Source organism: Nelusetta ayraudi, unplaced genomic scaffold (genome assembly GCF_046127955.1).
Source record: "Nelusetta ayraudi isolate G7.1 ecotype Tasmania unplaced genomic scaffold, CSIRO-AGI_Nayr_v1 ptg000068l, whole genome shotgun sequence".
Lineage (NCBI taxonomy): Eukaryota > Metazoa > Chordata > Actinopteri > Tetraodontiformes > Monacanthidae > Nelusetta > Nelusetta ayraudi.
The window spans coordinates 251,439-383,332 of record NW_027466118.1 but is presented as its reverse complement, the minus strand read 5'-3'; the positions used below and the strand labels follow the sequence as shown (position 1 = coordinate 383,332).

The 131,894-nt window shown below is 45.2% G+C and overlaps 9 protein-coding genes across 24 annotated transcripts; 5 read left to right on the top strand and 4 right to left on the bottom strand.

Moving 5' to 3' along the window:
- Window positions 1–12,871: 12,871 nt before the first annotated feature.
- dctn4 (dynactin 4) lies at window positions 12,872–22,215 on the bottom strand. 2 transcript variants are annotated; one of them, XM_076041510.1, is made up of 14 exons: window positions 22,013–22,215; window positions 21,224–21,294; window positions 20,946–21,124; window positions 20,801–20,844; window positions 20,327–20,434; window positions 19,670–19,690; window positions 18,630–18,703; window positions 18,257–18,369; window positions 18,041–18,150; window positions 17,857–17,930; window positions 17,437–17,491; window positions 16,732–16,839; window positions 14,285–14,382; window positions 12,872–14,185 (listed from the first exon to the last, which is right to left on the bottom strand). In XM_076041510.1, exons 1-14 carry the CDS (start codon window positions 22,145–22,147, stop codon window positions 13,966–13,968), a joined length of 1,410 nt encoding a protein of 469 aa, XP_075897625.1. In that variant the 5' UTR covers window positions 22,148–22,215; the 3' UTR covers window positions 12,872–13,965. The 2 variants fall into 2 exon arrangements, with proteins under 2 accessions (XP_075897625.1, XP_075897626.1); XM_076041511.1 differs by lacking the exon at window positions 19,670–19,690.
- Window positions 22,216–25,148: 2,933 nt separating this feature from the next.
- Window positions 25,149–28,564, top strand: gpx3 (glutathione peroxidase 3). Its single transcript, XM_076041567.1, has 5 exons — window positions 25,149–25,290; window positions 27,002–27,149; window positions 27,257–27,374; window positions 27,618–27,717; window positions 28,088–28,564. The coding sequence occupies exons 1-5, from the start codon at window positions 25,198–25,200 to the stop codon at window positions 28,307–28,309; spliced, it is 681 nt and encodes a 226-aa protein (XP_075897682.1). The 5' UTR covers window positions 25,149–25,197; the 3' UTR covers window positions 28,310–28,564.
- Window positions 28,565–29,268: 704 nt separating this feature from the next.
- On the bottom strand, window positions 29,269–43,887 carry tnip1 (TNFAIP3 interacting protein 1). Of its 6 annotated transcripts, none has more exons than XM_076041564.1 (18): window positions 43,754–43,887; window positions 38,833–39,015; window positions 38,234–38,377; window positions 38,036–38,121; window positions 37,895–37,954; window positions 37,153–37,362; window positions 36,562–36,656; window positions 36,011–36,173; window positions 35,738–35,830; window positions 35,567–35,632; window positions 34,466–34,597; window positions 33,180–33,308; window positions 32,948–33,082; window positions 32,740–32,865; window positions 32,567–32,650; window positions 31,893–32,018; window positions 31,528–31,612; window positions 29,269–30,197 (listed from the first exon to the last, which is right to left on the bottom strand). In XM_076041564.1, exons 2-18 carry the CDS (start codon window positions 38,978–38,980, stop codon window positions 30,052–30,054), a joined length of 2,028 nt encoding a protein of 675 aa, XP_075897679.1. In that variant the 5' UTR covers window positions 38,981–39,015; window positions 43,754–43,887; the 3' UTR covers window positions 29,269–30,051. The 6 variants fall into 6 exon arrangements, with proteins under 6 accessions (XP_075897679.1, XP_075897680.1, XP_075897676.1 ...); XM_076041565.1 differs by lacking the exon at window positions 43,754–43,887 and adding an exon at window positions 40,636–40,659; XM_076041561.1 differs by lacking the exon at window positions 43,754–43,887 and adding an exon at window positions 40,013–40,166.
- Window positions 43,888–44,929: 1,042 nt separating this feature from the next.
- Window positions 44,930–55,029, bottom strand: anxa6 (annexin A6). 3 transcript variants are annotated; one of them, XM_076041554.1, is made up of 25 exons: window positions 54,901–55,029; window positions 53,818–53,873; window positions 52,161–52,249; window positions 51,989–52,079; window positions 51,767–51,880; window positions 51,573–51,663; window positions 51,407–51,486; window positions 51,236–51,292; window positions 50,734–50,827; window positions 50,270–50,365; window positions 50,113–50,171; window positions 49,818–49,940; window positions 49,672–49,730; window positions 49,250–49,328; window positions 48,613–48,694; window positions 48,430–48,524; window positions 48,212–48,325; window positions 47,655–47,745; window positions 47,488–47,567; window positions 47,220–47,273; window positions 47,032–47,125; window positions 46,851–46,946; window positions 46,702–46,760; window positions 46,377–46,514; window positions 44,930–45,383 (listed from the first exon to the last, which is right to left on the bottom strand). In XM_076041554.1, exons 2-25 carry the CDS (start codon window positions 53,818–53,820, stop codon window positions 45,324–45,326), a joined length of 1,998 nt encoding a protein of 665 aa, XP_075897669.1. In that variant the 5' UTR covers window positions 53,821–53,873; window positions 54,901–55,029; the 3' UTR covers window positions 44,930–45,323. The 3 variants fall into 3 exon arrangements, with proteins under 3 accessions (XP_075897669.1, XP_075897672.1, XP_075897670.1); XM_076041557.1 differs by having other exon boundaries at window positions 46,392–46,514; XM_076041555.1 differs by having other exon boundaries at window positions 51,989–52,088; window positions 52,170–52,249.
- On the top strand, window positions 51,262–62,996 carry LOC142898573 (cationic amino acid transporter 2). 3 transcript variants are annotated; one of them, XM_076041559.1, is made up of 14 exons: window positions 51,262–51,344; window positions 53,237–53,476; window positions 57,592–57,650; window positions 58,326–58,694; window positions 59,241–59,396; window positions 59,508–59,670; window positions 59,771–59,895; window positions 60,179–60,401; window positions 60,984–61,120; window positions 61,214–61,316; window positions 61,401–61,534; window positions 61,804–61,970; window positions 62,062–62,170; window positions 62,263–62,996. In XM_076041559.1, exons 4-14 carry the CDS (start codon window positions 58,331–58,333, stop codon window positions 62,397–62,399), a joined length of 1,818 nt encoding a protein of 605 aa, XP_075897674.1. In that variant the 5' UTR covers window positions 51,262–51,344; window positions 53,237–53,476; window positions 57,592–57,650; window positions 58,326–58,330; the 3' UTR covers window positions 62,400–62,996. The 3 variants fall into 3 exon arrangements, with proteins under 3 accessions (XP_075897674.1, XP_075897675.1, XP_075897673.1); XM_076041560.1 differs by lacking the exons at window positions 51,262–51,344; window positions 53,237–53,476 and having other exon boundaries at window positions 56,367–57,650; XM_076041558.1 differs by lacking the exons at window positions 51,262–51,344; window positions 53,237–53,476; window positions 57,592–57,650 and having other exon boundaries at window positions 58,152–58,694.
- Window positions 62,997–63,971: 975 nt separating this feature from the next.
- Window positions 63,972–67,118, top strand: LOC142898543 (platelet-derived growth factor receptor-like protein). The gene is made up of 7 exons (XM_076041512.1): window positions 63,972–64,219; window positions 64,397–64,551; window positions 64,626–64,768; window positions 64,873–65,024; window positions 65,177–65,470; window positions 66,272–66,411; window positions 66,662–67,118. The coding sequence occupies exons 1-7, from the start codon at window positions 64,126–64,128 to the stop codon at window positions 66,869–66,871; spliced, it is 1,188 nt and encodes a 395-aa protein (XP_075897627.1). The 5' UTR covers window positions 63,972–64,125; the 3' UTR covers window positions 66,872–67,118.
- Window positions 67,119–67,992: 874 nt separating this feature from the next.
- n4bp3 (NEDD4 binding protein 3) lies at window positions 67,993–129,362 on the top strand. Of its 4 annotated transcripts, XR_012928616.1 has the most exons (11): window positions 67,993–68,288; window positions 86,975–87,255; window positions 87,361–87,523; window positions 88,489–88,701; window positions 88,944–89,065; window positions 89,185–89,380; window positions 90,280–90,372; window positions 90,463–90,717; window positions 90,909–91,167; window positions 91,990–92,552; window positions 129,353–129,362. XR_012928616.1 is itself a non-coding variant. In XM_076041579.1 (10 exons), the coding sequence occupies exons 2-10, from the start codon at window positions 87,008–87,010 to the stop codon at window positions 92,400–92,402; spliced, it is 1,962 nt and encodes a 653-aa protein (XP_075897694.1). In that variant the 5' UTR covers window positions 67,993–68,288; window positions 86,975–87,007; the 3' UTR covers window positions 92,403–93,560. The 4 variants fall into 4 exon arrangements, 3 of the variants coding, with proteins under 3 accessions (XP_075897694.1, XP_075897696.1, XP_075897695.1); XM_076041579.1 differs by lacking the exon at window positions 129,353–129,362 and having other exon boundaries at window positions 91,990–93,560; XM_076041581.1 differs by lacking the exons at window positions 67,993–68,288; window positions 129,353–129,362 and adding an exon at window positions 69,137–69,247 and having other exon boundaries at window positions 91,990–93,560.
- Window positions 94,829–101,083, bottom strand: rmnd5b (required for meiotic nuclear division 5 homolog B). 3 transcript variants are annotated; one of them, XM_076041583.1, is made up of 10 exons: window positions 100,839–101,083; window positions 99,042–99,253; window positions 98,796–98,938; window positions 98,583–98,720; window positions 98,363–98,463; window positions 98,112–98,278; window positions 97,776–97,941; window positions 97,524–97,626; window positions 97,280–97,434; window positions 94,829–96,859 (listed from the first exon to the last, which is right to left on the bottom strand). In XM_076041583.1, the coding sequence occupies exons 2-10, from the start codon at window positions 99,178–99,180 to the stop codon at window positions 96,796–96,798; spliced, it is 1,176 nt and encodes a 391-aa protein (XP_075897698.1). In that variant the 5' UTR covers window positions 99,181–99,253; window positions 100,839–101,083; the 3' UTR covers window positions 94,829–96,795. The 3 variants fall into 3 exon arrangements, with proteins under 3 accessions (XP_075897698.1, XP_075897697.1, XP_075897699.1); XM_076041582.1 differs by having other exon boundaries at window positions 99,042–99,222; XM_076041584.1 differs by lacking the exon at window positions 100,839–101,083 and adding an exon at window positions 100,564–100,770 and having other exon boundaries at window positions 99,042–99,222.
- LOC142898586 (uncharacterized) lies at window positions 103,471–113,514 on the top strand. Its single transcript, XM_076041578.1, has 2 exons — window positions 103,471–104,289; window positions 104,787–113,514. The coding sequence occupies exon 2, from the start codon at window positions 104,863–104,865 to the stop codon at window positions 112,990–112,992; it is 8,130 nt and encodes a 2,709-aa protein (XP_075897693.1). The 5' UTR covers window positions 103,471–104,289; window positions 104,787–104,862; the 3' UTR covers window positions 112,993–113,514.
- Window positions 129,363–131,894: the final 2,532 nt, after the last annotated feature.

The window sequence follows — 131,894 nt, the reverse complement described above, 5'->3', positions numbered from 1 at the left end:
GAATGAGAGGAGGAGGAGGAGGTGGAGAAGGAAGTGGAGGAGGAGCAGGAGGAGGAAGAGGTGGAGGAGGAGAGGGAAGAGGAGGAGGAAGAATGAGAGGAGGAGGAGGAGGTGGAGAAGGAAGTGGAGGAGGAGCAGGAGAAGGAAGAGGTGGAGGAGGAAGAATGAGAGGAGGAGGAGGGGGTGGAGAAGGAAGTGGAGGAGGAGCAGGAGAAGGAAGAGGTGGCGAGCCTCCGCCGCTCAAAAGCCAAAGTCATCAAATGATGTGTAGTCTATGTCGGCCACCCTTGCGGCCCCTTGTTTAGTCTTTTGTATTGTTTTCACTGCCGGGCCTCTGCTGACTGCACCGCCGCCACCATCCACTGCTCTCCAACAAAAAAGAAAAAAAAAACCTTGGCCGGCTGGGATGCGGTCGGCAGGCGCTGGTGCTGTGCGGAGCGGCGCCCTGTTGAAGTGATGGACTCGGGGCTGCGAGCCAACTGTCCTTCCCCTCCCTCCCCCTCGACGCCCAGAGACAGACGGAGTCTCCCGACCGTTTAGCCGGAGTCCTGGAGGAGACGGACAAAGATCAGCACTGTCGCTGAGATCCGGCCCCACTGAGATTTAAGCTTTTACAGATGTTTTTTTTTTTGGGGGGGGAGGGAGGTGGAAGTGAGCACAAGCAGGCTGAGGGGGTGGGGTGTGGGTGGAGATGGTGAGTGACTGGACAAACGGTGTCTAATATTCCATTTTTTTTTTTTTTTTTTTAAATATCCAACCATCCATTTTTGATACCCGCTTCTTCCTGAGCTCCTGGAGCCTCTCCCAGCTGTCATAAGGCGAAGGCAGGGTGACACCCTGGATGAGTCACCAGTTCATCACAGGGCCACATGCAGTAGAGACAAGCAACCATTCGCACTCACATACACAACACTACAGACAATTTGGACTTTCCAATTCACCTCACATGCATTTTTGGTCTGTGGGAGGAAGCCGGAGAACCCATGCAGACACAGGGAGACACAGGGAGACACAGGGAGACACAGGGAGAACATGCAAACTCCACACCCAGAATCAAACCGGCAACCTTCTGCCTGTGAGGCCACAGCGCTAACCAGTGCCCTGCCGTGTCGCCCTTTTTAGAATATTATTCACTAGCTTGTGTGTGTGTGTGTGTGTGTGTGTGTGTGTGTGTGTTGTTAATGTAGACTGTCATGGCTTGCATCCATGAAATATTGTAAGGTTATTACAGGCCTCCTGCATGTTCAGGAAATTCAGATTGAGTAACAGTAAAGTATCATGAGAACGTTGACGTGTATTTCACACACTGAGAAACCCCCAAAGGAGGCTGCTGCCCCTCCGTCCGTCCGTCCGTCCATCTCATTGCATATCCATACATAATGAGCTCAGTTGTCATCCGAGCTTTAGGATTTTGAATTTCGAGTAACGCTCGGGGCAGCCCGCCAGCGAGCCGTCTTACCAGCCCCGTTGAGAGGACAGGGTCGCACCTGGAATGTCATTTCTTTTTGGCTCTCATTTCCTGGAAGGTCCCTCACCAACTTCTGACTCGATGCAAAGAAAAAATATAAACATGTGAAATCTCTACGATAGGACCAGCCGGCAGCAGCCTGGCAAAAAAAATAATGCAGGAGGGGAGGGTGGGCTGGGGGGGCAAAAGCCAGCGTGCCGTGATATCAGCAACGATGGGCAGTGTGTCTGGGTTAAGCCATGGCAGCAGCTGAATACAAAATGACTTGATGTCAGCGTAATCACACCGATGGCGGATGCGAGGGGAGAAAATTATTATTTTAGCCGGCGCCCTGGAGCCACGAGTCTGGCTGCAGCAGAGGCTACGTGTGACAGGCTTATTTAGGTTTTTTGGACAGGGTGGCTGTGTAGGTCAGAGCAGGGTGTGGGCGCGGGGTATCTGTGTGTGGGGAGCGTGCGCCAGGAGATGGAATAAATGATGGACCGCGTGAGGATGTGATGGTTGGCCGGGAAGGAAGGAAGGAAGAAAAATAGGTGAGCGTTAAAGGAGATAGAAGCGCTTTGGCCCTGTGTGGCTTCCTGGACACCCTCGAGCCAGAGAGAAAGAACAGGAAGGTACAAAGTTCCTCTGTTTTACTGTCCCCCTGCAAAGCCCAGTCATCCTCCTCCTCCTCCTCCGTCTCCTCCTCCTATTCACCCAGAGACGGCTCACACAGACCCAGACTGGCTCCGTTTGAGAGAAAACAGTCACCTACTATTAAGTCTTGCGAAGACGCCAAAAGCTTGGTGTGATATTATATCCAATTTATGTTCAGAGTTGGACTCGGTGAAGTGTAGCAAAACAAAAAACACACAAAAAAAAAAAGAAGTTGAGAATGAACGCTGGTGAACCTAATCGGACATGATTTAAATTGGAGGGGATTTTCAAAAAAATAAATAAATAAATAACTAAACCAGCTGGGATCCTTCAAAGGGAAGCTTATTAAACTGCCTTTGCTGTTATAAAAGGATACAAGCACTTCTGAGGCGAATGTCCTTTCATTTTCTCGACAGCAGAAAATGAAAAGCAGCCTCATTTCTTTGCCGTCAACATGGCGCTAGAACCGACAATCAGATAGCTTGGTTAGCTAAGTTAGCATCGAGACCAAAGACGGTCTGCCGAGCCAAGATAGAAATAACTTAAAATAATGTTTTAATCATTACAGAGCCTTGCTGTTCTTTGATATATGTCACACAGATAAGCAAAGTCACATGTTTTCTGAAGAGTAACATGAGTTTATTTCATTAGCAGCCAAGATAGCTATGGTACTTTTTGTAGTCATGCTAAGCAAAGGGAACTGGCTGTGAACACTACAAAAGTTTGTCACAAAATTGGAAGCGTGACACACACCAAGGAGTCAATGTTGAAGAAACACAGGTTACCAATTAAAGTATGAAAAACATCTAGTTCTGTGCTGAAGCTAAAGGCTAAAGAGGCTGAATGTAAAATGAAAATCCATACAAACAATATTGACATAGAAAACTTCAGCTTACAAGGTCTCTGTACAGTAGAACATACTGTATCTTTACATCGCACCATACAGTTAGTTTTGGAGAATTGGTGTGCTTGAAAGATTTCTCATGGGAAAGCGGAGGCTAATTGGGAATTTCCACCTCGATCATTTATCAAACTTTTCAACTTGACAGTCAAACTATGACAAATCTATCTAAAAATAACAAAAATATTGCGATGAGTGAGGTATATTTTGGGCAATCGCCCGCATCTATTCTCGCTTCATGGCTGTTGGTTTTCGTTGTTGTTGTTTTCTCCAGCAGATCCCACTTTTCTTAAAAAAGATTTCAGGAAATTCCTCTCGTAATTTGCCCAGAAGCGTCGCACGGAATTGCGCGTGATCACGTTAATGGTAGACTGTGAAAAGGCACCGCAAAGCAGGCAAACGGTGTTATTATTGTCAGTGGAATCAAAGAAGAGGACATGATTTAATGTGGGACGCAATCCAGATCAGTGTTCTGCCTCTTAAAGGCGCTAACTATCATGTGCGCTTCGCAAAAGGCCCGTCTAATTACTGGCTGTGCACAAGGTTCCTCTCACAAACCTGGGCCGTCATGCACGCTCAGGTTATTTTGCTATTTTTTTTTTTTTTTTTTGATGGGTTAGCTTCCTCGACCATGTGTAGCATTCAGCTTTAAAAACTTTTTTTAAAAATCAGGCTGATCAGATGACTTTAGCATCACCTAAGCAAGTGCAAGGTGGGAGAAGGCCAACCTTATGCTATTCCCTGATTTTCTCATGACTATAATCAATCTCACTTCCTCTGATTAGTTTACAAACGTGGTCACAACATGACTGCATCCTTTACAAGTGGAACTGATTGTCATGTGACTAAAAGAAAACAAAAGTTATTAATTATAGCGCCTACGTAAATGTTTTTGATGTCAAAAGATTCCTGCGAAAGTTCCACACGTGGCCTTTGAAGGGCTGATAAACAGACTCTCCTGCAGTATATGAAAAGTAATGGTTCGCGAGAACCCTGAGGGACTTTTTTTTTAGCCTGTGGAGTAGAAATAACGATTGGATTCAAACACTCTCGACAACTCATCGTCTTGCTCGTCGACGGAGGGGTGAATCATCAGGTACAGTGGCGGGAGCGTCGTCCCGGGGGAGCGGATGGCACACCCCAATCACAAACATACATAAATACAACATCGTCATCCACTTACAGCACTGCTGCTGAACGAATTCCAAGGGGGGAAAATGGAAGAGGCGGCTGTGCCGAGGTTCTGGTCAAACTCTCCTCTCCCACAGGTGATCAATCCATCGTAAAACTCTCACTAACAACATTCTGCAGCAGCACGTTCCCCGAGGTGTCTGGGAGTCGGCGGGGAGGGTAGCGTGGAGAGGGGAGGGTCGTGATTGAGGGCATGTTTGACCTTCTGCTCCGAGCCGCCTGCCTCTGGAGGGCCGTTTGAAGCGCTAAAAAGTTGCGCCTGGCTTTCGGTTTCATGACCCACTTAGAGGCGATGCGCTGGTAAAACGTGCCCGAAAGGTTTTTTTTTTTTCTCTTCCCCCTCCTCGTCTGGCAGCTCGCTCCCTCGCGCGACTCGACTCGGGCTCGCTAGAAAACTGGCGGGCTTAGCAACGACGTTCTTATTTTTGCTCCTCTCTAATTAAGGGGTTGGGCGGAACAGGAGGCGAGGGGGTCGGGGGGGGGGGGGGGGGCGTCTCGATAAACCGCTGCAGAGGAAGAAGAAGAAGGAGAAGAAGAAGGAGAAGAAGAAGAAGCTGATGGGGTTTTGATGGGGTTTTCTCTCTCTCTCCCTCTCTTTCTCTCTCCCTCTCTCTCTCTCTCTCTCTCTCTCTCTCTCTCTCTCTCTCTGTGCCGTGCAGAAGGAGAAGGAATGCTTTGTTTAGCTTTTGACGAGGTCATGTTATGATAACCCTCAGCATGAAAATACTTAAGAACTCAGTGGAGTGAGGAGCACCAGGCCCTTAATAACAGCTCCGGCTGTGGCGCCGGCTTGCGCAAGAAGCTACACCAGAAACAAAAAGTCATTAGAGTCGGGAGGGAGAGGGGGGGGCGGGCCGGACACCCACACGCTGCTTTACACCTCTTCACGTCCATCCGTCTCTCCGAGCAGGACGGAATTCTCCCATCTGGCTAATCGCTATGAAACAGCTCCCGGGCCTCTTTGTGTGCAAAATGGAAAGTTTGAGCTGGGTGAATCTCTGCCATGACAAAAAAAGAAAACAAGTGAACAGGGTCAAGTGCTCAAGTAGGTCAAGCTCATCCGTCCTCTTGTAAACGGAGAAACCTGAAGTATGTCTGATTGACTGCGGGGGCCTGCGGGTGCAGTGTCCTATGTACAGCCCTGGGTGAGCCATCCTGACCTCCCACCGCGGAGAATCTGGCCAACCTCCCAGAGAAAGTGCTTTCAGTCCCTTGTTAAGAAAAAGTGCTTTCGGGATGACCAATCCGCTTCCTTCGATGTTGTGGCAAAACCAGGAAGCAGCTGCTGCTACAGAAGAGGCAAAGGCAACGAAGAAGAAGAAGAAGAAGTAAGACAGGAAGCAGTCGTGAGCCTAGCTTAGAACCCTGAAGCCTAGCGTTAGCGACTTTAAAGCAACTTGTTTGGATTTGTGCGTCAAAAGAAGAAAAACTGATGCAGTTTCCCCGGAGTCACGTAATTTTTCGCTCTGCTGTCCTCGTCTGGCTGAGTCAAGAGTTTACTGAAAAACCAAGCTGACCATCATCGCGGCTCGCCACATTGTAGCAACACGTTAGCTAGCGTCGCCCCTCCGATTGGGACTCAGTGACGGAGGGAGGATTCGTCCAATCGTTCTCCACGTTTTGCCCTTATAACAAAACAAGGATGAAGGATAAGAACTGGAAACTAGACATCCAGTCCAGTGGTCTTGGCAATTCTATTCTCCTAGTGGCCACTCGAGGTACTGCAGCCAAAAACCACCCATCCAGCTCCAAAAAGCATTTCTCCCATCGTGGCATCAGGCAGTGTTCCGTCCCACTTCTCACTTTCTGCACATTCATTTGCAACATTCGCTCCCTCCCGTCTCTCCCCCTCCCCGATGCCAGCGAGATGCCGGCGCAGCTGGCGAGACACACGGCGGAGCGACAGCGCGCTTAATTAAAACGTGTGGCGGCAGGAACGAGATCCTGCGAGAGTTCCCTCCCTGCTGCTCCAGCCACCATTATCAGAGGATGCTGCAACAGGAAAGTAGCGAACAGATGCTTCAGATTTGATCCCAGACCAAAACATTTCCCTCCTTTGAAGATACATTTTCTCCCCTCGGGATTCACCTCCCCTTCATCCCGCCCCCACAATTACACCTCCTCTACGACTTTGACCTCTTGATTTGGTGCGATTCCCTTCATTGTGCGCTAACGCGACTTGGATTGAGCCGTCAAATTGGTCGTCTGCCATTAAAGGGGATTAATCGACAGATACTGAAGTTTGAGATAACGCACACAAAAAAGTGCTGGTGGCCAGTCGGGGGGATGTGGCTCAATTCTTTTAATCTCTACCCCACCAACAATAAGCGAATGCACTGGCAACAAGATTATCTCCCCTGCTCGCCGGCAGGAAGTCAGATCTGAGCGCCGCATCAACAGGAAATTAAAAGGAACAACAACAGGGTCGAGACTGACGCCGGTCTGAACGGGGACTGAGGCTGCAGCGCCGCCAGAGGACGTCGTGACAGCAACACACTCCCGACAGTAACACACTCCTGACAGCAACACAATCCTGACCAGTGTGCAAAATACCTGTCAATCATCGGGTGGGTCCCCATCCTCCTGACTGTTACCAATCTAAATTTCCTTGATATGCAGGAGGCCTATAATAATAACCTTAGAATATTTCATGGATGCGACTTCTTAGTTTGTTTGCATCAGAGCTACTAGCATCACCTTTTAGTCATACTTCTGCAAGGTGTAAACCCAGACCGGATATTATTAAAAATTGAATATTAGACAGGGTGATCATAATTTTATATATGTATATATACATATATATATATATTTGTATATATATATGTGTATGTGTACAGATAGATAGATAGATAGATAGATAGATAGCTTTTTGAAAAGATTTGAGACCCCCTTAATATTTTGGCTTTTGGCTCTCAGGGAGACTCATTGGTTAATTTGGGTGGTCGGACCCCCCAGGACCTCCTTGTGTTTCGCACACTGATCCTGACAGAAACACACTCCTCGGCCCGCTGTACATAAAACATCTGAGAATCTGGCGAGCGTCTTTTTCTCATGCTGGTGTCAGAGCTGGTTTCATTCCTCGCTCCGCTGCGGCTTTAAAAGTAATGCCTACTAAGTGAAGCGGTCTCACTCATATGAGCGTCAAAACAAGATTTACTCAGTCGGAGGTCTGCGACGGAGCGCGCACCTGCGGGTTTGAACGCTGGATGCCGCCACCGGGGTCAACCTCAGTCGGAGATGATCGCGTTTAGTGTCGGCACGAATTTTCCAAGACGAGCGAGTCTCCAGGAATCCCACCATGTCCTGTGTGAACTGAATTGATACAATGATTTGATGATATGCATTCGTTCCCTCAGTCTGCCATGACTGTGGCCAAGCCTCGGGGGGGGTGGGTGGTGAGAGAGAGCCCTGTTTTAAATCACAGAAATACTCGCGCATGAATCCATGGCGTGCACAGCCGAGCATATTTACGGTGTGCGGCGTGGGTGCGGTTTTGAATAATAAAAAAAACACGTGCACAGCTGTGTGCACGAAAGCTCTGAAGTGTGTTCACTCCCAGTTGCAAGATCCATCATTAGAGGGTGGATTGATATTTAGCCACCGATTGATATTTAGGTCACCGTTTTTTCCAGCCACCTCAGAGTGTGAAAACAGTCTAATGCAAAAAAATCCCCATCGACAGGTTGACATTCGATGTTTCCGGCTCCATAAATCCAACGAGGCCCTCAATGATTCTGCTACGTTGATTTAAGTGGACCTCTCCTCCGCTTAAAACATGGATGTATTCTAAGAACTGGATGGCGGACTGGCAATAAGGCAGAGTGACGATTCTTTTCCAGTGGCCACTCAGGGTAGTGCAGCCAAAACCCCATACAGCCCTAAAAAAATTTCCCATAGACCGCAATACGAAAGGAGACGCCTGTAAAACAACTGACAGGACAACCTTTGACCTAAAGCATAGCTAAATAATCTTTCTAATGTAGATGTTTAAGTCATTGTATTTTAATCTATCAAAAAAAATGATAAAGGCCATAAAATCGCCAGATGTGCCAATTTCCTAGGTTGACATCATGGCATTGTGCACGCCGTGTCTCATCTCATTTTGGTTAGTTGATGCCTCCTGATGTATTATGGGAGTTGCATAGGCATGGTGTGAAGTGCTACATGCCCTGTAGGCTGCAAGATGCAGAAGCCAGGGGGTTTCTGGGTGTGAGTGTGTGTCGGGTGTTGGCCGTGCTGTGTTAGCGTCGGGTCGCACTGGGATCATCTCCCGTGAGTTTGCCTGCCTCCAACATCTAGCCTGCACTCGCTAAACTGCCATCAGAATGCTATTAGCCGAAGCTAATGGGGCTTAGCTACCCCCGGGGTGTTGAGGGGCGGGGGAGCAGTCCTCCAGCTGCAGCGACAACAATCGTCAGTCCAGTTCTGCCCTAATTGAAATCCTTTATTTATTGAACCGGCATTATTGCCGGCGTGTGGCTGGGATTTCTAATGTAATTCAAGTCGGTGTTGAACGACTTCCCGCCCGCCACCCCTCCACCTCCTGCTGTGTTATTTTGCCGAGGACGATCTCGTTTTTTTTAAGCCGAGACTTTTCGTGTGTGTCAGGTGGGTGTATTCTGTAAAACAGCGGGCCAAAGAAGTTTCTTTATGTTCGTTTTTTTTTGGCCAAAACGAATCCACTCCAGGACAACAAAGTCCAACCTGAAGGATGTTTGTTCCGCAAAACACAAAGATACCTGAGAGCATTCTGGCTAAAGTGGGACCAACGTCAGAGTCAACAAAAAAGTGCACTCACCGGCCACTTTATGAGGTTTGCCTTGATGCTTGCTTGCTTGCTTGCTCACTTGATGTCTGTGGTCACCAACCAGTCTGCCCATTCTGACCTCTGACCCCTGACATCAACAAGCCCGTTTCTTTCACACTTGTGCAGCTTACGGTGTATTTTTGATCTCTTTGGGTCCATTCTCCTTCAACACTGGACATGGTTGCAGTCATGAAATTAAAAAACCTCCCATTACATCAGCACCAACAACCACGTACATTCACTACATACCAAGTCACTGAGATCCGCTCTCTCCTCCAGTCCGATGCTCACTCTGAACTTCAGCCAGTCGTCACTGCTGCGTCTCCAGGTCTAAATGCAAAGAGCTGCAATGCAATTGGCCGATCAACGATTTTTGACTGAATATTGTACCTAATAAAGTGGCCGGTGAGTTGCAAGAGAGGAACCGTTTCACTTGCAAGTCCAAGACCGACCTGATCCAGAGCTTTTGAAATAGTCTGACATTTGCTTTTTTTGTTATCCACGAATTTGGATGCATTGCTGGAAGATCATAATGAAGGCCCTGAATTTGCATTTCAAGCTAAGAAAAGAACTATGATGTAATAATGGAATGCGCAGACCATCACGGTCAAACCGTTTCATTTAAGATTTATGATGATTTCTTCTGATCTAATCCAAGCAGTCCAGATTTCCTGTGGTTTGGCCAGTTCCTTTTTTTTTTTTAAACTGTGTGAGGCAAAGCAGATTTTTATCCCTCTGGGGTTTTGTTTTTTTTTTTTTTTTTTCCTTCTCTCCATTCTGAACCACTGGCATAAGCCCGGAGCGCTGACACACTGGCCCCGACACACGTAATGCGTCCGGTGATCAATTGAGCTAAATAATACGTGAAAGCACAGAGGCTGTCTCTCTCCGGTGTGGAGGGGAGGAGGTGGAGTGTCGGAGGGGGGGGGGGGGGGCGATCCCTTTCAACCGACCGTCCAAAGTCAACATCCAGAGCCGACCGGTCCGCCAGCGGGCCGCGGGGCTGCAGTGGAAAAATGAAGAGGAAATGGAGGATGATGGAGAGGAGATGACGCAAAACGAGGGAATCTTGGGTTTCACAGGGTTTTCGGGGCGGGCGGCCTTGCAGCACATGCTTCTCGTTTCTCATTTGGTTTGGACATCATCAATTACCGCTAATTAGCCACACGATGGGCCTGGTGAGCAGAAAATGAAGGAGGTGATTAATCACCAACCTCCCACCTGCAGGCCTACAACAGTGCTGAAAGTGGGACGTAAAAGGTAAAAAAAGAAAAGGAAAAAGGAACTCCAGGGCCTTTTAGTCAATTTCCCAGACACAGGAAACTATTCTGGTTCCACAGGCAGGAGAAGAATGAGCCTCTTCCAAGGATTATACGTCTAACACACCACCCCACCCGCCCACTCCCCCACCTCTAACAGATCTAATGATGAAAGAACAGCTTGTACAGCAACAGCAGAGAGTCTATAGATAAATAAGTCATGCAGATCTCTAAATATCCTCCTTTAATAGATAGGGAGAATTATCTGCCTCCTCCTCTGCAGGTCTTTCACATCCTTGTGTCATGCTTCCTCTGCGGGCAATTTCATGGTATTGGAGGGGTTGGGAGAGGGGTTGGCGGGGGGGAGTGATGGAGGGAGGAGGGAAGGGGGCGATGATGCAATCGTGGAAAGGTTTCGAGGTGCAGTCGCACAAGAAAATTTGGCGAGAATTTATTTTTTTATTTTCTTCCTTTGGCGGGGCCTGCTGCTGCCTTGTCTTAATAAATAAAGAAGGAAACACATGAAAGTCGTCCATGGCTCAGCCACTTACTGCACTCCACCGCCGGAGCCCACTGATATTAATCCCCCAGCCCTCCCCACAGCGAGGTCACGCAGGTCAGATTTCAGCAATGTTTACGGAATAAGCTTCCGCAAAAAAAAAACATAAAAAAAAAAACAAGCACACGTCAAAGTCGTGCGTGAAACAATCTCGAGTCTCCATCCAGGAAAATATTATCCCGAACCCGAAAGGAATCCACGGATTCGTCCTCCAGACGGTGTTTTTTTTGGGCATCCGTCAAGGTCTGCTCATGAGTCACCGCTAATGTTTCTGCATTCATCACGCCTGCTATTTGCATTTCTTCCCCCTGTCCTGTTTTTTTTTCCTCCCCCCATCGCTCACTTCCCCCTGCAATTCGAAATCTCGGGGACAGACGTTCGTATTAGGCCGTATTTTTCATTCCCGTCACACAAAACATGAGATGCCCGACAGGAGAACATGCAGAACGCTGCGGCACTGAACGCGCACACGGAGAGAAATCCGGCTACCGCGATCAACGCCAGCTGGGCTCAAAGTGGGAGCCTGGCCTATTTCATGTGTGCTTTATTATCCCATCTTCTCGGCTGATTTATGGCTCTCACACAGCGCGCTCTCTTCTGAGCTGTTTATAACTGCGGGAGACAAAAAAAGAGGAAGAAAAAAAAGAGAGGGGAAAATCGAGGCTTTATTACCCACAGACAGAGTTGGTCTGTTTACACAGCAGACGGGCCTCTTTTGGGGCTGCAGCATCACTCTCTCTCTCACACACACACACCCGCACACAGCCCTAATCTGCCCCTCCAAAGGCAATAAAGTGTCCTCGTGCGGAGCATCGCTAAACTGCACCAGGATGGGCTACATTTCAAGACGCAACCCGATACTTATATATAAAATAAAAAATAAATGAAATAAATCCTCGGCTGGTGACTAGTCTCCTTATGATTCAGTTCCTGGAGAAGAACGGCACTTTGCTGCTTGGATCATTATTACGTATTAGTGCTCGAGTCACTGTTGCGCTCCCCACCCTCACTAAAATTAGATGTACCGTCCCAGCTTGTTGTTGCTGTTGCTGTTGTTGGGGTCGTTTGAGATCATATTAAAGACTGTTCGTCCCTGCGCGCGCTCACGTCTTCGACGAAGACCTGGGGGGGAAGCGACACTTTCGAAACTAGTTGGCCTGCAGTGCCACCCAGTGGTGAGAAGGGCTACAGCAGGAGCAAACACAACTATAAAGTTGACGCATTTTCAAAATTTACCATCCCATTATTATCCGTCAGAAACCGCTCGAGCTTTTCACTCCACTCGTTTGCTTCCTCTACATTTCAGACGGTTGACCGGGAACCAGTCGTGGAAATTTGTGCTTCATAAATGGCCCCGGTAGTTAGCGATAGCACCCAAAGCTACCTCGTTTCACCTTCTGAGACCAACTTGTTTACGTCCATTTCTAAATAATTTGAAGATACACAGCATGGCCTTTAGAAGGAGGTTAGATACACTGTTTTCTAAAGAGCTAGAGTTGTTTTTTGTTTTTGTTTTTTAATGATCATTATGGACTCTTGCCCTCCCGAACTCGGGACAAACACATTCTACATGGACGGTGGCTGTACCACCACCCCACCTCAACATTTAAGCCTATTTAGATTTTAGAATAGTTTGATGTATACGACACAACATCTATTTGTATATACATATTTTAATATATTTTTTGAATGATTTATTCTTTTATATCTACTTCTATATTGTGAGAGCTTTGTTGTTCACACCCCAACTGGTCATAGGCAGATGACAGCCCTCTGGAGTCTGGATCTGCTCTAGCTTTCTTCCCACAAGGGAGTTTTTCCTGGCCAGTCGCACCTTGCTTGCTCTGGGAGCCTAGTTGTTGTTTGTTTGTTTTTTCTAATTGTACAAAGCGCTTTGAGACACTTTTGGATGTGATTTAGCGCTGTACGAATAAAAGTTGATTGATTGATGTGAGGCTGCTGCCCAGGAGGGCGGATGGTGATAATATGGGGGTGGGGTGGAAGGACATTTGAAAGTCACTCCAACGATACAAATTAGTCAAATGGTCTGTTGAAGAGTTACACCAGTTTATTCAGCGGTACAGAGGGTTAACTAACTTGTTTGTTGGAAGGCTCTGCTGTTTGCAATACACTTGACACTAAGCAGTTTCTAAGTGCACACTGACAAGAGTTGTAAACTGAGCAACCAAAACACGGCAATACATAAATAAGGCTGAAGACACGACAGCCTCGGCGAGCGCTTCTCTACAGCCTTTCCCAAAAAGTGCCGATTAAGGTTTGATTTGATTTCACACATTAATGAAACTAAAGGGAGCGAATTGATTGGAACCGGATGAGAGCGCCTGATGACAAAGGGCGAAGCGGCGGCGGCAGCTCAGCCGGCGTTGTCTAACCTGTGTGGTACTATAATTGAAGCATGCGCGTTAATAAGGTGCTGCTGACTGCAAAAAAAAAAAAAGAGGATGAGAAGGATACAGAAGCCTCGAGCGCAGAGACGTGTCAGTGTTCACTTTGTTCCTGGTGGTGATTTCTGATTCTGCTCATTTCTACGCCTGTCCTCTTGTCTCTTTCACTCAATTCAGTGCATTAGTTGCACAGCCAAACTGCCCCGTATTTACATTTGATCAGCTATTTCCCACCATAAATCAAAGACGATAACGTAAACATCCAGAGTTGATAGGGACCAAGTGTGGAAATGTGTGATTTGAGACCTTAGATGAGTGTTTCAAAAAATAGATTCTGTACAAACAACCACGACAAATGCTACTAATACGTCAGGGATTGACTGACAACATGAAATGACTGTAAGTGATACATTTGAAAAGCAAAAATAAATACTTCAGATCGAAGTTTGTGTTTTCTTCAAGTGAAAAGTGCAAGACTTGGGTGGAGATACGATCACCTTTCTATATTAAGTTACATTTAGTCTGAAAATATCACGTTGCTCAACATAATAAACGTCCTCATCTATAGCTTCATGTCGTGGTCAGAACCAGACTACCATACAGAGACTGTTGCCAAGGGAATGGAAAGGAAAAACAGCTGCTGTCCGACTGTGAGAGTGAAGCGTTGAGCCGATGAGCAGAATCAGAGATCACTCGGAAATGAAAAGAATAAGACAGTTTAGAGGGATGCAGATGAGGTTCAGGGGGCGAGGGGTCCCAGCCTCAGCTCCACGTGGTGGGTGAGCCAGGTGGGCTCGGCCGCCGGCTCGGCTCCCTCCTCGCTCGACCGCACGGGAGCCGCCAGGTTGCGGAAGTCGTGTCGGATCTTGAGGGAGACCACCACGTCGGCGGCGTCCTCCTTCTGGGGGATCACTCTGATGAAGAAGCCGATCTTGTTGGACTTCCTGAAGGCGACCACACTGGGAGGTGCAGAGGGGGGTGGAGGGGAGAGCGACAGGAGGGTGAGGTCGAGGATGTCTGAGTGGGGTTTGGCTTCCGGGGTGCGAGCATGGACTTACTCTGGATCATCCTGGAAGTCCTGAGGTTCAGCCAGCTCATCGTACTCGGCCGCAGCGTCTTTCCCCGCCAGCAGCAGCTCCTTGGTGGGAACAATAACCTGGGAACAAAAAAAAGAAAAAAACTTTAAATGCCAAAGCATCTGCAATTAGGAGGAAAAATGGAGTCGTTGTCCCTTTTAAAAGTCTCTTTTTACTTTGATACTGCATTAAACAGTGCAGGTTATGATTCACAGTTGAGCACTTTGGTTTTCATTTAAATCTTCTAAAGAACCAATTCTGGACTCATCTTTTCGACATTAAATCCAAAATAAAGTTGTGAAGCAGAACTGTTAATTTCCCTGAGGAAGTCATCCCAAAGGGATCAATAAAGTCTATATCTATCTATATGTTGTAAAAAAAAATAAAAAAATTTTTACACAAGAGTGATGCAAGAGGCAAAGTCTGCTGCCCACACACACCTACGCACGCCCGCAGATAAAAGGCTGTTACATGAAACAAGCCGGATCATGTTTTGTGCTGGTTATTTCAACATGACAAGACAAATATTTGCACACAAACAAGGGAAAGCGGCAACTGTGATTTGACGCTTGGCATTTTCAGTTTGCACATTCGAGAAAAAAAAAAATGGGTCAAGATGACATTAGAGTGCAGATTCAGTTTGTGACTATTTGGGCCTAGGTGTGATTTTCTCTGTCTGACAGTTTGAGGCTGAGCACGTTTTATTTTGGAAGATCGTTCCACGGTTTCTCCATGCAAAAAAAAACAAAGGAATGTGCTGCCTCCTGTGGACTGAATGTGAAAGTGAACACCTGATTCTTGTTTGCACACAAGGCGGGTGTTTTGGCTCTGTGTGTAATGGTCCAGAAAGAAAGAATATGGTTCCTACTCCTAATTCCTAATTTAAAAATGGCACCATGCTCAGGTGAACTAATGCGTGCGCAGGAGGGAGGTGAGCGGCGGCGGTCGTGAAGGGGGCGCAGCTCGCTGCCCTGCAGGTGTTTCGGTCGTCCCATGAGGCAGAAGCTCGGCGTCGGCGCTCGGTTCACTCGGGAAGCAGAAATTGAGCTGAAATGGGTCGTAAAGACGCTCCGTTCTTTGGCCCGCAGCTCTTCCTTACCCCGTCTGGCCCTGTGATGTCATCACTAAACAGGCCAAGACAAACAGCCCGCGGTGCAGCGCGAGGGCCTGCAGCAGGAGCAGGCGGCCCGGCAGACCGTTAACTTGCAGTAACACGGCGCCGTGAGCCGCGTCGCTGACAGCTGACAGATGGAGGGAAATGGGACACAGCCGCTCGCGTACGGCGCGATAACAAGGCTATATATTCCATAAGGAGCGGGGCCATATTAAAAGGAGCCCGTATCTTCCGGCGCCGGTTAACAAGATGGTGGGGGATCGAACGCGCGGCGTCGGAGGACAGGCAGGTGGCGCACACGTCTTCGGTGCTGCAGCTGCGGCGGCAGTTAAAAGGTGCCGCCAGAGCGGGAGCTGCTTTAAATCCAAGCAGAGAAGGTCGACCGTAAAAAACGACACGCAGGTATTTCTTCTTTACTGCGGCGCACTGGGGTTATTGTTTTTGCACAAATCTCTCAGATGTAACACAATCTTTACATACAACTCTTGTTATTCGGCTCTGGGGGACTACGGCTTGCTCTCACACTGCGTAAATATTTACTTCACACTCCCTCAGGTCTGAAATCATTTTAGGGAGGTAAACGCTCGAGAGAGGTTGGCAAGGCAATACATCACTAGCCGCATTTCCGGGAAACCTAAATATCGCAATAATAAACTGGTAATGGAAACATCTAAATTACGAAGAAAAAACACTCTCAAATATGGCTAAAAGGGTTTGACGCTCTCATGAGGTGATGTTTTTAGACGCATTAATATAGAGGTATATCGCAAAAGTGACGTACGGGGTCACATGACCACTTCAATTCAAGTGAAAATGGCGCATTTTGTTTGGACAGCGGAGGAGACGGAATATTGTTTACAAGGAATCAAAGAGAAAAATATAACGACCATTCTTGACGGCAAACAAACTTAAACAAACCAAATTCTCGTCAAATCTTACGGCTTTTGCGCTTTTCAATGGAAACACCCGCAAATCGCAATTGCACTTCGTTGAAATTTTAGAAATATCGCTTTTATTTTGCAAAAAAACTGTAATGGAAACGCAGCTTGTGTGTCTGTGTTTTCTTTTTAGCTGGCAACACGGTCATGATGACACAATGACGCATTCTGGCAGAAATATCCCCCCACAATGTGATAAGCTACAACTGTGCAAACATTTGTCCCTGATATTGAACGCACAACTAAAAATAATGCAATGAAATATGAATCTGCCTTCATCTAATGGTGTTGTATCAAGTTACATGTTGAATTCCGGACTGTAACACGCACTGATCGAGTCCCGCACCTCCGTCGGTGCAATTTTTGACTGTCAATACCTTGGAGGTGCTGTTCATGTTATCAGGGTCGTCCTCTTCACAGGCGGCCAGTGTGACATGAGTGACAGACTCCACTGGGTTGGTCAGGGTGAGCAGCACTTGGCTCTCCTGGGAAAGGGAAAAGCAACAAGATCAGTGGGAAAAGATACAACATGGCAAAAAATAACATAACTGCTACACCGTGCTGCAATTACTGCTCTATTTTGAGTTATTTTGTACAGTCTGAGCGGAAATCGAATAAAAAGCATTTTTACCCCCTCTGCACTCAATCCACTTTAGTTGTAAACAACATTGTGCGTATTTTAATATTATAATTAGAAGACAGAATTCTTACAACACGCCAAAAAAAAAAAAACAAGTCTGCAGAGTTAAAATAAAATAAAAAAATAAAAGCATTAACTTCAGCGGTGTGGCAGCTCTGACTGCAGGAAAGCTAGGAATGACATTTTCATGGCTAACAAGAACTAGCCCGAGAAGCTGCAGTAGAGTTCAGGCATGGCTTTAGAAAAAGAAGCAATATATATTTTTTTTTTATTATTTTAAACTGCAGCCTTGTATCCACCATGTATCCATCTTATTCTCCAGGTTCTGCGCTGGAAATGACTGTGTGAGGGGGGGAATAAGCTGGTCCCACGGGAGACCGAATAAATGACACCTATGGAAATTGTCACACTTGCCGCACATGCTTGCATGTTTCATGCTTACCTTCATGTAGCGCAGGTTTGGAATGGACATAATTCTCACTTCAGGGATGTAACTCCTGCGGGGGAGCGGATAGAAATCTGGATTCATTGCACCATTCAAACATGTTTAATGAAAGTGTTGACCTGATCTGATGAGTTGCTGGCCAACAACAATCACACACCAGGAGGTTGTGCAAACAGCGGCGTGAAATAGCAGAGACAGCAGGGTACATTTGTCTATAATTTAAGGTTATTTTCTATCATAAAAAACCCAATGGAATATCAAAACATGGGCTTTTTTTGTTGCACTTGGCTAAAATATATAACACTATGAGCTTAAATGGAAGTATACTCAACCGGTCTGTGTTTTTCTTCATTAAAATAAGATCAAAATATATGAGAACACATGTTTTCATGGTGCAACTCATAAGCTGATACTCACACAGCCACCAGCTGGATTTTGAACTTGATTGAAGTTGGATTAAACTCTGGCTTGCTCAAGTTGTGCTCGCATTTCTGACAGAGGAAATGGGAGAAAAACAGCCGGTCAGCGTGTTTATCTATATTAAGCGCAACAACAGCAACCGCAACAGTTAACAGTAAAAGACGCTGATGAGTGTTTTTACCCTGCACCGCAGCGAGCGCTTCATCAGGAGGTGTTTGTGCCTGGGGTGAAGCTGAGACGCCCCCGCTGGCTGGAAGTCAGGCTGCAGGAGGCGCTGGCGGAGTGTCGTCACTGGGTGGGATGATTTGGGGGGGGGGGGCAAGAAAAGTCAGGACTCACCCTCAACAACTTCAACACCCTCAACTCAACAACTGTGAGGATTTTCAACGAGCCTCACCCTCCGGCAAACTGATGGGCCTGGTGTAACAATCCTCAGGCAGGGGTTCCACTTCATCGAGGGCCTGGGCAGGCTCGATGGTGATCTCCTTCTGGTCCTCGCCCTCCTTCAGGCTAAAACCAGTTGCAAGAAAACAAGAATCAGCAACCTAGTCCATTTTAAAAAAAATTGCATTAAAAAAAGAATATGCATTTCTGATCTTGAGGCGACCACAAAGCAATTGCAGCAGATGAACTACCCTACTTTTGTCACTAGATGGTGGTGTGAGCAACATTCTACAACTGTGCTCCAAAGAGTACATGGGGAGCTGGTGATGGAGACTCAGTATAATGGACACAAGAAAAAGTGCTCTCAGTAAGGAGGAGCCACTCACGACAGGCCGGCCAGACTTGAGATGGGAGCTCCGGGCCTCTGTCGCTGCAGTCGGGTTCCAAGGCCGTATTTTTCCTAGTTATTAAAGAGAGAGGAGCAAAATGAGTGTTTACAGCCAAAACAACTAAAATACAGCTACTATAAACTAAGGTTGTGACATCATCTAAAGTACATCTACAACCACTTCCTTAAAGTTGGGGAAAGCTAGGACAACATTCAACAATAAAAGAAAGGAAAAGCCATTTAATTCAATCTTTTAATAGTTATTTATCTAAATAACCAACAAAGGGATTCGTTGATCTTTAAGTGAGACACCAACAGGAGTTTTTATGCCCATAAGAAGACCACAATATGACCTTATTCAGGGTTGAAAGTGATTTTTGCTCTGGTTAGGACATTTAAAGTGGCTGAGTCCTAAATAGAGCTTTAGATTTGTAGCAACTATGTTAAACAAATTGAAAGAGCAACTAAAAAACAAGGTTAATTCAGAGATACAGAAAATGTACATAATGAAGAAAAAACATTTTAAGAAAACAATGTTTTAGTTGTTTCTGTTGATGAAACAGGATGTTTTGCAGTGTAGATGAGGAGGCATAATAAGCTTTGACTTCAGCCCAAATTATTCCTGCTAATGACTGCTCCACTCTATTGACTTGATGTAGAACTATTGTTCAAAATTATGGCCAAAAAAAAACCTTTGAAATTAAACTTAATTTTTTTTTTTTTTTTTTTTTTGCCACAGCTGTGCAAATAAGTCACCGTTTAATAAAATAAAGCCAGCAAGGACCACGTGACCGATACATTTACAGAAGTCCAGCCTTCATCATGGCGACGAGCCTTCAGGAAGCTTTACTTTATCTTCTGTTCCTCTAATGAGCATAAATACTCCTACTGTGTGCATCTCAGTGTCCTTTACCCGCAGAGGCATTCATGTGATACGTGAGCTCACTCGGTACCAGATTAGACTGGAATGGGGATAAGGAGAGAAGGCAGCACTACTGCAAGGATGAGACGACTCAAGTTGTGAAAAATACGACTCACCACCACATGAATTGTGTGTTGCTGGGAGGGAAAACAAACCAAAATATCAGAGTGCATAAGCAAAGGAAAAAGGAGAGAACAAAGGATCAGGTGAAACACCAAGTGATTAGCAAACATTAGTGGCATTTTGGTGGCATGCAACAGCAACGAAAATGCATCGACGACAGCACAAACAGTGGGCTAATTAAGTGCCTCAACCACAGTGTTTGCTTTATAAGCATTTTTCATTGCAAAAGCAGGATGTAGGAGGTATAAATTACAGAAGCTCAAAAAGTATTAAGACACCGCCAGGATAAAAACATCCATAGATGCAGTTGAAACTGTCCAAGAAGAAGTGTTAAAAGGAAATATCTATTTACTCTTCTTGTTCTCTACCCACACACACACACACCAACGTCAATCTCAGACCAAAGAGTGTAGAAAACAACAAACAAGCATTTGGTTTGGTTTGCTGAGCTGATGTCCTTCAGAAATGTAGCAAATGTATCTCAAGTGGTGTTCCAGTAACAATGTAAGTATAATGGCAGCCGGTTATTTTTAGACAGTGTTCTAACATTTAGCAACATATTTCTTCAAGACAATGGCAGGTTGACATTTAAGAAGGTGAAGGACTGCATATGAAATATGTGAGAGGGCAGTTTGGAGGCAGCACAGTACCGAGAAGGCCAGAGGCATGCACTGTCGTCTCCTGGCCAGCTTCTTCCGATCTCTCTCCTGCTTCTCTCTGTGCGCCAGCTGCTGGTAATACTCAATCAACTTGTTGATCTGTGAAAAAGTAACGTACGAAACACATCATGGAATCAATCATATTCCTGCACTTTCAAAGAAATTATCAAAAACAGATCATATTGCATTCTGCAAAGCAAATTCCAAAGGTTTGGAGAGTGGGGAAAAAAAATAAATTTGACCTGAAAATCACAAGTTATGAAATAATATGAAGTGGAGAATGATGGCTAATGAAAAAGAATGTTGGCCTCGGTCATCTATTCCCGTTTCTTTTGCCTCTGGCCAGGTCTGTATGTGCGTGTCATTTACTCACAAAAATATGAATTCAACAAGAAGCTCTGTGTGATGGAAAAACATGTGAGCGGCTCGAGGAAACGGAGACCGGCCGCAGGGGGTAAAACTCACTCGTTGAGTGTAGGGATTCTCTGGCTCCTGCCATCCACCACTCGCTGCACAGAGAGGGAGGCGGGGGGGGGGGAATTAACTCAGAAACTCAAAGAGTGAAAAATCTGCTGCCCGAATGTATTATTTAAACTCTTATCGCACGCACCCACTGATTTGTCCGCCATGCCAACATCCCTGGAGGTCCAGCGACAGAAACCACAGGCGAGGTAGTACGCCTTCTTCATGGCTGTTTTGGTAGGATCATCCGGTAGAGGGGCAGGAATGTTGGTGGCCCGAGTGGACAGCGTGTGCATGCAGCACGGGCAATCAAAACAATTTGCACACCTATAATACAGACAGATGGTAGGTTATTACAATGACGGAGAAGAGCTTGCACTATCACTGTTACCTTGGTACGCATCTGTTTAGCAGTTTCCACCTCACCTGTTCTTTTTCAGCTTAGCCTCTGCAGAAGGCATGTTTTCCAGGCAGCTTGGACAGTAGTGCGAGTCCACCTATTCGCAGGAATACAGGATTAAAAGGAGTCAAACTCTGTCACGTCGTACTAGTGTTACTTTATGCAATGGCCTCTAGGTGTGACAGTCCCATCACACCGTTAAAAGATGATCATCAGTCGTTTGACGTACACATTTGTTTGGACACTACGATAGAATCGCAAACACTGGGAAACAATGCAAAACCCAAGATGTTCAGTATTTATTGTAGGGCTCAATCGGGTCACTAAATGAAGTGAAGTGACAAGATATCCTGACCTAGCTCGCTCTGGGTGTGGTGTCCATGACTGGGGGAAAATTCCAGGGTTTGAATGTGGATTTTCGTGGCGATATGATGACCAATGGCAAATACATTAACTGAAGCTCTTATGTTCTTAAAACATTGCATTAATGTACTTAATGGTACAGCGAACGACACAGTTAGACCGTTAAACTCAGAGGTAGCGGTGGCATACTAGCATGTTTGCTAATGTTGCTGTGCTAAACGTCCGGCATACGCCACCGGAAGTCACATCGTATGCAGCCAATGAAAGGGAGGCGATTTGGCAATTGCATTGATTGACGAGCGACTTAACCGTACAGCGCACGAGAAGCTCCGCCGAGCCCGCCCTACGTCAAAGCTAGCAATCAAGCTAATAACAAAATAGCGGCTAGCCACAAACGACTAGCAAAGGAAACTAGCCATTGAAAATCAGAGACGGCGAAAGCGTCCACGTACCTCGTGAGACACGCATTCCAAAGACCGCAGCTCGCTGCAATAGCGACAGAAGTATAACTGAGACAAAGGGGCTCTGAGCTTTTTCTCTCCCCGTACCAGATAGACTACTCTATCCGGCTGCAAAAGGGACGCCATCTCAGCGATTGAGTCCGAGGGCTCAACGCTGACTGTCTAGCTGTCTGGCTCAACACAGAGACTGCGCTGTTGGAATAAAGCTCGCCGATCATCGCTCATAGCGCTCGATGTCGCCCTCATGTGGTCAAATGGGTTATTTCAGCAACTTTTCACCGGCATTGCATTCCAGCTGAGGAAATCAATTACTTTCTAGGAAAACTGAGGACTTTAAAGACATTTTAACTCTTGTTTACAGATCACTCTGGACCAGAATATTTTATCCTGGTTCAACTTCCTCGCCACGTCCAGTTTCTATCTATCTATCTATCTATCTATCTATCTATCTATCTATCTATCTATCTATCTTATAGAATACATTTGAAGAAAAGTGATACAAACACACTATCATGTGTGCATTGACATGGCGAATGCATAGGTAAATACACTGCTGGCCAAAAACAATAGTTCACACACTTAGTATTTAGTGGGACGGCCTTCGGCTTTGAGTACAACAAGCATTTGCTGCAGCATTGTTTTCTGCAATGTCACAAGATCTATTTCCATCCTGTGTCTGCATTCATTTTTCACCAAGATCTTGTTTTGATGATGGGAGGGTCAGACCACTGCGCAAAGCCTTCTCCAGCAAGTCCAAAAAAAAGAAAGAAAGAAAATTATGTAATCCACAATTTTAACTCAATGAGTCCAGGCACTGTCAGCTTGGAATATGTCCATGGCATCAGGAAAGAAAAACATTCCATTGATGGAATTACCCGGTCATTCAGTATGTTGAGGTCATGGATGTATTATAATAATTGAGGTTGTTAGCTGACCTCATCCTTTGGGCACATAATGTTACTGAACCTAGACTCGACCAACGCCCATGCAGCAATGATCCAAATTGCTCTTACCTATTTGCTTAGTTAAATCCAGCTGGTGACTCCCCCCCCCCACCCTATCTACAACAATGATCGTGTTTGAATGGAGCCAAGTTTAAAGTGTGGGCCAGTTCAAGGCAGTATTACTTTGCATGTGCATCTTGCATGGCCAGTCAATATCAGTATTTGCTGTGCTTACAGGCTTCATTTGGTGAAATCCGTGAACTGTTCTGTCTGTCATCAACATTTCGGAATTGAATTTTGGAATCAATACAAACATAAACATACTGTCCCGTCGTGTCGGCCCTTGTCAGTATACTGATGGAAATCGGAAAGAAATTCTGATTTCCATGAGTAGCTAGTATTTTTGTAATTCTCATGATACTACAACAACACTTACAACCAAGCCAAGTCATTGACTCTTCCCTTGCAATCAGACTCATGCTTAGTTGGCCACGTTATTTCCCAGTGTTTCAACTGATCCATTCGTCATCCATTTCCTGTGATTGTTCTTGCGCTCTTGGTTGTGAAAGGGGTTGAAGCCAACCACAGCTAACTTTATAGAGAAAGGAACATCGGCAAACTAGTCATTCCATTAGGACCCAGCTAATGGTAAAAAGATTCAAATTATTTAATTTTATCTTTTTAATTATTTATTTTCTTCTTTTACAGGGCACAGGGGGAACCAGGGGGGACTCTCGCTCGGGGGCCCGCTTTGCCGGCGTTGGGGGCGGGGGTGCGGCTGTGGCCCCGGGGGCCGGGGGGGGGCTGTCCCCTGGCGCGGGGGGGTCCCGGGGCGGTGGGGGTGGCTGGGGGGTGTGGGCGGTGGAGGGGGCCTGTTGATGCGCCATACTGGGTCCGTAGGGGGGGGGCCTCTGGGTGCCCGGGCCTGCCTTGGGTACCGATCCTCCCGGTGGGTGAAGGGGCTGGGTCCTGTCATGGGGATGAGTCTGGTCTCGCTTGCCCAGGGGGGCCCCCGTCCGGGGGCCAGGCTCTGCTGCCTGTCCGCCCTGGGTGGTGTCCCTTCTCCTTGGGGTATCTGCCTCCCTGTCATCTTGCCCTGGCTCCTCGTGGGGCGGGTGCCCTGCGGCCCGGGGGCCTGCTGCTCCGGGCCTCTTCCTGGCCGGCTTTGCGGCAGGCCCCCCCCCCCGGCTCGTCGCTGGCGTGGGGCGGTTGCGACCTCGGAGACCGCACTAATTGGCAGCCTACTTCCAGTGACGTACTTAAACACACCCACTCCCACATTCAGGTACACACACCACCACATCCACACACACACACACACACACACACACACACACACACACACACACACACACGTACACACAGATGCAAGCATGCACACACACACAAGTATACACACATGCAAATATACAGACACACCCGCACACACGCCCACACACACACAAGTATACACAAGCGCGGGTACACTGTTGCACACTATTGCATAGCTTATTGTCTTATTTATCCATGAGTAGATTATTATCATTGTTATTATTACTATCATCATTATTATTATTATTATTATTATTATTACTATTAACGTTATTATTATTATCATCGCTATTATTATTATCATCACTGTATGAACTCGCATGTATGTTTGTATGGGTATATATGCACTATCTGACAATTAGCTATGCATATTTACGATCTGTTTTGTTCTCTTTTAACACAATTGTATATTGTTGCCAGTTGCCTCCTCTACTCCTCTCTCTCTCTATCCCTCTCATCATCCCCCATTCAAATCATTAGTGGCGTACAATTGACGAAACATTTCTTCTTATGTGGAAATACAGATAGATATATTGTAACAAAAATATTTATTTGCATTGATTTTAACAGTTGTAAGGCACTTTCAGTTGCATTTTAGTTTATGTCTTAGTTTGATGAAAAATTGATTGCTTGATTGATTGCTTGATTGCTTGATTGCTTGATTGATTGATTGATTGATTGATTGATTAAAACCTATGTGAGTGACATACGTCAGAGAGTTTAGTGAAAACACAGTCTCTCTACCTGGTTACCGTCGAAGAAAAGTTGCTGTCCTCCAACTTTCCACCTGAAGCCAGCCAGCAAGTCCGTGCGCTGTGACGTCACGGGTGGGAGTCACCCGAAGCGGCTGCTCGCGACGGTTATAAATGGGGAAGAGCGCAGCGGACGGACGGACACACGGCGAGCGGTCGGTCCGGTGTGATGGCGGAGGGAGGAGGGAAGAAGGGGCCTCGGTCCTTATCGCCGCTGCTCCTGCTGTTATTGCTGCTGCGACCCTGCAACTCGCAAGTACAGGTACTGTTTATATCCGCGAACCAATTCCCTGCGTTTCTGTGTGGTCTGTCCTATCATATCCATGTTAAAACGACAGTTATAACGCTTTAATTAGCAGGTGGTGCCGATGACGCGTCAGTCACACCTGCCACGGATTAGGCTTAATTAGAAGAGTGGGGGTTGGGGGGGCTCACGGAGGTCGTAAAAGCGTAGTTTAAATCAAAATGTTTTTGGTCAAACCTGTGTTTTTAATCCAAGAATGAGCAGGAATTCCATTCGCACACCCTTCCATTCTGTTTTATTTATCCGACGTAAATTACGCAATGTTTACGCTTGTGTGCTGGGGGGGGCGTTTTGGTTGTTTTGAACTTTTTCCAGATCTTGCCTTCCGGCCGCGTCTGTTATGCTAATGAAAGACCTTTTGGTCTCTGGGCAACTGTAAAATTTGTCTTCTTAATACCTCGCCTCGTCTCTTTGTGTTGTGCCGGATGCACAGTACATGTCTAAAAGCCATTAGTCTAGGAAAAGTAAACACCTGCTCATCTGCGACCCTCTCAAGCTGTCTCTCATTCCGCGCATTTGTAATAATAATAATAATAATAATAATAATAATAATAATAATAATACACTGGATTTGACGAGAAGTGAAGAAAAAAGATATTTAAACAAAAATAAAATAAAAACCAAAAAGCACACAGTTGCATTCTGCACATATGCCAATCTTTCGTTGCCATGAAAGAGTACACAGTGACTTTTCTTAAATCCACAAATTCGGAGCCACTGCAGGTTCCAACAAGTGCTGCAAACTGGTTCATTGGATTAACAAATAGAGCAAACTGTTCTGTTTCTTTATTATTCCTGGACTGCGGGTAAATGTTTGGATGCAAACTGGCAGTAACCTGCCACAACCCCTGTTGGCCACAGTATTTACTCTCAGCTTTAAATTGTAGCTTAACAATGCAGGGAAACAGAGGTTTTAAGTGGTTCTTAAATTCCTATTTTTCTTTATGTTTTTTGTTTATCGTTTTGTTTTATTATTTTGTCCGGGGCTCAAACAGACTCGTCTTATGATCACAGCAATGACAAGTGACTTTGAAAGCATTTTTTTGTACCCATTGCCAAATTTGCTTATTCAACTTAAAATAATTTTTTAAAATCAGATTATGCCATCTAAATTCTATTACAGAATTTGTTAGATGATAAAAATGAAGACGTTTTCATTAAAGTAGATGATAATGTCAGATCTATCACCAGAGTGTCTGGACCAAAACAAAGATTATAAACATTACTATTAGGAAATAAAGGTCACAGGTACCTCTGCAGGTAAAACAATATTTGTGTAAAAAAAATAAAATCATGCAAAGTTTAAAATATGTTTATTTTAATTTTGACTCAGAAGAAGGAGAAAAATAATGTTAATGATATGATTATAAATTCTTATTGTATCATTTGATTAAACGTTTGTTTTTGTGCTGCCCTCAGGACTAAAACCACAAACTTTTGCTCTAAAATTTGCTATAAAAATAAGTGGACCTGTCAGGATAATTATACTTTTTTGGTTTTCTTGTTGCATAAGTTCCAGGATGTGTGTCCGAATGAGTAAATATAGTGTGTGTGTGTGTGTGTGTGTGTGTGTGTGTGTGTGTGTGTGTGTGTGTGTGTGTGTTCCACTGCTGGCCAGCTGAAACGCTAACCTATTCCTGTCTGTATGTATTTGTATATGTATTTGCAGTGCCATGAGTCTGTCGATGGCACCATCTACGATTTCCGTGCGCAGATTCTGAATAGCAGCCGCTATGTGAATTTCAGCGACTTGAAAGGCATGAGCATCCTCTTCGTCAACGTCGCCACATACTGAGGTTACACCAAACAGTATCTCGGTAAGAATGGACCTTATTTTATTAGGTCAAAATTGAAAATAACTGCCCCCTCCCCTCCCCCCGCCCTGCTAAAAAAAATCTCAATACACTTTCATTCTTTCCATCAGATCTGAATGCACTACATGAAGATTTGGGATCTTACAACTTCACCATCTTTGGCTTTCCCTGCAACCAGTTTGGAAAACAGGAACCGGGGGCAAGAGATGAAATCCTTCCTGGATTAATGTAAGAAATGTTTACCCTCAGTCAGTCAGCACGGTTTCAGCGTGATCAGGTAAGGCATCACGTGGCAGTGCGTTGGGATTCTGTCTGTGGCCTCTGGTGCATGCGAGGAATTTGTCTCAGGTTCCACCGAGCACAGCCAGACTGTATTTGCTCAGCATGAAGCAGGCGCAGGGCAGCTGGCCGGGCCTTTAAGTGTTCAGAGGCATGTCCACTGATAAAGCCCCCCCTCTCTCTCGGTTCCAGGCATGTCAGACCAGGCAATGGATTCTCTCCAAACTTCTGTCTGTTTGAAAAGGCTGATGTGAATGGCAGGAAGGAGCAGAGGGTCTTCACATTCCTGAAGGTACACTTACACTATGGTTGACTTAGCATTTTGGAATGTCATTGAGTCCTACTCAGAGCAAAAAGACTGATAAGTGTGTGCATGTCTCGCCTTGACTTCACTCGCTCTGATTCTGTGAACTTTACGCGTGTGTGTGTGTGTGTGTGTGTGTGTGTGTGTGTGTGTGTGTGTGTGTGTGTGTGTGTGTGTGTGTGTGTGTGTGTGTGTGTGTGTGTGTGTGTGTGTGTGTGGTAAAAAAGAAAATTGCGCATAGACTTATCCCTCATCTCTCCCCAGAGAATTGTTAATTCTTCTTCTTTCAATAACTTCATCAGCATCATCAAAATATCCATAGCAGTGTGATGTGTGTGTGACTTCCCCTCTCATGCAGAACTCCTGCCCTCCGGTCGGAGATAGCTTCGGCGACCCCTACGGCAGACTTTTCTGGCAGCCGATCAAGGTCAACGACATCAAGTGGAACTTTGAAAAGTTCCTGGTGGGGCCAAATGGGAAGCCGGTGATGAGGTGGTACCCAAGCGTCAGCATGTCCACCGTCAGAGCTGACATCAGAAGATACCTTAGCAGCTTGGCCTCTAATGATAGTTCAGATTAGACTGAACAGTTACAGCGTCCCAATGGCGAACAAACATAAAGTCAGCAGCTTTTGACCCACGAGGGTGGCATGTTAAATGAAGAAGAGGCTTGAAAACAGTTAACTCTGTGGTGCCTCTTTGGATTCTGGGTGTCAGGGGAGCTCTTCAGTGCATTCGGGCTGCCCTGAATAACCCACAGCACCATGTTGTCTTCTCTCCTCAAAACCTGATGTCACTTATGTCACATGTAACTTTCAATAAATCATGCAAAACGACTTACCGATGTGCGGCTCATTCTTTACCAGAAACAACTGTCAGAGTAAAGGGGGATCAGAAGGATACTTGCTGCTCTCTATTGTCATTGTTAAAAAAAAAAAAAGAGGTAAACTACCGGTAACTTAAAAAAAAGGCTATTATATACAAATCCCAGGTGACATAAACATTAATAATTTTATTAGACTAGTCAAATACAAAAATTGTGTGTACAGGAAAAGGCTGCAACCTAAAGGTATATCTGGTAGTCATTTCAAAGTACACTAGGTCCTCTCCACTCTCAGCTATTGATCATTTAAATGTTTTTTTTGTTTGTTTTTTTTTAAATTTAGCTCATCCATCCGAAAAAATGAATTTTAAAAATAAGGTACATCTCCAACCCCACCAAAATAAGTGATCACTAACAGGTCCACTTTGTCAGTAACACAGTGTGTAATCTGGACTCCTAGTAGGACCAGATGTCCTGGCAGAGGACTCTCTTTACAAGGAGGAGTCGCTGGACTATAACAGGGTGTGGGCTGGATTCAGTTTTGTTTTTGCCGTGGAAAAAAGAAAATTATAGGGATATAACTATAACTGAGAAAGTACCAAGGTCTGGCAATCACAGGATGAAGCTTCAACGACTGCTGTTGCCTTTTTCAATGCGTTAGCGAGGAGCACGTTTTGACGTGTGAGAATGTATCAAAGCGAGCGATCAAATCAGCTGTCAAGTAAAAGTGTTGTTTAATGAGATTAGGTCCATTGGCATGGGAAAAAAGGCCTGTGTATGTAATGTGCATTGTGTCTGATACAAACATACAATGTCAATAGCTACAATACAATATTGGGATTACACTAACAACATAGACCAGCACTAAAGACAATGATTTACACTTACTCGATGCAACTATCAAAAAACAGCAGGTTATAAATAAATTATCAACCACAATCATGTTTTTGGTATGATTCATTTCCCCAAATTTTTGTTTTTCAACAACCACTTTTCAACAGTTTACACTCATGGAAACAGTGATGAAACCGAAGGAAACTTCAAAAATCAATCAACATTCACATTGTAAATTCTGCTCTGATGTAACTCTATAATCATTCGCCGCTGGAATGAGTATATGTAGGTTTAGTCGTATAGGGGAATGGCTTCCTGCAACCGTACAAGTAAAGTAACTTGTTACATTTGCAGATCACATTTTGTATTTTCTGGAAAAAGAACAATGTCAATTAACAAATGACTTCAGCTTCTGATAAAAAACAAAACAAAAATCATTTATATATGTATATGTATATATGTGCAAATATATACACATACATACATATTTTCAGAATAGTGAAGTGTTCACAAATAGCCTTATAAAACGTAAGTATAAACAACATTACAATCGGATATCTACAAGTTCAGTAGGAAAATTATAGATCAAATCACACCTTTTCAACTCAAACACAAACTGATTTCATGCTACTACCCAGACTCCTTCAGGTGGGTACGGTGATGCATTTAGTGCTTTCCAGGGTCAATATTCTGCCGCTCCCTTTTTCCAAATCCTGTTCCACCACCTCCTCCCCCTCCGCCGCCACCTCCGCCGGCCGCTCCTCCTCCCCCCGCTGCAGCTGCCGCTGCCGCTGCCGAGGCTGCAGGCTGATCTAAAGATGGAAAATAAAAGAGATTGTCATTTGCCAGAACTTCCACGCTGAATTCCTTTCTGTCCCACGTCCCACACCATGTTCCTCAACATAAAATCACTGCCTACAAAAATAATGTGAACGTTGGAAGTTTGACAACAACTGAACATTAAAAAACTTGCGTGCTGAACAAAGGTCACTTAAAAACAAGGGGGGAAAAAAAGAAAAGCAGAACTGATTTCATTTCGCCATCATTGTTTTTGTGGACTACAAAAATAACTACTTTTTCTCATTTTTGAGCGCTGAAAAAAACTGAACTGAACTGAAAACGGAACTACTGAGAAGTTGTTGGTTGTGTTTTGTGACGGATTTTGTTTTCTAAGATTGAAGCCTGATGGAAGTATAAGTAGATAGATAGATAGATAGATAGGTAGATAGATAGATAGATAGATAGATAGATAGATAGATAGATAGATAGATAGATAGATAGATAGATAGATAGATAGATAGATAGATAGATCTTGAAGAGTCAAAGAAATGTGTTGGTTTTCATTCATTTTTAATCTTGGTTGATAAGTTTTATACTCATCATCCTTTGTGGGGTTTTGTGATTTGTATATTAAGTTTTTTTTCCATTATCATTTAAACACCAACCAAGGCTAACAGAACTAATAGAAAACAAATATTTGCCAGGTACAACCTGCCTGGCACCCCAGACAAAAACAGTGGTGAATAAATCAAAACCTCTAAAACTTGATAGAACTAAAATTATAAACTGCTACAACTTGCCCACAACTGTCATGGGGGGAAAAAGAACAAATACAGCAAAAATGTACGTAAACCGCACTGAGATCCAGAGCAACAGATCATTCCTATTAAAATGCAAAACAAAAAGACAGCAGGATGAGTAAGGCTTTCCCCCGGATACTGACAGTTGCCAACATCCTCAAGTCAAGTGAAGGCATCAGTAAAACCAACACGCTACTGGAAGTAATAATGCAAATAATGGTGCTCATGGAAAGCGCAAAGCTGGGAGCTTGGCCCAGAGAAAACATCAAACTGTTGACCTTTTTAAGTCTGTGCTCACAGATTCTCTTGCCTCTGTTGCTCGGTATGAGGTGGATCAACCGTGTTTGCAATGCAGTGTGGCCGCTTAATTGTGCCTAGTGTGCTATAAGTCATCGCAAACACCTGTGCGATTAATATGCCGTGACCAGAAACTGGGATACTAGGTTCTTTTCCCCTGCACAAATGCATATAAATTTAATATTTAATCTATGTGTGCATGTAAAGACCATAGCCTGAAAGGAAAACTGGAATAAAGCGAATGCCAGGACTGCGTGTGTCGTACCTGCGTTCTCTGGCGGGGGCCTGGAGCTCTCTCCCACCGCTCGGGCCCCCCTGGGCTGTGGAAACGACGACTGCCATGGAAAACCCTGGCGGAGAGAACACACAACCTCAGCTCACCTCTCCAACTATGAGCACTCATCACAGCCAGCAGCCCTCAGTGTTTGCCAGAGCGAAATGGTCTGCATTCAAAAATGAGCGTGCCTAATTTAAACTCAGCCAGTTTTTTTCTTTGTTTTTGCGTTTGTTTTTTTTTGTGGGAAAAGATGAGGGGAGAGGAAGTCAGAGAGGGAAAAAAGAGCCTTGTTTGTTTGCTCAGAGCAGAAGCAGAGCCACTCCAGAGACAGAGGGACCTTAGCGGACCCTTACCGGGGTGACAGGCTGGAAGTCTCTTATGGGGGGCGGCGCTGCGGCGGCTGCGGCTGTGGCGCCTGCTGCATTGGGCATCCGGGGAGGGAAGTGAATGGGCCAGCCCTCAAGGCCCTGCGGTCCCACCTGCACAAAGGGACCAAAGTAGGGGGGGCTCAGCGGGCCGTTCACTGAGCCGGACGCGGGCTCAGACGTGCATCTCTCTCGCTGCTGCCCCCTTAACGCGGGATCACACGTACTAACGTGACCCCCCACTCCCCCTCCCGCCTTAAAATCAGTGCACGGCTCCTGTAGCTCAACGAGGAAACGGGCCCCTAGCGACCTTTGCCCCCCCCCCACTGCAGCTGCCTCCCACTCACCCAGTGCCAACGTTCAACCCTGGGGTTAAACTGCACTGGCGAGCCGACCTGGCCGGACAGGGCTCTCATCCCGGTTTATCGATTTACTTCAGAGCAAACTCAGCTGCTGTGAACATCACGTTGTGGCTGCACTCGGCCACAAGGGGGCGCTCATCAACTAGGTTTTACCTCGACTCCTCTGCTCTTGGGAGTGCTAGGCGGGAACCTTTGGAGCCTCACCACTTATTGGTGTGAACCGTCGCAGCTGCGATGACACAGCTTGGTTCGAAATGTCTTGCAGCTGTGCGGCACTCGGACCAGAGGTGGAGCCGGTACCTGTTTGTGATGCTGCATCTGCAGTCTCTCCAGCTTGCATCGCTCTGTGCGTTCCCTCTGGCATTCGTTCTGTGCTTGATGAAGCTGAGGAGCGAGGGCAACAGTTGATTATTCGGGAACATAAACAATAAGAACCAGACTGATTTCTTGCAGGAAACGTGATCGTATGTTACCTGATTGGTCAAATTAGTAATCTGACCCTGGAGTCTCTCGACTTGCCGCCTCAAGTCTTCTTTTTCCTCGTTCATCCGCTCCCGATCGCTCCTCTCTTTCCTGAAGTCCTCTTCAAAGATCTTCACCTGGTGTGAAAAACAAAACAGAGTTCAGAAAAAAAGGAAGATTTCTAACAGAAGAGTACGGACATTCGCCAGTGTCTCCGACCTGCTCCTTTAAGACAGCGATTTGAGTGAGGAGCTCCTGCTTCTTCAGGTTATTGGCGGCGTCGGCGAAGTTGGCCTGGCCAGGTGGTTGTTGCGAGGACGAAGGCGAATGCAAGTTTAAGGCTTCCTCTAGAGCCTGCAGTGGGAGGGACAAAGTCGAGCGTTAAGACAGTTGAGACGCGTCTCGGTGATTCGCCTTCCACCGTCTCGTCCGTCGTCAGGCCCACTCTCACCCTGTTGAGGCGCTGGATCTCCTTCTCCTGGTACTCCCTCTGTTTACTGAGGGGCAGCAGCTGATCCTGCAGGTAGCGAATCTTCTGCTTCAGCTCGGTGGTCTCGGAGTTGAGGCACTCTTTCTCCCCCTGCATCATACACAGCCAGCACATCAACACCCAAGGCAAACAATAAAGACTGAGACCGAGACTAGCAATGACTAAGAAACCACCATTATTCTTTGCAATGCCTTTAAAACATTGTGACAATAGAAGTGAAGTATAAACATACATGAAACATCAACATAGTGTAAATAGTCCAGTCAAAAACAATTTCAGACTACATCCAGCTGTCTTAATACACAATATAATTGTGTATTTAAACATGAAAACAATATACACAATAAAAGGTATTGTAATTGCCTCTATAGCCTAATGTCACTCACAGATATAACAAATACAACAAATAAAATTTGCAACTTATATTTTAATTAAATGTTTTTATTAATTAACACTGGCGACTGATGCACAACGACTAAAAGCTTTTTGAAAGCCGTATTTTTCTCTTTTCCCCAGAAGCTCTCCACTCTGTACATTTGTTGGACTTCATCTTAAGCAACTCAGCCACGATCATCTACAGAAAAAGAACAAACTTGCTGGCAACATCTCGCAAAACGCTTTTCTTCCTTTCGTTATTGCACATCCTTCCCTTGCTGACTGGACCTTTGCAGTTGGGCAGCAGCGGGGGCAGATCGGGTAATGACAGTAGAAAATGTGCACCCACTGGGTAAGAAATCCCCTCCCACAGGTGGGTTTCATGAGCATCAAATGTGCACTGTGTTTACTAAAACAGAAAAAATAGAATACTAATCTGTTCGCGCAGTTTACAATGTGCACCCACATATTTAGAGATGACTATTTTTTTTCCCTGCTTTTTCTCCTCATATAGAGGATGGTATGTAGGTTTAATGCTTGGACAGATTGCTTTGTTTTAATGTGAAGAACTTCTAAAAATGATTCAGAGTGTTTATCTTTAGTTTCAGCCACCTGCTTCTTGTCACATCACAGGTCCAGTTTAAACCAAGAACACACAGTTGTACGGATGAAGAAAAAAACAAACAAAAAACAGTGATGTTCTCGAGACGTTTTGCCCCAAAAGGTTTTTAAAAGTAACTCTACTGACATGCTAGCATCGACACTGGCCACTCTAGATTTTCCCCTCATAGCTTTTTTTTTTTTTAATGAAGTTGGAATTTGCTCAAGCAGCCGCCTGAAGCCTCACAAGGTTTGTGCCACGGCGTTCTCACCTGCACATTTTCAATTTTGGACTTGGCCAGCAGCAGCTTCTTGTCATAGTCACGTTGCCGCTGTTCGCGCTCCGCCTCGAGCTCCAGCACAGTTTTCTGGGACTCAGCCAGCCGCTGTCTGAGGTCTGTGATCTGACAGAAAAAAAACAAAGTGGAAGCCCAACCTGTAAAGTAGAGCACTTGTGCGCAGACGTCGACAAAAACAAAGCGTGTGTCGTATGCGAAAGTCGCGTTATCAAGTCATAAGCAACACCGAGCCGTGCGACAAACATTCGCACTTGTGTTTTTGTGAAAAATATGAACGAAGCGAGTGACGCAAATGGATATATCTGGGGTTCTGCGGTTCAAACCCAAGGTTTGCATGGTGTCTCTGCAGATCGTCGAGGCAGATTCGTTTTTGGCTGTGGGTGTGCTGAGGTGTTTGCGTGTGTGTGCGAGCGTACGTGCGTGCGCGCGCGTTTTGTGTACATGGGTGTCTTCCTGCTGCCCTCTAACTGCACCACAGCAGGAAGCCAGCGGGTACCAGGGAGGTGAGGGGAATTTTCACCAAGGCGTGACAGATCTTGTGGTTAAATATTCTCTCAGATAGCGAGCTATTGCAAGATAGCACTTTTTTTTTTCCATTGTACGCGCGCATCTGAGAACCCTTGCGCACATTTTTATTTACAATCTTAATATTTTATTTACAATCTTTATGCTTAAAAGAAACACTAAAGGTGTCATGCATCAAAGTTCTCAGGCCACTTAAATTCGTATTCAATCTTTTGGGAAAATTTCATCATTTTCATCAATTTCTTCAGTTTTCATCTGTTCCATCAAATTGCATTCCCACTAAATTTGACATTATGATTTGTCAGTGCTTTGTTAGAGGAACCTTGGCGCAAAGAAAAAGCTTGAATTAAAAAAATAACCATGAGCTAACAATGCAAGGCTGTATGGGGCTGTTCTGCTTTAGTGTATGAAACTAAAAGTATCTGAGCTTCAACATGACAAATAGCAATAGTTATTCTGAAGAAACAAGTACTAGTTTTCCTTTGGTACTCAGAACACACAGCACTGTCTTCCCACACCCACCCAGACGCTTTTAAGTCATTACTGTACCTTCTGTTCGAACTGTGACTTCATGGAGTTCCACTGAATGTCCCACTGCTTATTCACCTCCAGTACCTGTAATCAGTGTCACAAAGTTAAGAAGAAAAAAAAAACTAAAACAATGCTGAGACTTTCCCCTATGGCAAAAGAGAATGAACAGTACCAGCAGAAAAGACTCACATCCTTTCTCTGCTTCTCCAAAAGCTTGATCTTCTTTTCATACACCTCCACATCACAAGGTTTGGCCGGGGTTTTCTCTGCTGCTTTTCCAGTCTGAGGGCAACACAAAACATTCCCTAATCCTCAACACACCTGCTTTTGTCTGAAGCCCCATCAGGAGGAATTACTTTACTCATTGAAAGTAAAAGCCTTTATTATTGGAGCCATTTGTAAAGAGCATTTTAGCTTCTTTTTTTTTTCCTTACATTTGAAGTTGAGATATGAACTATCTACCTTCTGTGGCGTGTTGACCTCCATCTTGGGTCTGACGGCGGCGGCCTCCTCCTTCACAGGCTCCTCTTTGGCTTCGGCAGCTTCAGTGTCCGACTGCGCTGCAGATGGTCCTGCCACTGACGCTCCCCCCGTCACCAGTTCCTTAAGTTTCTGATTCTCCAATCTGCAACCATCAAGAAAAAGGAAAACGAAAGCGTTTAGGTCACGCATCCATTCCAATGTTTTTTTCCGCACTGGCTGTAGCTACCAGACATCCTTTGGGAAGACCCTACAAAACCCGGGGGGGGTTTGTGAATAATCCCCATATTTCCTTTTTTCTTAAGAAAAAGTAAAAGTAAACACAGTATCTACAACAACAAATTGTCCAAATAAGCAGTGACAGGATATTACTTGTTCATTTTACAAGACACGATTGGCAATTAAAACACAAAATATAGGAGAGATATTTGATTTAGCTTGACATATGCTGATAATCACACTTTATTCTCGGTAACCTCACTGACTACACTTCTGCTCCAGTGGAGGAAAAACCCAGCGGAGGCAAAAAGCACCTCAGCTGTTCCAGGTCTCGATTTCTGGTGTGGTGATCCTCTTCCATTTTCTTTCGGAGCTCGTTGTTCTCCTGTCTGAGCTGCTCACAAAGAGTCTGTTCAGCATAAATAAATAATGGCAAAGGTTAAACAAGTTGGGAAAAACTTAAATAAACCAAAAATGTGTCACAATTCTCCGATTACATATAATTGCAGTCTGTTTATTTATTTATTTTTTTAATCATTTAACTGTTGATGTTTTCCACTTTGTGCCAAAATAAAGTCACACACGTGATCCTAGATTTCCTAGAAACAATAACGGAGAGAATGGAACCCAACTTTGGAAAAAAACAACGCAAATTTCAGCAGACATCATTTTGGCACCTTGCATATCCCAAATTCTAAACTTATAGCTGCTAGCCAAAACACTTTGTGGTCTAACTTAGATGTGCAAAAGAGAAACAATAAAACAAAGTCAGTTTGTTGTATGAAAACAAACAATATCTGTGACAAAGCCTAATATATTATTCCATCAAGCAGTATAAAAAGACAGGGAGCTATATTCTATTAGCTTTTTAAAAGTACACAGAACGCCCCACCCCCACCCCCCACCTGTAAAAGCGAAGTCCTCTGTTCATTCTTTTGGACCTTGGAGGACAGATGGTGGAACTCGACAGCCATGCGGCCGAGGTGGGCCAACAGTTGGTTGGGGTTGGACTCCTCGGCGAAAATGCTGAACGAACTCTCCAGTCTTTTCAGCTGGCTCGCCAGCTCGATGTTTTCCTGCGGCTGGAGGGGGACGACTGCTGCTGCCGATGCGGCCTAGAGATGCACGTGCACGTCAAGTCACACTCCGACCCAGCACTCAAGTTTACAGTCACACGGATGCATAGGTATGCACGCGACACAAGAGCTAATTATGAAGCCGCCTGTCAGCCCGTCACATTTTGTGACGGGCTGACGGGAAAAAGAACAACTCGTTTGTCCTGTTGGGTTTTTCGCGTAAGCACCACAAGCTAAACATTTACTCTAAATACCTCCACTCACATGTCAGTGAGAGAATGAGTGTTCAGGAGTTTGGGGTATAGTGTCCTATTAACAAATCCTCAAGGATGTAGTGCATGGATGAATCAGCTGTGTAATTCTAGTCCATAACAATCCTGGACTTTCCCTTAGCTGACTCAGGGTGGATCTACCAGTATTGAGTTTGTTGGTGAGTCACCTCTCTATGAACCAGTTCCCAATATTGACATTACAAGATCCCCAGCCTATATGGCTAGTGAGAGGTGAAATACAGCCCAGTAAAATTAGGGACTATAAATTAAAATTCTAACACAAGCAGTCAAGTACATACAGTCAAGGCATCTGCAGTCTTCCCATCGATATTCGCAACTTCAAGCTCCGACGAGGCCTCCTGGAAATACAGTACAGTGTCAGAGTGCATCATCCCCCTTCAACAGCTGGCAAATTCCAGAGATCCGTACTCATGGCTTACACTGGCTTTCTCAGGTTGGAGGGTCTTCCCTACACAGCTCGTCTGTTCCTCCTCCTGTTCTGCGGTGGGGTATAAACAGGGCTTACCTGAAACCAATCACACGAGTTTCATTAAGCGGTGTCGCACGTGGATGAAAACAGCATAATGTCCACAGAGATGAGGAGGCGTGGGGGGTGACGTCGAGTCTGTTTGACCTACTTTGAGTCTCTGTCTGAACGGGTCCTCCCGCACACAGGCTGGCCGCGAAGCTGGTGGACTTCAGGGCCTCGTTGTCCCTCACGAGCTCCTCCACCCGCTGCCGAAGCCGCGACGCCTCGGACTGAGACTCCTCAAGCAAATCACCTACAGGGTTCAGACAGACTCCGCGTGTGACACAGCCAGAACAGTCATCAAGTGCAGTATCATGAGAAAGTATGTGAGAGCGGCATTCTTTTTGATGAGTCACTAAAGGAGCAATTGCGCTATTCATACAAGTGGCATGCAAGCTTTTGTTTTTTCAACTGAGGACCATCAGGTTTGACAAGACGTCCCATTTGTGCGGGAGTGGAGTTTCCCCCGCAGGCTTTCCTATTTTTAAAATGCAGCTATTATAAAACTAATACAGACCAAATATGGCTGCAAAAATTTAACAAAATACAAATTTGTCAAACATTTTGCGTCTACAAATTCAAACACTTAAAAACTCTGATGAATAAAACGGATTGAAGGACATCTTTTGTTAAAACAGTTGTGTCTTAACAGGCGTAAACTCTCAGATGTGCATCCACAACCTTGAGGTGGAGTCTCTGGGGACGTACCTAAGCTCTTGAGTCCCTTCATGCGCTCCCTCAGTATGCTGTTCTCCTCCAGCAGCTGTCGATAGCTGCTCCCCCCTCCGGCCTCCTCCCGGGCCCTGACCTCACTCCCACCTGGATCATAGATGCGGTATGGGCCCTTGCCATCCATCGTTGTCAGTCACTTCCTAGACATGGTCCTCTGAACTAGGGGCACACACACACAAAAAAAAAACATGATTACTTACATCCTTTCAGTCACAGCGACTTACCTTTACAGGAAACAAGAGGTAGTGATTGTAAAGACCAAATCATATAACAACTAGACGGTAGAATGGCCTCTGCCCCTTACCGAAAAGAGAACAGAAGTGAAACAGGCTTTACCAGTTCTGAAATCTAAATTAAGTACGAAGCTCAGGCATAATGAAAGTGTAAGGTACAGTACAGAGAGCACAGACATGTCAGGGATGAAGCGTCAACACAGGGCTATTTATGCAAAGGAAGGGCTGGACAACTGGGAGCACATCATCAGCGGGGGCGGGAGGGGGCTACGATTATTTATAAAATAGAAAATAAATAAAAAAATCCCCCAAAAGATCCGCACCTTAGATTCACACAAAGTGAACAGCTCCCGGACAGAGGAGTCACCTCAACTCCTCACTGTGTTCGGACTTTACGACAGCTCGAGCGCTGGAAACATCTGTGACGCCCGCTGTTTAAAAATAAAGAGCTGCCGACAGCTCAGTGAGGACAAAAGAACCAACAATATAGCAGCCCTGCCTCACCGAAACACACTGTATGGCAAGAGCGTGCTAACGTTTTGGTGGTGGATGAAATATGACAACTACAGCGTTTCACACCCGCGTATAAGAGGACAAAGGCAGAGCGGAATATGACAAAATGCCCATCTAATCCACCTCACTGACACCTGAGAGTGTGGACGCGGGTCGAACACGGCACTATCTCGCTTGATGATAGCTAGCTGGATTGGCTGAGGAAGGCTAATATTAGTTTTCGCTGTTGTCATGCAAATTGCTAGCAACACAGCCTCGCTAGCCGTCGGCTAGCTGACAGTCTCAAAGAGGCGGCTGCTTTTCTACGTTTAGCGTCGCTATGCGTAGTTCTACGAACGCGGCGCCTCGGTCGACAAAGCGGAGTTACGTGACAAAGCAGCGAACAAACGAGTTGCCTATTGTCTAAATACCTCTCAGCTGGCAGTGGCCTTTTCGTCTCTCCCTCTCTGTCGATTGCGGAAGTAGTCTGCTGGTCTACGGCAGTAACCCGTGAATGTGCTGTAACCTGGGAAATTCCACCTCGCAACGTTTGATGTAAACAGCGCTGATTGACAGCTCGCCGGCCAATCAGAGCGGCGCTCGCCGGCGGCGGCCCACCAACGGGGACCGCCGGCCGTGATGTAAACACTGGAAGATATTTTTTGCGTGCTCTTGTTTCACGGTACAGAATTTACCGAAATCGTCACTCGTGTTGACTCGATGGAGGCCTGAACATGAACAGGAGAGGGGGATTCTATGTTGAATTTTTTTTATTTTTATTTATTTTTATTTTTTTTTATCTCGGTATACTCGGGATGGAAACAAATGTAATTTTATCTGCGAACACAAATACGAACACAAATAGAACATACATAGAATTCTATTTCTAAACTTGCGCAAGTGTCGTTGGTTATGTGACGACAAAGTGAAGCACTTTCACTAAATGACATTTTACACTCATTCATAATTTCACAGAAGGGGCTGGCGGGGGTTTTCTTTGATTGCAACACAAACTTATTTTCCACTAAACTGTGAGAACAAGTCAAAGTTATACCTGGTATGCAATAGCAGAGAGTTGAGAGGTTTCCTACGGAAGCTCAAAGTACAGTCTTCGTGTTATGAGTCTAGTTATCACAAATTATGAATTGTTTGTAGCGTCTCTTATACAGATGATGTGCATTTGCTCCATGCAATTCTTTTATTTTCAAAGACGATACTTAACATTGAACTTCATAGCAGCATTAAAGACTCTTATAATAATAATTCTTAGAATTTCTTTGATAATTTGACAGTACAATGGTTAAGGTTCATGTATATAAATGAGTCTTAAAACAATTCATATATTGTCCTAGATATCAAACGGCGGAGTTTTAGAAACTTCTTTTGATAAACAATGTATTTTTAAAGGCTGAACGTTTTGCTTATAAAATATGTCTATGTTGTCTGTATTATTATTATTATTATTATTATTATTATTATTATTATTATTATTATTATTACTTGTATTATTAGTGTTGTCATTTGAGTCCCAGACTCACTTATGTCAAATTATGTTGTTGTTTTTTTTGTGTTTTTTTTTAAAGAAGAAGCTTATGTCAGTAGATTAACGTGCAAAGCGTTACATACTGCAGCAGCAAAAGTCGACTTTATGATCCTTTTCATTACGGTCAGTTAGTAGAATAAGTCCTTAAAAGCAAAATAGTGACATCTTGTGGAAATTAACAAGCAAGTCATTTATAATACATTGCTTATAATAATATATATGTATGTATATATACACACATATATATAATCACCATAATAATATCATTAAATCTTAATATCAGTAGCATTATTTATAGTGTAATTCTGATTAGTCTTTAAAATTTTAGACTTGAGCTCCTCAACAGACAGATCGACGACTTGGTCTGCTTGGTTTGTTGATCCGTGGTCGAGATAATCACAGCTTCCCTAAACTACAATTAATATCTTTCTGTAATGGATGGTCATGAGTTTTTCAAAGAGTCACATGCTTCTGGTAAACCCCCTCCCCTCCCCCCAGGAAAACAATCATCAATAACAGTTTAGACCACATGGGTAATAGCGCACATGTACGTAATCAAAAAAAAAAAAAAAAAAAAATCCCTCCACTTTGCATGTTCTAGTCAACCTCCTGAGATAAATTTAAGAGCAGGTGCAGCAACAACAGGATATTCTCTCAACACGATATGTCGTTGTTTTTGTGTGTTTATTTATTTATTTTCCATTGCGGCTGAAATCAAAATCACCGAGCAACACCTAACTCTGAAGGTGGGTACTTCTAAATTTATCAGCCAGTACTTTAACGTACTGTGGGAGGACCAGTTGTTCTCCTGACGCCGATTGAAGACCAACGAAAACAGGAAGTGGCGAGACGTAGCTGTACATTTGCAACACGGGAATTGCTGCAAACAGAATTAAATAGATGGGTTGTCATTCAGTCTGCAGGGTTACGTACAAAGCTGTCTCTTTTTTTCCTTAAGGAAAGCCATCACCTCATGTAACATCTTTTCTTGTTAAGTAAGCATCTCTAGGTGCTAATGCAGGCTGCTTCTCATGATGGAGAGTATAGCTCACACTGCTGCAGAGTGCACTTTAGGTTTATGGTCAAACTCTGATTCCTTACATTTACTGTCAGGTTCTATCCATTGCCTGAAAAAAAATGAAGAGATGCACTCAGCAGCTAGAATTTATGGATGGACATCATCCCTTCTGTTGATAGGAGGGACCCAGCAAACAGCAACAAGGTCAAAACATTTCCATACATGGCGTGGAGCCCCAACATGGGGTAACTTCCTCTGTTCCCCCCAAAGTTTGAGAGAGACTCGCCCTGCTCAAACATTTCCTGATGTTCCCGACATTTTTTTATGCAGGAAAGATCATTTCCTGCGTGAATCCACTCAGTGTCGTGTCGTGCCCCGCTGTCTTTTAGCAAAATGTTGCCGCTGCTCACTGATTGACCCTGGCTCCACATTTGGTTTCAGTTCTGGTCCCAGTCACACACACAGGTTGACCGCTTTCGTGTGATGAGGACAATCCGGGAAATTTGACAGACTATACAGACGGCAGGGCTTTCAACCACATGTGTGGTCCTCCCCAACCCCCCGCAAGTAAGATACCCGTATAGTATAGCAAGAGTATCCATGTCATCTGCCAGCATGGGTGTCAGTCTGTGTGTGGGGAGCAGAAACGCAACAGGGGACCAGCAGAGCCAGATGTTGTTTGTCCAAAGTAAAATGCCATCATAGAGTTGAAAATCAGACATCGCTACCATCTAGACCTTGACCCTGTTGATAGTGAATATTTTTTGTTTTGTTTTGTTTTTATCTTGGACTTCCAAGGGCACACTGAATCTGGCCTTATTCTCTTCTCTAGGTGTAGCAAGTGGTCTGTCTTTTGTTCTCTTCATACCCACCACTGTCTTTGCCTCCCTTTTTTTTAAGCAATGCCCTGAATGCACAAAACCAGACAGTTGAGACACAAAGAATCCTCTCTACAAATTTCTTGAGGCAGAAATCAGCAGCTGATAAACATTTGCTGCGGGCCTCTTTTTTTTTTTTTTTTTTTTTTTTTTTTTTAACAAAGCATCCCTTTGTTCACTGACTGGTGAATTTTAGCCATCCTCTTAAAGCCTTAAGCCAGGAGAAGCCTCGCCTCTATTAGTGTACAACAGTACATGTTAACCCCTTGACAGCTCCACATACTTTTTAAGTATGTATAATTATAATATTTGTAATAGATCTGTTTAATATCTACAAATTAAATCTATATGATTAATTGTTTATTATAATTTTGATAACACACACACACATATATATATATAAAGAAAAATAAGCACTTTTAAATGTGTTTTCTTGCCTTTTGCATGACGAAAGGCCTCTTGTTAAGTCATGACAGGTAGCAGAATTAAAAGTAACTGTAAATCATTGATTACATTTGACATAAAAACAAGCACGGTTGTTGTCAAGCATTTAAGTAGTTTCTACATTACAGTATCTGCTCTGTACACCACAACTCTATAAATCAACAATTCTGTTACGTTTCACTAGTTAAAGGGAGGAAAATCTGCAGTGTCAGTTTGGCCTATTACTCAACGTTCTAAACAGAGGACCACACCACTCATTTCAGCAAGGGCATAAAAAGATTTTACTTACCCTGAGCAAAGAAGGCAATGCCACAAATGACGCCGACAAGTCCAATGAACTATGTTCCTAATGTGCTGCAATGTTAACAGTTTGGTACACAACTTAGCTGCACGACTGCAACTGCAGAGGCACTTTTTAAGGAAACTGGCGAATACTGGGGGAAGCAATTTCGCAGTGAACTTGGGGGAATTCCCATAACCCAGTAACATGGCTTGATACTGCATGCTGAGCTCGAACAGAACCTGGTGTGTGTCCAAGAGGGACGGCGCGTGAAAGGGAACGCTGAATGCATCGACTTGAACTCCTGACACTGAATGTATTGAAGCATCCATGGCACACACATTCAGGACGGTAAACCTTCAGGCCACAGTGCATGACTCCTATGCTGTTATTGTAGCACATAGCGCACAATGCGTGTGTTGTTTTTGTGACAATGCCAGTGCTGTGCAGTGTCCTGCAGGCCCACAGTTAAAAAAAGAACAAAATAAAACTTGGGTAACAACCATAAACTATGCAGCTGTGAACTTTGACAAGTGTCTGCTGCACAATACTTTCTGAACATCGCAGCACAAACTCACCCCCCGCCCCACACTGCTGTCAGTGCTGCTGCAACAAAGGCTGCACATTTAAAACACTCTTGAAACAAGCCCTCCATCTACCATAATTATCATCAAATGGAGCTACCCTCAGCTGCGCGTGCCATCAGAAACCAGAGCGTGACCGACTGCTCAGACTTTTATTTTGTGTGCCCGGGATTCGGGCGTACAGCAGGGGATTTCCTAGCCACATATACGTCTCTTTTCTTCTTTCCTCTTTTAACTCAAAGATGGCCCTGACAACAGCTGCTCGCGCAATGTAGCCAATGAAGTGAGACACGTCGCCGGCGAGCGCAGAGGCAGCTGGCCGTCCGTCATTCGCCGGCACCTGACAAGCAAACAAGTGCAACGGCGACGTGAGCTCGAAGCGCGAGGAGACGTGTTGATTGTTTGGCGTCAGCGACGATTGCTTAGACGGAGCGAGTCGTGATGTTCTCTCAAGTGGGGGTGTTAATATTTGAAGAGGAGCAGGGTGAGAGAGCAAATGGGCCTTGTCTATTTAAATGGGTTGAATGGCTGCGTGAGTGACAACTAATCTGGCTGCAGATGTCATCAAAGAGATTGTGAAAACTTGGGATTCATACAGGCATTTGTTCTTTGACCGTTTTATTCAGGTACAGAGGACAACTGAAAATCACAGTGAACACTGAATGGCCTGCAATGTGAACGCAGTTTTACACCTGCTCATTGCTCATCGGCGGTGACATACCAAGCGCCGTTCCACATTCATCTGAACATCTTCAGGTAACACTTATCGTAAAAAAAAAAGAAAATCAAATGAAACAAAACAGACATGAAAGCAGACAAAGTGTGTCTTGAAAGGCCTTCGGGTGGGAGTGAGAGAGCACTTGGCTTGGTTTGGTTTGGGACAGACAGCAGTGACAACAGATACTGATGTAAGGTCTCGCAGTTTCAGTGTGTGAGCGGTTGTCTCGTGGTTTCTGACTGATGTCTGTAAGAGGAGCTGCAGCGACGTGACAAGGTTAATCTTCCCCTCCGCAGAGCACCAGCAGGGTTTTACGGTAGTCTCCCGATGTGTCGCCCTGCACAGGGATGGAAAGCACACAGAGGAGCGGCTGAGAATGCCAGAAAACCAGCCTCAATGCCTGCCGACCCTGGGTCAGCTGAACCTGGAGAGTTTTGGCTTTACCTTCATCAAAAACTAACATTGTGACACGACAGCAGAAATCTACACGCCACAACGACATGGTGCAATATACTTTTGCTTTTTTGCATCAAACCTTTTAAGTTTTCTTTCACGGGATCAGATAAGCAACACTCTCAAACCTGTGCAAAAAAAATACACACAGCAGCTGGATAGGTTAGTATAGCACAGAGTGGGTGAAAAGCTTGCATGCACAAGTCTCATGGTGACACAATTTGCAGACTATGTCCTCGAACTTGAGTGCCTTTTCATGTACATTTGGCACAAAATCAGAGATAATCGTTGAGTATAAGTTTTAAGTTTGGCCAGTTTTGAATATAATAGTAATAATAATACATTTTATTAAGTGGCGCCTTTCAGGTCACCATAGGTCACCTTACAAAAGAAATAGGAGCATAAAGGAGATCATTAAATATAAATATTTCCTTTTGCAACCAGCATACAAGATCAAAAAAAGGTGTTTATTTTGCAAAATATGCACTTCCAAATCAACATAGCTGTTGCACAATCTGTTTTTACTCTTTGAAAAAGCCAATGCAGTGCACCCTGCTTGCTTGTCTGTATTGGTGTCAGGGTGATTTTGCTACGGGGAGACTTCCTGTCCCTGCAACTATCAGCCAATCACGCTGCCGACGGGGAGAGGAAGTTGAAACGGGGGAATTCCTGAACAGCTGTGCAGAGGCCACAGACCCATAGACCACCACAGGAAGCTATACCCCTTCACCACAGCAACAGAAGAAGGATGTGCAACACACAAACACGCAGACAAAGGCCATGAGATTAAAAAAGAAAAAGTCCCCGAGTGACACACAGAGTTGAGATGAGAACACAACACGGCAGCCAGAAGTGTTAGACAAAGACTGGGACTTACGATCATGGTTTCTACCTGGATGAATTCATGAAGAGAGGCATCGTGTGTTTCTTTAAACTCTTTACGAATGTTGAAAAGGTCGACTTCGCTTCTGGAGACCATGATGCGGATCAGCGCTCTGTCGTCCGTGCCAAGGCCCTGAGGATGAGATTATTTTTGATGAACGGTGGCCAACATTAAAACACACACCAAAACTAAGCATATTCCAAGTATGAATATATGACTGCAGGTCACACCTGCTTTTTGTAGAATCTGGGCTTTAGAAACAATGGATGCAGGCCGAACTTAAACTTAAGTGTATCGCATGAAAAGCATGCCAAAGTACCTTCATGGCTTTGTACAACCGGTCTGCAAGGTATGACGGTTGGTTCTTCACACTGCGAACTGCAAGTCAAAGAGGTCAAGAACAATGTCAACAGTGACGCCCCACTGAAGTGAAGTGCATTCGGGCTAAGAGTCAGTAATGGTGTTTACCGATTGCAAAAAAGGCATTTTTCACATCTCCTGACATCTCTTTCTTGATGATCTGTTCAATGTCCTTGTTGGAGAATCGAACAAACTCCTGGAACACTGTGAATGATAAATAAGCAGTGTGATTAGGCCTGGCCAGTGGGAGACTGTGGTCTTTGTTCATCACATCCATCTGGACTTTCACCTCTCCTAAGATGAGGGAAGCTTCTGGTGCACAGAATACTCATGAACTTCATCTCCATGTCATCAGACTCGGCATTGCAAGCATCTGCCAGTTCCTAATTGCAATTAGCATAGACAAACAGTTAAGTCCTCTCTTGTTTTAACACACACCACTTGGAGCAGGTCACACCGGGCATTCAAATGAGTTACCTGAGCATCTGCATTGGCTCTTTCCACATCTGCAGGGCCATCCTCTCTTTCACCCTGAAACGAGTCAACAGAGTAAAAACCAGTTTCTTGCACACATAATGCAGTAGGTTGGTTTTTATACACACACAAATATATCATGCACCCGGAGCTGGTGTTTATTTTGCAAAATGAAAAAACCCCCCCCTGAATTGAAACATTTCTACTCTCCACCACACAGCATGTGGGTGTGGGAGCTCCTACGAGCCACATTCTCAAGCCTAAGGCTTACCTGCACCAGAGAAACAAGGATGCGACAGAAGTGGCCAGATGTGTCAGACTGAATGGCTTCCTCCAAAGACTGCTTGTAGGCTGCGAAGCGTGAGTACATGGTTACGCCGTAATGCAGTCGATTTTAGATTCAGTGAATGAGGCGCGGGTTCGGTTTTGGGGGCTCACCGGCTTGATACGCCGCGTTCATGGCTTGTATTTCTGCGTTGCTTCTGGTCACGAGGATCTCAATGAGGGCATGCTCGTCGGTCCCCGCACCCTGTTTGCACAAAGGCACACAAAAACGGAAACAAACAGATGCTGCCGTATTGGTTCAAACAGACAGTGAAACTGCTGTTCACTGACAGATTGAGTTGAGTTGAGTTTTGCTGTTGCATGATCCACTGCGCGTAGCAACATAACACTACATAATTTTAATAATAATAATAATACTAAATAATACATTTTATTTGTATAGCGCTTTTCAGAGACCTCAAAGACACTTTACAGGGCAGTTAAAAAAAACTAAAATCAGAGCATACAAAACTATAAGTTAATCATAAATTCCCGGGTACATAAAAATCATATCAATCATTATAATTATCATTATAATGCTACATTATATATGATTATGCTACATAATTTCTCAGAATTAAAAACATTTCCTTTCAACTCAGATATCATCGGCAATATTAACAGGTGTGTTGATTGCACATACTGTACACAGTGGTTGAATGGTGGAGTACCTCTATGGCCTTTCTCATCATTTTGGCATCAAACTCTGCAGGCGTCAACATCAGTCCAATGATTAGCCTCTCTAGGTTCTTTGACAGTTCGGACTTCAGGTCCTTCATCAGGTCCTGCGGGCAATAAATTCCCGTGTTGCGTTACTCAAACAACAACAATGCCCTGAGAGAGAGAGAGATGCTGATTGAGCCGTGAGAATTTGATGAATTCCTCTCACCCTTCCCAGGAGGGATTTGAAGGTCTGTCTAATCTCCTGCCTCTGAGCATTGCTCCTCTGCGCGACAATGTCAATGATTGCGTCTTCGTCCGTTCCTGAAGACAGTAACAAAATGTGATGTTATCTCTTGAAGATTTAGCGTCATCAAAAAAAAAACATGCTTCGGCTTTCAAGGTTGCGTACCGAATCCTTTCATTGCTTTCCTCAGGGCTTGAGCATCAGCAGCCGGGTCAAAGCTTGCGGCGGGGCGCAATGTTGGCCGTAGCTGAGACAGAATGGCAAGGCAGTCAGTCCACACACAAATGCGCTTGATGAAATCCATACAGAATGAACACAAGTGGTTTAAGCTGAAAGCTGTGTTGAAAAACATGCAAAAGGGAAGAGTGTGTTAGTTGCTATTGTCTTTTTTTTTGGTCAAGAATTTAGCAGATCTAAGAGGGTGATAACAAACTGAGTGGGAGTGCGGCCACTTGAGGTTACTGGCCGTAACGTTAGCAATCACAATGATGGTGGGCAGTGAGAAAAATAGCTCCACAGTCAGAGTGGGACGAGCTATTGTTGAGCAAAAAGGCTGAGATCCTTCTGACATTTACTCCTTGGACAAAGCAGGGCAAACAGGGCTTATGAGAATCACAACTGTTTGTGTTTAGCCAAACAGCATTCTGATCAAATCTACGGTCGCACAAAGTTTCCACTGTGCGTGACCGCGGCGGATACAGCAACGGGATATTGCAGGTGCCAGCGGGCCAATTGAAATGCATGCCACTACCGAGCCAAACATGCGAGACACGTCTAATGTGGGAGCAGCTGGGGCCCAAACCTGGACTCTGGTCATGGCACTTAATTCCCACATCTTGTAGGCTATCTGAGCTGCTTCAGGGAAGAACTCTCCGGCTAAGCTGCAAGTGATTGGGTTGAAACAAGAGAGTTTGTGCTCAGCAAATCCAAAACCTCAGACAGGACAGAGCAGGAACACATTTTAAGTATGTGTTTATTCAGCACATGCTTCTGCATTTCCTTTTTTTTTTTTTTTTAAATCTGGAAACAATAACTTCTAACTGGCGACTTGTCCAGGGTGTCACCCTGCCTTCGCCCTAAGACAGCTGGGATAGGCTCCAGCAGACCCCCGTGACCCTGAATAGGAATAAGCGGGTATAGAAGATGAATGAATGAATGAATAACTTCTAAACAATATGGCACTCTGTCGCCCTCTGCTGGTTGTCATGTTGTTCAGCCACTTACTCGTCGTCTCCTCCGCAAAGGTTGAGCAGAGTCCTCTTGTAATCACCCGACGTGTCGTCCTGACAGGGTCATTAGACAGTGATGAATACAAAAGTGCAAGGCCACGTGATTGTTGATCCTGGTTGACGTCTTTTTGCTCGACTGACCTTGATCATGTTATAAAGCGACTTCTCATATCTGAGACGGAAACACTCTCGGATGTCCAGCATGTCGATCTCAGAGCGGCAAATCATGATCCGGATCAGGGTGTTGTCAGCGGTACCGAGTCCCTGGAATTGATTCAGGGAAGAATCAGAAAACAGAGGTGCAACTGTGAGCAGCTCTGATTATTTTCGAGCTGTTAAAACCTGTCACTGAGTGAAAAAAAAGTTTCATCTATGTCTTTGTACGAAAGCAGACTGAGTGACTCTCATACTGCGTAGCACTGTGCCCTGCGTTTACCTTCATTGACTTGTAAAGGCGCTTGGCAAAGAACATGGGAACGCTCCTGATGCACTGGACTGTGTGGGAAAGCAAAAAAAAAAAGAGAAAGAACAATTTGTTGAATAAACAACTTGCAGTTGTTCCGTGTGATCCAGTGGGTGGCACAATCTCTCACCGACAGCCAGCATTAACCTCTCAAAGTCCCCGGACAGCTCATTCTTAATGCTGTCCTCAATGGTCAGCTCTGCTATCTTTTCGTAGGCATCAAAGACTAAAAGGGAGAGGAGGCAACGTTTAAAAATATGGTTGAGACGACTGCAAAGGCTTGGCACAAACAGCTTTGGACCAGAACTACACCCAGTATGCATACTTTAAATCAAATATCAGGTATATCTTCACCCTAAATCATTCTCCAGTCCACACCCTGCATTATGTACAGTAATTACCTCATGTGATGTACATATTCTGACCATTTTTGCTTTCATAGAATGTCATGGGTCTAGAGATCAGTCAAATCTTCTTGAAAACAATTAAAGAATGATTCACAGCTGACATCTTTTCAATAACGACACAATTACTTGAGGTCTAGTGTCTGGTAGTGCCTGGATTCCTCACTGCTGTGATAAGAGTTCCTCTCACCCATGTGGAGGTGGGTCACACTGCGGTTTCCCAGGATCATGATGAACTTTGCCTCATCCGTCCCCCACTGCTCCTCACCAGCTGCGTACAGATCCTAGCAGATACATGACAGTCAATAATTGCAGCGGTTTGGTTTTTTTATGTTTAAAAACTTTAAATATTTGAGAAATTTGCTCCGACAAGCTATTTCTAGCTAGAGATTTGATTTCAAAAAGACTTGAAGCATGTTAATATGTTTCATATGCCTCAAACCATGTTTTTTGACAAGAATGTTTGCACTGCTGATGAATTTAGCCCAACGACTCAAAATACAGGCCACTAATAAACACAGCTAATAAGTTGTCATCCACTTAGTATTTATGAGGAAAATTCAAAATTCATCGCTATCGTGGTTCAATCCTCAGTATGTTCTTTAAATGTTTTTGGATGGCATCTAAGGTTAAATAAATATATATAGCTTCAGAATGCTGCACTCTAACTAATGAAATATTCACAGTCTCACTTGTGCATCCTGCTCCACCAGGTCTGCATTCACCACTCCTGACTCATCTCTGGTCCCCTGGAAGCATCAAACCAAAGAAACATGGTACTGTTCAGCGACTATTTCAAAGGTACAACAGGCCACATCAGTTTGAAGTGTTACTGATTAATTAGAATAATCCTGTGAATTTACCTGAAGCAAAACAACCAGCATCTTCTTAAAGTGTCCTGAGGTGTCGCCGATGATATCCTCCTCTATGTCTGTGCCATAGGCTGGAAACACATGCACAGAGATAAACTGAGTGATACTAAATATGACACACAAACAGACTGCATCTTCTCTGAAGTACTGATCCTACCATCTTTGTATGCTGCCACCAGCTCATGCATCTGCCTGTTGTTTCTGGAAGCCAAGACTTCAATAAGGCATTTCTCATCGGTTCCAGCTCCCTGGACAGAAACAACAGCGTCAATTTGTCACTACGGGAAGAGATTATAACAGTAGATAGAATGCAGTTTAGGCTGGCTGTACAGTACGCAATGAATGTCTGACCTTGAGGGCGTCGTGGATTTCTTTGGCATCGTGGTAGGCTGGGGTTCTCATCAAGCTGACGATGAGCCTCTCAAATTTACCGGTCAGCTCATACTTCAGATCCTCAATTAGGTCCTGTTACATGACAGTACAATGCAGTGTGAAGTCAACAGACTGAATGTGTTGTCAAAGATCGAATGGAACCAAATGGCGAGAAAATATGGGGAAAATAGATGGTCTTACCTTGCCAAAGCAGTTCTTGTATGCAGAGATCACTTCCTGTCTCTGTGCGTTGCTTCTTGCGGTGACCAGGTCCAATATGGCATCTTTGTCGCTACCTGAGGTACACAGAGAATGAAACGGATGAGTTTCAGCTGACTCGCTGACTCACAGGAACTTATGTCAGATGAGACACTTGCCAAAGCCTTTCATGGCATTGTAGAGGGCCTCTGCATCAGCGCTGGGATTGAAGTCAGGAGCATCCGTCACTGTGCCTCGGAACACCTAGAAATAAGGTTGTTTAATCAAACTTTGACCTTGAAAACAGTTTATCTGGAACTGGAATTCAGCTATGCCTGGGATATTCTGATGTTGACGTATCCGCACTGTGCAGTTGTTTAGATAGCCAAGCGTCTAAAGTCCACATATCAGGGACGTCCAATAGTCTCAGCAAGTGGCAGCCTGCGACGCAAGAGCCGCCACCACTTTAAAAACCAGTGGACGCTCAGGACAAAAAGTCAATCACACTTGATGACTCATTTTTACATGCTAACAAAGAACACAGGGTCTAGTTGTGCCGTTTCCCCATGTGCTCAAGGCTTTGTAGATGCCTCACTACACTGTGGAAAGTTACATATGAGAATGAGTATGGAGGTGAGCCTTTGCTGTGAAAGTTGGCCTGAAAATACACTTTTTCATGGCCTAATATTGGCAGGCGTCACTCCCCCTTTTGGTCAGTGGGAGGTGGTCTGTGACGCCTGGCTAGTCGGAGAACAGCTGACTGTTTGCACCTGTCTTGCTCTCAGAGAAACTCTGCTTCATATATATGGCAGGAAGGCTGGAGGTTGGTGCGAAAGGCAAGGTGTCATGTTACAAACACGCTGTGACGTTTTGCCGCCACCAAAGACGCAAAGAAAAATGGTTTAATTACAGGCAAAATTCACTATGTCGACGCAATCCTCAATGCATCGTTCAATTTATGTGCTCCAGAATGTGATATTGTAATCATATGTAGTGTGCAGTTATGCAATGCCCCTTTGTGACATCACAAAGGGCATCACCCCTCCTCATCAACCCTTGGTCGCTTTGTAATTTTACCCTTCCAGCTGTGTGGAAGGTCCAACTAAACATCAGTTTCTGCAGACAACATTAATCTATGAGGCTGAAAACAGTGCTAACTGTGCTGTATTACGTAGAGTTGTTGGTGCATTTGTCTGCTGTGAAAAATAAAGGTGTGAAAATGGCAATAAATTTTGTTTCTCTGTCTTTCAGATGTGCTCAAAACTTAATGATTGGTGGCAATAAGACGGCCTCAGCGTGCGTGTTGAAAGCTCAGCTGCGGACGTCTCGGGAGATTTCCGCTGCAGAGAGGCAGGCAGCCAAGCTGTGTCCTCCCCCCAGCTGACGGACCTCCACACATGCCCACATTGTCTGCCTTACACAAAAGTGACTATCACTCTTCACGACAGCTGGAGTGCTTCAGCCACATAGCAACAGCGCCACAAACACAAGGTACTCGCAACAGGGCTAATCACATTTCCAGTGATGAGCCCTGCGCAGGAACATGGCGGCTGTTTCTGTTTCGTTTTCCATTTTTATCTGTATGAATAAGAGCAAATGGATGTTGGAGGCCACATTTGGCACAGAGGTTAGATATCAAACACACATAGTTAGTAATTCTAAGTATTCCTCTCAAAGAAAGAAGCTATCAGGTGTGTCTATTGAGCGATGTCACCCTACACTGCAGCCTTTATGCTGCTGGATGTTGGATGATTTGACCTCAGGGTGAACACACCTCATTCTGTGACACACAAAACCATCCCTGCAATGAAAACGCAGTGCCATTTTCTTACCATGTCTATTTCTGGTCTTCTGCGTCAACAACGTGCAGCAATCAATAGCTTCAGTTCTGGAAGAAGAGAAAGACAGAGATGCTGATTCAGGATCATCTGCATTTCCAGACACCGTCACCCTTGTTCCCATCTGGCGTGCACAGCAGGCGCGATGACGATGGCACATTTTGCTGAGTAAACCTGACGAGGCGGTCAGCACACTTTGGTGCAGTGCTATAACCTAGAGTGAAGGGGGAGCAGAGAGGAGCTGCGGGAGGAGACGCAGAGCTGGCAGTACTTTCCTACAAGGCTCACGCTCCCATTCATTTACCTAAAATGGTATGCACAGCAGAGGGGAGTTTTAAATCACATTTTCCATAAAGCTGCCGCATGGCGCCTTTACAGCTCGCAGTCCACAAATCGTCCCCATGGCTCGGACTGCTGCGGACAGACTGCGAATGCTAATACTGGCTGAATGTAATCTAAAAATAACGTCAACCCCTCAGTGGTATTGGGTTAAGGTGGGGGTGGAGCGTGCGGAGGGCAAATGTTGAACTCTTCAAGTGATAAACTAGAATCAAGAGTCCAACTTACAATGAGATTTCTTAACAGACACACGGGGGAGGGGGGAGGGGAGGTACATTAAGAGAATGAATGAAATGTTGAGGGGATGAAGTGGTGAGCAGAGTGTCTTAAAGTAGCATGTTCAGTAACATCAGAATAAATGCAATTGTCTGGGGGTCCTGAGCCACACCCAGCTCTGAGCCAATGACTGTACAATGAAATCACAAGGTTTCCAGCCAGGCGTGTTTCCTTAACACCTTTAATTATATAGAAAGGGAAAGAGAGAGCAACGCCTATGTATTTATTATTTTGAAAGTAGCCCACATTAGTTCCACCATGATTCATTTACAGACGTACTGCATTTGCTAGCTGACTAACTTTGTCTGCACCACGTCGTTCAGCAAGATTTCATTGGAAAGGAAAATGACGCCACAGGGGGAGAGAGGAAAATTTAAAATAATAATAATAATAATAAAATAAAATAAAAAGTTTTCCAGCTTGATACCACTTGTGTTGGTGAAGCAGCGTGAGCCTCCTTACCTTCTCTGAGCAGAGAGTGTCCGCTGACGACAGTTCCACCCTGTCCTGAGTCGTCCCAGCCGGCCAGCCGCCTCTTCAATTCCCGACGTCCAGGTCCCGTTACGTGACGTGTCTCCCCACTCCCCCGCCCCTCCCCTCGTTACGTAAGAGCTGCGGCGCTCGCGCTCTCCGGCTCGCTCGCGCAGATTCTCCCCAAAGTGTGTGCGCGTGCGCGTACAAGAGCGCTCAAGAGAGAGAGAGAGAGAGAGAGAGAGAGAGAGAGAGAGAGAGAGAGAGAGAGAGAGAGAGAGTAGCGGCGATGGTGGGTCACTGCAATGAAAGAGAAATTGGGTCTTTGACAAACTACAAAAGTGTTCCTCTGTGTTTGAGGAGTTTTGTCACGTGACTGGAGGTTTGGGGGAGCCGCGTGGGCGGATCATGAAAGAATGTAAACGTCACCATGGCAACTGAAACCCCCGGTTCAACGATAAACGTGACATAATAACTGCAGAATGTTTGTCAAAGTGAAGTTAAAACACTAATTTGTTCAATTTAACTGGTAAATAAATCACAATAGTCAGTCAAAGACACACTGGGGGCAACATGTTATTGCGTGCTATGTCCTTTTTACTACTTTGGACAAAGCAGAAGGATGGAGGTACACTCCATGCTGCTTCTGTCTCGAGTCTCCTGCCGCTCTGACTGCGGTCATCCTGACTCTCTACCGTTCCCCCAGAATGAATGCGGCAGGAATAAGATAAGGGGCCGGTTTGGAACAGGGTGTAGTCTGGGCCTCGGCCCTCGTCTGCTCTATTTCTGTGTGCTCAGGATTCTCTTCCAGTAAGAGGCGCATGGAATTGACACCAGCATGACTGGAAAGGGGAAGGGAAAGGGAAAGGGCAGAGGTCAAGTCAGCTTTGAAGACAGTAGAAAGTACAAAATAGAAGTACAAATTGTTTGTGCCGTGTATTTTTTTTGGCACAAATTATGTAAATCTCACTTTATTATTATTATTATTATTATTATTATTATTATTATTATTATTATTATTATTATTGTTATGTTATTATTATTATTATTATTATTATTATTATTATTATTATTATTATTATTATAACCACACATTGCATGAGAGGGCTCACTGATAGTAAAAAAAAACGGGTAGAGTCCTCTGCCACGGTTTGCTATAACTCAGTATGTTTCACTCAGGACAGGAAGCCACCAGCAATAATGTATGTAATAATTAGCTTTATGGTATCAGCAGAAACTACCTAACTTTATTGACCTTAGGTAAAATCAACAGGGAGTTGCGAGATAACAGAAATGAAATGAAGTTGTTTTATACTGACCTCTTGTGCACGTTAAATGCACTGCACACAGATATACACGGAGACGCATTATTTAAACACACTCAATATACAAATACCCGATAACCCCCCCCCCCCCCCCGCCCCCCCTTATTTAACCATGTATATTTTTATGACGGGATGACTTATTCATATTTTAGCCTTTAATTTATGCAATACATAAATTATGGTCCTGTCAAGCAAAATCCCGAACTGAAAACAATGACATGAAATTTGAAAACAAACCCAGATAAAGAAATGAGTTCAAGGCCAAGTTTGGCATTCTGAAAGGGATTTGCTGTTCACCCAGTGCTTTCTCGCCAATAATGACCACATTATGGCCCAGAGTGAGAAAGGCTACTTTGTTAGTAATGCTATTGAGTGGGAGGGTCACACAGGCCAGTCGTCTATATATTGCAGTTGAAAACATGTTTCCTTCAGCTGCAGCGAAACTTTCTCTCACTCCCTCTCTGTCTTGGGCCATTTTCATGCCAAGTCAGCGCTCATTGGCAGGAGTAACAACCAGGTAAAGAATTTTCACACATTTCTGCTTGTTTGTGCATTCACTATGATGAAATATGTTGTTCTATATTGGATTCTTGTGACAAAACTATAGTCAGACAATACAACTTGTGCCTATGATAACTGACTAGTTAAGTCAGGAATGTTATCTTAAAAGTTGCACACGTAATTCCATAACGCTGCAACAAGTTGTTGTTGTTGTTTTTTGGTGGATGCACATTTATTACCCGTTATTAACCTTAGCATATCTTAGAGTGACACGCCAACTGCATCATAACGGTTGCTTAGCAAAGAGCAACTCTGCAGATAGGAAGCCCCGAGCTTCAGGTTTGGCTGAAGGTCCTCCGATCATCCACACATGGACCGGCTTCGCGCTTTCCTCCTGCCCCGCTGAGTTAGATGCCAACGGGGATTACGAAAGCTTAAATTCCCCCGATGAGAGGGCGAAGGGAACTTTTGCAAAGAGTCGTGGAGCAGCCCGCTGCATGCATAAGCCAAGAAAAGAGCTTTGTCCTCCTGTGTTATATCAGCCCGCGGGCCCATTAGTCTGTCAGCCTCGCACTTCCAGGTACAGAGACGGACACGGCTACTGAAAGGAGCGGGACAGCTCCAGCATTGTTGCACAAGGTCACCGTGCTGTGCTTGCAGCATGGAAAGCGGAGAATATTCTGAAGGTTATGCGTTATGAAGTCAAACTGAAGTTTCAGGAGTTCTTTTTAGAAGGAAGCAACACTGAATGTGTGAGTGGCTTAGAGCCTTATAACACCATAAAGACATTGTTATGTCTGAAATGACCACCTTGACAGCTGTGTCTCTTTTGTTTCGACAGTGCTTTAAACCACAGAGTGTCTGCATCCAGCTGAGGGCAGGGAGCCGCCTCTGACATGACACCAGCCTAGCCAGGTGAGAACGCTGGAGCTAATCATCCCCTTTATCTCAACCACAGCGACAGCAAATCATATCAAATATTATCAGAGAAATCTGGAGCTGAGTAAAGTGCAGCCTTGTTGCCGTGCCCGCCGCTGAACAGTTCAAGGTACCATCAAGGTACAGTCATATCAGGAGATTGATAAGAAATGTCAGAGATCGAAAAAATAACATGATTTGGAGGAATGGCTGATATGATCCTCTTGCCAAGCGCAAATGCAAGGCAGAGAATTATTCGGTAAGCTGACTTCAATCAGAAATATTTGCACTCATGAGACTGTTTCGTCCAGGTATCACTGGAAGGTCAGCAGTGCTATACTAGTATTAAAGCAGGGCTACTCCAGCAAAACTGTAACCAGACATCTCAGGTGCTTCTTCGTGTTTTTTTAAAACAAATTTATTTTGCCAGTGGCTGAAGACCACACCAGGCTAAAAATAGACTGAAAAGTGCTGCACAACAAACTACACTTCCAGGGGGGCTGACCTGACAATTATTCACAACTTCGCTGACCCCTCCTCCCTCCTCAACTCCTGCCACTCTTCCTGTCCACCCTCCTCCACCTCCTACTCATTCTCCTCCTCCTCCTCATTCACGGCAAACAGCCCCTTCCACCTGTCCCACCGTCACACATCTGTCCGTCCCGCGTCCAGAGAGCATGTCGCTGGTGAAGTCCTTCCTGGTGAGCGTCTCCCGAAGGAAGCCGCTGGATCCCGATGGGGAGAAGTCCTCCTTCAACCGATGCCTGACCACCATGGACCTGGTGGCCCTGGGCGTGGGCAGCACCCTGGGAGCCGGGGTGTACGTCCTGTCCGGCGAGGTGGCCAGAAACAGCGCCGGGCCCAGCATCATCGTCTCCTTCTTCATCGCCGCCGTGGCATCCGTCTTCGCCGGACTGTGCTACGCCGAGTTCGGGTCCCGCGTTCCCAAGACGGGGTCTGCATACCTTTACAGCTATGTGACCGTCGGAGAGCTGCTGGCTTTTATCACCGGCTGGAATCTCTTGCTCTCCTATATCATAGGCAAGTATGACAATATATGATTCACAGCAATTATGATACTTTTCATCACAGATTCATATTATTTTCAACATTATTGATGATTGAAAAAAATATTAAAACATTTATAAAGATAAGAGTCCATAAAAAAAAGACATGTTTGATTAGACAAAAACTATTTTTATGTGGCTAAAATTATGGATTCCTCAAAAACTTTGGCTATTCTTTCCCATTTTGCAACATGGTTGTCGCATAAATGATCAACCATTAATATGAGGTTTCCTGTGACCTTTCAACCTGCTGCTGAGCACGGTCATTCAAGTTTCATCAGCCGCAAACCTGCGAAACTTCAGCATGATATATTTTTATTCATTACTTTTGTCTTAATAGCCTCAAATGTACATGAGCAAGCGACATTTGCTGTGACACAGCTTACAGGCGTAAAAGTTGCAGCGCTGTGCAGAAAAAAAGAAGAAAAAAAAACATATTAGTTTTACTGTTTATGACCACAGCAACCTATGACTAAGAGCGATAAGTTCATTGCTATTATCTCACATTATCTCCTTCAAGGGACATCAAGTGTTGCGCTGGCGTGGAGTGGGACATTTGATGACCTCATCGGGGGCCACATTTCAACATATCTTCAAGAAAATGCTGCCATGGGCCTCACGGGCCTGGCACCGTACCCGGATATCTTTGCCACCGTGTTGGTCCTGCTACTTTCAGGTAACGTGGAAGCACTGATTCGTTTGCACAGAGTTATAACAATAACAACACCGCGCTCACCGTCATCGTCATTATCATCGCGATAACCCTGCACTCTGCGCTTTTCAAAAGGGGTGCTGGCATTCGGGGTGAAAGAGTCAACCATGATAAACAAGATCTTTACTGTCATCAACATCCTGGTGCTGGTCTTCGTGGTGATCTCCGGCTTCATCAAGGGCGACATCTCCAACTGGCAAATCTCCACCGAGGAACTGTTAAATCACACCTCAACTAAGTATGTTCCAAGAATTACGAAAAGCTTGTCATTGCCTCACAAGATCACAGTTGTTTGATCTTCTTCTTCTTTTTTTTGTGTGACTGCTGCTTCACTCCAGCAACATCACCAACACTGGCCTGTTCGGTTCAGGCGGCTTTTTCCCGTACGGCTTCAGTGGAACGCTGGCAGGAGCCGCAACATGTTTCTATGCTTTTGTTGGGTTTGACTGCATCGCTACAACAGGTAGGAGGACATTGTCAAGAGGATGGTTCACTTTTGGACTCCATCATATGAAATGAAATGAAATACATGCGTATTAACAGAAAGCAGAAATGTATTAAATATTTCGGGGAGACATTGGAAATAGGATTTAATGGCAAATTACAAAAAAGAAAACATGTTAATTTAAAAAAAAGATTTTTCAACGCCATTAAAAGACAATTTCTATTCATTTCATACATTTTGTTGCGTGTTGTCTTCTTCCTCCACATGTGCAACATAAAAACCTAATTAATTGCCTCCACAGGGGAGGAGGTGAAAAATCCTCAGAAGTCTGTCCCCATCAGTATTGTTGCTTCGTTGCTCATCTGTTTCCTGGCGTACTTCGCTGTGTCCGCATCCCTCACGCTGATGATGCCCTACTTCCGGCTCAATGAGAAGAGCCCCCTGCCCATTGCCTTTGACTATGTCGGCTGGAATCCGGCCAGATACGTTGTGGCTGTGGGATCCCTGTGCGCATTGTCCACAAGGTATGAAACTCCGAGAAAGGTAATCGTGTAGTGTTACAGGAAGACTGAATAATCTATTTTAATATGTAACTTTGGAGTTAAAGAACCTTTGGAGTCATAATATTGGGCATAGAAATGGGTATACTGTATATAGATACATACATATATAAAATTTACTGCATCATCATTCTGAATTTGCAAATTACTTTATTAGGTAGGCTTCTTTATGGCAAAGGCACAATGTCCGCAATACCAAACCTACTGGAGCTCATTCTGTACATTGCTAGCAGCCTATGAGGAAAAAATAACTTTCTTAAATTCCTTCTTTTGCTAATAATAAGCGCTAATATGGAGTCAGCGAAGGCATCGCAGCTGGTAAATGATATGAGATCAAGTGGAACATCAGAAAATATAGATAAACATTATCATTATTAGTAATCTGCTTTCTCAGCATTAGATGCGAGTCATCAAGAAGAACATCAGGGTCCTGTCAAGAAACATGGACTGATTTCATTGAGAAAAAAACCCTCAAAAAACATTGTTTCATCAAGAGTTTTGCAGGACAAACAAACAAACAAACTCTCTTGGTCTTCGTCTTCGCAGCCTTCTGGGTGCCATGTTCCCTATGCCCCGCGTGCTGTTTGCCATGGCCAGAGATGGACTGCTCTTCAAGCCCTTGTGCAAAGTCACCAAGAAAGGCAGCCCTGCCATAGCCACCATCGCATCCGGCGTCGTGGCAGGTGCAGATGTGGCAGCCATTCACAAGGTTCTAATGCGCATGAATCGTCTTGTGGAATTCAGTTAAAGCCATGTTTTCTGTTTGTCACCTGCAGCCATCATGGCTTTGCTGTTTGACCTGGACGCACTGGTGGATTTGATGTCCATCGGCACCCTGTTTGCCTACACACTCGTGGCTTTATGCATCTTGATCCTGAGGTGATACACATGAGCAGTTTCTTCTTCAACACTGCCGTAGTTTTAACTCAAAAGCTTGACTGTTGTTCTTTTTGCGTGATGAAGGTACCAAGAGGGACCGACCCAGGAATCAGACATGAAAGCCGTTGGTACAAAGAGCAAGTTCAACCCCCTAAAGCCGCCATCATCTCCCAATTCGACCACCTCTCGAACCGTCACAATCTTGACTGTACTAAATGGTGTGTAAGGCAAACAGCCATGGTTCACTTTACTTTTATGTCTTTTTTCCAATTTTATTGCTGGTCCAACACTTGAAATCTATCAAGCTGGACAGAATGAAAAACAGCAGAAAAAGGCAACAAAAGGTTGTAAATTGGTTGCAAATTGGTGCAAAAGACCACCTGAAAACATTTTTCATTGGAAGCGTAGCAAGATGGATGTACAAGATTTCACATCCACTGCAAGCTGGCGAGGCTCAATCTCTAACTCCATCTTTCCTTTTCCCCAGTTGTGTGTTTGATCGGGCTCTGCGTCATCTTGACTAAAGGGTTGACGGCTCTGAACGAAAAGGAACCGTGGATCATAGCGGTCACCTGCATCATCGGCGTCATCCTGCTGGCCAGCACTTTTCTCATCTTCAGACAGCCACAGAATCCGACCAAGGCGTCTTTCATGGTAGGGCCATTTCAAACATTCGCACCCAGATTTTCTTAAGCCAAAGTTCTGGCAAGATAATCCCCTGATTCTCTCTTGATTCTTTTCACAGGTGCCCCTGGTTCCATTTTTGCCTATCTTAAGTACATTCATCAACGTCTACCTAATGGTCCAGTTGGACGGAGACACGTGGATTAGATACGCTGTCTGGATGGCAATCGGTCAGCGCTATTTTTTTGTCTTTCTCGAAAAACAAATGACTTTCACTGAGTCCAACTGCCATACCATAACAATCATTTTCATCGTTTTGCAGGGTTGCTCATTTACTTCTGTTACGGCATGCACTTCAGCGTTCAAGGGAAGCGCCACAAGACCGTCCACGTCAACGAAAATACCGACACTGCCAGTACTGAAAAACAGTCCCACATCATCAGCGAAGAAAAATTCTGAGCTCACATGAGGCGGTGGGGGATTGTGATTGAGATGTTACAGTGAGTAACTGCCTCAAGTGTGTCTGCAGTGTTGGGAGCAGGCACGTCAGTGGATAGCTTCTGAAATCCATTGACACGTTTTGCACATTATTACATATCAATGGAGTAAATAGAAGAAAGAAAGTCATTTCTAATATGGAATGATGCCTGGAGTATTCTGGGACCTGTGTCTGCTGCTTTTTGCAGAAGCATCTGCAGTTTTTAAAATAGAACATGAGAAAAAAGGGCTCCCATTATTTTATGTTGATAACAATCATTTTAGTAGGGTTAAATATTAACCATAGTTTTTTTTATTACATGTGATGTCGCTTGTATAAATTGAACAATGATTATATATAACATGATTGTTAAGTCTTAAATATTAAGATAAGCTGTAAAAAAACATAATGTACAATGTAGATAGGGAATATCTTGTTGTTGTCCTATTTTTGAAGTGGGTTGAAGAGTTAGTTATTGATTATAAACTTCAAAAGTGTAAATATACAAATGTATTTTTTAAATTATATATATATATATATATATTGTGTATTCCTTAATTAAAAAGAAACTTTTTTTTAAACCACACCAGTCTTCAGTACGTTTCATTCAGTATATATCATGATTATGTCGCTGAGAAGAAATATCCAGCCCAATTCTACTTGTAATCTTGGATAAAGAGCCAAAAGAGCTTCACCGCTCACAAAAGGACCTTTCACAGCAGCTTATCTGGGCCACGTTCAAAATCACCCACAAAGAGAGATTTACCTTGTTCTCACTCGGAGCAGCATGCGGTGGATTTCATCAAACACATTTTTTCCCCTCTGAGTACAAAAGGTAATATTGCACAGAAAATTATTAGTGCTACTGCAGGAGATTAATTTCCATAGTTATGTAAAAATCTTCTGACAGTGATCTGTGTGTCTAGACTCTAAGCCAGTCACTGAACACTGAACAACTACAGTTTTGGAGGGTGGCTGAAAACTGAGGGGTAAATATGCTGTTGTCTGTGTGTATATGGAGGGTTCTTTTTTTTTTTTTTTTTTTTACAATTAACACAATCATGAAGGTTGACATTTAAAGAAATTGAAAAGAGACTAAAAATGCCCTAAAATGGACAAACATTTGTATGTAGATTTTGTATTTGAAATCTTTCTGTTGTTGCGCTTTGTTGCAAATTTGTTTTGATTCTTTTCACACGGACAAAACAATGACAGAAATAATTTGGAATCATTTTTCCAGATGCAAACACTCACATTCTAAAGCCGTTTATCATTTTTTTTACTCAAACGCACTCCCAGCATTTGAGCATCAAGCTGTTTATTGTGCGCCAAATGTCTTTAACAACCTCGCTGTCGCCCCAGCCAGAGATTTCCGACAGTGTTTTGGAGGAGCAGACTCAGGCCCCAACAGCAGCAGCAGCAGCAGCTAAGCAAACAGGCTGCGAAAGGCCACACAGAGGGGCCTTGGTCTCTGCCCTCTCATTGGTCGGACCAAGCTTGAAAGCCTCCATTGAGCCAGTCAGGAGGAATTTGGGGAACTAATGCCAATCTCAGTTGGAGGAATTTTGTGCGAGTCTGACCTAACAGCTGACGGCAAACGTTCCGAGCTCTGCCCGCCTCCTCTCTTTCAGCCGCCTTTTCTCCTCCGGCTCTTGTGTTCCTCTCCTCGTTGAACTGTGTGAACTAACAATCCCACAGGCCGCTTTGATGGTGTCGGTCATGCCGCTGCTGAACTGGAGTGGGTCAAAGCGGAGGCTGGTGCTGAGCGCTCTGCTCATTTGTGCCATAATCTTGGAGTTAGGTAAGTGACTTTCCCCCCCCGCCCCTACGTCCTGCACATATTTTTCCTAGAAATACTAAGGAGGGGATATTTCTGCTGCTCTCATCTCAACAATCCGATTCCACTCCATGACCATGTGTTGTGTAACGTACAGTTTGAGTATTCGTGATTGATGTCCTCTGTACACTACGCGTACAGCCTGCTGCCAAGAGCATCGGACTCCACCGGCTAAGAAGCCAAAGCCGCACAAACTGAAACCAGCCAAATCGACTCCTAAAGGCCCCAGAGCTCTAGCGGCCAAACCCAAGGTCAAAGCTTCGCCCGCAGGCCCAGTGCAGACCGCCCTCACGCAGGTATTCAATGCAGCGTGTCACAATTACCTGCTAAGAGAACCTGAAACACATCTCGGCATCCGTCCCGAACACAGGTGCTCAACAGGGGGAAGTTCAAGAAAGTCGGAGACACCATCAGCGTGCGGTCTGGAGACACCCTGGAGCTGAGGTGCAGGGGCAAACCGGTCCAGTGGAGCGTCCCCGCACTGCTGGAGGAGGATCATGACGGCAGGCTGAAGTAATCGTAATAAGTATTAGTTATGCCTGTTTCAATGTTTCATTTAAGATCCAAATTGTTTTATTGCCTTATATTGCCTTGTTTCTTTGCTTATTTATTTACAGGATGACCCAGCATGAGCGATACGGCGTGCTGACGCTGGTCAACTCCACCGGTGCAGACACAGGGGAGTTCACCTGCTTCCCCATGTACTGCGAAGACGCGGACTGCAGGAGGGAGTACGACAAAGCCATCAAAGTCTTTGTCTTCTTTCCCGGTACAATGAATAAACTTTATTGGCGCTGACGCACGCATTCTGAAGGCGATACGCTGACACGAGGCAGCGCACGTTCGTGGCTAATCTTATCACGTGTGTCTCTGCATGTCTCCTCTATCTTGTCTCGTCTCGTCTTTCCACCAACCAACCAGACCCTCAGGAACTGTTTGTGCCGTCATCCGACTACTACCAGGTGATCCAGCTGAGGACCAACTGGCCCACGGTCCTGCCCTGCCAGGTGACATCACCACAGGCTAAAGTCAGCCTGCACCGCGAGCTGCCGCCGGGGGAGGTGGCGGTTGACGGGACGGACATCTCCTTCGACGTCAAGAAGGGCTTCACCATCAACCGACCTCGGCCCCATCACGCCGGAGCCTTGTTCTGCGTGGCCAGTCTGGGAAACCTGAGGCAGAGCTCCACCAAGTACATGCTCATCTATGTTCACTGTAAGTGCTGGGAGGCCTGACATATGCACCTGTTGTTTCAGACCACAACCAAGAGTTTTCAGTCAACCGTTCCGATAATCAATCTCATTGTTGGCGTTGGTATTAAAACTTTTTGCATACTTACTCATACTTTTAGTATAGTGAGTTGCTAGTTGCTGCTGCACTAAAGAAGCAAAGTTTTCAATGCAAGCTTTAACATCTTACATTGAATTCTTTCATTTCTTTTTAATGTTATCGACAGATTATTATATCATATATTGTATATTTATTGCAGACGCTTGTGAACAGCAAACGCAAAAACTTAAGTTTTCTTATTTTGCAAGATAAGAAAGACCAGACTGGTTGGATGCACACTACCAGTCGAAAGTTTGGACACACCCAGTGAATTTATTGTCTTTTCTTTCATTCTCATGACTATTGACATGCAGTTTCTCACTGAAGACAGCAAAACTATACATGAACACACATGGAATTATGTAGGAAACAATAAAAGTGTAAAATAACTCGGCCAACACGCATTATATTTAAATTCTTCAAAATAGACACCTTTCATAAAAAGCATATCTAGAGTTATTTAACATGTTTTTCTTTGCTGAATGATTACATATATTTTGCTCAGATATTTGATATGTTCAGATCTGCAGTGTAGTTGTAAAGATAAACTGATGATTTGACTGGTAGTGTAGCTGTTATCCAACAAAACAAACAAATCAGTGGGGGGAAAAAAGAACTGATGACTAATACTGGTAAATTATTGTTTTGCCATGTTGCTCGTCTGATCTCATCCACGATGGCCACCAGATCCCATGGCTCCGCCTGCCCCGGCCGTCGAGGCCTCGTCCAGCTCGGTGACAGTCGGGGAGAATCTGCGGGTCAGCTGCACCGTGGTGGGGGAGCAGGATGTGGCCGTGGAGTTCTCTTGGGAATACCCCGGACAGGAGGTCAGACGCTCGGGAAGGGTCATTCCAGTTAATGATTGAGCCTGGGCTGACTGTAAGAGTGTGCATGACAGCAGATCTGAAGTATGATGCATACATGTTAATCATTTCCCATATTGACGCATCAGATAGACGGTTCATTATTAAAGGACTCCCCAGTTAACAGCGCAGCACTTTGCCAAAGATTTTTTATGAATGATTTATTTTAAAAAACTGCAGTGCTGAACGCTCATGCTCCTCCCCCTGCTTGCAGATCGGACGTCCTCTGTACACGCAGGAGAGCGTCAGCGCCGTGGCCGGTGGAGCGCTGCGCCAGCGTTCCCAGTCTGTGCTCCTGGTGGACGAGGTGAGGGAGGTGGACCAGGGAAGCTACACCTGCACCGCCCTCAACCTGCAGGGAGCCAGATCGGTGTCCACGACCGTCACGGTTCTGCCCAGGGCCAAACCCAAGAAGAAGCCGTGAGCCGTCACAGCTGGATGATGTCAGCAGTGTCGGAGGGCGGAGATACAGTTACTGGTCACCTATAAGCATGTGATTAACATTAAGCGTCAAGGCACTGAGCAGTATTACAGTGGCAGCAGAGAGTTTTGGAATGTATGTAAATTGTGCAACTTCGTTCAACAGGTCTTTTTTATATATAGTTTTCATTACATTTTCAGGTTTGCATGCCTAAGAGTGAAGCAAAATGTATTAATAAATCAGAGAAACAGCCACAATGATAATCTGTTTTTTTTTGTTTTTTTTAACTGATTGCGTCATAGCTTTTTTTCTGCCCGTCCCCTATGCTCAATCAATCAATATTAATGACATATCTGATAAAAGAAGACACAAATATATAAACATTTCATTTTTACATGTAATATGGTGAAGCTAAAAAGAAGAAGCTCTAAGCATAATGACAACAGGATACATGGTGCAAGCATTTTGAAAAAATATTGAGTTCAGTAATTTTCAGCCGTGAGTAATTTCACTCATGTAGCTCACTCTGATTTGCCTTTGACAACGACCCACACCTGGATTGTGGTCTTGCTTCAGAGGAAGTCAAGACCTCTGCCAAGTTTAAACAGCCTGACAAGCCCTCCTGTTGTTTTCAGTAGTTCATTTCACTCAGTCCCTTTTGCAAATTTCAAATATTTTTTTTTTCTCTTCTCGTGGCCCTAATCCTCTTCCGTAGGATTAGGACCACATTTGAAAATTGCCTGGGTCTGATCTGAGGGGTAGAGTGAAAGGTTTATTGTGGATTCGTAGCAGCGCTGTCGAGGCAGTTTGACATTATATCAGTCCTGACAGAGTGTTATGATTGTTAAACAATATAAAAAATAATGTGCAGTAAAATACAGAAATAAAATGACCTAAATCTTGAAGTAATGCCACCAACTGTATCACTGCAGCGGATCTTCCCACAAACCGTTCCCTCCCTCCACTGGTTTGAGCGCTTGCACCTGCGTGCCCGCTCGCTAGATGGCGCCGCTCCACCTTTCCCAGCTCGAAGTATGTGAGCACAGTGACGGTGTCGGGGAGGTGGAGGAGAGGGAGGGGGAGGCAGTGGCACCATGCTTCCCAGTCTCTCTCTCTCTCTCTCTCTCTCTCTCTCTCTCTCTCTCTCTCCCCCTCCCTGCACTTCAAACCTGCGGGAGGGAAAAAGACTCGCAGACACTCAAACACACACAGAGTTCCATTGCGCGCTGCCTGCCTCCTCAACTCTGCGGGCCGATCACCGCGTCCTGCACCGCAACCAACTCCTGAGGAAAACAAACATCCTGCGGAGGCACCACCGGCTCTTTACATAACCAGCAAGGGACAGAGACAGAGAGAGAGGAAACTGCAGCAGCGGGGGGAACTGGCGCTCGTCCCGGAGATGTCCTGCGTGCGCAATATGGTGAGCGCATGTTTTGGATTTTAACATCGTTTCGGTCATCGGTTCGTGCACATTCAACGGGACGGTGTCTCAGAAATGCGGGTTAAGTGATGTGGGTAATGTTAAAAAAAAAAAAAAAAAAAACTTTGTGCACGCCAGAATAGACGCGACGGAATAAACAGTGGAGAGATGCAGATTTGAAGGCTTAAATGAAGACGCGTTGATCCCAGTTTGAAGCCAACAAATCAGGGTTAAGTTTTCACTGTTGCATGTCTGTCAACGCGCCTGCGTGTGCGCGCGCGTGTGAGAAAAGACAGACCAACTGAATGTGATTCATTGTTTCTTCAGTTTTGTTTGTATTCTTCCTCTATCGCAGGCACACACCATCCAAAGTATTTGTGTTTCTGCGATAGAAGGAAAGTCCTCGCAATCGGAACGACAGAGACTCATGACTGAATGACTTTGTTTTGCAAATTTATCTGCTGCCACCTTGCAGCCTTGGTGGTCTGGCCTCCTGGCGCTGCCACCCCGGCGAACCCAGTGGTGTTTGGCTGTAAATGTTTGGGTTGAAACTCACTCACTCACTCACTCACTGACTCTCACTCCAGGGTTTCTTTGCTTGCACTGGAGTGTTGGGACAAAAAAAAAAAGTGAGTGTGCATGCGTTGGTGGTTGGGTGGGTGGGTGGGTGGAGAGTTTTTGGGGACTGCCGGCCTGTTGTCGGGGAGACCAGAGGCCACAGGTGACCTCTGACCTGCGGACTCATGGAGCGCTTCAGGAGGAGTCTTTTGAGCGCGGCGGCCACGGGTGAGCGCTGACGCAAGTGAGGGGGCGCGTCACAATAGGCGGGACAATGGGACTCGGGAGCTGTCGTCGGAGGTTGTCGTTGACGGCCGTTTGGTCTAATTAAGGGCATGCAAGGAGAAGCGAGCGAGGCGACGGTGGGAATGTGCACGACAGACATCATGGAGTCACGCCAGGTATTGTTGGGGGTTAAAGTTACCACGTTAAAATGCATTCCTTCATTGTATTCAGTCCTCCACTTCATGTGAGGTGACTCAGAGTCTTGCCCGAGAGGTTTAGGTTTCAACCCAGCAGGCCTTTGTTCCCTTCACCTGCAAACATAGTTGATCAAACAGAACCGGAGATGTAAAAGATACTCGTGTGTAAACAGAAAGCCATAGGTGTTAAAGGTTAGAAGGTAAATCTGATATTTTGCATGATGCTCAATTGGAACAAGGGAACTATGCTTCAGTGAATTGGACCTGGGAGGCAGGATGTGTAATGATTGCTCGAGAACTGCAGGCAGGATCCCTGCAGTTCCTCTGTTGACTGACGACAGAGTTTGTGTCTGTTATTTTTTTGCAACTGCCCCTTTAAGTTAATGAAATCTCCTTCAGCGTCTTAAAACTAATTTCAAGCCTCTACCTGATGGATTCCTGATGGACAGCACCATCATTTGTGTCATGGATCAGTGTCTGTTGTGCCAGAGTTCATTAAGTTTAAATTGTTGAAGCTTTATAATTACAAGTCAGGAGAACATTTGGTGTTTTGGTCTCGCTGATTCGATTAAATGTTTTATATGGCGTGGATAGTTTCTAATAATTATGTATGTTATTTAGGGGAAAAGTCCAGCCTTGACTTCTTTTACTTGCTGCACTTCTCACAAAGCATGTGCTGAAATTCACAGTTTCAAAAGGCCTTTGTGATGTGCCAAAGTGCCGTGATGAGTCACAGAAGCCTCTGCGTGGTTAGTGATGGCCCCTACAGGACTGTGGAGGCAACAACAAAGCAACAGTTTCCACTGAAGGTTGCAAACAGAGGGCTAAATATGCAGTATTCAGTTGGGGATTTGGGGGATAATTTATTCTGCAAGTCTCCTCCATTGGGATTTTAGATTTTAAAAAATCCAATTTAAAATGAATATGGGATTTTTCGTTGATAATTTTAATGACTTTCAATGGCCATTGTGTGGTAAAGAAAGATTTAAAAAATTACCATAAGTTGACTGGAAAACTATACTTGCGCCTTGCATGCTTATGAGATTCCTGCATTTCATTTTACTTGGTGGGGTGGGGTGGGGTGGGGGTGGGGGGGGGATTGCTGCCGCATCCTTGCTGGCATCAAATTCTCCTGCTGTTACAGTGCAAAACCGCCTCCAGCAGCTGAAAGCCTGCTGGCCTCTCAGCAGAATCAGACAGCTGATGCGACGTCTTCAATCAGCTGTTAGACCCTCCCACCACTCCCCAACCTGACCCCACCACTAGGGATGGACGAGCTTGCCTTGAACATGTCCTCTAAGCAGCAGCAGATGATGAAACGCTAATTGTGGCTAACGCTCCCGCCACTCTGTTGACCGCGTGCTCGCAGACGGCGAGCCTGAGAGGAGGCTGAGCATTTTATCAGCAGCTGCATTGATCCAACTCTGCTATTTTGACTCCCCCTCACCCTCTCCACGAACCATCATCACACTAACACTCAGCCGAGAAAATCGATCCTTGTTTGCCACTGTTTTTTCCAGTCAGTTTCCCAGCAGTGCATGCTAACGTGCAGCTGGCCGGTGCAGCAGGGACAGTGCAGTCATAACAAGGCTCTGCTGGCCACCCCACCACCCCCCATTACCCCCTGAGGCCGGCCAGCTAATCAAACACTCATCAGGCCTTCCTTCCACTGGCTGGCTGGCTCTGTCTCCTCTCCTCAGTCGTGCTTCCTCCTCCTCCTCCTCCTCTCAGATGCGACTCCCCCGGTTCCCCATCTTCTCATTGTTCACCGCTAATCTCGGGCTTATCCTCCTCTCTTTGCCCTGTCTGTCCTCATCTCACGGACTCTCTCTAGACAAGGCTGTGCCAGGTCGCTCCGAGGGGGGAAACTCTTGTGATCTCACACTGTTATCTCGCTTGCCTGCGTCTGGACCGAGTCACTCTCCGAGCAGTCAAAGCCTCGGAAATGCCAAGAAGGATCAGTTAGGGTCGTTTATCTCAGGCATGAAATGGTCACACCGTGCATGACTTTTTCCATCAGGTGAATTTAAACAAAGCTCGCCCTGTGTGCGTGGGCCACGTTCCTTAGCTGATCGATTTTCCAGGCCGGTTTGACAGCGGCTCAGCTGAATATTTATTTATCATTATCGCGCACATGCACTTGGCTCATGTTGCTGAAGTTGTTTTTCCAAGTGCCAATTGAAAGAGTTTCCGCCCAGGTTAATCATTACCCCCCAGGTGGCAGGTGTTTACACCTGAAGATTGAGCGTTTCGGTTTATTTCCTGGTACTCTCCTCCTGGCACATTTCAAAAGACAATAGAACATGTGGTGCAGTTTCAACGGGTTTGGCAGCTGCTAACAGACTTTCCACCCCACCGAGAAATAGACAAGGTAAGTGAATAAGGTAGAAAATCTTGTATATGTGTAGGTGTATATATGCATCTATGTATTTTTTCGTCTTTGGTTGGCATTTCATCCACATGCAGACAGATTAAAACCAGAGCTGTTGGGAAGCTGCATGCTTTTTTGTTTTGATATATACTGCAAACTAGTTATTAACCATAACTAGTTTCTTTGACATCGCTTTTCATGCGTGAGTTTGTCTCTAAAATAACAGCAGATGAATTTCAGACAGAGCAGAAATAGTCAAGGTTCAACCTTTCGTGCATAACTTTTTTTCACATGTGTCCAGGTTGATGTAAAGCTACATTGCAGACGAGAGCCGTCAGACTGTGTTTTCTTGCATTTTATTAAACTTTGTGTTCCAGTGTAACATTTAGAAGTAACTCAACTTCTCTGTCAGTCTACACATGACTTCCGCTTGTGCAGCTCTGCAGTTGTTGTTGTTGTTGAACCATTTCCGTAAATGCATTTCCTCTTATCTCTTTTTGGCACATGGCAGCCTTGACATGCAGTTTAGGGTAAGGGATTTTTCTTTTCTTTTTTTTCAACCAGGGTCCAAAAAATGTAAATGTAAATGTAAAAACAGGTTCCAAGTGGTAAAAAAACAAAACCCAAGTGCATGAAAATCCACTGATCAACCGCTAATCCATTAATTATTAACTGACAGACAAACAGCCATCACAGATGGCCTATAACTGACTGTGACATGTGGGTTAGCAAACTATGTGGCCTCTGTAGTTATTTTTGGTCAATCAGCTGAACCTCATCCATCCCAAAACGCAGCCATAACAAAGTTGTCAGCAGTTGCTGTGTTATTACTGTGTTATTACTGGTTGACCTGCCACCCGAATGCCAAACAATAGCCCCGTCGTCATGGGACAAGAGGGACCTACTGACCCTCTGAGAGGAGTGGTCTCAGAGTGTAGACGGTCCCATGCCGTGACCATTGTCCCTAAATATCACCCACTGTGTGTGCAGACGGATCCGGCCGCCAAACTGTGGCACCGCTTCATTACGGCTCCATTGTGTCGCTAACGAACGTTATTTTCCTCCGTGAGTCACCAGAGGCGTGTTTGCCTCCGACTTAGGCCGCAACGTTTCTTTGTGTTTTCATCCATCGGGCCTTATCTCCCGGAAGGAGCGCTTGCATTCACCTGCCGTCCACAGACAAGGGTTCTGGTGGCGGTCACCCTGGACGGGAGTTTATGACTTGGGCTGATGGGTGGTGGTGGTGGTGGTTGGGGAGGGGATAAGAGCACGTGGCTCTTGTCTCTTTTATTTAGTCTGAAGAGTTGTAGCGCTGCCGAACAAAAGGCCACGAGTCAGAGGCCTCCGCTGCGAGTGGGCACGGCAATTTATTTTTACCCCGGTGTGGAAGCAGCAGCAGCAGCAGCAGCAACAGCCGTGGAGGCAGCTGAAGCTCGGCTCTCGCCAGCCGAATGTTTAGTTCCGACTCGACTTCCTCTCAAGAAAATCCGAGAAACAAACTTAGAGTCTGTATGAGGGATAAACAGATCCACGCGACCTGCGCAGCGTGCACGTAGGTGTTCGTGCAGAGAGCGGTGGCGGAGATTCAAGTTTGATGCAAATGAAGTAGAGGAAGTGCAACCGCACTTTAATATGAATTCAGCTCTGAGAGTTGGAAAGGAGTAAAAGGACCAAATTTGTTCGGATAATATTAAGGTTTCTTCAGCGCTTGCCATTTTGGCGCATCAGGGAAAATTGGGTTGGAGAAAACTTCTTATTGGCGAGTTGGCGTCGCACACCGTCAATCACCGGGCCTGTCGGGAGGGTTGACTTTTTTTTTTTTTTTTAGTTTTTGGGAACTCTAAATGGGCTGTAAGAGTGAGTGACAGTCCAAAGTATTGTTTGTCTTTATATGTGTCCCTGCCATAAACTGGTGACATGTTGAGAGAGAAACCACACCTTCGCCAAATGACTGCTGGGACAGGATCCGGCTAACCCCTCTGTGACCCTGAGTACAAGAGAAACAGTGATGGAAAGTGGATGGTTGGATGGATGGATGGATGGATGGATGGTGACAAACTTGTCATCTTTACAGTCCTATTTTAAACCACAAGCTTTAGAAATGCTTGTTTGTGAATATAGAGGTCTCATCCTACTGCTCCTACATAGGCCTCGCATGATGATTATTCCACTTTGCAAGCAAACATCATATTTCGCCCTCTGTTTACATTCGGCTGCTAAAACGCTCCGTATAAACTTCCTGCTAAATCTAATGCTTTGTTGTTCTTTCCACAACAACAAGCCGCCCATGAGACAGACTCTCTTTTTAACCTGTGTGGGTGTGCTGCCGCTGTCCTGGCAGAGGCATTAGTGGCCTTTGTTACATCACAAAGGGCCGACTTCCAGACCTGTGTGTCGCAAAGGTTGGACTGTTCCCAACTTTTTGCCTTTGGGCTTTGGGGAGTTCACAGACAGGTTACAGACACGTCGTTATTTATAGAAAACATCAGTCAGGCCAGTTGTGCAGCATCTGGAGCCTTTTTAGGGGGAATTTGCCTGCTTGTATTTTCAATCAATCTTTACAGGTTACAAGGGATAAAACAGTATTTGTCTGTGAATATCACATTTTATAAATAAATACTTCATACAAGCTTTCATACATAAATGCTGTGATTATTTTATGAATACAGAAGTAGCATTTTATTTATTAATTGCTCTTTTTTGTTGTTAATTTTCAAGTTGACTTCTTTGACGTCACCAGCAGTGTAGGATCACGCAAGAAAAATGAAAGGAAGCGACGGATTTAGACGAAACGTGTTGCTTAGCCGCTGCGAATTAACAAACGCCACCAACATCCTTTTCCTACTTTTCAATACTCCGATGAGCTGCGTCGCCGTCTTTCTGACCCTCATCTCATCTCCACCGAGAGACTTCGAAACGGCATGTGTGCTTTCTATTTTTGCGCAGCACCAAAATTCCAGACTGGCAGACGCGCAGAGCCCAGGTTGGCGACCCCGATTAAAGTCTTTTCTTCGCAGACAGACGTCCCGAGCAGCTTCCCCTATAGCTGCTATCCTGCCCCCCCCCCAGTGCAGATTAAACAGAGGAAATTGAGTCTCGCTGGCTGCGTCGTCTCGTCCACTCAACTGGTCGGACGGGTCCCGTACCGTGTCTGTCAGCTTGCGTGCCTCGACCTGCTTCGTATGGATTCCCACAATTCTGGGGACGACTATCTCACCACATCTTGCGCGCCGTCAGTCGGCAGCGCTCCAGGTTCTCAGACTCGCAATTGAAGAGAATCTGTGGAATCTAAGAGCGGATTCAGCCGCGGGGGCCCCGCAGGTAATGACAAGGCTGCGGTGACACCTTCTCACCTGTTCCGCTGGGTTGCCAGGCCTTGATGAGGTTATCCCCCTCCTCTAATTTTTTTTTTTTTTTTTTTACCCCCCTGTTGTTTTCTTTTTCCCCTACAAATTGCGGTGGGCAGGCCAAAGGGCACCACGAACCGCCAGATTCCCGCTCTGGAATGCCTTTAATGGCCGGCCAATCTCCACGTTGTGCATCTCGGGGTTGGCAAGGTGCTTTATTAGCAGGGATTCCTTTGTGCCCACCCCGTCGGTGCCGGACGGGAGGGAGCCGGGAAACCTCCCTCAGTACCCTTGGCTCCCACATCACGTGAAGGAGGAGCGAAGAAAGGAGGCCACTCTCCTCCGCAGAAGGAGCCGAGAACAATGCCTCCTTTTTCCCGTCCTCATCGCAGGTCTTTTTTTCCCAGTTTGAATGATGTAACTCGATACAGGACTGAACCTGTCCAGTTGGCCAGCAGGAAGAGCAACTCATACACAGGCTATTGTCCAGACGTTGCATGTTATGACTCCCCCAACCTCACTATCACTAGACTCCAATTTTTTTGCACTTGTCCCTTTCTTGCACTGTCAAATGATCCCTTTCTCCAATCCCAGGGCCTGCACTGATCTAATCCCTTATTATTGTCTTAGTGTGCCCAAGCGAACAAACAAGTGACATCACTGTGCTTTTGGTGCGGCATCGCAGGCTCTCGTATGTCAGTCTAGGAGTCGGATTGACCGCCTCCGAGCCGCTCTGCATGCAGGCCTTTTGTCTCCGGAACGGGGAGAACAGGTCCGACTACGCCGACCTGGAGGCGCACAAATAAAGGAGCAGGTGAGGTGAGGTGGGCGAGAGGAAAGTCCCAGCCTCCCCCTCCACCACCACCACCACAGCCTCCACCTCCACCACCACTACCACAGCCTCCCCCTCCACCACCAACACCACAGCCTCCCTGTATGAGTCGAGACCAGCTAGCGGAGGTCAAACCCTCCCGTCTGTATTAAAACCCTCCTCGCACATGGATTAAGATCAGCTTAGTGGTCTATTTAGATCGTTGCCAAGTCAGACCATCCAGCGAGTCGGCAGCTACCTCGCTGCCCTCCCACCGCGGGAGAAGAAACAGGAAGTCGCGCGCCGCGGTCGCCACGGGAGCAGCGTGAGCGTATCGTGGAAAGTAGTGGTGGGGGATGAAGACAGGGAATCAGGGTGGCGGAGCTGAAGAGTGACTTCAACATCCACACAGGTAAACCAAAGCTTCATCTTAAAAAAAAAAAAGAACAAAAAGAAAAGAAAAGGTGTTTCAAATAGACAAATTTTCTGTTGTGAATTGCAGCAATACTTGTTAAATTAGTGAAAATGGCTCAAATTTATAATCCACTTTATGATACTGGGGATTAATCAAAAGATTCCAGTGCAACCTCTTGCTGGAATCCCTTTGGGGTCTTCAGAAATCATTGACTGGCCAGTAATCGTTGCCTGCACTGGACCGCAATTTGCGAGCACTCACTGAAAAGAAGTACTCAAGCCGCAAGAGGGGAAGAGAAAAAAAACAACCTGACCGTTGATTACTCAGGCATGCTTGTTAGTAATTAGCTAACCTTTTAGCTTAAGCCGGTTTCTGTGGCTAACGATGTCACACTGTGCAGCAGCAGCCTCAGTGGCCGCCCCATTAACTCTGGTGCGCCAAGCAAATATGTTAATTTACCTGGAGTGTCCCAGCGTGGAGCCACGGGGTGTTGAATGAATGAATGAATGAATGGTCTGCGATGCATCATGGTAATTAATGTTAATCAGCCTTTTTGAGCAATCTGAAGGAGTTTTGTTGTGGTTATGTTTTGTTTTGTTTGATCAGCGTCAATAGAATAGCTCCGTTATATTTGATATTCGCTCTCAGGATTACTCATTTCTGATGCAGCTTATAAAATTTCAGCAGACTAGAAGCGATTTGCACCGACGTAAGCTAAAATCTCTTTTTGGAGATTTTTTCTTTTTGCTTACATGCATGTTGCCCTGTTTTGTCCTCGTGAAATCCCCCCCTTTTAAGTCATGAACCAAGTTGGCTGATCCAAACAGATTTTCGAGCTTCTCAGCGCCAACAGGAGATAAACATTTGTTTTTGCCAGACAAACAGGGGGCGAAAAGTGCTGATCCTGCGGGCCCGCATCAGCGTGCGTCAGCATCGGTGTTTACTTGCGGGAGTCGCAGCCCTTGCACAGGTTGGATAAGCGAGGAAAAAGGTGATGCCTGTCACTGGGGAAAATACAAAGCGATATTAATATACCAGGAATTCCCAATGGTATATAGTCTGAAATCCAAACATGTCTTTTTTTTTTTTAGCAAAGGTCCATAAGCTTGTGCACTTTGTTGTGCAGCTGTTTTGATTTTGTGCTGAGTGTGTGGTCCAGTGTGCGCAGATGCGTGTGCACGCTGAGGTGTGAATCATTGTGGGAACCACCTCGTGGCCCGGATCACAGAAAGGTGACTCCTACGTGAACCGCTGCAGGAAACAAAGGGCCCACAGTGAGAGAAGAGAGAGAATAACTGGCCGCAGTAATAAGACTTGTGTCTCTATCACTTTAACGCTGCCATGGCTTCACCTCTCATGTGCAGTGGAAATATCATTACCTGTCTGTTATCTCTAACTGCGGCTCTCGTGGGAACAAAACGGGCTCCGGATCATAGATGGTATGGATCTCCTGTCTCGCTTTATGTTTGTTGCCTTTCTAAACACCGGCAGGGTCTGAATCCGAGGCTCCGCGGCAGAAAACCACATCACATGTATCGCTTGTTGGCTTGCGTGAGGGAACATTAATAATTGCCCAGTCAGAAATGCCAGGAATGCGAGTGAGTTTCAGCGTTTTCTCCCTTTACATTCTTGGCTTTCAACCCTTGGCCCGCCGACTGATAGCAGCAAACACTGCGCAGGCTACGCTCGCTCGCGGCCAGCTCGCAGCTCTCTGAAACCAAACTTGAACTGGACTCAGGAGTTGGCAGAGTGAACGGGACGTCACCCTGTTGTTTGCTTTCCCACAAATACCAAAGAGGTTAGATGAGATATGCCGTTTCCGTCAGCCGGCTCTGTTTGCCATAGTTGACTGCTTTTGTGACATTAAAGCAACGCTGCGTGGCGCTTCTACCTTAGATTATAGTTTAAAAGTCATTTTTATGATTTATTAACTGATGAACAGGTTGAATGGCACCGGTGGCACTGGCATAGTACCCAATCTGACCTAATAGAGAATTATGTAATATTTAGTGTGTTTCCATAAAACCTTAAAAAAATAAAAACACATGACAGAATGTATGGAAACTGCACAGTTTGTAACATGGCCTGTTTTAATTTGCATTTGGTACTCACTTTGTTACATTGCTAAAGGGAATTTTCAATATTTGCTACAGATTTCATGGAAACACAATCGGCAGTAATTCGGATACAATTTTATGTGTAGAGGAGAAACAGAAGTCTGAATGTGGAGGATTAAGAGCGTCTACAATCTTTAAAACCACCTAATTCAGCCAGTGGAAAACATAAATAATTTGCAAATGCTTCATTCTAGGCATTCTGTTTCGTTTTTTCTTTTTTTTCTTTTTTTTTGGGTCCAAGCTGTGTATGGCCATCCTGTGGATATTCAGTGGGGAAAGCGGCCAACTTATATTTAGAACATAGGGGCTTTAGCCCTATGAGCAAAACATTTTGTATTTAGGTCTCGCTAATGAAGCCAGAGAGCGGCTAAATTTTCAAACCAGGTCAAGAAATACTCATCTATTTTTATACAAGTTGTCATCTAAAAACAAAATCCTCTATTTTAATACAGTGTATCATTGGATAGGTTTAAAAATATTTCCCCTTGTGACATTGATTCAGCTTGTGTGTTATCCTATAACAGAATAACATCTTCTCAACATTTGTTAAACAACTTCGATGTCTGAGATGACTTAGAATAAACATCACTTCTTGTAAATATTTGACATTTGCACTGTGGGTAAAAAAAAAAAAAAAGAAGAAAAATGACTTGTGTACACGAGCTGCTGACAAGCTGGAGGACTTACACAATACAGGCTGCTTGGTGATAGCAGGGCACAGAGACCAATCTCTCACAACATCCTACACGTGATTTGCTGCCGGAGGGCGTCGCTGATATTCCATCAGCCATGGCTGTTATCTGTAGGATAAGTGAAGGGCAGGTGTGTGTCAGGTGAAACAACGCTGAGGTTAAGCACTCATTATTCCTCCAGCTCTAATCCCCTCCTTTATCTCTCGTTCTGCTCTGTCTCATACACAAACACACACCAGCTCACGTCTATCCGCTGCGTAACCCCCCCCCAAACCCCTAACCCCCCAACCCTCCCCTCCCCCACCCAGTCATTGGACGCTTCCTGATCGATAACGTTTCACCCAGCGCTGATACGACCAGTCACCCAAGATAACCCCCGACGCCACTGCTGCGGTCAGAGATGGTCATCGAATTGTGTCCAGGAAAACAATAGTGTGGAGTCATCAGTGAAGGACACGGCAAAGGCAATGCTTCAAGGGGTTATGAACCACCTGGCTGGTGTACATGTTGTAAGCGAATCTAATAGAGAGCTGCAACTGGGACAAATAATCACATGATCATAATCAAATTCAGTAGATGATCTCATAAACATCAATAAATCTGGCATGGGAACATTTGGTGAGGAGTAGTTTCAAACTGTGCATGGTACAAAGATAACATGATGGAACAGGCAAACCACTGTTTCAACACTAAACCCCGAGATTTGTTAAGACAGAGATGATTGACTGTTACATGCTCCAATAAACTTGGCAGAACAGGACAAAAAAAAACAACTTTCGGTTGTGATGTTGATCTTGAACTAAAAATAAAAAAAACAGGAAAATGTTAAATAGTAACACTACTTATTTTTCATACCAGACTCCAGTTAAGCAGCTCTATTTAAAATCTATACAAAAACCTCAATAGAGTTCCAGAAAACATGCCATTTATATTTAGCCCTCTGTTTACAGCTTCCTACAAAAAAACAGGCTTTGTTGCACCCACCACATATTTTTAGAAGGAGACAAAACCAAGGCGGCCTTGCAGAGACCCCAGAGTGCAGAGTGAATGTCTAGCAAGGGGTATGATCATTAACACTAGGTGTAAGTCCCCTATGTGACATCACAGAGGGCTGATGGAACATTTCGGCGTGCACTTTCTGATAACGGAGCAGGAAAAGGAAGCACAAGGATGGACTTTACTCACCTCTGAGAGGTACACAGGTGGAGGGAGATGGTCTATTATGGTCAGTAAATATTTGTAAGGTCGGTTCAGCTTTTGCATGGAGATCCGTTAAGACTGGAATGGTTTGATTGCGTGCTTGAGAAACAACCTCTGCACACAGTATGGGAGGACATTGGGCAATGACATGACTGGGCCTGGTAATGAGTCGTGGAGCGCTGGACTCGGTCTGCACCAGGGGTTGGAGGGGAGCCTGCGTGCTAAGGGGAATGCCAGCATGACAACACCAGGGTGGAACTTTGCGGAGCGTGAGACCTGCCAAACTGTGGCAACTGAGAGCGTAAAGAAGGGGCTCGCGGTTGACTGGCTTCGACCAGCTTCGACGTAACGGGTGCGAAGAGACGGAAACCACGGCAAACTGGTTGAGAGGGCCAGGTCGAAGAGCTTTCCTGTAGAGGAACTGTGGATTTCAGTATAGATCTTATACCAAGTAAATACAGGGCGAGTATCGCCGGTAAAGATACTTTTTACTTGAAATACCATTATAGTGGAGTAATTTTGTGATTTTTGCCTTTTGTTCATTGATTATGATCATGGTAAAACACAGGACATTGATTTTATTCAAGTTAACATGCTTTTTGTGAACTTACCACAATACAAAACAATTCAGTCGTATAAAAAAGAGAGAGAACGAACTACACTTATACTTGTATGCTTTGTCAGTCTTGTAGAGAAGCTGTGAGGAAGTTGGAGTGAATTCCCAGACGTCTAGAAGAGAAACTGCAACAACAGTACCAATCTTATTGATCATATCGATCCCATACCAATACTCACCTTAATGTCAATACTATTGATATTTAGGTTGATGCAACCCTGTCTTACTTTCTACAACGTTGGTAGAAAACACACAAATATGCAGATGTGAATCCATGATGCTTGTTCATTGTATCCTATGGGAGAAAAAAAAAAAAAAGGGGGAAAGTGGAGGCGTCTTTTCGGGGGAGCTGTTGTTCCATTGCATTGACGCGGCTTCTCCGTGTGACCGAGACGCAGTGTGGTAACGCGTCTTGCTCGAGAGCGTCTGCGCGCTCAATGGTTCCCTGTGTCGGACCGCCGGGGACAAATATGACCTGGTGGCCCCTCGAGTGCTGCTCATCAATGAGGACAGTGTGAGGCGGAACACTGGCCATTCACACATGTGAGTTCCGCAGACAGACGGAGAAAGACTCGTCATCCCGCCCGTCATGAAGTGAACCTTTTATGTAAGACCGCGCTCTCGTGTTGGAGCCGCCCGCCAGGCACTTTAGCCTGGGTTGGAACATATTTCCATGTCTGTGTAGGCGGCGTGCGTCTCGTCAGGCCCCGTGTGCTTTAGATTTACGACGCTGCGTAATGACGCGCAGCACAAGAAGCGTTTCATGACCCTGCTTTTTCCTCGCCGTGGCCTAGGGGGCGCCGGCGGGGAGGGAGCGAGATCTTTCGTGCTGATTGCGTCCCGTCCATAATGAACAACCGTGCCAACAATAAAAGGCCGCTGCTGTCGAGCGCCCCGCTGCTCTCATGCCCGGCAGCCGGAGACGCTCCAGCGCTCGGCTCGCTCATTACACGGCAACATGTGTCGCGCTTGCTTCACATTTTCCACGGTTGTAACTGACAGGTTCGTCAAAGTTCCACAAGCGGAAAGTAGCACACGTTTTGTTGTATTTGCTAGAAGTTTTTTTTAAGTCCCTCTAAGATTTTCTGCCATTGGAGCATCATGCTACCTTTGTTTGGTCAAGTAGTTAAGCTCCAGCTCTTCACGGCTGACGATCCTGTCGAATCTCTTTAAACAGGCAGCGCTTTTCGAGCTGGTTTCGACCTGTTGCTCCTAAAAATCACACGCTCCTCGCATTCTACTTCCGCACGAGGGACGGTTGAAAGGGTTTACTGTGTTTCCTTAAGACTTCCTGCGGAAGGGCAGGGTCATCTCGGAATGGAAACATACCGCCACATGTCACGGTTACGGTGCACACGCATCTGTACACACATATCTTCTGTCAAACATCATACATCTTCACATTGATGGCCCAAACACAAAAGTGCCCTTAACTCCAAGATGATCCAGGAAAAGTGGGAGAAAACCTTCTAAGTAACCAAGTCAGTATTGTTAACACTTGATTGAGTAATATAGTCCAAAAACAGTCTATTGTGTAAATGGTATCCTTCCCAAATTGACCAATTTACCAAGCTGATTTATGATAGAGTCCAGTGAAAGACCAAGTCTAAAGCATTGTCCTTTGGATGCTGGCAGGCAAACAGAGCAAGCTCATCCCACTCATTTAACATTAATAACCAAGTATTGTTCTTCCTCCTAGATAACACAGTTTTACTATCCATTAAAATTCACTGTGTGCTCTATCATCGTGCACATGGCATGACCTATTAGCAGACTGTTAGTTCTCTGCAGCTCCATCAACAGTGGATCGATCCATGGCTTTCTGTTTCCTCTCCCGTAAGGACGGCTGTCAGAGTAGGAGTTGAATATCAAAATTCTGCTCTCTCCGCAGTTAAAAAAAAAAACTAAACAAAAAATGTGGACGATTTGGTAATCACACAACAGCCTTTTACACAACAAGCACTAGCGAGAGCATCTTTGATTGGGTTTATGTAACGCAACGGAGCGCTCGCCGTGTGGGAGTTTGCAGATGTAACCTGCAAATGTTACCCCACGAATGTAAATAAACTTTGATGATGATGCAGGGGAAGAGCAGAGGGCAGAGGATGTGGAGCTCGCTCGCCATCCACTGCATTATTTTTATTTGTGGGTGTGTGTGTGTGTGTGTGTGTGTGGGGGGGGGGGGGGGGGGGGGCGTCCGTGAGGGGCATCAAACAGCTGACGAGCCCGAGCATGTGTTTCCCGCGAGCATCTCTGGAATTTAGCTCCTCCGTGCGTCTCAGCCCTGCTGCTGACCTGCGGGATGCATTCCCATGGAGGAGAGACCTCCTCTTCCTCCTCCCCCTCCTCCTCTTCCTCAACCACCCCCAGCTCCTCTGCTACAAGCCTTTCTGTTGAAAGCTTTGTTTCACCTGTGGGACGCCTGATTGGAGCGCTAGCAGGGAGCGTCCTTGAAACGCTCCCATTGAAGGGAAGAGGCGGCTTTTGTTTCCTCCGTCTGTGGAGCGGCACAGTTGTCTGGACGAGTTAGGAGAGCATCCCTGGGAAACATTCCACAACCTTCACCTCAGTTTCCAGAAGCTAAACTGCGAGCGCAAACACTGCGCGACTCTCTCATTGTGGTTTTAACAACTACACTTCACTCGGCTAACCCCCACCCCGCCCACCCAGTTGGAAGGGGTTCATTTTGTTCTGAACTTCTGAACATGTATCTTTTACATTTTTGGCAGAAACTTTCTACAAGCGAGTGGCGAGTGGAAACGTGTTTCACAGATGGCGGCGCGCAGTCAAAAGCGTGGGGAGACTTTGATAAGCCAACGTTTGATCGGAGTCAGCGGCTTTTAATCAAAAAATGCAAAGAAGGCTGGCGATTGCTTTGAGGGAAATGTAAATCACCGTCAGAGCACCTTTCAATTAGACCGTAACTGTTCAAGGCTACTAGGAAGCGCTGCTTTGATCTGTGTGTGTGTGTGTGTGTGTGTGTGTGTGTGTGTGTGTGTGTGTGTGTGTGTGTGTGTGTGTGTGCGTGCATGTGTGATTTAAGAATGTGTGTTGCATTTCAGGGCCTCTGGGTTCGTGGAGCCAGGCCCATAAATCTGTGCTTCCTGGTTTACTCAGGGCCCATAAACTGCGAGGCAATTATGGAAAACAACTGGATGCAGAGTTCCTTCCGTCCTGCAGGATTTGTGGTCGCAGCCTATAAGGATTTTTACCCCCTCCGCCACGACCCCCACCCCCACCCACCCACCCAAAAAGACCCCCTTGACTCTCGTCCCTCGCCTTCCCGTCAGGCTTCGATTGGATGCTGTCGCGTCCGTGATGGATGGAAGACACAAACGGGGTGAAGTACCTAAAAATACCTCGTCAGACCTTGGCCACCACCGGCCGTTCATGGTTTATTCATACAGTGTCGAACACACACGTGCACGTCCTTCACATCCGGCTGTGACACGGAAGCTCTTGCAGGTCAGATAACCGGTCACAATTTGACTTGATTCGACTGTCAGATTTTTTGGGGGGTTTTATGAGCCTCTCAGCTGCTTTTTTTCCCTTCCTGTGTTGTGTGTTGGCTCCTCAACGGCGGCGTAGTGGAAAGTTTTACAACAGCAGAAGTGGCACCTTATGAATATAAACATGAGGCGGTGGTGCAGCTTTTGATCGGCGCCTGGCGGAGAGCCCTGAGAGGAGGTGGGCGGGAGTCTTTTTGCAAAAAGCTCTCGCTCCCCATTTTCGAACCACCTGCATAATTGCCGCGAGTGCGGCGGCCCGCGGTGCAAAGCCGCTTGATGAGTGTGTGAGAAGCCGAGCGTCGATGACGGAGTGTCACCGCCGATGTCCGTGCCGCCCCAGGTGGTGTTTATCTGGGAGGAAATAACCGCTCTGAGGTCGGGTTCGTGTCACGATCGCATGCAGACGTAAAATAGGGATCGTCAGTCAACAGGTTGTTTTTTCGGAGGCGGATCTCCCAAATGTGCAACGCAAGGGCGCCTTGCAAAAAAATTCAGCCAGACAGTGACTTTAACTGACTGAACTGTTAGGGAAGAAAAGCATGAATCCATCCATTCTAATCTTAAATGCTTTTTTTTGGAGTTTTCATCTCATGGCCTGCACTTGCTATATTTACAGTCACAAGAAAATAAATCTGTTGGAATGGAATGTATGGGAAATTATTGAGGTTATATAACCACTCACCACTGGAGCTGATTCTATGATTTAATGTCAATTAAATAAACGCTACTGAACCAAAAGTGCTTAAAAACCAGTGATGTCATACAGAGTGTGGTATTATGCAGTCTTCACCCTAATATACTGTATAATCACAGGTTTATTTTCAGAACCCTACTCCGCTATGTATTACTTTATCGCTGTAACAAAAGTCCTACTATGCTCTAAGAGTAACACCATAGTATTCCATGCAGCTACTCTGGGGAAAGTTACATTGTGTTGCACCTGTGAGATGAGCTTCGCACAAGCGCATTTCCTTGAGTTTTATAGTCAGCGAGGCTGCTGCTGCTGCTGCTGCTGCTGCTGCTGCTGCTGTTTTATGGCCTCAAGAAGCTTTTATGGCCTCCAGGAGTGTTTATGGAGGGTGATGGAAGGGGGGTCAGCGGGGTGAAATCAATGGCAATCCTTGATGAGGTCGTCTGAAAAGAAGAAAGAGGGGGGGAGGACGCGTGGCTCATCTGACAGGCGATGGTGGTGAGGTCGCTTTGGTCCGCTTTGGGGAAAGCCAAGGAAAAACTGTTCAGATTTCGCAATGTTTTTTCTGTTTGTTCGTTAACCTGACAGCAAACAGTCCCATTTTTATTGGCTCAAGTTAATTTATTTTGCCGTCCAGTCGCGCTATCGGCCCAGATCGTTGTCCGGCCCGCACTGGAAAGCACCGTGGTGTGCCGAGGGTTTATTTGGACACACATGATTTTCATCATGAGGGGAGAATAAACAAAATAAGCCGCAGCAGCTCTCCCATTATGCCGCGCCGTTCCGGAGCTCTCTGTGTGATTGCTTTGGATCAGAGTTACGTAAGAGGGCCGCGAAAGTGCAGAGCCAGCTGCTCTACCTTGGAAAACAAAAACAAACCCATCCTGCGTCTCAAGTGGCAGCGTGTTGTGAATTATCAGAAGGGCGGAGAAAACAAGGCGCACGCTGTCGACTACCTGCGTCAACGTCAAATCTGATTGTTTTGGGGAGGTTTCTCCCTCCGACTTTTCCCTCCAGCGCTCCTCCTCGGCGACGGGAGCCTCGGTGTGTTTTACGCGTCTGTTTTGTTGTTCTTTGATCTCGCCGGAAACTTCATCAGCTGTGTTTCTCGGGGACAGCTGTCTGTGCCGGGAAACACAGCTGAGGAAACGTCTGTCAGCACATGCCACGTTCTCCCCCTGAACTTAGAGCCTCGGAGCCGAGGGGGGTGAAGTTTATTTCAGTCTCTGCCGGTGGACTGACTGGAATTGCTGCTCACTTTTGGGGTCAGCGATCCAGACAACGGATGTGCACCAGTGACATCACGACTTATCACAAAGTTTACCTTCATAAAAGAAAAGGTGCCCATGAATAGATATGTCTAACAGTAGCATGATGTGACTCCTGAGAACCAGGTAATTCAAATATACAGTATCAACAAAAGTTTAATTCACCTACATTTTCTTACTACAACAACCAATTTCGTAAATCAACTTTTTATGACATCACAAGGGGCTATGACACCAATGAATCTTTTTTTTTTTTTTATCTTTCAAACCAAAACATCAGCCTCAGAGTGCTTGAACCAAGCCTTTTCTTGCAGGAGGCTGTAAACAGAAGGCTAAAGTACTCAGTTCAGTAGTAGTGAGAGGCTGCTTGGCTGGAGTCTGTGATGAAAAAGCTCCGATGAGGATAATATAGAGCCTTTAAATTAGATTGTGTAGCCTTCCTTTGTCTTTATCAAGACTTCATGTTGTGTCTTTTTGGCAATGTATAGACAAACAACAAACTGGGTTGTTGTTATTCATTAAATCCCTTTTGTAGGCTTCTTTACTTCCATTCGAACAGACTCTTCAGCTTTTTTTTGACAAAACATCAACATCCCGTCGCTGATAAACCGGTCCAACCATTTTGCTTCCCCGCTCACTTTTGTACTTTGCCTTTTTCTTTGTCCGCAGAGCACCTCACCCCCCCGCAGAGCTGTGTAACAAATGGCAGCCTCAGTCCAGACTCTCCCTCTGAGCCGCGGCCCTAACAAAACCTTCCGTAACCCTTTCCCAGCCCCGCCCCTCTCCTCGCGCTGCGGCATGGGAAGCGTAGGAAGTCTGGTGGAGCGGCCGGACGTGTCCCCGACTAAAATCAACCGCGCCGTGCCCCAGGTGAGACCCAAACAGGCCAACGGCCTCCTGAAGAAAGGCTTCACGCAGAGGGAGCTGCTCAACTACCTCAACATCACCAGGTGAAAAAAAAAAACAACCTCTTTGAAGGCAGAGTTAGCTTCGAGGTGCAGTTAAAAACTGAAAAGGATTTGACCTCAGTTGACCCCGCTGTGCCTTTAAAACAGAAAAGAGCCCAAAGCAAATCCAAGCGGCGACCTCAAGAAGGAAATAATCGGCTCGGCCGGAGGCAGGAAGGAGGACAACTTGTACGCAAAGATCTACCACAAAGATGGCACCGAGGTGGACTTGAGGAAGAACTCGCTGCCAAGCAGCGGGAAGTATGAGAAGGTGACTATTGTTTAAAAATGTTATGAAAAGGTTTGACCGAAGGGTGCTTGTTTGATTAGAGCTGTCAGGAAATATGTTTTCTCCACTGCCAAAGGTCTGCGTCATGTTTACAAACCTATTTTAACTCCAAATTGCACGGCCAACAATGACAAATTGTGTCAACATTAATACAATCCAGCCTCAGAGGAGCCTCGGTGCCTTTCAAAGCCTTCAAAGGTCACATATTGCATAAAACTTCCTCCCCCATTGTTTTCCTACCCTTGGTGTTTCGAGTGAACTCCCCGGACATTAGTCCAGCCCCACCTTTAACTTCTTTCGCCTGCTCCACTTGCTGAAACGTGATCTGCCCTTTGTGATGTCAGAAAGGGCGCTGACACCTCTCCCAGAATAGCACCGTCACCCCCCAGCCAGGTGTTGGTTCCGCTCTCTGACTCCGACTAATTTGGTCCCCATCCAAACATGGAACACAGAAGGCTGAAGGAAGCTTACATTTTGGCAGGAAGTTTTTGGATAATTTATGGTGCCCCTTGTGACATCACAGAGGGTCTGAGAAGTATAATAAAACATTGGACTTTTAAAACAGCGATGAGGGTTCCTGGATCTCAGCCACAGACACAGATGAATATTTTCCCAGAGAATTCTAAAAATGTAACGATTATACAGCCAGTGATTGACTCTCACATTGATTAGTTACACGTTTATGTGTCTCTGGGAGCAATTTGCATCAACCCAATCATCTGTTAGCGGTACATAAATCAGCCTCCAGTCTTCTCTGGCTCCCCGCTGCAGATTGGGAACCTGTCAGTTTTGTCCTCTCAATTTATTGCAACAATCAGACCCCACCTTTAATGCCCCCCCCACATTGATCGACACTGAGAAAACGGTGGTCACGGATGGATTTGGTTTGGTGATTTGGTGTGATTTATAGTCCGCCGTTGACGTTGCTCCCCCCTCCGCCGCTCCAGTCTTGTTTCAGGTCTTCTGCCTTCAAGCCGGTCACCCCCAAAAACTTCAGCTCCATGCAGAACCTCTACCCGTCGTCCAAGTCGGAGGACGTTGATCACGGCATCTCCAACGGGCTTCACCGGGCCTACGCCCACGTCGCTAAGGCCGTCTCCACCTCTTCCTCCTCCTCCTCGCCCTCCCGCCACGGAGGCCCAACCCCCGCTGCAAACAAGGTATCGTCGGAAAACCAGCTTGGTCCTGATCAAATCATCACATCTGATCAACTCAGCGGAGATTTGTCAAATGAATGGGATTCATTGTGTCTTCATGAACTAAATACAATCATTAGCATTCTTCTTTTATTGCAGTAAAGGTATGAAGATAACATTTTGAATATTTGTGCGTCGCTTTAACTCTTTTCCTCTCCGCTCGATCTCGTCAGAGCTATGATGAAGTGAAGTGTGTGTTTATGCAGGCCCCCTCCTCTGCCCGCGGGACGAGCCAGGAGGACGACAACCTGTCAGACTCGGGTCACAACTCCATGAGCAGCCTGCCGCCCTACCGGCCCCCTCTGCGCCCACACCTGGCTCACATCAGGTCAGCCTCGGCCTCATTAGCTCCAATCTGCTTTGAATTGTCGAAGCTGTGAATGATTTGTAATGAGCGTGTGGGCTGGTGGAGATAATGAGACAGGTTTCTCTGCATTCGTGCCGCAGTGCGTCGATGGGCCACATCAACACCATCGGCTCCCTGGAACACAACTCGCTGAGCCCCAAGGTTGTGGGCTCAGGGGGCGGGGCCATAGGGGAGGTGTCGTGTCGAAGCATGGCAACACTCAGTCGCCTGGTTCCCTTCGGAGGGGAGGCTCCGCCTCCTTACGAGTGGACGCTCTCCCTGTCCGTAGAAGAAGTGGTGAGTACGGATGGAGGCATGAAGGGATGGATGAATAGATGGATTGATGGAGCCAGGCCTCAGGATTCAATATGGCAGCTCATTCATTTCAATGAAGTTGCTCACCTAACGCATATGGCGAAAAGGTTTTTGTCATATGCAAAAACTTTTCCGCATTATGATTATTATATAGAGCATGTAGCAGTAGTGTAACTTCCCAGCATGCCTCTGTAACTTCTGTGATGCATCAGGAAGTATCAGCCAATCAGAGCGAGCGTGAAATCACACTGGTCGTCAACACTTTCAGGGAATTTCCTTTATAATCTTTTTTTTTAGAAATATTGAAAGTCCACAACTCAAAAATCTCCAATTTTTAGATGAGTCTAAATTTTGAGAGTAAAGTTGAGGTAAAAAAGACGAAATTTTGTGAATAAAATTGAAATTTTGCAATTGATGTCAATGTGAAGTAAGTCAAAATGTTGACAATAAAGTCGAAAGGCTCTGGGCGCAAGTCGAGTGGATTACTTCTGTTTTCGCCAGTTTCCTGATTACTGTGGGTAACTGGGTTAATCCACAATCCATCCAGCCTACTCGCCAATTTCCACTTTATTTGCGTCGACTTTATTCATGAAAATTTCTACTTTATTCACAAAACTTTGTCTTTTCTGTTGACTTTATTCACTGAATCTCGTCTTTTTTACCTCAGCATTTTTCACGATATTTTAACTTCATTCAGGAAATTTTTCTTTTTCTTTTTCTTGAAACTCGAAATGAAAACTTAAATAAAAATCTCCTGCCTGTAACATTTTTTTCTCTTGTTGTGGCTGTAATCCACTTTCGTATCCATGGGATGGATGGATGGATGGATGGATGGATGGAGCAGAAAGTATTTGTCTTCATGCCTTGTCGTTTTTTTTAAGGTGCGGGATCTGGAAGAGCGCCTGGTGGAGAAAGAGCACGAGCTGAAGCAGATGAAGAGGAACCTGGATGAAAGCGAGGGAGCCATCGCTCAGGTGACTCTCGTCTCAACCATCAGCCTTTCCTTTCCTTTCGGGGGAGTGGGAGGCGAACCGCTTGACTGACCACGAGACTTGCCTGCACAGGTGTTCGAGGGGAAGCAGCGTCTGTGGGAGAAGGAGGTGGAGGAGCTGAAGCGCCTGTACGCCGCCAAGCTGCGGCAGGTCTCCCAGCACGCCCAGCGCTCGCAGCGCAACCTGCAGCTGCAGCTGTTCAAAGCCCAGCAGGAGAAGAACCGGCTGCAGGAGGAGCTGGACAAGCTGAGGAGGGACCGCGAGCGGCAGGACGCCGCAGTCGCACCGAAGCCGACCAGTCCGACGCTGGAGGAGACGCAGTGGGAGGTAACAGGCGGCAGAGAGAGGCACTTTATGACGAGTAATTACAGGGCAGGGTAGAGATAGCGAGATTCCTGTCTGCCTTGTCTTGTTTGCACAAAAGAACCTGAGTGCAAGTAAAAAAAAATATATATATATATATATATACATATGTATATATATGTGTATAATCCTGTTCTTATCGGCCTCTCCTGCAGGTGTGCCAGAAGTCGGGCGAGATCTCCCTGTTGAAGCAGCAGCTGCGCGACTCCCAGGCAGAGGTGACGCACAAGCTGAGCGAGCTCTTCCAGCTGAAGACGCAGCTCAGGGAGACGCGCACGGAGCTGCGCGACCGGGAGAGCCAGGTGGAAGTGCTGAAGCTCGTCCTGCAGGGGGCGAAGCGCCGCAGGTGCCCGTCCCAGACCGGGAACGAGGAGGATCAGGCGGCGGAGGAAGGGCAGTCGGCCGGGGCGGCAGGTGATTCCTGACACACACACACACACACACACACACGCACACACACACGCACTTACAACTAGACGCCGCAAGTCGGGATAAGAGTGCAAGTTCTTGCCGACGTAGTGAAACAAGTCAACAAAAGAAGTGAACACAAGCACGCCTAATTGTGGTTTACACAGATACAAAATAATGTCTCGGAACTCATGGTATAATTCTGTTTAAAGGCCAAGAGTCTGGGATTTAGTGACATCTAGTGGACAGAAAACAAATTGCCAACGTTACTTATCGAACATTGCTTTGTACTTGATTTCATATATTTCTTATGTGAATTCTGATGTCAGAGTGAAAACACTGAACCCTGAGCAGATTCACGTTCTGAGCAAATCTGGACACTTGTGAGACGTGGTGCCACTTTTTTATGGATTTAATATGTATAAATGTTTATCACGAAATGGAAAAAGAACATTGCAAAAGATACAAACTCCATATGTAATCTTTGTTCCACTGGATGCCGGAAGATCCCTTTAAATGTTACACATGGGGTCTATAAACTTGCTTTAGCTTTAAACTATGCTATTTAACATGGAAGAGCAACTTCCCGCAGTTGTGCTTCAGTAAAGTTTTTTTTTTTTATCAACTGGGCAGAAGGCGGTCGGAGTTATTTTCAGTTAGGATGTTAACACACTTGGACCAGAAGTCGGGGTCACTTGTCTAATCAGGTCAGGGCCAGTAGTTCTTTTTACAGGCAGCCGGCGTCTTTCATCCGCCCCTCACCCCCCCCCCACCCCAGACGGCTCAGCTGGCATGTAGCTGAAAGTCATGTGAACCTCCTCATTGCAGGAGGCTGCGGGAGCTCGACGGAGGAGCGGCTGCGTGCCGAGCTCCTGCTGGAGCGGCGCCAGAGCGAGGCCCAGGCCACGGCGTTCGAGGAGGAGAGGCGGACGTGGCAGACGGAGAAGGACAAGGTCATCCGCTACCAGAAGGAGCTGCAGGGCAGCTACGTGGAGATGTACCACCGCAACGAGGCGCTGGAGAGGGAGCTGCACCAGCTGAGGGCGGGCCAGGAGCGAGCGGGTCGGGGGGGTTGTGGAGGGATAGGGGGAGAGGAGGGGGACGGAGTGGCGGGGAGCAGAAGTGGGACGCTGGAGAGAGAAGTGGCGGAGCTGGAGAGCGCGGCAGCCAATGAGCACCCGGAGGAGAGACCCTCCTCTGGTCTGCCCTGGATCGAGAGGATCGAGTCTTCTGAAATTTGAATGTGGACTGATTTGCCATGCAAACTGTCTCCTTCCACCGCTGTCTCTGCGGAAACCCACTTTTGATCAGGAAAAGAAATAACTCATCACTCTTTCTGAATTTAAAAAATAATTATATATAAATATATTCAGTTACATATTAGTTAAAATGTCTTTAATTTGAATAATTTATGACCCACTCAATCTAAAGTTTAAAATTATGACAGAATTAATCAAAATGAGATCATAATACAGAAATATATCGAAACATTGATTTTCCTGTCCATTTTAAGATTTTAAATTTGACTCTTTTTCTTTAATGGGTTTCACCTCAACTTTTCCGACTATCAAAAAAAGGTTCCGAAGGTTCCTGCCACTTCCTGCCACTTTCCGCTCGACGCACCCTCGTCGTTCGTTCCGCCAACTCATACTGCAAAGACCGAAGCGTCTCTTTGCAACCAAGGCACTGTCGTGCCTCACCGAGGACGAGCGGTGTCAGAGGAGCAGCAGCACCGAAACAGGGTCCCGTTCAACAGTAATATTTTCCTCTTTGTAAACTTGTAAAAAATGAGCTGAACTACACCTTGCAGACTGAGGCTGTGCCACTTTGCTGTGGACTGCTGCACGGCCTTGACGGTTACCAAAGGATTCAAAAAGGGATTTAAGGAAGAAAAAAAAAAAAATCAAGGCACCTTCTTCGTTTGTGCAGAAGATCTACAGACGCTCTGGTCTGGAATTCTCATGGGCTGCATGGACCTGGTGCCAATGTACTCAGAACTGTTAATACTACTTAAGAAAAAAAACTACGACGACAACTCTGGACTCTTCCAGCTCCTCTCAGGAGATTTTTTTTTGTATATAAAGCACACTGTTGTCTTCCGATTGTCTTCTGATTGCTATAAAGGTCATCATCAGACGACAGGAACGCCTAAACTTAAACGGGACTGCCCCTGCTTGCTGGAGCAAGTTGTTGCACCCAGCCAGTGACTACAGCTGCATGACGTAGGACTCGCCGTGCTCTCGTCGCTCCGTTTGTACTTTGATACGTGGACGTTCCAGCTCCCACTCGGTCAGCCTCGCGCCATACTGTGATTCAATGTCTACTTACTGGGTTTCAGCCTGTACAGTATAAAATATCTTTGTTTTTTTGCATTCATAATAAACATTTATGAAGTGTTACATGCGCTGCTTGTTTATGTTCCCGGTCGAGACTTTGCCGCGTCACGACTGGACAGAATGTTTAGAGGCGGAAAGGTTGCCGGGTTCACCCGAGTCTTGGCCTCAGAAATGAGCAGCGCGCGCCAATAAAAACCCAGCGACAGCGGCTTTAGGCCAGAGCGCTGCAGGGCTTTGAGGACTAATGAAGCTTTTAGCCTTCAATCCTTATCTCGGTTCCATCCCCCAGCAACCCCCCAGGCTTTGGCAGCCGGGCCTCAAACACCAGAGATGATAACAAGGACTCCCTCTGGAAACCATCAACCCAAAACCTCCAGGGTGGCACAACAGTCTTGGCGCAGGGTCACTTTTTTCTGGGTTTGGTTGGGTAATGGCGGAAGAGAAGAGATGCAGCAGGACGTGGGAAGTGTGAGGCGGCACATGGAAGTCCAGCGCTGCCGTAAACGTAGGAAGGCCGGCTGCGGCTGACTCACCGGGTCCTTACCTCGGCATTTCAACTATTACATAAAACTCTGAGCTGAATATAACCGCCCCGGCTCCGAGCTGGTTAACTGACGTGGGATGCGAGCAGAGTCTCACCTCACACGTTAGCGCTCTGTAGGAGTGATGCAGCTGGGAGCTGAATGCCATCAGTTGGCCTTTCTCCGATTTCATAATAAAATAAAAAAATAAACGTTTGTGTTTGACTGTGGGGGAAATAATCTTCATGGTAAATGTTGCGTTCCTCATCACACCCGTTTCCTGGTCTTTACATGGAGGACTCCAGCCTTGTCGCGACCCAATTTATTGTCCCTCCCAACCTAACAAAAAAAAATCATTAGTCCCCTAGATGACAGCGTGTTTAAACCTGTGTCTGCAGCCTCCTACAATAAAAAAAAAAACTTTTAAGATTCCTGCTAAAACTGATGTTTTGTTGAACTTCAACCAAATGGTTGAGTCAAATGCAAGGTGACCACAAAGTGACATCACAAAGGGCTGTTTTCCTGAAGCCGGTTTCCACACTCTCTCTGAAAAGTGGTGCTAAAATTTGTAGGATTTATTTTGTTGTTGTTGTTGTTGTTGTCAGTTTCAGGGTGCTGATAGGCACATTTTATAGTTACAAAACATTGTACAAGCCATTTCGCACAACATCAGGACTTCTAAGACTGGAAAAAAAAACAGTGATGGTGCCCCCAAGTGGCCAAGAATGAGGTCTTGCAGCCATTTAAACAAGTAAGAGGTGACTTTTTTTTTTAAAAGACCGAAATGCAACCGCACAGTTTGAGCTGATGCGGAGTATAAAGTTTTTTTTTTATTTCCATTTCAGATGCAGGTATATGAAACATGTTAGAGGATATTTACAGTAAGAGTTGCACACAAAGAGGCAGGAAATGCAAACATTCGACAAAATCAAGAACACAGAGCACAGAGCGCTAGCAAGCTATGTGGAGGAACATCTGAGAATCTGAGAAAAGCAATGAATGATTGTCAACCAAAGGAAAAGGAAACAAAAAGTCCACACGTGATGCCTTAAGCCTTGTCCAAATGAAAGCCAGGTTGAATGACGCTAGAGGAACTGCATTTAGTGTTTACGGCTCTGTGAGTGCGTGTGCGCGCGTTATGCTGGTGTTCCACTTTCAGAACAGCTAGTCTCACTTTTGTGTGTGTGTGTGTGTGTGTGTGTGTCATCGGTTAATAGCTTTCCACTCCAGGAACCTGTTAGTATCGACCATCTAAACAAGTTGTATTTGAAGGCCAAGAGTCTTGGACCTTGAGCCAAGTCTATCTTCACACACTGACAAGTTGCATAATATATACAAGCTCCAAAAAACAAAACAAAAAAACCAAACAAACAGTATAACCCTCTATAGTGAAATATGTCATCTCTTGACACTCTGATTGTACACCTTTAATGTTTTAACTGCAAAGTGTGGTCTGACCCTTCACAATGAGCCCTGAGGAAATGTATGGATTTTTAATGCTTATTTATGTCTCCATCTGTAAAATAAAAAGCAGAACCTGCACAGCAGAGGTTATAAATAGTATATATTAAAACAACAGCCACGATGACCACGGGACCTCCCCATCCTACCACAATAAAGCTGAATTATTTTTTTATTTTTTTTTACCAGGGAGCAACTGCGGATCGTACAGGCACCGTCACACTTTACATCTCCACGGTAATGCAAGCTTAGATACACGACGCGCCGCCGAGTGACTCCCCGGAGCGGCTGCGGCGCGGAACCCCCCCCCCCCCCTCAGGTTCTGCGGCGCTGATCATGTGCTTTGCCGTCCAGTTGTTGTACTTCAAACTTGATGCCGGGGCGGCGATGAAAAACGGAAACGAAGCACATTTCACAGTAGTTTATAATCGTGTTTTCAGTTTTGTCCTTAAATACGTACATGGATACGTACTGCGCGTTTCTGCAGTTGGGGGGGGGGGGAGAAATGTTGCTGGTGTGCAGTCAGTAACAAAAACAAAAAAGGAAAATAAAATAAAAAGCTGTTTTTATCATAAAAGTGATCTATGAATTAAATACTACAGCCAACAGTGACTTTCAAGCTACGAGAGGCCTTTATTATGTGATGGGAGGCGTAAAGGGGTCACAATCAAAGAGCTCCGTTGACAACGGGCCTCAAAACTTCCCTTCACCAGAATAGAAGAAACTTTTTTTTTTCCACACAGTTTGTTATTGTTTTGCCTTTCCTTATATAGAATAAATGTTTTGTTACCATCCTGAAATCAGAAACTGCCTATCTATACCAATATATCCATGCTCGTCCTCTTATAATCATTTCACTGCCTCTGTCAAAAAACAAAAAAGAAAAGAAGAGAAGCAGTAACCCAACTCCAACTGTTCGTACAGTCAGAAAAATAGCTATAAAGTAATATATAATTTAAAAAGATAAGCCTAGGACTCTGCAGGCAAACAGGTTTCCGCGACGGATCCTTTTCCAGAGGTGCTTCTTCACTGACACACTCCCCACCCAACTACACACTGCAGTTGGAGCGTCCCCTGCTGGGCTCTGTGTACAACGCAACTTTGGGGTAGGTCAGAAGTGGGCGCGGAGGAGGGTGGGGAAATAGGATGGCCGAGGCTGTCCAGGTGAGCGCTCGGGTAAAACCGTGATGCTTTACAACAACAGGCCGAGGGGGCTGGGACAGAGAAGGAAGGGCCAGGGCAAAACGGTCCTGGGCGCACAGAAGTGAATCCCGGGGAACTTCGTCCTGACTCGTCACGGGGGAGGCGGTGCCGTATCAAAAGTAGATCTGCTTGGCATGTGACGGGTTCTGCTCCAAGGGACAGTATGGACATTTCAACCTGGGGACGGGGAACAGGGTGAGATACGTTTGGTTGGTTTTCAAAGTCCAACGCTTCAGTTTTGACAGCAAGCTGGAGCATTTTTGCAGGAGGCTGTAAACAGATGGCTAAATGTGTTTTCTGCAGATCTTTAGACCTGCGAGTCTGCACCAATGAAATGCAATATAAAAATAAAGATCTGACAATGGGCCTAAAAAGTGGCCTTTGATTTAATTCCCCGTGGATCTGCAAGGCTAAAAATGACTGTCTGACAAAATGTAGCTTCAAACTTCATTGTTCAGTTCAGTTCAGTTTAAAATAGTTCATTTCTACAGTTTAGGGAGTTTATGTAACTTATATCTTAACTTAAAACACCACCAGTTTTTCTACTAAATCTCTGTCCTGTCATCACATCACATCTGGGCCGCATCGTCGACTTACTTCCCAGCGTTTGTCAGTTTGTTGAGGGCATCTCTGGAAATGACGTGGCCGCAGATGAGCTTCATGGGTGGGTTGCTCTCCGAGGTCTGCTGCCTGAGGATGGGGCAGGCGAACACCGAGTGGTACCAGCACTTCTTCCCCAGGTCGATTTCAATCTGCAGTTACAGATGCGGTGCCAGTCAAGTCAAGGCTTTGGAGAAGGACCGACCGTGAAAAGTCGACACGACGCAAGCAGCGAACTCACGGGCAGCTCGTCTTTGTGCGTCCAGACTCCGCTGCACTGTCTCTGTTCTATCACCTGCTTGATGTTCATCAGCACCGGCAATGCCATGCAGCCTGATGCAAAACTTAAGGCAAACGAAACAATGGCAAAATTAGATTTGGGGGAATTTCTCGTCAACGAGTTGGCGATGAATCTTGGCTGAAACAATGCATGACCACATTTTATATAAGCTGTAAAGAACGCGAGAGTTGCTGTTGCTCCAGCTCTTCTTACCTAACGCTGAGTGGGGACTCTACTGAGAGGCCCAGCAGAGCGCAGGCGTCCCTGGTGAAGATGTTGCAGATCTCAGCCCACTGATTCGTCTCCAGCAGGCTGCGGTACGGAGAGTTATCGATGCCGTGGCGCAGGTACACCAGGCTGCCCATCAGGATCTGAATATCTGCACCGGGGGGGGGGGGGACATGCGCAGACATGGGACAACTCTGCAGAACTTTAAATTCCTACAGTAAAGATTTCTTATTAAATGATTAGGAGCTCAAGATTCTTTTTCAATGGAAAACATAAAGCTGAGGATTTTATTCTGTTTCGTCTGAGCCAGAAAACTCGTACCTCTCTGGTGTTGAGAGGCAAAGGGCTGAAAATGCCTGGCATACTGCAGCGCCTCCATTTGGTTAGTGATTCCCCCGCTGAGCAAGCTGATAAAGTACAGACGATGCAACTTGAACTCCAGGCTGCTGTTGAGGTCCAAAAGGCGCTGCCGATTCGTCACGGCCCACCTAAAACAGCGCAGAGGGTGTTAAGCCAAGTGTCTGATACAAATTAAGTCTGCACACGGTTCGCGGTGGGAAGCGAAGACGTACTCTAGTGCAGGCCTGAGGTCCTGCATTCTCAGAGCTTCAAGGATTCTGTTCAATTCCAGAAAAGGCTGTTTCATACTCATGTCAATAACGACACCGGATTCCTGGAAAACAAACAGTCAAACAAAAGTCATTGGGCACTCAATGACCTGCGCCGTCAATCAGAAGACATCAATTCGAAGCCTTATGATTCTAGATTTCAGGAGTCATATTTACGCCTCACCTGACAAAGATCCTCTGCTACACTGAGCATCCCTTGTCTATACAGGTGCTCCACGATCGTCTCGCTCAGGTATTTCTGTCTCTCTGGGGTGTCCCACACTGTCTCTGCCACCACAGCACTGATCTCCGCATCAAAATTCTGCGGGGAATGATCGAAGGTTTAGGCACATGTGTGCTACATGCTAGAAGGACAGTGCTGCGGAGATGGCTTTACCCTGTCGATGGCCTTGCCCACTTTGGACACACTGCCGTGTATGTCCTTATGTCGTGAAGCCAGCATCTGCACCGTTTCTTTGATGTTCTTACAACACTGCGCCATAGTCTGAGAGAGGACTGACAAGTCTGCATCTTGCACTCCTGAGGGAACAAGAAAGGTAGCTTCACTCAAAGTGTCTGTGAACTAGGTAGTTATTCAGACCAAGGACACATTTAAGAAAAAAAATAAATAAATTCCTCTCACCAAAAGCAACAAGCTGTCCTCGGATCTCACAGACGCTGCGAAGGAGCTCGTCTAGCCTCTCCTCAGACTGGTGACCGTACATTACGAAGCGGTGGAGAACTTTCTCCAGTTCCCTCTCGACACACGCACACTGCTCCATGGTTCAAACTGGAACGCTCACACACACGCACACACACAACACCTGGATGTATGAGGGGAAAAAAATAGGACAACTGAAAAATACAGGTCACATGTAGGCAGTTAGATTGATGCTTTTTTTTTCTTTGGAGATTGATTGATTTTACTGAATTTATAAACTCTTCATATTGAAAATGGTAATGCTCCAGATTAAAAAATAAGACAATACAATGTAGTTTTCATTTATCACTTTGCAATACAAAATATGCCTTTCCTAAAAGGCCAAAGACAATGTTGCGCCATCAGAACTTTTCCAATGGCAGAACAGTAGAAGCAAGTATGAAGACAAGCTACAAATAACAGACTATTGTTACAGACTGAGTTTGGAATGAGGACCCCAGAGGACTGTTTCTAATCAATCCTCTCAAATAGTTCAGTCTGACGTCATCATCTGAACAGAAAAAGGCTTTGGTAAACGTCGTATATATTAGTTACGGCATCAACAAACACAGGGAACACTGTTTCCATTTCTATTCTACTTGTAGTGCTGTATACTACTGTACATTTTACAATATGCTTCAAAGCAGCAAGCTGCTAAACTGCTTTTCATTGTTCCTAGAGCAACAGCAATACTGGCCGATTCTACTCCATTCTACAAAGAGCAAGAAACGTGCATGAAGTTTCATATAAAGTTATACTATGAGGTGGAATAAGAAGGCCTTGGAAATATATATAGAATTAATGTAACTGTAGTTAGTTTCAGAAAATGACGTCTGTCTATTAGACACGATGATAGATACTAAAGCGTTTTGTTTGTTTGGGAAAAATACTGAACTTGCTAAATCCTGATTGATGGCTTGCATTGTGGACCAAATCACACTATTAGATCACTTCCTTGACATTTAAAAAAAAAAAAAAAAAAAAAAAAAAAAAAAAAAATTGTACACGCGCAAACGATGCCAACAGGACTGTGATAAAATAAAGCTGATGCCACATTAAAAAGCCCTACGATCAGCACTTGTGCTGGAGTACCACGGCTAACTGCCAGCAAGGTCTTAGCAACACTCGAACCAGGGTCCCCAGTGCACTCAGCGGCCTGGTTTTTACTACTCTTGGTAACCTCTAACGTCTCAAACATCTCGCACGAGAATCGGCTGTGAAGAAATGCTACATAATACGCTCGCTACTTTAGAGGACAGCTGCCTGACTTGATCTATCTACGTACATGTCTGAAAACAAATTGCGGAATGCTGCGGAATACTGTTTTGCTGTAACTACCAGATAGTAGCTGTATACAGAAAATGTCCACCTAGTTACCGCAGCTGGGTTATCGCTCACGAACGTAAACGCAAGAACGGAATGTCAATTTTTGCACTGATATTTAAAAGGTCATAGCGATACGTACATTGTACACCAAGCCCTGACGCGATTTCGCTGATATTCGGCACTCAAATATTCGGCAGTCACAAAGCACAAGTAAACAATTGGTATCGCAATGGCTGGCTAACCAAAATGTTCGTCACTGCTAGCGGCTAGTTGTTGTTTACCAACTGCTACAGCGTGACACGGGCTAAATAATTTCAAAACTGGATGACAACTTCCCAGTCTCGGCCCTAAATATAAGTAGGCTTTCGCCGTGTAACCAAATTCAGGACGTGTTTTTAAAAAAGGCCGACTCACCTCTCTTGCTAATTAGTTAGCAAACATTAGCGTTAGCCACTTCCCTGCTACAGCAACACAACCAGCAGCCGTAATGCGGATCTTCCTGTGTCGCATTCTCCGTTGACGTCAGCTTTCACAATAAAAGTCGTCCCCCCCGCGATATTCACAAAACTCCAATTAGTTAGTACAAAGTTTGATATCATGCAGACTGACGAAGGACTAATCCTTGGCATTCAACGAAGCGAGGAAACGTAGCTGTCATGCTGTGTGGTCACGGTGTCGGCTTAATCAAGAGTCTGCACAAGGTCAAGCTTTGAACTCATGTTTAAAGGCCTTGCAATTCAAAGGAACACATTAGAGAGAGTAGAGAATGTTCTGAGTACCTCAGATTGTTCAGTTTTATAGATGTAAAAAATACTAATTAAAAAATTACACCTACCAATTATCAAAATGTGTGTTGTGTAATGGTGCATTTTTGTTATTGTTGTTGTTGTTGTTGTTGTTGTTGTTGTTGTTGTTTTTTATGACTTACGATGCGAGACTGCAACAAATAAATGTTTGGTATTAAAGAAATTAAAAATCATGAAATACTTATATCAGATACTGGGGTCAAGTTATGGTCGGTCATCCACAGTTTTTGTCCGCTGATCGTTGCTTGAAAGACAAATTGATGTATTCCAGAATCTCCAAACTGTAGATGATAAACGATGGAAAATTCTTCAGACATCTTGTGCTCAGCACAGACTGACTTCTGACTCAGTGCTTGTAATGAACCATAGACTTCCATGCACAAAACTGTCCACTTATTTTCTTTTCCCCCCCAATATAACTTCGAGGATTATGAGCATATAGTCTTCAGATTATCCAGGTCTGCAGCCATGTGTTTATTTTGGTTATTTAGACTTTCATATTGCCACGGTGTGTCTGTCTCCTTTCAAACATGAAATGTCCAACAGAATATTCATTTTAACAGGTTTGCACAGGATTTTGGTTACATACTTTTAAGCTCCTTCATTAAACCATCTCATCATATTGAAATTATATAGTTTAAATTTAAAGCGCACACTGATATTTTGTTTGTAACTGTTGTTTATTCAAATGTATATATTGTATAAACGACAAAGATGTGACTGTCTGGTCAGTTTGGATTTTCATGATGATGACTTTAGGATGACTCCAGAGGAGTAGCCTACTTAGTAGCTGTCAGTCAAGGCGGCAAAACATAGCTAAGATTAGCGATGCGGTCTTTTCAGAGCTTAGCCATGCAAAGTTAATTACATCCTACAAGAGCAGCAAGGTCAGTTCAAAAAAAGCTAAAATCGTAATGTGATCTCGTTCTAATTTTTTTCTCTTCTGTTTACTAGTCCACATATAACTGGTCAGGTGACTGCTTTCTTGTTCGGTATCATCCTGTGCAAATAGAACAGAAATGTTGTTGAAATTAAAACGCTTCGCCGCAATTCACAATGACTGAATGAATCCTAATGTTTAACAGATTAACAATCCTTATCTCATTTAGGCCCCTTGATTGAAGAGAGTATTTTTAGTTACTACAGTTATAGATGCCTTTGTGTCTCATTGTTCTTGCATGCATGTTTTTTTTCTTGTTGCATTGTTGATGGTGACAGTGGGTGCAAACTTTAGAGCAAAGAGAGCCAGTGTGACTAATCTATCAGTGATGTCTACCAAAGCTCCCAATCGCTGAGGTGCTGGGAATTCTTTCCCACTGAGTCTTCATTCCGTCAAATGCGCCACCATGCCCACAGCGGTATCAGCATTTCTGTACACAGTCTGAACACTAACGTAGCGCCGTTTTAACAAACAAGAATTCACATACAATCCAGCAAAATGTTTATGTTCATTAAATGTATTTATACATTTGTATTATCCATCTTTAATACCTGATATAAGAGTTTAGCCTTTTGAATATAGTAATAATTAGAAAAGTATTCATTGACAAATAGGTTTGTGCATTCAAGGAATTTGTCTCTTTTGGCATATTAACATTGACAATTCAAAGACTCACAAAGAACAGTGAAGAACAAGTACTGGAAGTTAAAAATATATAATAAAAATAAAATAGCCTGAGGTGGAAAATAGAAAAAATGTGCAATGGCATGTAAGTGAGTAAGTGAGATGGATGTGTAAAAATATACATAAGAAAGAAATAATGTTATGATGAAACTCTTGTCATGGCCCTATTGCACTTAGATAAGGTCAAGATTTTGGTTTTGGCTAACCTCACAAGTAAAGCTTAAATTTATATTAAAGTGGCTACTTCAAAATCAAAAGTGAGTTTGCTATTCAGCCCTCAAGCAGTGTGTCATTCATTTAATATAACTGTCCCACCCTCATACAGTTGTCAGACAGGACCGCAGACATTTTCCGTTGGCCAGCTCTGAATGAGCAGAATGGTTGAGAACGAATGTAATCTGAGGAATTAGGTTAGGGACAGTGTGCTTATCTGAGCCGTTGCCATTAGACCTGCCCAGACAGTTTTAATGTGGCTCAGTTGTGATAGTGACACTATCCAACTGAAAGTACATTGTCTTTTTTGTTTGCGTGGGCTGAGAAAATAAGCCCATTCCAAGTCTGCCTTTGGCTGCATGTAGTCCTGGAAAATTGAAGTTTGTAGACCTAACGTGACTTGAAACATGTGAGAACACCAAAACTGGTCTTATGCAAGTGTTTGTCACTACATGCAGCACACCGGAGTCCTGCATGTGACCTGTCAAAGTTGGGTGGTCTATGTCAACCTCTGACCTGCTGTTAGGTCTTAGCATTTACACAGACTGTTCGTAGACATGCATGCAATTCACATACCTTCCATGTTATGTACAACCTCGTATCTCACATTTAAGTGGACAGTGTGTGGTCTATACTCATGAGAGGCCACGTTTCTCTTATCTTACCTTGCTAGTGTGCCTAGGCAAACAGCTAAATCTATGGCTTCTGGCTGCGATAATATGGGTCTATATATAGAAGAGCCCTGTGACTGAGCTTGCTGTAAGTGTCAGATTCCAAGCACACTCAACCGTCCTGGCTGGATCAGCACCTGCTGCTAACTATAAACCCACCCCAGGCCCCAGCGCAAGACCCTTAGCCCAACCTCCCAGGGAAAACCATCGTCCAACCAAACCCCAAGCCCAGTGGAGAAAAAAGATCCCGCATAGACTCAGTAAGCAATTTCACTGTGGCCAGCTTAAATGGGAGGGGCTGAAATAGAGATGGGAGTTCTGGTGGATGTGATAGGTATGAGTGAGCTGCCCCTTTTTGCTTTTTCTATACGGGTTTGATACATGGCAGTGGCTTTTTCTGACGATATTGAGCCATAATGGTTCTGCCACCCTGAGCTGTGTGGAGCTGTTTTGTCAAAGATTCAGCTGTGGATTTTGACGGTGCGTCGGATACTGGGCTGTCACTGCAGAAGAACTCAATGCCCTTTGGAGAGCTTTATCTTTGGCTAAAGGTACGATCTCTCTCATTTAATCGAACTTGTCATTTAAAGAGATCCAGTTTTTGTCACTAGTCATTCAAATAGGAAATAGGGAAAGTTCAAATACAGGGTATGGGCAAGATGGTGTTGATCTATATAGTGATGAGCGTTTGCAAGTCCAAGTAAATTTATTTTGTATGCATATATAGGTATATCAGTTGATTTCTAGACAAGTATCCACCAATGAATGCATGTATACTACCTTATGGAGATTTGATGTTGCTTCACTGCTTTTAAAGGCACTCTGACAAAATTCTATTTTGGTTCTGGCATTTATTTTTGTACAGCATCTCAAAGCTGTTATAGCTTAGATGCCAAATATGTATGTCATCAGGATAAATAAGAGATAACAGAAACCGTGTCCAATTATTTTTCTTCTTGATTTGCTGTTTCCTCAGTGTGAAATTATTATTTTTGGTGACACATACACAAAGTTACACATCGCCCAGGTGACCATTTCTCATTTTCAGTCCAGAATCAGAGCCCACAGCCTTGAGGAGCCAACTGGGCTGGCCACGGGGACAATTTGGAGCTAGTGAACGAGCAATGGAAAGCTGGACTCTACAAGGGGACAGCTACTCCTTCCTGCGCAGTGCGCCCCGCAACGTGTCCCTGTGTCATCGTGACGGCACACCTAATCACGTCGAAATTTTTGACATCATCAACGTAACCAGCCAGCGTAGTGCCATTTCTGAGACTACCTGCCTCTGTGACATTTTTGGAGACGACTGTGAGTCACCGTCCCTCCCCAGCTCTCCTGCTGCGGAGCCATTTGTCCCTTCTCAGACGGTGGTGGATGGGACAGCTGCTGCATCACCCCTGGTGGATGATCTAAACGACTCGTCTGGCTCTTACCACAGTGCACAGGCCTTCAGTGAAGGAGAGGAGGGCTTTGAGGATTCAAGAGAGAGGCTTTACAGCCCACAATTACAAAACGAGTTATCAGAGGGCATACAACCTGGAGAGAGTTGTAGCTTTGGGCATTCAGAATTTACAGAGAAGAGTAGCTTGAATATAGAACCAAGAAGCAAATCGCAGGTTGTTCAGCCGAGTACGGCTAGCCTGGAGGACCCTGAGACTGCAGAGATAACCCCGTCTTCTGGATATAACGCTTCTGCTTCCTTGAGTCCAGAGGAAAGATTGTCATCCTTGTCTTCTTACTCACTTGAAAAAGGATGTTCACCAATAGTGACTAATTCTGAACCAGATGACACTACTACTACTACTACTACAACAACTAGTACTACAACATCAGAAGATAGACACAGCAGCCCACTGCAGCACTCTAAAACTCCAAGTCCCTCTCCAGATTCTGTGGACCGTCTTAGCTCACCCTGTGTTCAAACAGAAAACCTGAAGTCTGCAGCTGAGCTGAGGATAGCACAAGGCTCACCAGAGCCAAGGAGCAGCTACTTTAATCAACACGGTGGTCCTTCACCTGTGCTCACATCTGACAGTAATTCTCCACATTTCACAGAATCGGCATCAGACGCTGAACCAATTCATTCTTCTCCGTTGCCTTTACCCAGTGGCACAGAGTTATTTTGCCAATCCAGAGAAACACCAGTCTCTCCAGAGTTGATAAATAGGTCTTACACTCCTGATACTCAGGCATCATCTCCCTTTCCGGAGCTAAGGAGGATCTCCCTACCTGATCTCTTTAGTAGATGCTCCACACCTGATATTGAAGACGGTTCCGACAGTTCTAAACAGATATCCAATCTGTCCACTACAGAGAGAGGCACAGCTACTCCTGAAAGCCAAGGTGCACGGTTGTCAGCCGAGCCTGCCAGCACCAGTTCTACCCCTGCCCCGCGGTACACACCTCCCTCACCCGTGGTTTCAATAGCACAATCGCCTGAGCTTGTGGAAAGCAGTATCTCATCTCAACTAAGTCCTATTGCTCCATCACCTGGCCTGCTCGGTGCTGCCTCCCCAGCTAGACTTGAAACAAGATCTCCCTCTCCTGGCGTATCACATAAACTAAGACTCAGTCCCTCACCCTCTGAAATCAGCTCTCACGTGTCGTCACCAGCAGTAAGTCATAGTTTATCTCCATCACCTGGAGTTTTAAGCAACTGCTCACCTACAGAGCAAAGATTTACTTCGCCTTCACCTGAAATCCGGATTACTGCATCTTCACCCGATCTCACTAGAAAAGAAGATTCTGTTATCGTGCATACGCCATCAGCCTCTCCTTTCTTAGAGCCACACTCGGCCTCAGAAAGAAGTCATACTTCTTCACCTCATATCACAGGGATTTTTTACTCTGTTGTTCAGCCAGAGGAAAGGATTAGTCCCCCTTTTCCTGAACTTTCTCATTTCTCTACGACAGAGCCTGAGAGGACACTGGTGTCTCCTGAGTCAGGGAGTCCTACTCCATCTTGTGGCAGCCCAGCTCTTTCTGATTGCAAGCCACAAGAATTCCCTCCAATATTGGGTGCCATAGACTCTGATGCGCAGCCTGAAATAACACATCAAGACAGGTACCAACCATCATCCCCTCAGCAACATTATATTCAGTCACCTGAGCAACTATATCCAACCGCTTCAGGTTATTACACTGATAATCCATTACAACGAAGTCAAGCACCATCTCCAGTTGCCCAATACCCTAAACAGAGCTGTAATCAGCAGTCGCCGACAGACTTTTCCGCAGAACTCAAACCTGAAATCCTCAACTCTCAACCCCCAGAGTTTAATTCCCTGAAAACTGTTCCTGAGGTTGCTTCAGCCGGCATTAGCAAAACACAGTCCCCAATAGATTTGGCTACAAAGAGTGTGTCCTCATCATTTAATTTAGACAAAAGTGACATATCACTGTTCCCTGAAATCAAAAGCAGGTCACCAGTGGTAGCAGCTCCTTCACCTGTGTCAACTTCATCTTGTATAGCTGTGGAAAGAGTACAAAGTTTATTGGAACAACAAATTATAGAGAGTGAAGTAACGTCACAAGAGACAGACCCCAAAGATAACTCAATCATAGCTGCCTTATCTGAAGAGAAACAAGTCATTTACCCTACTTTAGACAACAAAAATAATTTTCCCATTAAGATCAAGTCTGTGTCCCCTAATCTAGTGTATAAGGAAAATAGTTCTAACCCTAACCTTCACAGAGTTACATCCAAACCACTTGAAGACAGTTTGGAAAATCAATATCATCAAACTTCAGAAAACAGTAGTTCTTTAAAGTCAGTGAAAGCTCCAGAACACGAAAGAAGAAATCCACAAACAAACATTAAATGCAAAAACAGTGAGAAGCTCACTGAGGACATGGCCCACTACGTTAAGAGACGACGTACACCTTCTCCTCCAATCACCAGGTTTACACCTGTGCACATCATAGCACCTGAGAAACCATATAGACAGTGGCAGCAGAGCAGCCGGACCCCCTCTAAGGTTGTAGCATCCTCAGCAAGTGGTAATTTAAAGAAAGCGGTGACAAATAGGGAAAGCCCCAATGTCTCCCCTGTTGACAATAATAGCCAGGACCACTGGGTCAAGCATGGAATGCAATTTGAAACAGAGAGGGAGATGCAGTTGGAAGTGGATAGAGAGACGGGCAGAGAGAGGCTAATGGACACGGAGATGGAGAGAGAGAGGCAGAGGGAGGAGCAACTTCTCGAAAAGGGGAAGGGTTGGCAGGAGGAAGCCAGTTACAGAGGGGAACAGGTTGAGCTGTCATTCAGTGCCAGGAATAGAAAAGCGCCTGCAAGTCACAGAGCAGCTCGTACAAGCAGAGAGCCCTACCAGGCACTACCAACAGTGCATTCCTATTCAGAGAGCTTACTTGACACCAAACAGCAACAGCAACAACAGACTCTTCTTAGACTTCCATCCCAACAAGAAACCAAGGGTGTCGCTTCTGGCAGACGGCTTCAGCCTCCTGCACTCCAGAACAGGAAAAGTGTAGCTGGACGCGTGGCTGCAAACCGGCATTGTCAGAGTTCCAGCTCCAGCATGGGAAGCGAGTTTGATGATGCAGACAATGAGGTCAAGTGGTTCTCAGACTTGGCCTTCCGCAGCCTGTCAAGCCCAGAGGTAGATTACCTTGATATGTATAACTCCAGCCATCGCTCATCAACCAACATTTCTCAACAATCTACCCAGGAGAGCCCAGCTGGTATCGGTGCTGCCTGGCTGGCTTATGCTGACTTCAAGGGTTCTGCACCAAAGCTGGACAGTGATGGACAATCTGCAAAATTCTCAGATGGTCTGGACCCATCTCAGCGCTTTGAGCTGGGCAGCTTTGAGTGTATAGATGTGGCCATGGAAAGAGATGACTCGAGGAAGGTGAGAAGAGGAGTGCCAAAAAGGCAGATCCAGCTGAAGAGGAAGGACAACACTGATGAAGAGCAGGATGCAAACAGTCCAAGAGGAATAACTATGGAAAGCATCTCTGTGAGTCCCCCCAGAGAGACTCTTTTAAGACAACACAGTACTCCTGCAGCAATGCAAGAGTGCCTGTCTGCAGATTGTGGTGCTGAGCTTGATCAACATGTTGAAAGAAAATCTAAACTTCAGAAATCTGCATCACTGGATGAATCGTTCAGCAAAAACAAGATGGCCACATGTCTTATTAAGAATGTGTTGTTCAAGAAGATGCAAAGTGTAGACAAACAAGCTGAAGATCAGGCAGAGGATGTCAGCCCTGCTTTTGAAGAAAATAGCCTGGACAATTCAGCAGCATCAGATGGAGAATACTCAAAGCCTGACACAAATAACTTGAGCTCTAGCCTTCAGTCAGATACTAGTTCTTTATCTGATGGTCTTTTCAGGAGAGCCGACTCAAACCGCAAGGATGACGCCAAGCCACCAAAAAGCTCTGGAGGAAGATGGAGTAACAGGCCAAGTTCATCAAACAGCAGCAGAAGTGTAAATTTTTCACAGACTGACAGTGAAGAAAGTGATTTTCTGAGCAAAGACCCAAACACATTGCGATCTGAAAGAAGATCAGAACTGAAACTGCCGCTTGACACCAAAGAGTCAAGAAGTGGAATGATCCAAGCAGATGACAGGAAGACATGGGACAGACGGGAGAGTAGTGACACTGCAAATACCACTGCCAGGACGTCAGAAGCTATGACTGCAGCCAGCAGCGGTCAGACTGCAGTGACAAATAGAGTCCAGGAATGTGACAACACAGAGGGCAATAAACAAGTGTTGCAAGGTGACAAGAGTTCCCATGCATCAAAGACAGAGGAGATTCCACCAAAAGCCACTGATAAAAGGAAAACTGCAATCAATGTCTGTCTTTCACCTGAGGCAGAAAACAAAAATCTGGTGTCCTCTCCAGACACAGTTTATAGCGACACTGAAAGAGGGGGAGACACTGCTACAGATGACAAAACAAATGAAGAGACAAATGGAAATAATCAATGTAAGGCGCCTATTCACAAAGTTAGAGATGTGAGGCGACTTGTAAAAAATACGTATAATCTAACCTTCAAGGCATCCAGGGCTGAAATGCCATCGAATGCGGACAAAAAAATGACGGATAAAGTTGATGAAGATGCAAGAGTGGAGTTTTTGACACATCCGGATAACAAAATCAAGAAAGAGATGAGGAGAGAGGAGAATGAAGAAAAGATTGAGGCAGAGAAAATTGTAAAACAGAAAGAAGAGACAAAGGACTCCATGCTGCTTAGATCATCTCCATCGTTTCAGACCAAAGGAAATCTTCCGTCACACCCACAGCCAATGCAAATAGAGTACAAGGCTGTTTGCTGGAAAGAGGACAAAAATAAAACACCCTGCAGCACAAAGGCCTCAGAAAAACAAGGTGACAAACCTCAGACCTCTTCAAAGCATTGCACAGAGGTAAACAAAGATTCACTAAAGTCCTCCGCGGCAAACAAGCAGATTTATGCAGCAGCAGCACCACAAGACGGAACAAATGCCAAGTCATGTCAACGCGATGGACAAATGACAACGAGGGCATGCGAGCAGATGGTTGAAATACAGAAAGTTGTAAACAGTGAGGACAAACCTGTGGCTGTTAAAACAGAACGAAAACCTCCAATGCTCGGAAGCCTCCCCAAACAGCCTAGCAAGGAACGGGAGGTGTCCACTGCAGTCGTGTTAATTAGGGATGGATCCAGCAAAATTAAAACCTCTGTATCTGCTGCACAGGAGAAACCTCAGAATCTGCAACAAAACTTGGCTGTTTCACATTTGCCTGGGTCCGCAGTTCCATGTAGTGGTGGTCACTCCGTTTCAATGTTGATAAAGGAGAAAGGTTACCAGGCAGACATCGGTTCAGTGATGGGTGACAACCAAAACACAGGTGGAGCAAAAAAGGTTGCTTGTAAGCATGTAAACAGCCTGGAGATTCCCCTTCAGACTACCGCATCCTCAGATGTGGGTCGCAGTCAGCCTGACAAAGAGAGGACATTCCCCGCTTCGTCAAATGTATCCAAACCCGTGGCAGTTGCGAACAACGCTTTCTCAGCTGCAAAGGCCAGCAAAGACATGGAAATGAAGAGTAACCCTGCTGTAAGAGAAAGAGGAAAACTAAAAAGCTCCTTGTTGAGCAGTACACAGGAGCAAACACCACCCATTTGGAAACAAAAGGAGCTCAATGATTTTGAAGCTGTGAAAAGACAAGATCCAACTTTTCCGCCAAGGTCTCCTGCAATGAGGAGGTTCAGACCACAGCCAATCGAGGTAAAATCAGTGTCCAAGGAAGTACAGAAACAGGATGCATCATCTATTTCCAAGGCAAGCAACAGGGCTCAGACCATTGAAGTCAAATCTGTGGTAAAAAATTCTCTGAAGCCTGTTGTGCCTCCAAAGCCAAGCTGTAAATTTAAACCTGCAGATTTAGGAGCGACGCCGAACGAAGGGCAGAGGCCATCCGCAGCCTCGTCAACACTGAGACTGCAGGGTGAGGACAAGCCTCAGACAATTGTGGTGTCCTCGCCAACAATCTATAGAAAGATACCCAGTGATTCAACATCAGCATCAAACTATACAAGAAAGCTATCTGTATCTGCAGTATCAAGCCTTAAAGCTCCACCATGTGCAGCAGCAGAGCCTGCCATCACTGCCCTCTCAAATCAGCCTAAAGCACCATCAGAGGTGGAGACTTTGATTGACAGAGGTCAGTTGCAGGAACCAGCAGCTCCATCCTGTAGCTCTAACCATACACAGAAGCCTATGACCATTGCTAAAACTACAACATCATCCACTGGACCAACTTTGACCTCAGCTTCAGGTTCAACTTCTGTCCAAGAAACAAACGTCGCCCCTGGATCCATACCATCTCAAGTCAGCCAGCTCAGCCAGCCACCTGTTCTGGATCCAAAATATGAAAGACAGTATGCCAGGATGGCCCGTCCGAATGAACAATCCATTCCGGCACCATTTAATACTGGAAAACCCGCTGCTCCCTCCACAGCACAAATTTCAGGGTATAGCCATCCACCCTACCACAGGTCATTCTCTGGTGAGCGCAGTCAAAGAATGAATCACCTGCATTTTTACACCTCAGATGACCCTCCAAGCTACGACGAAAGAGAAAGTTTCAGCCCTCTCATGCCAGATCTTACACCCAGACGGTCAAATCGCTATCAACCGTCCTCCCATCCCCCTCTTCCTTCCTGCTCCTGTACAGCCGGATTCCCATCTCACTCTGGTCCTACCCCTCCTCGGCATCACCACAGCCCTCATAACCTCACACCCCCTGCTCCTTCACACTCCCCAGGCCAAGCAATGCCATACCCACTGTCTCAGCCCTTAGTGCAACCCCACCGGTGCAGATCCGACCCTCAGCAGATGAGCTACCAGCCCAGCTCTCCTAAAACCAATCCTGTTGGTTCAAGCCAGCCATCAGCCAATTATCAACCCATTCACCAGGCTCCTCCCTGCCCTCCCCATTCCTCACTTGTGCAGACGTGCTCTGCTGAGCGCCCTTTGCAGCCTGCTCAGCATCTTGACTCTCGACGACCCCCTGTCCGCCAGTCGCCTCAGCCACCTGGCATGACTGGGGCTTCATATTGTGACCCTGGCCACAGCTACTCCCCAGGCCTTCCTCCAATGGATCCACAGTATCTGTGTGGCCCTCAAAGCCTGGGAGCATCCTATGGTTCTGAATACGGTGGTGACGGCTCCAGTTTGTACTCGGAAAGCAACTATGGACAGGCACCTCGCAGAGTACTTCTGGATCCTGAGACGGGGAAGTACTTCTATATTGAAGTGCCTGTGCAGCCTCTGAGAAAAATGTTGTTTGACCCAGAGACAGGCCAGTATGTCGAGGTGCTCATCCCACATCAGTCGGTGTCCCATTCTGGGCTGTATCCTCCCACAGCAGCACCCTACCCGCCTCTCCACAACCCAAATGTATATGGCCCTCCCCAACAGTACATGCCCTATGCTGCTCCTGCTCCTCCACCACCACACCCTCCACCTCCAGCTCATCCACATGCACAGCCCCAGCCACCCAGATACCCCGAGGCCTCTGCACCAGCAACAATGCATCAAAGTGGCAGCTACAGGAATACCTCTGGTCAGGCATCCAAGCCAGATACACAGAGCCATCCAGCAATGGACCAGAGTTACCTTGAGAGCATGTACTATGTTCCCACAGGGATGACTGCCAGCCCCAATCCCACCCCGCCAGACTATTACCACAAACATCCACCCAGTCTGCCCCCAACAGGCGGGAAGAGATCTTGAAATAGAGGGTCAGGGGCGTCTTACTGGAGCCCGTCTGGCTTTAAATACATAGTATATAAAAGGGGTGTCTAATGTTAGCCTGTAATGTTATTTGGCTTTTGACATTGCATCTGAGGATAAGGGTTCCTCAGTTGTTTATTTGCTGCTGCTTTTTTGTGCCAGGATTGCGTTAACTGAATCATATGTAAAACAACTCAGTTTTGAAAGCATGAAAGGAAAATCTGTGTAAGTGCAGTTCTTTGTTTGTTTGTTTTTTCATCTGAAATGATCTCAAAAAATGTATTGTGTTTTTGCATCAAGGTAAAAAAAAAAAAAAAAAAAACTTAAAAGAAGTCAGCAAACTTTTACAATGTGAAGTGGTTAGTTGACTGACAGAATTACCTTTATACTTTGACAATAAAAATCTCTAAAAACTTGACAAAAGCATTTAAAAGATATGTATTTATTTCTTTGACATTTGACAGGTTTGTTTGTGCTCATTATGTCTGCAACAGCAACAGCAATAAAAGTTTGCCACAAATGAATTGCAGTTGAATTGATTGGCCTCTTCTATATTTAACGATTTACACATTTAATTCGCTTTTTATCATTGAAAGTAAAGAGCTAAATTGTTGTTATGAAACTTTCAAGCTAATGTGTCAAAAATGCACCTTTTTTCAAGTCAGTATCAACTAGTCAATCAGCAAAAATAAACTTACAGCATTTTCAAATGAATGTACTTATGTACAACAACTTATGTAGTTATGTATAACGACCATGGCAGAGAATGTATTGTCTCAGCGTTTGATATGAAGAGGCAGCACACCCATTGCAATTTTCATTTAAAAAAACAAACAAAAACAAAACAACCTTCTGCCACTAGAGGGTACCACAGACCAACTTCATCCACTCTTAGTCCCATTTGATGGCGAAATTACTGTTTCAAAAACATTGACAAGTAGAACACGGAATTTGAAAACGGAAATATATATATATGTGTATGTATTATATATGTATTATATATGTGTGTATATTTATAAAAAGAGTATGACTCATGTTTCAAACCGTAAAACTATAGGGACCTTTTAGTTTTGATTGAGAGATGTGTGGTTGTGTTGCTGATTGTGTCTATGAGGTGTTTCATATCTCAAATCCAGAAAAGACACTTTACAAGGACATTGAAGCAGTGACAACGGGAGCATGTTTTCAAAGAGGTGGAGTGTGGTGCTGAGCGGTGGAAAACCACATAATTTAGAGAAAATGAGCTCTTAAAGTTTTACCAGTTTGGAGGTAAACCTTGCATAGCAACGGCCATAAATAAAACAGTCCTTATCCTTTGATTTTTTTTTTTTTTTTTTTATTGAGGGCTAAAAAATGTTATTGATCTCTTCCTTGGAACTCATTTCAGGTAATTGTCAAAGGAATGCACTTTTTTTTCTTTCTTTTTTTTTCTTTAGCTTTATTGCCGTGTTCCGGTATTGTGCCAACTTTGGACACACCTAATAGTAACGCACAAGTTAGTCTAAACCTCGTAGCACACCTAATACTATAATTTCCAGACAAACACACACTACCACACACCTTGGATATGTTCCAAGTAGAACCTTTACGGTGTTACCTAACATTAGAACCATTAAATCAGATTTAGCGATAATCCAGCAAGTCTGTTTCTTGTAAAGGTTACTGCAAAGATTTCTTTAAAATCATTAATACTGGATGAGTTAAATGTTAAAATCAAATGTGTTATTCATGGAGCTAAAGTCTGCCCTTGCGTTAACACTGTTCTTCTCTGGCAAGTGTTTACATGTTGTATTACATTAGACTGAATCACACTGACAGCGCAGTTCTTTCCAAGTGACAATTTAGCATTAATCAACATTTTCCAGACACACTATCCCATTTTTTCTTTGACTGTGTTAAATTCCAATCATACAGACACACGAAACACTTGGTGACATCATGTTGAGAAATATGAGCTCTTTCCAGCATGTCTGTTATTGTTATCATCTTGCGGCAACTTTTCTACCACACATAGTATGGATGGACACACACACACACACACACACACACACACACACACACACACACATACAGGGTCGTTCCATCAACCCTGCCGCACCCACAAGTGAGTGGGTGAGTGAGATGCGGGAGTGTTTGATGTGGGCCCACAGGGGGTGCTGAATGGTCAGTGGAAAAGTCGCCTCTACATTGTCTCGAAGAAATCTGGAATGTCGAAAAAAAGAGGTGGGTGGCACAGGTCAGGCAGCTTGATAATGGGCCTTGTCAGGGGTGAGGATAAGACAAGAGTGTTGTTTGGAATAAAATGTGTAATGTGCTTCTGAGTCTTTTCCAGGGTGGAACCTGTGCGTGTGTCACCAGAGATTAGATTTCAATTGTGCCTATAAATGACATTCCAACTGACAATAACCAGAATTGCAGACAAAGTGGAGGTGTGATCAGGTCACGACTGTTCGCGTATATGTGATACATCAATATCAACCGCATCCGCCCGGTAAGAAGACGTATGATGCTTATCAGGCTCACACTGCCATGTGTCACGCACGCAAATGCAGACTTTATTATGAAATGCCATAAACAGTCATTTATAGTCATATGCATATAACCGTCATAATACCCATAAAAGGCTTTGCAGCGGCAGGAAATGAGGTGTGGCCACAGGGTCGTGTTTGTAAGCGCACTACCCATGTGTGCGCTGGTGGTGACAGTCGTCTAGCGAAACAAGTGGAGCAGAGATAAGGGAAAGACGGTCGACATGAGACGGCGGCAGCGTCAGTAAGGTGCGTCGTGGTTGTCGCCCCGTTGCTTGGCAACGTCCAACAACAGTAATTAGCCTGTGTCGTAGATGCCACGTCATACCGACCCCCCTCTGCTCGCTTCAACAGGTGATGTACCCACCTCTCATGTCATCTCTCGTCGCTGCTTCAACCCAGACTACTTAAATAATATTTACCCCAATCAGATGTGACTCAGCTGAGCTTGGGGGAAATTAGATTTGAATACCTACGAGAAGTTGTAAAATGACTCCAACATCATGAACTTGGAGTGAAAGAAGCTTGCTGTGTTTTCGACTGTAGTGGAAATTGTTGGTCTAGACCAGTCTGTTCTCTTCATCGTCAGGGGACCCCTCACTCACTCATGTCTAAGGAGGAAATTAGTACTTATAGTACGATGAGTCTACCTTCGTCTCCAAGATTGGAGTGCACACGCACACCAACGCTCACGCCAGAGACATAAACACCTACTCCGGTGCTTTGGGAAGCGTCCCAAAAAAAATGAGGTTATAGTCTGATCTCTTTACCCGTCGAGTCTCCAAGCTCATCTCGAAACCGGCATGTCGGCCAAGTCAGCAACGACAACACAAGACGACTTGATAGCGATCAGTTGCGGTATCAGTTGTTTTGGTTTTGTGTGTGAGAAAAAAAAGTTGAGGCTCACCCACACTCACTCCCGTCATTACCGTCTGTCTGCTTGTCTGTCTGCTTTATTGGTATTTGGGGTTTTATTGTAGCAGTTTTCATTTTCTATTCCCTTCATGTTCAATCACTCAGAGCTGACAGCGCGTCTCAATTACTCACAATTCAATGCTGTTATCGCCTCTCGGCTCTGCTTTTAAGTCACTTGAACCCCGGTCTTGTCCCACTGCTGAGGTCTGGTTAACACATTAACCCACAGGAATCTCCCAAGGATCAGCCTTTGGTCTCGTTCCGTTGTCCATCACAAGATGGTGTACATGGGTTCAGGATTCCTCCAGCATGAGGTAAAAGTAATGAGTCATATATGGATGGCCCCGGCCTCGCAGACTGAACACATCAGACGTTTAATAATATAACCATTAGACATGAGAGCAGAGATCAGAAACCAAAAGCATCTGTCGATTTTTTTTTTTTCCTAAGGAAATTATTATGTATGATCACCTGCTGTCTTATTTTAGATTCTTCGTCACTGCCTTTTAGCATCAGGAGTGTGAGGAATGTCAAACATAGATGGCAGCATGTACTGTACGGCACACTGAGGACCTCACTTGTTGCGGGGCATCAGTGTTCTGGTCCATTAAGGAACAGCCAAATTATCACTTTAATTGTGATTCTCTACTGTGACACCTCAAAATATAAACCTTGTCTAAATTTCCACACGACTCTGACAGACTTTGCAATATGAATGCGTTTACTTTTATTCCTCAACAATCTCACTGTGTCATCATGTGCTCCTGTGGTCTGTGATCACAACGCGTGAGTTTAACGTATCGTCTCAGAAACCTTTATTTAAGCAAATTCTACAGAACACAGTACGTGAAGAGACGCAAAAAGGTGACAGTTCGAACCGGGTGATGATGATAATAATGAATATCAAAGGGTTGGATGTTGTATCACAGCCTCCTGAAACGGACACGATAATTTAAACAGCAGTTATCAGTGTAAATAACAGACACGGTGGTGTGTAACCCTTGCGATAGGATCCAATCATCTTTCCAAACATGGCGAGAACAACAGCTGCTGTGAACAGGACATCACAAGCAGAGAGGAAAAACAGACAATGTGAGCAACATATTCAGACTGATAGTTTTGTAGACTGCTCATCTATCAACTGAAATTGTTGCTACAGATTGTGGTCATCTAATAAGCTGCACCCTGTTCTTTGGAAAGTTTTATCATCAATGTGCCATGATTATGTTTTCTTTTCTTCAGGCAGCATGCACAACATTATTAAAAAAAAAAAAAAAAAAGTTTAAATAAAACAAACATGCGCCCACTTGGTTTGTAGTTTTTTTTTCTCCAAAGCAGTGACACAGGGTCCCTCCTTCAAGACTGCTAAGGAACATCGTCAGTAAATAGAAGTGTAAACATTCCAAATGTGTCCCGTCAATGTTGTCAAATAATACTTTTGTCAGGTTTGTTGTTGTGTTCATAGGTGGAGGTTCACAGTGATAACAGGTTAATAGGCTCTCTGTTGTACCTTCCCCTCAGCGGTGAGTGGCACAACTGAGGTTAGACTTTTTTTTCAAATCAAAGACGGAGGCAAGATTTCCATTACTTACTGAGAGGAGGAAAAACATGACATGCCCTACAGACATGTTTTCTCAACTGTTGTGCAATTTAAGTCTTCATAAAGAATGAAAGAGTGTCAGTGCAGAGCACCTCTTCACTGTCACTGTGTAGGGATATTCAAGTTTAAAACTTTAGATTAATTACACTGACAAAGGCCTTCTTGGCATGTAGTATCTCCAGCATCGCTTAATGTTACTTGCACATCCAGCGTGTGTTGTCATAAGTTTTGGCCATTTGTGTTGAAGTTTACACTTTTTTTTTTTTTTTTTTTTTCAATACAAATCTTAGTCCTCTGCTCCAACAAACTTCACTGACTTCAAGGATCAGCTTGTCCCCAAATGGGATAATGAGCCATGATTGAATCCAGGTCTGTGAGAGCAGAATAAGAAGCTGAAACATATCACTGAGACCAGGAACCTTGGTTCAAACCTCGTAGCTTAATTCTAACCTTTGACTCGACTTCTTCTGATATGGGGAACTCAGTTTGTGGCTCAGAGCAGCTGATCTGAATTATCTCGGCCACCTCCAAGTAGCTGAGCTGAGCATGTGAACCACGACCATAAAAAGGAAACATGTAAGGAGCCCTGACATTACATACTGTAGCTCTCCATGGCAACAGACAACAGGTTTAGCCTCTTCAGCCAATATTTAAATTAATTAAACGCTGAACAAATATAAGAGGAACACTGTTCTAATATTTCCTGGGAGTGAAATATAAGAAGGTGACTCAAACAGCTGAGGCCAGTAAATGCCAGGGAGTTGACTCCAGGTAGAGCTGTGAGTGTGTAATATAGTGCTTGTGTATCCACTGGGAGCAGTGGGGGTGTCACATAAAATAAATACACATCATTTGACAGAGAAACAACACATTTGCCAATCTGGCAGAAATTGAGAAACCCAAACGTTTGTTTTCTCGTCTTTTGTGAGAGATTGAGAAGACTAAATTTAAAGTGAATCATTTGCGTTTTACTGCACTGTGCGGTGGAGCATTAGTGACATGTTTTGTCCTTTACAGCTCGACAAACAGTGGCCTTGCACATATCCTCCATATTACTCATGTTGTGTAAAACTCCTTCTGTTCAAATAATCAAATGTTAGAAATAATAACACTAAAAGGCAACGCAGAGGATGCGCTCGCATGTAGGAGCAAATCCGGTGTGGACCGATAAGGTAATTGAGTTACGTGCAGCGCATCTAATCTGGGCCTCCAAGCAGCGTCATGCCACTTCCTGCTGAGTAATGCAGCTTCCTCCATGATAGGATTCTGTAGAAAAGGAAATGCTACGTTGAACGCTTTTATATCTGTAATGTGTGTTTGCTCTCTCTTCTGAAAATTTTACACCATGCTCATGCTGTACACTCGCAAGACAGTCTGAAAATGCAGTTTACAAGGCCAGGTAAGCTGAAGTAGCAAACATTGCACTTCACCTTCAAGAAAATCTGCTCTTGACCACTTTACCTTGACTGGGTTTAGACCTTCCGTCTGAGGTTGGAGTTATATCCCTGTCTGAAACCCAGAGTCCCCCTCATTTCAGAGTTAACAAGCTCAGTTTTCTGTAAACCCACTTTCCAAAACGGACCTCAGGCTTTCTAAAATCATTGGAATCCAAAGACTTTTAGCTCGTCAGAGTGAAACCACTTCATTTTTATTATCTCATGCTTGGCGCTTAAAACACTCCTCGAGCTAAATTGAGACACGTGACTAGTACGCATGCACGTAATGTGTAATGCAAGACATATGTTGCTGCACTGAAAGATTGTGTTCATCCACAGATGGACTTTATGCCAGGAAGGCAAACAAGTCCATCTTATTTGCCTTTGCGCATGCAGTTGCTACTATCCTCAACCTCTTGGCAGGTTTCTGCCAATAGTGGTGATAAAGATAGACAGGTGTACCGATAAAGAGTTGTAGTGTGTAGGAAAGAAAGATTGTAAAAACGACAAATACACGATATTGAAGTATATTTTGTTTATACTATGTTCTTTGGAACATCACTTTGCTGTGATGACCCTTGAACAAAGCTTCCAAAACCATTGGCTTTGCTTAAGAACTTCCATAGTCGGTGACTTTGATGAAAAGCAGCTAAACGACAATACCGTCTATTATTATCTATGTATTGGTTTGGTAAAATTGGTTTCTCATATTTTGCTAAATATTGTTGGGACTTCTTTGTCTTCGGTGTTACTCTCTAACTAACTCATTCCCTTACCACCACATCATTTGTGTCTAAAGTCTGCGCGTGCTAACATGTTTTTGTCTTCATAGTTAATGATACAGCATAAAACAGCCACTTGGGCGGGAAATCCTGAATAGTTTGTGCGATTCCAGTGCTGTGACTCGGTGACAGCGGGCGGAAAAGGCCCTCTATTGTTGCGGACAGAATGGAAACCCTCACGCTGCCAGATTCCATCCTACCAGTGCGGTCACAGCGGCACCAATCTGATAAGTTTCCTCGCAATCGTTCTGAAAGACTCTTTGTCTCATTGTGTCAGACTAAAAGTTATTACCCCGGTTTTTTGGCGTACCTCTTTGGCCTCTTTTCAGACAAACAGCTCAAAGATGTATTGCTGGCACTGTGCCAGGGCTGCTGAATCTGGCCTTTGATGGGAGTTTGATGTGATAAAGTGGACTGTGATGACAGGCCACCTGTGAGAAGAGATGTTGTTCCTCTGTGTATCCTCTTTATAAGGGCAGGTGCGGTTGTGAACCGTGGCAAAACATCACGGACCGCTCCACTTGCGTCACTCCCTGCACTACCGCTACCACTGGGCTGGCCGTCTGCACTCCTCCACCCACAGCTTCCAGCCCTCAGTATCAGTGCGTTTAAGCACAAAATTGGAGTTTGGATGGAAAAAGCTTTGCAGTGACTTGTTGCTACAGTGGTGACTCTCCGCCACACTCACCACAGCTCTGGGCAGAGCTTCTGTAGACTCTTGCACAACCCACAGTGCTCTCCTTCAAAGTGCTCCAAAAATGTATCACTGGATGGGTTTTTTAAAAGGCTGTGATCTTTCAGGCTTTAAATCATGGACTTGTTGCTTGTTTTTTTGTTTTGTTTTAGTTTTTTTCAAAAAAGCAATTTCCGACAGTTTTTGGAGGGGAGATGCACAGGTACAGATCTTCAAAAACAACAGTAGAGAATTGAATATGGAAGTATTTATTTTGATGGTATATTTAGCTTGTGACCGCCGGCCCGGATCATGCCAGCCATGCTAACTAGCTGGGCTAAGGCTATATTTACGGAGGGCTGGGCATCCATCATCGCAACGCAAAGGCACAGACAGGCCAAGAGCGAGGAAGGGAAAGTGTGGCCCATCAGTCACCATAGTCCAATTCTGAGGTTTGGCTATTTAAAACGGCTTACGATTTAACCACAGCCGCGCCACGGGCCACACTGCACCGCCGGACCTACAGCATAGCGTCTCTTCCACCGCGCCACCTATCGCGCAACATGGCGCTAACCGTGCATGCATTACGTGTGTGTCTGTGGTGTGTCGGCATTGGTGTAAAAAACAGAAGAAAAAAACAAGACAGGAGAGTGTCCAGCGACAGGAGGAAAGCCAAGAGGGGAATTAAAAAAACATGTGATGATGACACCTAGGCTCTCTGCCCCTGGCACACTGCACCTGAATGACATCACTCAGACGCATAGACAGAATAACACATCAGCCGTCAAATACAAACAGGATCGACTGTCTGATGCTGCAAATAGATGGCCAGACGGATGGGCCGTCTGCAATGACAGATAGATAGTGTTAAGGCGAACGGAGACACGGACAGACAGACAGGCGCAAGGTCACAGACTGACTGATAGATGGAGTGATGTGCATGCTGTGTCACTGCTCCACGCCGACAGCCATTGCAGATGGGTTACCTGCGCAGTTCGATCATGTGGAGGAATTTGGCAATCACATGATGGCCGCCATATACAAACACAGAATTAGACACATGCATTTCAATTTAACCGACATACACAACCAGTCAAAAGCTTGGGCTCACCTTAGCCATTTAATGGTTTTTCTTCCATTTTCATGTCTATTTACATCGTAGATTCTCACTGAATACATCAAAACTATGAATGAACACATGGAATTATGTAGTAAAAAAAAGGTGTGAAGTAACTCAAACACATTTTGTATTCTATATTCTTCAAAATAGCCTCTCTTCAAACAAACATATTTAGTGATTTAACTATTTTCTTTGCTACATCATGACCTATAGCTTGCAAAAGATAGATAGAGAGAAGGCGTGTCCAAACTTTTGACTGCAGATGTGTAACTTTGAATATCTTATATGCAGTCCTGTGCTGTCTTATTGAAAAAAAAATTAGTATGACGAGTGAACAGACAACTTTAAGATATTGTCTGCATACAAGCTTTCATGCTGTGATTGGGGTGTGGATATGTGAGGACTGTTTTGGTTTAGTATTTAGGTCTTAGTTTTTTCACTTTGTTGAGGCTAATATTTTGGAGTTACAACCACAGTCCTTCGCTACTGACCACCAAACAATCCCCATGTTCCGATACTGGCTTAAATACCTTGTTCACCGCAGTAACCACTGCTGAGGCAGATGGCAGTGGTGTTTGCTGCCTGTCCCACACAGCTGTGCCTTAGCTGGGGTCGGCTGGGGGATTTGAATCACACTAAGAGCAACCCCACCCCACCCCTCGCAGTCACAAGTTTGCCTCTAATCCAGTGCATAGTTTGCACCCAAGATCTTCTTCTGATGTGCGGGCCGTGCGTGCGTGTGCTGGCTCAGTGCTGTGGGTCGTATAGGTTGCAATGGCGGGCCTGCAGAGCGTGGGTCCTGACGGGTCGGCATTTTTAGCACGGGGGGCCAAGTCGTTAGCACATCGGAGTGGAGAATAAACCCTCCATGTAGGGACATTTGTCTGGGAGCTTGGAAACGCTGAAACCCAAGATGCCCCTTGACCACCACTGCCACCACTACCCCGCACACGAGTGCCTGCCTCTGGGGTATTAATACCAAACAGCCACATCCAGTCTTCTCTCCTCCTTCTGATTAACAATGACCTCAAGCGGGGTTTGCATCTCGGTGCGTGCCAAATAAAGGCGTCACAGCATATTTATTTTCTTGGATTGTCAAAAAATAAATCAATAAATGCATCGCCCTCGCCCAATGCGGGCCACCTTGTGCAACTCCCCGTTAAAGGGAGTCCAAGGGATTAATGCTGGGGTCATGTCTGGGCTGTGATAAGGGTGTGTGTGTGTCTAGTTTCATGACATCATGTAAACGTACACCCCTAGCAGCCCGCCGTCTCTGACCATGTGAATACCTCCTCGATGGTGAGGTCATGACAGTCTGTGGATCCTTTTAATGGAGGAGGACTACTAAATACAGCGCAGAGGTTGGGGTGTGTGCTGCTTGTGCACCCTGACTATACTATATTTGCATCCCCCAGAATCATCTTTTATGCTCACTGCACTCTTTTAGAACACCTACTGTCGGAGTATTGTTCTTAATCTGCTGCTGCTGCTGCAGCTGCACCCCATGCTGGGCATAGTTTTTTAATGCATATGGGTAAAAGGTAAGAATGCAACTCCAAAAAAAAAAAAAAAACAGCCTTGGTGATAAACCTAAGCCACAGCTGTCATTGCGTACTGTTTTATGACCTCGAGGAACTTTGTATACAGCTGTCTAGATAAATAAGGACCATAAATAAATATGAGCAGTGATAGTTTTAAACATGTCTGTGCCTGTGGAAGTTGGCTGCGGCACAGCCTCACAATTCTAAACTGCGCGGGAAAGGAAAGGCAGGTAAAAGATTCCAAGGTTTTGTTGTTTTTTTCGGTGAGCCGTTACTTTGCTTCCTCCCTCCATGGTTTGGAAAATGAATGGGACTCTCTCTCGGAAAAGTACCAGCGATAGAGAGACGCGCAAGTCGGGGGAACCCTGTGCTGCATTCCTGAGTCATGAGGAGGGTAATCGCTCTGTTTTACGTCAGGACAGGTTCATATGCTGTCCTGAAATACATGTCCAGGCAGATTCCCTGTGTCAACACCTCTCTGCACACTTTTCAAAAACAGGAACATTTACTTCCCGCTGAAGTCAGAAAACTAGAAGAAGACGTTGTTTCTCAACATATGTAACATGACTCGATGAAGACAGTTATCGTCATTATGGATCGGGGACATTTCCTTGTGGTAGTAAGGCTTCATTATATTTTGTTCATAAATTAAAATGTAAAAACACAGATCATTGGCATTTTGGGATGATAAATACTGTCAACTTTGATGTTTAAATTGTGTGTTATGATCACTTAAAATATTTGTTTTTGTCTTAGAGATCCCTTCTTCCGCCCGATGTAGTTCATCCGTTAGTCCAAGTAGACACACTTCCCCAAATCCCTATGTAGCTGACAAATCCATCATTCTGAATTTACAGTGATGGATGGATGAATGGTCTGCTGGATGAAGTCTGACTGAACCTTTCTACTTCTTGGTAGAATACAAATAGAATAGTATTTTGCTCCAATTTTTCTCTAAAGCCAAAATGTTGCAATACTTAGAAAAACTGCACTGAACATTTGCACATCAGCCTATCTGCAGTAAATACACCACCCCCGATCAGTATGTTTGTAAGTTTTCTGCTCATCTGTGCCTCTGTGACTTTGTCATCAGACTGTCTGTCTGCTCTGACCAGTTCAAAAAAGAATTGTAAGCCTCCGCATCTTCCACTTAATCCATGAGCTGCAGCCGAGACCACCGGCAAGTTCCCACCCAGCTGAATATGAGTGTGGTCCCTGGTAGAAAAAAAAAATTCCATCACGGGAGGCAGGCTGTCTCAAGAAATCCCAGGCAACACAATAGACTTAGTCATGACAAATTCTATGTTTTTTTCCTCCCTCTTTCTTCTCTAAATCAACACTTGTGTTCCACATTTTCATTTCATCCTGGCGCAGGACAGTGTGAAATAAACCCCAGGCTGTCTATCGAAGAGGCTGCAGAGTGTGGAGAGGCTGCTTATGCTGGCCAGCCGGATTGCTCAGGGATTCCCCCCTCCAGCACTACACAGACATGCGCTCGCAAGCGCATTAAAGCTGGACCGGCTGGCTTGCAAGCGAGCGGAGACATTTCGGCTTTTGAAAAGCTGCATTGTGCGAAGGTCAGGAGAGCTCCATCGTAACATTCTCCGCTCTGTGAGAAAGGCCAGCTCCTGTTACACGGGCTCCAGAGGAGGGCCGCACAAAAGGCAGAGAGAAGCGAGCGCATTAGCGTTATTGCAATGCATTGTGTGTAAAAGTGTGCGCGCGAGTGAGTCCGCAAGCCGCACAAGGACATTAGCGAGACGGTGACAACCACGAAACTGATTTTATTATGGTCTGTCTGCCGTTCAGACACATCAGAGGTGAGTAAGACAAAAGTGGTTGTGATTAGTAAGCTCTTTTTGAGACGCACGCACAAGCACGCACGCACTCACCACACAAACTTCACAAACACAATCTCGACACCAAACATGAAATTGAGGGAGGGGTGTATTATGGTTCCTCCGGTCTGCAGCATAACTTTCCGGCTGGCTAACCGCAGGATGAGCTAATCCTGATGATGACATTCAGCGTTCGGTAAATCCACACAACACAACACAAGGTCACCAGTCCCATGTGCGCCGCTTGCTACTACCAACGTGGCAATGTCAAATAGTGTCACTAACTGCAAGGAGGTTGTGTGAGCATCGTGAAAGGCAGAAATTTGTTTCATCATCATGAACTGAAGAAGTGAAACTACAGAAACAGGGGCAGGGAGTTGCCAAGATTTGCCAAACCAAGACTGAAAAGTTTGAAATCTGCCTCCTCTCACTTCTTTTTCCTCTCGCCCTTCCCCTTTTTTGTTTTCCACCCCCTTCTCTCTATGGTTACAATACCCGCTTCTGTACCACTCTGAAGGAGTGCCTCTGGCTTAGGAAACCAACAGCTTGGAAATAGGAAGTTGCAGAGCTTGCAATTTCGATCTCTGCCACCGTTGCACTTTCCTTCTTTGTGAAACACGGTGTCGTCCTCTCTGCCTCTGCCTATCTTATCACTACTGCACTTTCAGCCCGGCTGCCATTCCAATCGACTGAAAATGCTTTCTGAATGGGATTTTGAATGTCTGATCCCTATCGTGTAACGGCCTCTGAGTCAGGGCTCCAGGTGGCGACCCAGGCGTGGCTGCCCGGCGCTTCCCGTAGGAATGTGCGTGTCCATTCAAGACGGACCTGAATCACCCTGGCGAGCTGCACCCAACCCAGAACTGACAGTTGTATGTAGGCAACAAAGTAGCAAAGAGTCAATGAGCGGACTGGCCCGCGTCGAGGGAAGCCGTTAGAGGCCAGACCAGTTTGTTTGGTAGTTCTCTGGAAGTCTTTTCTCTTCTCTGACAAAGGGGTATGCAAGGAGACGCTTGTCTATTTGTTCTCCACTCAGAGGTAGATCACGTGAGGAATCTGAATTCTGCTGGGATTCACCGTTGCAGTCTTTCAGCATAGACAGCAGATTAGGTTACCGCAAGTGAGCACTCATCCAGAACATGGAAACATCCACTGTTACATTTTTATGGGCGACGGACCAAATCCACAGCTAATGAACAATGTCAGCTCTCATTTTTCCACACTCCTCGCGGAGACATTGCTTCTCCACATCGCTTTTTATCGTCAGCATAGAAAGACTCAGTGACGACAAGCACCATTGGTCAGTTTCCTTCTGGTGTACTCTACTCGTTGGAGAGTCACTACGCACTATAACCTTTCGAGGTGAACTTCAATTTCATCTCTTGGATGCATGTGTCCAACAGTGGAATGTTCAAAGGTGATCAGTGGTGAAAATTACAAAACGCAAGCGCCGGATCCACAAATCCACCTCTAAATGTCCCGGTTCAATGGGTTTGTATTTAAACAGTTCTCTTGATCATGCCGGTCACATTTGGACCTGAGACAGGACCAAACATAAAGGTCACATGAAGAGTTATTTACACATTCTTAGTTATGTTCTACACACCGCTGTTGTACGCTTTTGTTTTAGTCAAGTTTGAGATGAAGACACAACCAAGTCCTTACTACTGTAGAAAATGTCAATGTCGGATGGGTTTTTTACAGTTTCCATAAATTTCACTCAATTGCTGAATATCGTTTAGATTTTATGATTAGGGTTTCATAGTTTTGATGCCTTTTGACAGTTTAGTCATTAAATGGTGTCAAATATAAGGCACTAAAAGAAGACATAAATGTTTTAGTTTTATTTTAACTGACTTTGGATGTATAAACTTTGCCGCTTTAAAGCTGATTTTAAATATCTAACAGTGAACATCAACCGCTGCATCGAAACAATGTCAAATATGATTCACGATACACTCCCTCAGCTCTACACTTGAGTATTGATTACGTGAAACATTTACAACCCAGAAGCTGTGGCCAGTTTTCATGACACCAAAACTATATACTGTGCTGTCATGCTGCTTGTGTACAACAGGTGAAAGGCGAGGGAGTGGAACGGACAAACCTGCTAAGCTGCCCGTTGTTGAATTTATTGCACCTCTTTATCATTTCCTCTCACCTCTGTTAGTCTAAGTCACCGCTCCAGTAGCTCTCTGAACGATGGCATGTCGCGGCCGTTGCATCACACTCCCCCACTGCTTCTGATGTGTGATGCAACGCCGGTGATTCACCGAGAAACTGCCTCCAGTGGCCAGGTGCTTTGTGAATGCAAGACAATTCTTTTTTTTTTTTCGCAATATCACACATACCAGACCGTTTTACAAGGCCCGTAGACAAACACATGTTATGGAAACAATTTGGATAATCCGCGGATTGTTTTCCGCTCAAGGAATGCCGAGAGATTTCGCCCTCTCGAGCAGCTCCTGCTCTTTGTCTCGCTAAAGTCATGGGCACATTTCGTTTGTGACGCATTGCTCTGTTTTTTTTTGTTTTGTTTTGTTTTGGTTTTTTTTTTTTAGCTGAGGCCAGATGCCTCAGTAAGAGATCAAAGTTTGATTTTAGGGGCCTGGCACTCGCCTGCCAAGAGTTCTACACCTGGCGTTTGCCGCCCCCGGAGATTTGATTGAGATGCGCAGGTTTATGTTACCAGCCGACAAAGAATTTGCCGCTGATTCTCTTTCATGTCAGCGGAGGCAATTGAACGCCCACACAGCACACCGCCCCCTCCCCACCACTCAAACTTAGAGAGCTCTCGCGCTGGGACACATTCCAGGAAAGCAACATGATATGCGAATTTGAAAGGCTTTTAGGTAACCAGAGCGGCTCGGCCTCATCTTAGGTTTACTCAAGTTACATCACCCGCTTCTACTCCCCCCCGAGCTGAAGACAAAGAGCGAGGTAAACAGCTGCTTTTGCAAGCCGTTTCATCTCAGTGAGTCAGTGTCCTTCAGGTCCTACCTGTACACAGGTAGAAGAAGAAGGTGGCCCCAGGCTACACCAAGCACACTTCCACTCCTGCTCCACGCCTCATTTGACAAACTCTGGTATTTTCCTGTTGCAACCTGTGTTCGCTGTGTACCGAGTGTGTGTCAGAGTGCATGTGTGTCTTGCCAGGTATGTCAGTGTCACCCGTGCATCTCAACCAGAGGAATTTTGCTTGATACTAGAAGGGCAAGACGAGAATCTTCAACACTCAGACGATCCTGTTCTAAAGCTTCTGTTTGTTCATGGTGTGAAAAGTGTGAAAACTGCGGCAGCCAAAACCCTTTAAAAGAGTTGTCAGACTGGTGTCATGACTTCATTGAAAACTTTTAAAACCCATTATGACCCACAACTTAGCTGAGGCCATTGCCTATTTAATGGGCCAATATGTTCACTTTTGACCCTTGAGTTGTATTGAGTTGTGCACCAAAAGTCAACTTGAATCTTCAGTTGACACCCTCTGTTGAACGTCTTACTTATGTTTGCAACCCTTAAGATCATCATATTTTCCACATTTCTCTTTCATCTCATTCATTCATCCACCCACCAATTTTCTAAACCCACTTCTCTTACACTGTGGGTCGTGGGCCTTTCTGGAGCACAATCTATTGGAGCATTGACAAGTTTATTCCTAGTTCCTCTCTGCTGTGTACATGCCAACATCCAGACACTGACGTTGAAGCAACCGCTTGAGTTGTGGAGTGTAGTGGAGCATAACCTTATACCTTATTTATCGAGCTTATCCAACCTCTTATTACTCTTACAGTCAATGCACTCTTCTGCCAGTTTGGTCAGCATAAAAACAACTTTGCCAGCGGCAACATGTGTCCACTCATTCTCTTTTTGAAGGCGTAGCAACAGCAGTTGATAGCTTCCATTAAACCTTTTTTCTTGCACATTTAGCCCTTTTAATTGATCTCATCAAGCATACCCGTCCCGACTCTATACATTTTAAAAGCCATGGTGCCGGCTGTCTCCTAGCATAATAACATTTCATAGCGATGCTGCTTAGTCACGCTTGGCATGCTGCACGCTGTGGCTGAGGTAGGAGCGGTCTTTAGGATGTATGCAGACCCTCGTGGGACTTTTATGCACATTCCACAGAAACAAAGCAACAGCTCATAAAGGGTTTCTCTCTCGCTCGCTCGCTGACTTTCTGTCACAGGAAGCTCTTAAACCCTCAGAAATGAGACGCCTTTTGCTTTGGGGACTGGGAATACCATAAACAACCAGGAAGTGTTTTTGTATTTTTAAACCCTCAGACTTTATGTGTAAAAATACGGGCTTCACAAACTGAAATAGCAGCTTCTTCCCTGGTGGATTATGGGAAAGTGTTACTACCATGCTGAAGGCGCTCCATTGTAGCAGTGTGTGCCGAAGAATGTGTGTGTCTGCGCATATTGTGCCTGCCTTTGAAAAAAAAAAAAAGCCCAGGCTATGCTTATTTTTTCCATTTATTCAAGTCAAGGTCAAAAGTTCCCCAGTAACGCAGTTTCTTGGACGGGGGTGACGGGCAGAGAAGTTTTTTTCCCCCGTCTCTCCCGGTTCCTTTTTTATCCTCACAACAATCACAGGTTTCCTCACTTCAAACACTTTGTTATTTCAGCTTTTTTCTGTTTATGCTGCGGCACTGGTGAGGCCATATCCTCCTAAACTCAGACTTAGCTTCTCGCCCAGGCCATCTCCAAAACATCAGCCCGGTTATGTCACAGAACTTTCAGCTTGGAATTATCACGCACCACCGAGGCCTCCGGTATTTCCATGACGTTAGAGAGGGTAGTGATCTCACAATGGGCCACCCTCTCCTGGTGGCCCTACGCTTGCAACTGCCGCTGTTCTCTACCCTCCAATCTGCTCGTCTCTGTTCGCCTTTTTACTCACATTTTTCAGCGTTGGTCTGAGTCAGGAGCTGGTCGTGGTGGAATGTGATGGCACGGCGGCGCGATGACACAAGCGTGGGAGCACCCACACGGGTGAGAGATAATTCCAAGGGTCAAAGAGTGACACACTGGTTGTGGAGGGACATACGTGTAAGTCACCAAGGTCCAGGGACCTTGTGACTAAGCCACCTACATTCCATAGTCGACATCCACATTTGGAGTTGCCATCATGGTGTGAAGTTGACCACTAGTCGGAAGTGGTTCCCTTTGCCTCCCACAATCCCTGCCGTCACTTTTCGGACTGTGGCACTCTCAGCACTCTCTTTCTCTACTCTTCAATTGCAATCTGTCTATGCTGGGAAGTGTGTATGTGTCTGCATTGGTGAAATCCCTCTTTTTTTTGCAGTCAATAAATGGTCTCTTTCTTGGGACAAATGATAAAGCAGTCCCAGAAAATGTATTTACTCTGTGTAGGTGTAAATGTACTTCACCAATATAGAGCATTTCCAGCACCTTCACAGTACCCCAAAGCACTTTACAATGGCCTCTCATTCACCCATTGGTGGCTGCTGCCATGCAAGGCACTGCCACACCATTGGGTTCAGTGTCTCGCCCAAGGACACAACAACAGACTGGGATGGAGCGGGATTTGAACCACCAGCCTTTGGTCATTGGATAACCAGCTCAACCTCCTGAACTACAGTCGTACATTAGACACAGTACAGGTGTGAGTGATAGATAGAGTGATAAGTCTGTCACTATGTCGTCTTATGACACAGGAATTTAGTCACTGTGTGTCTGCAACCAGATTTCGGTCACATAGCGATCTCATGACATCATGATCTAAAGTCTGTAACAGAGGAGTTGCCTGTCACTTTCTTGTTGCCCTGTTAACAACACAAACTGCAACAGCTAAATGACTTTACGGCCACTACCAGCTACTCATTAACTGGAATGCCGCAGTAATTGCTTTCCTCCGATGCGTGCAGGTGCGATCTGTGGAAGGTGTGGACAGAAATAGCAGCAACACCATGACAACCAAATGTTTTCACTGTAAACATGAAACTCGAGTGTTTTTTCTTAGTAGCTGCCGCAATCTGCCGTAGATAATAATTTAGTTTTGCAGATTCAGTACCTCAGCCTTTCAAAAATTAACCTGCGAAAACCTTCCAACATGGCTGTTTTGTGACTGTCAACATTGTAAATTGGCATATGTTTTAAAGACAAAATGCACGTGACCATGGAAAAACTTCACCATTTGGTGCAGCCTCAATGTTGAATAAAGTGCCATTACTTGTCACAGCAGGTGGAACGTTTCCTTTACCATAAGGTATCCATGCAGAGCTCATGCAAGCAGGGGGAGAATCCATGATCGACACCCTCACCATCCTGTGCAACAAAATCTGGCAGAGTGGTGAATGGCCTACATCATGGACCCAGTCACTCATCATCACACTTCCGAAAAAAGGCAATCTTCAGCTGTGCCAAAACTATCGCACAATCAGTCTTATTAGCCATCCCAGCAAAGTCCTGCTGAAGATACTACTAAATAGGTTAAAACCTCA

Excerpts from the sequence above, each read along its gene's own strand:
- tnip1 (XM_076041564.1), bottom strand. The coding sequence starts at position 38,980 with ATGGATGGCAAGGGCCCATACCGCATCTATGATCCAGGTGGGAGTGAG. Across the intron at positions 37,955-38,035 it reads TCCAACCTGAGAAAGCCAGT|GAGGCCTCGTCGGAGCTTGA; the intron begins GTAAGCCATGAG and ends CTGTATTTCCAG. Across the intron at positions 37,363-37,894 it reads AGACTGCAGATGCCTTGACT|GCCGCATCGGCAGCAGCAGT; the intron begins GTATGTACTTGA and ends GTGCATCTCTAG.
- dctn4 (XM_076041510.1), bottom strand. The coding sequence starts at position 22,147 with ATGGCGTCCCTTTTGCAGCCGGATAGAGTAGTCTATCTGGTACGGGGA. Across the intron at positions 20,435-20,800 it reads AGAATCCCTACACTCAACGA|ATCAACAAGTTGATTGAGTA; the intron begins GTGAGTTTTACC and ends ACTTTTTCACAG. Across the intron at positions 16,840-17,436 it reads CAAACCTGCGCTACATGAAG|GAGAGCCAAGTGCTGCTCAC; the intron begins GTAAGCATGAAA and ends TCCCTTTCCCAG.
- anxa6 (XM_076041554.1), bottom strand. Across the intron at positions 51,664-51,766 it reads AAATCCACGACGCCCTCAAG|GGAGCTGGAACCGATGAGAA; the intron begins GTCAGACATTCA and ends GTTTCTGTCCAG. Across the intron at positions 46,515-46,701 it reads GGTTGTACAAAGCCATGAAG|GGCCTTGGCACGGACGACAG; the intron begins GTACTTTGGCAT and ends TCTCATCCTCAG.
- LOC142898573 (XM_076041559.1), top strand. The coding sequence starts at position 58,331 with ATGTCGCTGGTGAAGTCCTTCCTGGTGAGCGTCTCCCGAAGGAAGCCG. Across the intron at positions 61,971-62,061 it reads CGACCAAGGCGTCTTTCATG|GTGCCCCTGGTTCCATTTTT; the intron begins GTAGGGCCATTT and ends TTCTTTTCACAG. Across the intron at positions 62,171-62,262 it reads CGCTGTCTGGATGGCAATCG|GGTTGCTCATTTACTTCTGT; the intron begins GTCAGCGCTATT and ends ATCGTTTTGCAG.
- LOC142898586 (XM_076041578.1), top strand. The coding sequence starts at position 104,863 with ATGGAAAGCTGGACTCTACAAGGGGACAGCTACTCCTTCCTGCGCAGT.
- n4bp3 (XM_076041579.1), top strand. The coding sequence starts at position 87,008 with ATGGCAGCCTCAGTCCAGACTCTCCCTCTGAGCCGCGGCCCTAACAAA. Across the intron at positions 87,256-87,360 it reads AACTACCTCAACATCACCAG|AAAAGAGCCCAAAGCAAATC; the intron begins GTGAAAAAAAAA and ends CCTTTAAAACAG. Across the intron at positions 89,066-89,184 it reads CCACACCTGGCTCACATCAG|TGCGTCGATGGGCCACATCA; the intron begins GTCAGCCTCGGC and ends TTCGTGCCGCAG.
- LOC142898543 (XM_076041512.1), top strand. The coding sequence starts at position 64,126 with ATGGTGTCGGTCATGCCGCTGCTGAACTGGAGTGGGTCAAAGCGGAGG. Across the intron at positions 65,471-66,271 it reads CATGCTCATCTATGTTCACT|ATCCCATGGCTCCGCCTGCC; the intron begins GTAAGTGCTGGG and ends GATGGCCACCAG. Across the intron at positions 66,412-66,661 it reads GGGAATACCCCGGACAGGAG|ATCGGACGTCCTCTGTACAC; the intron begins GTCAGACGCTCG and ends CCCTGCTTGCAG.
- rmnd5b (XM_076041583.1), bottom strand. The coding sequence starts at position 99,180 with ATGGAGCAGTGTGCGTGTGTCGAGAGGGAACTGGAGAAAGTTCTCCAC. Across the intron at positions 97,435-97,523 it reads CGCACAAAGACGAGCTGCCC|ATTGAAATCGACCTGGGGAA; the intron begins GTGAGTTCGCTG and ends CTGTAACTGCAG. Across the intron at positions 96,860-97,279 it reads AAACTGACAAACGCTGGGAA|GTTGAAATGTCCATACTGTC; the intron begins GTAAGTCGACGA and ends CCCCGTCCCCAG.